Source organism: Gallinula chloropus (assembly GCF_964237585.1).
Source record: "Gallinula chloropus genome assembly, chromosome: 1".
Classification (NCBI taxonomy): Eukaryota; Metazoa; Chordata; class Aves; order Gruiformes; family Rallidae; genus Gallinula; species Gallinula chloropus.
The window spans coordinates 190499681-190622349 of NC_140085.1; the positions used below are offsets into that span (position 1 = coordinate 190499681).

Sequence of the window (122669 nt, forward strand, 5' to 3'; positions counted from 1 at the left end):
TGGCCACACTCAGACTGTCCTGGAGGCAGCAAGCCTTTACCCTTTCCCAACCAGCTGCTTTTATGGGGAGCTGGTGTCAGGTGGAGTAGAAACAGCCCAGGCTAACTCAGCTCACCTGGGATAACTCAGATCAGCTCTGCTGGCTGCTTGGCAAAGTTAACTTTGGCCTGGCCAGAACCAGGACAGATATCAAGTACTGCACACAATATTCCAGATAACATGCTGTTTTCACATTTGCATATGTTTCTGTCTCTGTAAAGGTGTTCTGGCTTTGGAGATGATTTTGAGGGCCTTTCTCTGAAACAGGTTTTGGGTAGGAAAGTTGAGAATTTATCTGCTGAGGCGGCTCCCTTTTGTGAACAGTGAAAGTCACTGTGACACTGATGCCTCTCCTAATCATTGCCACAGATGGTGTGATGGAACGATTTTCAAGTCACCCTGTCCTGGGTTGGGTTGAATGATAAGTTCACTCCATTGCACCTTAAGCTACCTTTTTTCAGTGTTACATCTCCATGACCAGGAGTATGATATCTCCATGGACTAGGGCTAAGTTCTCATCTTTGTGTCAGCTGCCCAGATGTGACCACACCTTGCATAGATGTTGTAAAAGCAACAAAATAAGCTCAAGGTGGGCTGTCCCCCCAAAATACCTTTGGACGACATGCTCACCGGTTACAGTCCAGCCATGAAGCCCTTTGCCCACTATAGGAAGAGCCATGGACTACCTCTTGCTTCCAGATGGGAAGTGTTGGGGAGGGAAGAGTTAACAGCCAGGCAGTTTCTGCAGATCACCTGCCTGCTGTGAATCAGCAAAACCTTCATCTCTATTCATCACAGCCAGAAAAGCTCCTGGCTGGCTGGCTCCAGCAACAGCTGAAAGGCTGAGCAGCTCATTCTGCTCCACAGACAGGCTTGGCTACCTCTTGTGCTTGCTCCACACTTTGGTTTTGATAATAATTGCACAGTCTATCTCTGTCTCAAGGACATTGCTTCCTAAAGCAAGGCTGGGTGGGAGCAGCCAAACTCTACAGAAGGCTTATGGGACAAGGGACCTCTGAATATCATTAGCCTGACACTGGGTCAGCAGGATTGGCCCCAAAGCTAGACCAGGATGGACATGTCTTTGTTTATCTGTGTCGCTTGATGGTGGTGCCAAAAGGCAATGGGAATCAACAGAAATAGTCAAAATCCCATTTAAATGTAAGAAAACCTTTTCCAAGGCATCAAACACTGGAGCAGGTAGCCCAAAGAGTCTATGGAATCTCCACTCTTAGAGATATTTGAAACCCAATTGGACAATGACCTGATAGAATTTCTCCAGCTGACTCCGCTTTGAGCAGAAGGTTTGAACTAAATCATCCCCAGAGGTCACTGCCCACCTCAGGAATTTGGTGATTCCATGACTTTGTGAAAGCTGACCTATTTACAATCTGGTGTGAGAAATATTGACCCTGTGTTGTGGAAGAGGAAGAGTTCTTCAGGTGTCTCAGACTGATGCATGCAACTACCTGCACTTTGTAAGACTGATGGAGAAATACGGGCTTCTTCGTGTGTAAATTTGAATATCCTGCTGTGACAGTTTTATGTCCCAGTCTCCAGCAGAAATATTGGCTTAAGGTCATCCTTCCTCCCTCTCCCAGCTGAGAAGAAGACTGTGGAGACCATCCACTTGTTTAAGCTGCCAGGGACTGGACTGTGAACTGGCAGAGTCAAGGGACAGGGACAGAAACACCACCAAAGGCTTTGTGTTGTGGGACAAAGTCTTAAATTTCAAACTTGGTTTCTCTGTGGGAACCTGTATCTCCTTGGGAGAGGGTGTTGGGTACATCCATAGAGGGGAAGCAAGGCTTTTTGTCAACAGGCTGGTGCTGCAGCTGCATGCAGTACTTTTTATCATCATCGTTTCAAATGAAATCTTGTCACAGTCTCCAGGCAGCCTGATGGTGAGGTTTTCTCATGAATAACTCAAAGTAATTAACAGTCTTAAACATTGACAAATCCTCATTACAATGTCTCACAATAGAGGAGAAAAAAAATAATTAAAAAAATCTCTGCTGTATATATATCACTATTGAAGTAAAAAGATCAGATAACAACTGCCCCTCTGCTCTGCTCTGCTCTGCTCTGCTCTACTCTGCTCTGCTCTGCTCTGCTCTGCTCTGCTCTTAGGAGACCCCACCTGAGGTACTGCATCCAGCTCTGGGGATCCCAGTACAGGAAAGGTGTAGAGCTGTTGAAGCAAGTCCAGAGGAGCCCACAAAGTTGATCAAGGGGCTGGAGCACCTCTGCTAGGATGACAGGCTGAGAGAGTTGGGCTGGTTCAGCTTGGAGAAGAGAAGGCTCTGGGATGACCTAATTATGGCCTACCAATACTTGAAGGGGTCCTACAGGAAAGTGGGAGAGGGGCTGATCACCAGGGAATGCAGGGACAGGACAAGGGGTGATGACTTCAAGCTGGAAGAGGGCAGGGATAGGTTAGAGGTTTGGAGGAAATTCTTTACTCTGAGGGGGGTGAGGCCCTGGCACAGGGTCCCCAGAGAGGCTGTGGAAGCCCCATCCCTGGAGATGTTCAAGGCCAGGTTGGATGGGGCTTTGGGCACCCTGGTCTAATGAGGGTGTCCCTGGCCATGGCAGAGGGGTTGGAACTAGATGGGCTTTGACGTCCCTTCCAACCCAAAGCATTCTGTGATTCTGTGCTCCAAGACAAGGCATGAAATAAATTGCAGAGTGAGGAACAGAGTTATGGGGTTTTCTGGCTACCAGGTCATGCTTTGCATCATATTTATGGCACTGGTGTTTTTTCAGACTCAGGACAAAACTCCCACATTAATATGGGAGAAACAGAACTGCAAGAATAAATGTTATTCTGGGAAGAAAGAGGGAAATGATAGAGAAGCCAGTCCCTGAAGGAGCAGAGAAAAAGGAGAGGAATCAGCTTGTTAAAAGGCAGAGACTGGCAGGACAAAGCGGAAGGAGTGAAGCTGGAGAAGGTTTAGATTAGATATTAGGGGGAAGTTTTTTACAGAAAGAGTGGTGAGGTGCTGGAACAGGCTGCCCAGAGAAGTAGTGGATGCCCCGTCCCTGGAAGTGTTCAAGGCCAGGTTGGATGGGGCCCTGGGCAACCTTGTGTAGCTCCAGGTCTGGAGGTTGGTGTCCCTGCCTGTGGCAGGGGGGTTGGAGCTCTATGATCCTTGGGGTCCCTTCCAACCCAGACCAGTCTATGATTCTATGATTCTACTGGAATAGGCTGCCCAGGGAGGTTGTGGAGTCTCTATCTCTGGAGATATTCAAGACCTGTCTGGAAACCTATCTATGGAATATGAGCTAGGAAGCCTGCTTTGGCAGGGGGGGTTGGACCTGATGATCTCTTGAGGTCCCTTCCAACCCCTATGATTCTATGATGCTGTGATTCTATGAATGCACTCTTGGCTTGCTTCACATCAGTACTACAATGAAACCCAAACTACATCTTTGTTGGGTGATTGAAGGACTCAGAGTTATAAGTTGCAACTCACATATTTTTAATACAGTAAGAACACTACATCCATTCTTCCAATTTCAAATAGTTTGGGGTTTTTTTCCCCTCCTTGGCTTAGGAAAAAAATTGTATGAAATGTCTCCTTCCGTTGTACAGGAGCAAAAGGCAGATGCGATGAACCAAGTGGGAAAATTCAGCCTGAGAAAGTGCAGATGCTCTTCTGCAAGTGCCAATAAGATGTCTAAAATACTCTGGTTTGTAAGACAGAAGAGGACTGCCCAGAGTCCACAATTAGAAATCCTAAATGGCAAAATGTAATACATGCATCTTCTATTATGTGTGGTGGAAAAGTAGGAGAAAAAATGAGTTAGAGAAGCTGAAGGAAGTGAGGAAAAATACATGATGACCAGGGAAAGGATGGCAAAGAGGTGCTACAGTGGGAATGGAGGAATCCCAGCACAATGGGTTGGAGCTGCCACTAAATAGAGAAAATCCAAAATACATGTTGGATGCTGTATTTCCCCAGCACGACAATGACCAAATATTTCCATGTCATCAGCAACACCAGGAGATGTTACTCAATGGTACAGGCAATCAACTGGTTTCAATCAGCAGATACCAGCAGGATGACCTGGCTGGCTTGAAATCTGTGATCACCTGTGAAGCTTTTGAGCAGAGATCGACAGAGAATGCTACAAGGCTTGATGCTCTTCAACGTTTTCCTCAATGGTCTGGAAATAAATGTTAAATTGCTGTTGACATAACTCACAGATAACACAAAGTCAGCCAGCACAAAAAATACAATGAGTCACACAGAGCAATCTGGAGTGCTTGGGGTTGTACAGCTAAAATGCATGTTAATAACACTAAAAGCTAAGCCAAGAAAATGCAGAAGGCTATGGGTAAAGATAAGAAGATGATTTCTTGGGAAGAAGGACTCTGAGCAGGCTTTTGGGGTCAGCAAAAACAGGCAATCATTGTGATCCTCTGGGCAAAGGAGCTAGTGCCAGAATAACCACATGTATCAGTACAGGCTGAGGGATGACATGTTGGAGAGGAGCTCTGCAGAGAAGGCCCCATCTGGATGCCAACCTGTGTGACCTGTCCTAGGGACCCTGCTTTGGCAGGGGGGTTGGACCTGATGATCTTTTGAGGTCCTTTCCAGCCCCTACGATTCTGTGATTCTGTGATTTGAAAGAGGTAGAATTGCCATCAAGAGAAGCTCCTAGAGATTAATTTTATAGCAGAAAATGAAGCAATGATTTTTTAAGTGTAAAGGGATAAAACCTTAGTGAGGTAAGTGTTGGCTTCCCCATCTCCTGCTGCATCAAATCAAAATGAGATGCCCTCCTGGATGAGAAGGATTAACTCTGAGCTTTGTTCAGAGAATAACTGGGAGAGGTGGAGAAGCGTTGGCCATAAATCCTGCCTGTAGAGGGACCATCTGGCCACACATGGGGACTGCAGGATCTTCCCATTCCTGCAAATCCACTTCTGCATGACTGGAAAGCCAAACCACAAGCACAGTTGACCACCACATCACAACTTTTCCAAAACATGAGCTCCACTGAACAAAGCAAAGGAAGTCTTGTCTTCTCCTGTTAGATACACCTCATACTACATATTGGGAAGCATGGAGGAACTTTGCTGCTACTAGCCCAGAAAGGTGAGCTTCACATCTACAATTAATACATGCACACACCCAAACAATGCCAGGGCTGCATCTGCTGGATCATCAGCCCTGGTGCTGTAGGAAAGGAAAATACTTTTTTGTGGGGAGGTTGTTTTTTGTAAGCACTATGGTCAGAAACATGTGGTTTTCTCCCTCCTGAAAGCAACCCAGCAGCTTGGCAATGGTTTGCTAATGGATTTCATGCTTCTGTTTACATACATGTGTATTAGTCTCAATTATTTCAGTGACATTTCCATTTGTCTTAATTTGCATGTAATGATGTGCTGGATTTCCCAGTGAAAAGTGCAAGAAAAAGGTTAAACTGAAGCTGGACTTAGAAGTGTCGCTAAGATTTGAGAAGAACTTGATGGTACTTATCTATCCACCCTCTCCACCACATCCATCACTTTTCCTAAGGGAACTTTGGGGTCAAATATTTGTATAGACACAAACATACGTGCTCTAACTTTAATTAGAATAGTGTTTTTTTAATTTTAAGATTCTGTGTTTAGATGTTTCAGGATGGAAGTTGTGAATCCTTGTCCCTTCATGACAGGCTATTCTTGAAATGTTCCTTCTAGAGTGTTTTCCTTCAGTTTTCTCTCAACTAGCAGACATCAATCATTAAGGGTGTTATAATGGACAGTGGGGGCAACTTCTTCTGCCTGAGCATTTCCTTAATAGATAAATAGGATGCTAGATTTTCCATGAGGGGAAATAACCATCCTGCCTGTTGTTTGTATTTATATAAACCTAGAAGAAGAATCTCAATAAAATATTTGTTTTGGTGATGCATCTACTCAGGCTTGGGGGGGATGGAGACCAAAGCCTTTACATAAACAGGGAAATGTGGTACAGAGGGTAGAGTGGGTGGGAAAAGGCCATTTAAACACTTCCCTGAGGACCATTTTCAAAACTTATTTAGGTGCTTACATGCCCCAAAAGCATAGTGGGATTAATATATGAAGACCAATGGAGACTTTAGTTCTGTTCATACAACTTTGGCCCAGAAAAGACAATTCTGTGTCATATATGTCTCCTATGAAAACCCATGAGGATTATTACAGTTAAGCCAGGTTTCCCAGGTAGCATTATAGGTTGGGGACTGGCCTGTTGGATGAGAGGGACCTGGGGGTCCTGGTGGGCAGCAGGATGACCATGACCAGCAATGTGCCCTCATGGCTAAAATGCCAATGGCATCCTGGGGTGTATGAGAAGGGGTGTAGTCAAGAGAGGTCCTTCTCCCCCTCTACTCTGCCCTGGTGACACCACACCTGGAATATTTGGTCCAGTTCTGGGCCCCTCAGCTCAAGAAGGACATAGAACTCCTTGAAAGAGTCCAGCACAGGGGCACCAAGATGATGAAAGGAATGGAACACCATCCTTATGAGTAGGCTGAGGGAGCTGGGCCTCTTTAGCTTGGAGAAGAGCAGACTGAGGGGTGACCTCATCAATGCCTATAAATATGTAAAGGGTGAGAGTCAGGAGGCCGTAGCCAGGCTCTTCTCAGGGATGGCAGCGACAGGACAAGGGGCACCGGGTGCAGCTGGAGCAGAGGAAGCTCCATGTGAATATAAGGAAGAACTTTGTCACTGTGAGGGTGACAGAGCCCTGGGACAGGCTGCCCAGAGAGCTTGGGAAGTCTCCTTCTCTGGAGACATTCAAACCCCATGATCCTGTGGGATTTAGTCTGGGTGATCCTGCTCTGGCTGGGGGGTGGGACTAGATGAGCTTCTGAGGTCCTTTCCAACTCCTAAAATTCTCTGATTCTGTGACTCTGGAGAACCTCCTTCTCCTCCTAAAACCCACCCAGCCTAAACATCTTGCCACAAGTTTTGTTAGCGTTTTACTAGTTTTTTTTGCTTTGAGAAGCTCTCTGTTTTGGTACAGCTTTGTTTTTTGTTTCCTGGGTTGAATAGCTGGTTTATCATATTTGTGCTAGACATGAATGAATGAGTTCTGGAAGGAAGCTAGCTTTTATTGGGAAATATTGGCTGTTGCCAGTGCCCTGTTGTAATACATTAATGCTTCACACAAATATAGCTTACCCTTCTAAAATATGATGGTCTAGGAGTTATGACTGTGCAGATTCATAACTATGTATTCACCTTTCTTCCTGAGGAAATATACACAAGAAAGAGTTAGTCAGAAATGTGGACAAAGGAGAATAAGTTATGTTTTCTAGAGCTGCTTTGTTTAATGACTGCTATGAGGTTGTATACATTTTTAATGATAAATACTGGTGAACCAGGCAAAAACGAATCCTTCCTTTCATGTTTACTTCCATGCAAAAATATTCCTCTGTGTTTTTCTCTATAGGGTAATTTAGGAAATCATTTTCTAAAGAAACATTTATTTTTTGCAGCTGCTAGATGCAGTTGGATTGGTAAATACTTCTGCTTCTAATTGTTTTAAAAATGCGATTACAGAGAAAAGCTTAATGACATGACTGAAGAATAAAGGGTGGAAACACAAAAATTAAAACAATATCAGCTTTAATTTAATTATTTTTTAATAACTTGTGAACTCCACATGTATGAGAGAAAATACTTAAATACTTGGGGATTTGGTACTTTGAATGATAGGGTCTCTTGAGGGATGGTCTCCAGTTACCAATCCTGGATCCAAGGCTACATTATCCCACTGGTCAGGCTCTTCTCAGGGATGGCAGCGACAGGACAAGGGGCAGTGGGTGCAAGCTGGAGCAGAGGAAGTTCCATGGGAATGTCAGGAGGAACTTTTTCTCTGTGAGGGTGGCCGAGCCCTGGACCAGGCTGCCCAGAGAGGTTGTGGAGTCTCCTTCTCTGGAGACATTCAAACCCACCTGAATGTGTTTCTGTGTGATTTAGTCTGTGTGATCCTGCTCTGGCAGGGATGTTGGACTAGATGATATTTCAAGGTCCCTTCCAACTCCTAACGCTCTGTGATTCTGTGACTGGTCAGGAGTACTGGGACCTGGCAGTTTGGTTTTGCTGGATGTCAGGAGAGAATAGGCTTCATCCTTTGGATTCTGCACGATGTTTCTCCATCCTCTGCTGTGTTAAGTCACCCATGCTCTTCCAAAGCCAAGGTTCAAAGCAATGTAATGGTGGCCAGGGTCTGGCCCTCACACTTTTCTATCATCTGAAAATTAAGAGGATTTTAGTTGTGCCTTATAATTGTTTGTACCTATTAAATACTGTGCATGTGAGTTTGATTCCTTAATTAACCCACCCAGCTAGGATCTGGACCAAAAGGCTCAACTTGATTAGGTCCAGCAGCAACTTGATTAGATCCTGAAAAAATGTCTTCTCAAACCCCTATTCCTCTTCCATCAAAAGATAACACAGTACCAACTTTGACTCACAAGTAACTCTAGATCACCAGGACACCAGCAGCAATCCTACCATGATGAATTCATGATATGGTGAGGGTCATAAGATTTATCTTAAGATAAGCTATATCTTATGATCCTTTTTCGGCCAGAATGGGGCAATTTCCAGCTCAGGGAAGGTAAGTACTGCAGTGGGCTGGGCATCTCCAGATGTGTGAATATGACTTTACAGGAAGGATATTTGGGATCTTGGTTTTATTTTGGTTGTTTATCTCCAGACTCTGAGCCAACAGCCACCACTTAGAACATCGTGATGGTGCATGTGACTCCTGATGTTTTGCACTATGGGCAAAAGCAGGTCCATTCCTTTCTCTTCTGATCCAGACCCCAAACAATAGCACTTTCTCAGCTATTTCAGCTTTCTCCTCCCCCTGAAACTTGTGGCTTATCTTGAACCAAAATACCATCCAGGGATGGTACCTTCTAGCCCATCTCTGTTCCATTACCTCAACATGGAAAAGTCATTTCAGGATGGTGATTTCATTATACATCATTGATGTGGGATAAATTATTAAAGCAGATTCATAAAAAATTAAAGACATTTTACACAGAGAAGGAGTCCTGATGGTAACCTAGATATGTCACAAAAACTGATTGCCACCAAATAGGAGATGTCTACCCCTCACCAGAGCAAATCAGGGTAAACTATGAAAGATGCATGAGGGTAGAAGGAGAAATGAAGTGACTGGAATGACAGAGTGGGAGATAAACACATCAAGGTAAAGGAAACAAAACAGAAAAAGACAGTGGAGGAAAGGGCGGGGTAGGGGGGGGGTGAATAGAGGTTAAATAATTCAGGTCAGGATTTTTAAGAGCCTTGAAGAGACAAGGGAACGTAAGTTATCCAGGAATCATTGGTGGGGGAGGGGAACCAACCTAACCCAACATGTTATTCACAGCACAGTTGGCTATGCTGTGCTGTTTGGACAGACCTTGGCTGGTGTAAATTAGCAAAGAGTCAATCCAGTTGGGAGTATTTACACTCTTCTGAGGAAGTGGCCCAAAAATCATGAGGACAAATCCAACAGATGTAATTCCAGCAGTTTTAGACACTTTACACCATGGATGTTGATGGGCTCATATCTTAATTGAATCCCTCCCTTGGTTGTGTGCTGCTCCTCAATGGATCTGCTGGGAGCTGTCCGCAGACAGCAAAACACCTTCAGTTACTGCCTCGTTAAATGGAAAGAGCCATCAGATAAGGAGTTTTGTACCAATAATCCACGTTCATGCTGCCTGTGACACTGGTGGGCAAAGCATCTTCTGTGACCTTTACACATCTCCTCAGCCCCAGGCAATGATTTTCCCTGAAAAGCAGAAAAGGTCCTCAAAGCTGTGAAGCCCAGGACCTACAAAGGGTCAGATCCAATCTAAAACACCCCCCTGAGCACACTCCTCTTATCTGGCACCGTTGTTCCTCTTCTCTAGGGGATACATCCTCCCTGAAACAGTTTCATTACCCAGCAGGGGAACAGAAAACTTTGCTTCCTGCCCTTATCTCCCTCCATTGCATTTATTTTCTGGTCTGGAGAAATTTATTTCTTTCTTTGGTCTAATTTCTTGTCTCCTGTGTTGCTCCTGTTTTAACTTTGGCTTTGCTTGCTTGGGGGATTCCCTTCTCAGCCTCACAGATTTGTACCACTGCTGATTCAAAGCACAGCCAAGGCTGTAGGGATGTACCAAGCATGCTACAGATAAAAGCAGTCATGCAAAATTTGGCTGCATTGAATTAGTCTTGCTGGTGGGAGGATGATTCCTATTAATCACTTGTATTACAGCAATACCTCAGGATAGGCACAAGACAGGCAGAGACCAAAATGGGGGATTTTGAAAGCCACAAGTATTTTGCAATCTAAAAAGAGAAATCTAAAATATATATATATATATATATATATACACAATATGCTGGGTGGGCAATATGACAGTTGGCAACTTGATTATTTTTAAGAGTGGGAGAAAACTGAGTAGGACACATAATATAGGGGAAGAAAAGCTAAATGGGAAAAAAGAAGTGGAGAGAAGAGAGTCGGAGGACAGTGGACAGCAGGAGGAAGGGGAGGGAAATATTAGGAACAGAGAAGAGAATCTGTCAGGGTATGGAAATTATTACCATTTCTCAACAAACAGTAACTATACCAGCTTGTGGCAAAAGGAAAATTTTTTGGGATGAGAAAGGGGAGATGACAAATTAAATCAGGACACTGTATTTCTATATGAAATTAATTCTGAATTATTTTTTTGAGGGGTCTGTCTGAAATATTGCACCCAGTTTGATGAGGGGGGAAGGTGGTTATTTATGAGTTATGTAAATGTTTTTTAAAGTTGGCATCTTCTGCACTGATTTGGGTCAGCATTTAAATCAACCAGGAGCTGGACTTCATAATCCTTATGGGTCCCTTCCAGCTCAGCATATTCTGTGATTTCCAACCTACCTCTGTGAAATTTCACCTTCCTGCTTTGGACACATTTCTCCATGGCTTCTGCTGGCAAAAAGAAAATCAGTAGCCACTTGTTCCTGCAATCACCATGTGCTGAATTGATTCTGGGAGTTGATGAGGCAGAAAAAATGTCTGTATTTTGGGGAAGATTAAGGTTGGATTGTCTGCCCCTCCAAGAGAACAAGTCTTTTTTTTTCCCTCATGTTTTCCATATGGAGCTCTGGGTTCCTACAAATAATGGTGCACAAATAGGTGCCTGGATCTACAGTGTCTTTATTCCTCGGGTACATCTGATTCAGAGACAAGTGATGGACCTCGAGACATCAGAGAACAACAGCCAAACTCCTGCAAAGTCTTGCAGCTCCAGGGATCTGGGGCAAAATCTCCTGCAGGCCACTAACGCCTGGTGCTGGAGCTTTGGACCGGGCTCCTAATAATTGTGCAATCATGGTAATTATACACAAAAAAAGTTAATAGCCTAATTATGTGTAACAAGGACCCCTCAGCTACTGAACGAGGCACACGCTCAGCACAATTATTCACAGACATGTAATCTACTTCCCTTTGTATTGAATATTTCATTAGTTACTATTCACATCTTCTTGGAGGTGCTTTGCAATGGTTCAGTGATTGGATTTACTCTAATTTCTTTTTGGCTTGTACAAACGCTGTTACTATCCCTCTGTATTTTATCCCCTCAACAAGAAGGTTCTTTCCAACCTCCCTGTTGCCAAAGAGAGCTCACCACAAATGTGAACACCAGGAGCTTGAGGCTATTTTTGGTTTCTCCTTTGTCTTCAAGTTCCTTTGTGTGGATCTCCATGCTTTTGTCCTCTTTTTGTACAGCTCTGGGCACCCCTGAAATTTTTGGGATGCCTTAGCAGCGGCACAATGTAAGTAACAAACTGTAGTAGTAACCAAGGGTCTCTGAAAGTGAAGGAGATTGGATGTTCTAAAGCACGTGGCTCCATCCATGGCTGGAATCTGTCTTTATTTACTCCTGCACAGAACAGGAGTCTCTATAGGTGGAGTACTTACATCGCAAGAGGAAGCAGTGTACTATGGACTTGCATTATCACTTTGAAATACTTGAATGACTTCTCCAAGCCCAAGGTAGTTTCTTTAGGAACTAGACCCAGCAAACAGCCCTTCTGGTTTGGGAGAGCTTTGGAACTGCCACGTTCCACGGAAGTGGCCCAGCTCTTCCCACCTCTAATGAAGTAGCTGCCTGGTGTAATTCATTAGGGAAGGAAGAGCAGGCTTCTGTTTAAAGTTAGAGCTTGTGAAAAGTAAAGTAAATCTCAGCTCTAAGTATTATAAGTATTTATTGTAGTGTCCTGGGCCAGTGTCTTGCTGGAACTGTAATTTGGGTACTTCATGGCATAGGGGACAGCCTGTACAGCCCATGTCTTACGGATATAGAGAGCCTCACCAGGAAAAGATGGGCATAGGGAAAAACCAGACCTGCTAATCCCATGAACCAGCTACATTTCTCCTGCAACATTAACAGTTTGTACTTTACAATTTTTCAATGAAAGGCTTGTGGAAAATATGCTGAGAATAAATACTAATTTGTCAGCTAGCTTTGGTAGCTTGTCCAGGATTTGCTCTAAATGGCAAATTAAACAAATATGTTGACAGCTGCAGAAGAAGGTCTGAGATGTTCTTGGCTACAACACAATACCAAGGGGATCTACCTGTTGCTGCCCAAGGTGTGCTTCACTGGGTGGTATCTGGCAGGTCCTCTTGTTATTGTGAATTCTCAACAGCAGTTACAAATTTGTGGTGCATTAAATCTTCAAGGGCTTTTGAAAAGAAAATGCATATTAATTCCATGAGTTACAGATGTGACTCTGGTCTCTGTTGCCCACATAAACTAGAGAGACCATTGAAACCAGTGAAATGCTACAAATAAAGGGAGAATTGGACCCAATTTTTTTTCTTTCTCTGACTTTACTGAATATAAATCAAGGCACAGACATGCTAACTGCATTACACAGATCCTGGTGACAGTAACTTCTCAGTGCTTGAGAGACAACAGAAATTGTCATTCAACTCTGATCATCAGCTTTATTGTATGCCAGCCAGACAATACACATTTCATGCAGACTATACGTTTGCTCCAGCTGCCGCTTAGAAGGTAAGTGCTTGACTTCATGTGCGTTGGTCCTGCACTAAGGTACTTGGTTCTTGATCTGTAGCACCAGTGTTTTTTTCAGGGGTCCTGGAAGCAGAGAAAAAGCATCATTGCAAAGCTGTCAGAGTCATCAACTGGCCCGTGACAACAAAAATGCCACCCCTGAGTTGGAATTTGCCTTGTGATAAGTGGCTCTGCAGAGTGCTCCCCAAACTGCCCACACATGCTTGGTATGTCCTCAGGCTAGTTGGTGAGCCTTGCCCTGATCCCCTACAAGGAACTGGTCCAAAACCCATGGATGTTCCCAAAAACAGGGAGCTCTTGACTGTTTGACCAGCCCCTGATACAACTGTGACCAGGATCAGGCCCACTCACCAGCTATAAAAAATGCTTGCCAATTGATTATAACCTGCAGCGAACAAGCACCTCACTGTAAAATTGTCTCACAAAGAAGCAGTTTCCCTCAAGGCAGATGGTGAAAGCCCCACAATGCGTGGGAGCCGAGCTCTTGTGCTGCTCAGGAAGCACTCGGTGCCTGTTAAAACCATGGACAGGAAAGCAAGGCTAGCTAACACATGCTGTCCCCAATTTGAGAAGATCTCTCAATTCCCCAAGGAGACACCAGGAGTTGATGGTGGCTCCAAGGTGTTGGGTGCCTGTTAGTATCAGCTCTGGGATAGAAGTGTACTTGGGGTCATCTTGCATGGGAGCATGAGAGAACAAAGCTTGGGAGTTAGGGTAGTTACTGCCAAGGAGGGAAGGTCGGGCCTTCTTGAAGTGCCAGGGGAGAGATGGGGAAGGAAAGATCTCTAGGGAATAAGGGAATCAATCTTCATTAGGAGAGAGAGAAAGAGAAGGAGCATCTCCAGGAGTGAGGACAGGGGTGTGATGGATGGCGGGGGGAGGGGCATCTGTGAAGTTGCAGGAAGTACATGGAGGGGCAGAAGAAACCTGTTCAGCTTTAAAGTGGGCAGCTTTGCACATTGGTTGCATTAAGAGACTGTGGAGATTCCCTTTTGAACACCAGTCTGATGTTGGCTTTATGTAGGGAATGGTTCCAGCCTGCAAGTTAAGGGAGGGAAGGAGACACTGTCACCAAGATCAGGAGAAGAGGTGTAAGTTACCATCTCCTGGGACCATGAAACCAACCCAACCTCGACATGCGAGACTAACCATCCCTGTGTGAGACCCTCATGGGCAGGACCACCATACTCACCCTTGTCCTACCCTTCATGCTTACAGTGAAGAGATGTTTTGCCGCCAGAAGCTGTTGGCAGAGGTCAGCATGGCCTTTCCCCTGTGTCCCCAGTGTAGGACAACTGCTGAGTCCTTCCAATCTACCAGTTCCTGCAGCAATGAGGTGAGCCTGTGACACCTCTGTGATTCTGTGATAAGTCAAGGGTTTAGGGGAAAACACAGGGCAGCTCCTCTTTGCAAAGACCCCCACTGTCACGGCAGACCAGGTCCATACTGCTGATGCACGCATCTTCTGGGACAGGACATGCTGTCTGGCCTCTGGAGAAGGCTGGAGATGCCTGCACATCCTTGCCAGTGGAGAGCGTGCCCAAGAGCACTTGTACATGCAAGCTGAGCAGGTTGAAGTCTGCCAGCAGCTACTCCAGATGCCAAACCACTCCCTCTGAGCACACCTTCACCTCAGACCTAGTAAGTGATGATGCAGTAACTATGGGGCCCCAGCTCAGGTCTTCCTGTGCCAGTGCGTATGTGATGACCCGGGCTGTAGGTGTGTCAACACCAGACTTCCTTAGTGTCCAACGCTCCTCTTGCTGCTGCCCTGAAATTTAGAATAGAGCTGGAAAGCAAAACATCAGCTCTCCCTGAGGCAACACAAACTGGTTGATGTCACCTTCCACCAACATATCCCTTAGCCCCTGCTAGCATCACTTTCTCAGCAGCCTCAGTGTGATATTTCTCCGTTGAGGCAAGCCAAGAAAGCTGGTGCACACAGTGCATGTTGGATACTTCTCCATTTTAATCCATTTGTTCTTTTCTTATGAGCATGTGCACCCTTCAGCCATGTACCCCAGGCTAAGCCCCAGCCTCCTGGATGAGAAAAAGGCTGCATCCCACCCGCATGCCCTGGCTTCCTCTTTGACTGTGGTGAATAGTTAATGGTGTTATTGTCCTCCCCCATAAAGCTCATTCAGAACCTGTTGTAAATTGGAAGGAGGGAGGAAGGAGGTAATGACATTATTTTCCTCAGGAACTGGTATCCAGGGTCAACACAGCATCACACAGCATCTCAGAGTTGCTCTCACAGCCCTGGTTGCTCCCTGGGGTTGGCTACAGAGCAAGGTCTGGCCTTGGGTAGCAGCCTTGGGAAGAGTGAGCAGGGAGGCTGCAAATCAGAGGGCTTAAAGGAAAGCCTGGTCCTGAAAGGTAAGGAGACCTAACAAACAAGCAGAAACATCTACTAACGATCTATGTCTTAGCCAAGCAATGAAAGAGTTTGGAGATCTTTGCTCTCATGAGGGCTGCCGGTGGCAAACCATTGTCTGGTGAAACCTTTGTGTGCAGGAAAGGTTAATTACGTGACGTGACAAGGTGACAAATGGAGAGGATATGGGTTGGAGGTGACAGATCATTACTCAGGTTACAGCTGAGAGAAAGATACAGAAAGAGAATTAAATTCATCAGGGGTTCATCTCCAGAGGCAAACCTGGTGACTGGAGAGAAACGATGGATGACCACCACAAGCACTTATAGCTCTTCTGCTTGTTCTGGTCTAAAAGCAGCAAACACACCAGGATCACCAGCCAGTCCAGAGCAGCGACGATGCAAGGACTTTGCTCTTGTGACTTGGGATCTAAATTTGCCTCTGATGGTGATGGGCTCCAGCAGCGTTATTCTGCTCTTCATAGGAATTGAGCACTTGCCCTTGGTCCTCTGTGGATTCAGGTCTTGAAGTTTTGGTGGCCTCAAAACAGAGCTGATGACATTTATCCTCCTCTGCAAAATTATCTTCATTGAAAGCAGTTTAATTATCTGGGAGCTGTTATGGATCTGAATAGAGCGCCAACTCCAGGCACACAGAAAATTAAAACCTGACTTCAAGAGCAACTAGAAGCACCATGAATCTTCCCCCAGTGGCTCAGAAACAGCAACGTGACCCCAGGCACATGTAGCTGTGAAGTTTGTCTTTGGGGTTTTTTTGCAAAGAACCATGATATAAGAGCTTTCTTTCCCAAAAAAATTCAAGTGAGGACACAGTTCTCTGTGAAGGAACTGATGTTTTAGTTAAATCCAGTAGGACAGTGGCAGGTTCAAGTCCCTTAGAAGATACAAACTCATTCATCCCTGGTTAAATATAATTAACACCTAGGTTATAGGATATATAGTGACTATATATCCTATAGAAGTGACTGTAGTCACTTCTCTCTTCTCAATGCTTTATGGCCCTTTGTGAAATTTGCTGTCTTTAGTAACAGTGACAATTGTCTTTGCCCTGGATAGTAGCCATAACATTGTATAGAGCCATAGAATCACAGAATGGTCAGGCCTGGAAGGAACCTCAAAGATCATCCGGTCCCACCCCCTGCCATGGGCAGGGACACCTCTCACCAGCCCCGGCTGCTCAAGGCCCAATCCAATCTGGCCTTGAACACCTCCAGGGAGGGGGCAGCCCCCACCTCTCTGGGCACCCTGTGCCAGGGCCTCACCACCCTCACAGTGAAGAATTTCTTCCTAATATCCAATCTAAATCTACCCCCTTCCAATTTAAACCCATTCCCTATCGTCCTATCACTACAAGCCCTTCTAGAAAGTCCCTTCCTAGCTTTTTTGTAGGTTCCTTCAGGTACTGGAAGGTCGCTATAAGATCCCCAGGCTGAACAACCCCAACTGTCTCAGACTGGCTTCATAGGGGATATTGTACCCAATACATTCCTTGGAAAAGGCAACAGCATCAAAGTGATGCTAAACCCATAAGTTACAGTAGGGAAGTGACGAATCTCAGCCTGGGTCTGTATCTAAGCAAGCAGAGGGTTTGCTGTCGCTTGCGTGGGCTGGGTGTGCCCTGGAAACATGCACCAGTTTAGGGCCAGCAAGAACTGAATGAGAAAACGTCCAGTTATGAAAGCTGACTGGACACAATCACCAAGGAGCTCAGCACTCCGCAGTTTAAACTACTGTCCACATTCAAAGCAGCGGATATACTAGCACTTTAAAAGCTCTGCTAGCAGAAATGTAGTTGTTAGAAGACTTCAGTGTACCTCCAAGGTCATCTCAGGACTTTAGTGGCATGCAGGAATATTGTCTTAATTACCATTCAGTCCCTAAAACTGTGTAGCTGTGGTTGTGGGCTGCTGTTTTAGGGTGTTCCAGATCTCTTCCACTCTTGTAGCCCATGAAACAAGACTGATGACCATGCTGCAAGCTCACCTCCTCATTCAGCATCATAAGGAGTCTGCTTTGCTTTCTGGCAGTGTGGTGTCACACTATGTGCAGTGAAGATCATAGCAAGGGTAGAGGAACTGAGCTGCTTCTGCATCTTTCCGTGTGTGAGTGGAGCACCTGGGATGAGGCACCATCTCCATGTGCACTGATTGATAGCTCCAGCCAGCACAGACCAAACTAGCACGTTCAGGCAATAAATTAGGACAAGGAGGAAGCAAGGACCCACCTGGAACTTAGTCACAACTGGGTCCCTGATGTACTCACAGGCTGAAGGGACCACGTGCAGTTCTAGTCCTAGTCAGGGATGGAGGAAGCAGATGGTCAGAGCACCTTCTGAACCATAAGAGGCCTCCTGGGCATCGATCTCTGAACCATGTCCTGCTAAGCCAGCTTCTGCTTCTTCCCCTGAGAGGTGCATCTGCTTGGATTTCCACTGACACACTTCTGCCCACTGTTTCGGTAATACGCTGGTAAATGCAGTTCCTTTAACATCAGCTGTTCCTGCTCTGGGCTCCAAGGTTTCTCCTTCATTCTCCTCCGTTGCTACATTCGTCGAGCCACCTGCCAGCCCAGGATATCTCTGCATGAAGCTGGAGAAAGGCCAACCTCTTCATCAGGTGCAACACAATTGCAAAGGACAGAAGGTCATGCAGCTCTGAATACACTGGGCTGCAGCACAGACAAAGCAGCTTGTCTCTGTGGCTGTAAAAAAGAAAGGGAGGTGCCAGGGAGCAAAATCACAAGGGGATCCATCCCAAAAAGACCATGGATAGAGATGCAGCAGTGAGACCAACTACCGAACTGGCCATGAGGACAGACACACAGTGCACTTACAGACACATTTACTGAAGCCACACCAAGAAACAAGAGAGAGAAAGGGCAGTCAGTCAGTAGATGAGGTATTGTTTATTCTAAGCAGCGAGTGTTATCACACAGTACAGGCAAAGAAAACAGTTTACAGTCCAAGAGAGACAAGACCGGACACGAGACAGTAACTCAGGGACAATGGGAAGGAGAAGTTCCCTGGTAGACATGGGTATTTAGGATGACCTGGAGGGGATAGGTGCTGGAGGGGAAAAAGGTGGGAGAAAGCAAAGGGTTGGAGAAGCAGCTGTGGGACAGACACTGAAAAATTGGCAGGGAAGACAGAGGGAAACTGATTTTGAAGGTGAGAAGGAATACCAGTGTGGTGGATAGATGGGGACCGGTGGAGTGGTGAGGGCACTGAAAACTCAAAGGAAAAGAGCCCACAGAGGTGAAGTCTGGTCAGTGATGAGGCTTGAGGAGAAGGGAGGGAGAATGGTCAATGGGAGCAAGGACATTCTACTGCCCTGTGACTCCAAAGCACTATTTCATTAAATTAAGTGCCTTGCTAGTTCATGGGCCTGATGATAAATCTCTTGGCTCCACATAAGGTGGCCACAGCTGAACTGGTCCTAAGTTGGGTACTAAATCCTGAACTGTGACAAGGACCAGGTCCTTGACCAGGGAGTAACGGTCACTATCTCGAGCGCCATCAAGTACTCCTAGGTGCTGTTTAATGGATGGAGACAGACCTGCCTGCCACAGCTGTGGTGTGGTGAGCTCCCCTCCACCACACACTGTGGAGGGTGCTCCTCACCCTCTGCTGTGACTCAGCTCCCCAGACCTCTCTCAGAGCCGGGCAGGGCACGCAGCTCTCTGGCTCCCCAAGGAGATATGGGAAGATCCAGCTTTGCTCAGGGGCTTGAGGTGGCTGCACATCTCCGGCTAGGTTGGGAAGCGGGCAGATGACAAGAAGGGGCTTTCAGAAAGGTTTCCCTCTTTTCATCTCTCACACCAGTGAACTGCTGACACTGAAGGAACATTTTTTATTCCTCAGTGCTCTCACAGAATCGCCAAGATCTGTCACTACTCCTCATCCATCATTTTTTCTGGCGGCTGGTCCTTGCTGTTTGTTTCCATGGAGCAGACTCCCTGCAGGAAAAGCTGGCATTTTATAAAGCATAGAGACGCCTTCAATCCATTAGCAGGCCTTTCTTTTATCCTTGGCCTCACATCTCCTCCACGTGACAGTCACGATTAGGGAGCTGTTTCCAAGGCACCCTGCAACAGAAATTAAGACTGTTTACAAGCAATGCATAGTTCATGATGAACCACCAGCCCTGAAGTACCCAAAGATGTGCCACCCCTCATCGTAGACCTCTGAGCTTGTGAGCAGTCCCAGTGGCATTAGTGGAATTCCTCCCAAGCCAGAAAGCTCATGTGAATATGGGCAAACAGAAGTGGACTGTCAAATCCCCAATTGGATCAAACTTACCGTGACACTGCTGGGAACAGGGAGAGCTGAAGCCCATGTCTGAACACCACGTTATTTTCCAACTGTGCATAAGATCCTGTTCTCAGCGTTGAACATGGCCATGTCATCCCATTCATCCTAGGGAATTTCTTCTTCCTGCACAGCTCCTCTTCTTTATTTGATGTTACTGTTGCTGTTGGGGGTGGTGGTTACTCCTTGGATGCTGGGAGGTACCAGCTATGACAGAGACATCTTCTTAAAAAGTCCCTTTCTCTCCTGCACTGGTACATCTCTAAATAAACCCTAAATCCAAAGGACACTGTGACGCAAGGGCTGACATGTCAGCTGATGAAATATCCCTACTCATCCTCTGACCTTGCTTTACCAGCCAGGGATGTAACACTGATAACTGAGGTTTTCAGAGGAAGCTCAGAGATTTGCAAGTGGTAAAATCAGTCAATCTCATTCCTCTGCCCAAGGCACTTAAGTTTCTGTCTGCTGCAGAGAACAGGATGGAGGGATGAAGAGCATCAGGCAGGAACCTCTTCATCCACCCATGCACAAGTCTTTGAGAGGGAGGTGAGGGTGGGGGTGTGCTGAATGAAGCCCTCAGCACACTATGCATTTGAAAGCCACTGATTAAAATTGGAAACATGCCCACCACCCCTCACAACGCCCCTCATGGAGCTTCTCACACCCTGTGCAGAAACAGGACATCTCTGGAAAACGGCACTCTCATGCTCTGTTGTTAAGGATGTGAGAACCAGACCTTGACTCTTTAAATTCAACATGACAATATTTTTTTCTCTCCTCCTTGTCCCCCCACCAGACACCAACACTAGCCATTAGGACTATTTTTACTCCAGCCAGCACTTAAAAATGCTCTTATAAGACAAAGCACTTCATTTTTTCTAGCAACCCATCCCCAGTGCTTTGCACAGACATCGTTTCCACCCCTGAAAAAGGTATGCAGTGCCAGCCACTAATGACCTGTCAAAGACTGAGGAGTGAGTCAGTAGCAGTGGGTTCAGACACTGAAGGTTAAAGACCAGGGAGCCCAGTACATTCTAACTGTCCCTTAGAAATGCATCCTGCCCCTTTGGGTGTTTAGGCTTTTCGATGCTGAGCATGTTCAGAGAGCAATAGGACAGCAAGGGCCTGCTTTCCAGCACCCAAGCATGGGCAGCTGAGTGGGATTGGAAGGAACACACCCCATACCTTTGTTGGCCAACATGGATTGTCACGCATAAGTCCCATCAACAACCGGTCTTTTCCCAATGAACGTTTTCTCCAATACCAGCTGTGGAGGGGTGAAATGATAAATCCCCAGACCTACAGCTCAGCTGAAACACTTTAAAGGTTATATTGTTATGCATGGTCAATGAATGGATGAAGCCGGTGAGGAAGGGAGAGGAAAGGCAGGGTGATGTGGCAGGACATCAGAAAGCAGTGCTGTTATTAGTATGTAGTCACAGATGGGGTAATTTCAAAGTGATTTGTAAAGCAGACAGGGAGGAGAAGTAGCACCCAGAATCAGTGAGGCAGAAACAGGTCAATGCTCCATGGAAGTCAGAAGAGCTATGTTGGAGGAGAGATTTCATGATAAAACCCCAGTCCAGGGTATGGGGATGTGATTGGAGTATCCATTAAAAGAGAAAACGTGATTAAAAAATTAAAATTTCAGGTAGGAGCTTAGGGGCTAGTTAAGAGAAAAAAGAGATGAAACTAAGATTAGGGTTCACCATTTAAAATAAAATCACACCCTCAGCCCTGCTTTCTTCTCAACCACCATTTTCTCCAGACAGCAAGTGCTTTGTCAATAGGCAATCAGTGCTTTGCACCTCTGCAGACACTGCCAGGTGCTGCTTCAGCAGTGTCTGGGCTTGCAGAACGCTGGAAGTGCTCAACCCAAGAACTTTCCACCTCTTTTCAATGAGGATTTACAGCCTCATGGGCCTTTCAGGTGGTTCTGGGCCAAAGCACAAGCTGTAGGCAACTGGAAAAGGGTATGTAATTAAGCAACCTCATCCACAGCATCTCCCCTCCCTTCAGTTCTACTGGGTTTCTACTCCCTCATCCAGCGCAACAGTGGACAGGAGGGAGGTGCAGCAGGCATGCAGGGCACTCACCACGCCAACCCTCTTCTCAAGACACTATAGGGAGAGAGAAAATAAAAGCCAACTACCTGCTCCATCCACATGACTTCACTGTCCATCTTCACTTTTGCACGGGCTTAGCCCTCACGCCAGGCTAGTCTGAGGTCAGCAGCCATCTAAAGGGAGTCAGACTGTGACAGCTCAGTTGTCCCTACGGCAGGCATGGAAGTGGCGGCTCTAAGCAACACAAATCTGATTGCTGTTGGAAGGGTGTTTCTTTCACTTAGCTGTGCTTCTTATCGAGAAAACAAGATCAAGGAGGTGGTATTTGTCTTTAGCATTTATTTATCATTGGAAAAAAAAAAAAGACCCCTTTGAGCAAGCAAAGATCACAAGCACGTCACAATCAATTGGCTATACATTAACTCGTGTGTGGGGGGGTGTCTGTGTGTGTGTGTGTGTCTGTGTGTGTGTCACTCTCATCAGAACAGCAATGAAAAAAGCACCACAAGGAGGTGTGCTCAACACGTTACAAGAGACAGTTCGTGATATGCAACCAAACCCAGGCCACAAAATATTAATTAGACACTTCCTATCTGCCTCCAAGAGGCAAGAGTTTGTGGAATTCATGGGAGCCACAGGGGTTTTTTTTCTCACACTGGACGCGTTGCAAATGAAGAAGCAGGTGATCGGTGTGCGAAGCAGTCAGAAAACAGGAGCTCAGTCAGCAGTTAGCACCATTTTGCAGAAAGGAGTAACAGTACAATACAGTGAAAATGAGGAAGCAAGCAGTAGACAGCAGTAGGAACTTTCAGGGGGTAAAAAAGCAAAACAATCAAAACAATTGCTTTTTTTTCTGTTGTTTTTTCTTTACAAGGAAAGCAAAACATATGAACAAAAAATCAGCAGTGAAACAATCAGCGTTGTGGTAGCTGGAAACACAGAACAGCAGAGCACTCTTTCCCAGTGGGATCGACAAGCTCAGAGTCCAAAGTGAACTGGAAACAGCGTAGATTTGGTCTCCTTTCTGGTAAACCTGAGTGGGTTGGATGGGCATAAAGTCTGTGGAAGGTAGAGCAATGCAGGATTTCGCCCGGAGGCCTGACTCTGCTGCAGTTCCTGGCATTCGATGCAATCCTAAACCGTGTGCTTGGATGTATGTTGAGAACCTGGTGGGCAAGGAGCGAAGGCTGGGATACAGGTTTTATATCCCTAAGTTGCTGCTGTCTTAGAGGCAGGTCCTCAGGCCCTACCAGTCTCCCAGGCAAAGACTGAGAACTTCCAAGGATCATTCATCCCACCCAGAGAGAGGTGTCCAAATTAGATTGCTCAATGGCCCTTGGAAAGTTCCTTCACTAGAGAGGGAATTTAGACTACTGGCTAGCACTTCATACCTAGCATTATAGTTAAATGCCACCAAAAACTTTACGTATTAAGGAAACATAAAGCCATATTCTGACCACTCAGTGTGCATGTTTCATTCAAACACTGTGTTGGATGCTCTTCACTGAGAAGAAGCAATCCTGAAGCCCTAGATGATGAGCTGTTGATCCACAGTCATGGAGATGTTTTGGTCAGGTGGTCTGAGCATCTTAATGATGTTCCTTGGGCAAAAAATTTGGTTATACTGGAAGTCAAGAGCCAATTCCCCATTGAATTCAAGGTGAAAAGGTGGCAAGCATGCTGTCTCTTTGAACATGAAGCTTCGGGCCAAAAGGTAATTGGGAGAATCATTTGGCATGGTCTGTCCTTATGTACTGTGGTATCAGTGTGTTGGGGGCTATTGGTCACTGCCTAAGTGCCTTCCTGACATATTCTGCCTGCTAAGACACGTCATCTTCACGCTGTTGCTATATCCTGCAATAGGAAAGGACCTTACTGAGGAGTGTGAAGATGGACGAAGCATCTAAATGCCAAGGAATCACACCAAGTCTTGGAAGCTCAGGCTTCTCTGGCCAGTTGTCCATTGTGCAACGAGGTGGGAAGAGGTGTGAGTGGCACTTCTCTCCACCAGTTCAATGCAAGCCTTTCGCTGAGCTGCTCTGGAGACAGAGCTGAGCTTTGCACCCGAGCGGTGCTGCAGGGGCTTCTGAGCACTTAGAAAAGCAATGGTCAGTATGAACAGGTCAGCGACTCCATGGAGCATGCACATCAAAAATGCACTACATTCGCAAAGATTTCCACAGTTTTACTTCCTGGAGGATTTCCCTGGTTTCCTCCTAAAACATCGGAGGTTTAAATATATATATTTCTATATATGAATATATATTTTCCACATACACAACCTGACTAGCTCATAGCACACAGTTCTAACACAGCTAAGCTTGGAAATACACCACTGAATTCAGAACACTACACTTACTGATACTCAAAGCTTTTAGGCTGTTAGCACGAGGCAAACAGGACACATCACACAATACACTGAACTTGGCATTTATTCATTACTAAGGCCAGCAAATGTCACTATCTGGATAACCACAGAGCTTTCCTCCTCTTTGGAAACCTTTTCTCAGCCTCGTAGCCCACCACTCCTTTTATGTTTCCAAAAAAAAACCAATTCTAATGGGATGAGACGCCAAAAACAGGACTCCTCAACCTCATGGCTCATCCCTTTTCCCATTAAATAGTTTCACATCTCTAAAATATCCTAGTGGCAAGACTTCCCTCAGTCAAACACCTCTACAGCAACACAGTTCTGACACTCTTCTCTTACACCACCACCTTACTCTATTTCCCATCTCTCTCTGTTCTTCCCAATTGTCTGTTCTCTTGAAAGTTTCAAGCTGAACTGGGTGTTAGGATAAAAATATTGAGCTGTAAAAATAAAGAACCCTGCATCTTGATTTGCAGCTGTTCTGCTGCAGGAGAGTTTAACAGCTCCGTTTGGTGGGACCAAGATTTATTCTTATGTATTTAGGAACCAATCCAGGAGTTAGGCATGTAAAATTTGGATCGGGACCATACCTCTCCCACCTCCCATTGACTTGATGACCAAAATTTTGGGGTATGCAATGCCAGCCTGTTGGGCCAGTTCATAATCCATAACAAATGGTCCTGCTGTGTTTACAGCTTCCAAACGGGTCTTGCTGGGCATGGGGATTTTCTGGAGTAAGAGTATGGTAAATAGTATTGAAACCCTGAGACCTTGCCTGGAGGGAATCTGGGGATCCCAGCAACTGGGTTATGGCCCTCTTAGAATGCTTACAAGCTGCCATGAACTGCAACAGCTCATAGAGTCAAAACAACAGGGCTGACAGCTCCAGGCAACCCTGGTAATTTATTTTCTTCTAACCCTTGGAAGGCCACATCTGAAAACTAAACCTCTTTCTAAAAGCTAGCCCTGTCTACTGGCACCCCAGAAGTGAAGAAAACAGACAAAGGAATAACTAAAGAGATCTATAACCTAGGGAAAACACTGGGGAAGAACAGCCTGCTGATAACCTAGTCTGACCTGCCACATGCTTGGAAAGTCTTCACTGCTCTCTGCATCTTTCCTCACTCCTTTTTTTGTCTTCTTTTTAAATCAAGTCTCTGGAGTGGTGCTGATGGGTGAAGCTGCCTTGAGGCAGCTAGGACTATCCCCCAGCTATCCTAGGGGAAGTTTTGGCCCTTGATTACATATGATCTCCTTCCATGTTGTTACTTGGAGCAAAAGTCTCACCAGTGTCACCAGGGGAAATTGGTCTTGGCCACACCAATGATTCTTAGCAGATTTATGGCAGATCCATGGCACCACAAATGAACCTCTGATCCTCTCTGCCTCAAAAAACTTTCACCTGCTGACACCAGTGGGAGATGACCAAGCGATGGCCAACACCAAAAGGGCCTCATAGGTTGAGAGCACAGGCCCTCCATGGCTCAATGGGCACTTCTATGCCATTGAAGTGTTGAAGGACAAAGCCCAAGGAAAGAGACAGGCTATTGGATGCAACCATGGTTAATCCATCACCTTCATCTCCTATGACCTTTCTTGTGCATTCCCACATCCCTCACTCTGTGCAGAGCCATGTTGTGCAGGCAAAGCAGAACAACCTGACCTCAGAAACAAGGATTCCCTAATCCTCCTTGGAAATAAAACAGAAAAGCTTCTAATACAATCAGAACAAAAAGCAGATTAGAAGCCTCTAATTAATTTTGTGGCCTTTATTTAATCAAAGAAAAAAAAAAGGAAAGAAAGAAAAGGAAAAAAATAAGAGAGAAAGAAAAGAAAGTGCAGTGACATTTACTCTTTTGCCTCAGCCAGTTTATTGTTCATCTCTTTACTTTTCTCCTTGTCCTCTGGCTTTGCTGTGTTGGAGGTCTCGGCGCTCTTTTTCTTGGCAGCCCGGCCAGATGTAATCTGCTTGTCTTTGGCCTTTTTCAGGGGTTTATGGCTTGTGGTGGTCTTTTTTGGTTTGGAAGGCTTTACACTAGGCTTTTCCACCTGCAGGGAGGGTGACAGGCAAAACGACAACATAGAGATGGAGAAAGAGAGAGAGAGAGAGAGAGAGAGAGAGAGAGAGACAAGGACAGGTGGGAAACAGGATTTAGATCAGAAACAGCATCAACATCACTTATCTACTCAGCTATGCCCTGCCCTCTGTATTTGAAAGCCCAGAGGGAATTGTGTTCCTGGATTTGAAGCACAGAAATGATGCTCAGGACAATGAGGGAGGTAGAAATTCCCACCTTTCTTGCAGGACTTGACCCCTTAGTCTATTCATCCCTAATAGATGGTTACAATACATCATTTGGTGTACCTGGCGTGCAGAACACTGAGTTGCACCTCATCAAAGTCCACAACAGTACCTTGCATCCACCATGTCTCTACAGCCCCAAACATAGGGAGGACAGCTTCAAAATTAAGGAGGAATAGCAGCCTTCAGTTCCTCCATGCTGACTCTGCCACCCCTCTGAGAACTCACAAATCTAAGGACTTAACAGCTCTGGGAAGCACTAAAACTGCACAACCTCACTCCATAAATATGCAGATCCTCCACTGCTCCTACAGACCAATGCTGGAAGACATTTCAGCCCAAGTCCTTCTTGACTCATGTCCTTCACCTGTAAGCCAAAAGTGCTTACTGTCAACATCTGTGGAGCACTCTGAATTAATTGCAGATGAAGATCTGGCTCTTACCATGTTACTCCTGGGAAAAACTGTAATGTGGTGTGCCTATAGTTTTGGAGGAAGAAAGAAAAAGCTGGGAAATAACTGGGAAATGACAACACAAAAAACTCTTAATCTGGGCCCTGCCCTTACTTCTTTACATGCTGATGTAGGGCATTATTGTCTCCAAAGAGCCCTGTACTAGAGCCCATAGAATCCTAGACAGGTTTGGGTAGGAAGCGTCCTCAAAGCCCATCTAATTCCACAGCCTGCCATGGGCTGGGATACCCTCCATTCACCTAAGGTGCCCAAAACCCCATCCAACCTGGTCTTGAGCCCTGCCAGGGAGCCAGGGGCAACCCCAGCATCTCTGAGCACCCTGTGCCAGGGCCCCTCCCTACCTGGGAAGGATTTCTGCCTCTCAGCTCCTCTCCAGCTGCTCTCCTGCAGCTGAAGGCCTTCCCCTGTGCCTGGCCCTCCCTGCCCTCAGCACCAGCTCCTCTCCAGCTCTCCTGGAGCCCCTTGAGGGATAGGAAGGGTCTTGGAGCTCTCCCAAGAAGCAGCCTTCTCTTCTCTGAGCTGAGCCAGCCCAGCTCTCTCAGCCTGTCCTCATAGGGAAGGTGCTTCAGCCCCTTGATTATCTTGTGGCCTCCTCTGCACTCCCTCCAACAGCTCCAAGTCCTTCTCGTCCTGGGGACCCCCAAGCTAGATGCAGTATTCCTGGTACTCACTCCCATGAGAGCGGATCAGAGGGGCAGAATCCCCCTTTCCCAGCCCTGCTGGTCCCACTGCTGGGGATACATCCCAGGACATGGGGGTGTTTCTGGGGTGCCAACACACATTGCTAGGCTATACTCAGGTTTTCATCCACCACCATCTTCATGGCAGATCTCCAGGTGCACCCACTGGGTGGAAATGAAGCTGCCGCACACAGGGAACAACAGCAGGCACTGCTCAGCCCAGCCTTACTGTGTTGAGCATGTCCCATCAGAAGCAATGATGGCCCTGGGGCCCTTCCACTGCATTTCTCACCTTTGGTGGTTCTTTGTAGGGTTCGCTGTAGAGAGTGCGTATCCTTCTGCGCTCCAGGAATTTGTTATCGGCTGGAGCAGGCTTACTGGTTTCCCCCTTGAACTGAGCGCTGTAACTGGTTTCATGGGTCATTTTCTCCTCTGGTGGCTTGTACTGGGCCTTCGCTTTTATAGCTTTCACAGGCTTGACATCTACCCAGGGTCTGAACTCATTTCTGAAGATGAAAAAAGAAAGGGGTTTGGGAATTAAACCAACGGGTGGTAACATGGGAATGAAATCCGTAATTTCTCAGCAAGGCCTACTTGGAAGGGGTTTTGCCACCAGGTTAACAAAGAAACTGACTCCCAACAACCCATTTTTGACCTCATCTAAAACTCATTAGGTGAAGTTCAAATGAAATTCAGTCTGTTAAAATCAGGCAGCCCTGGGCACCAGACAATTTGCTATTTGTGTGACAATAGTCAGGCACCCTCTGAAGAGCTGGTTTGTTATGTGACTGCGATCCTTTTCTTAAAAACATACATGCTTTTTTGTGTCTACAGCTTCACCTCTGCACTGAAGCTACCTGGAAGCAATTCTTGACTCTCACAGTTAGGATGGAAAACAATATTTAGAAAGGAACATCAAAATCCATGTTCTGCAACTCAACACAGGACACAGCCTTCTCAGCAAACTTCCCTGCAGGGAAGCTAGCTGGGTAGTTCAGAAATCACAGAATCACAGAATTGCAGGGGTTGGAAGTGACCTCAAGATGTCAGGAGCCAAGATTTTCTACAGCCACTCCTTACCCATGACTGTAAGTAGTGAGCTGTATCATTTTGCCTGCATTGCACCAAATTATGTGCAACACCTTTTGCTAATTCCATGAAGGATTAAGTTTAAGATAAAGCTGTCTTAGATTTAAACTCAAGTAAGAGTAGGAAATACACAGTTTATCAGATATCATGAGCTGTGGTTTCTCTTTATTAACTGATAGTGAATTAACAAGTTACTAGGAAAAATATCACCATCTTCAATTTCTTTTGGATGAAGCTATGACTTTTTGAAGAAAAAAAACACCAAAGAAACGCATATCAAAGATTTTTACCATCTGATGGGCACAGAATCACACAGTTGGAAAAGACCTTTAAGATCGAGTCCAACAGTTCCAGTCCTGTGCTGACCCAGACCTCTCAGTACCTCATCTACCCATCTGTTAAACACACCCAGGGGTGGGGACTCAGCCCCCTCCCAGGGCAGCCTGTTCCACAGCCCCACAACTCTTGCAGGGAAGCACATCTGAGCTGACCCTGCCCTGGTGCAGCTTGAGCCCATTTCCCCTTGTCCTATCCCCTGTCACTTGACACATTTTGGTTCCCATTCACATTTGTGTGCAGTGACTGTCACCCATTTGTCCACAGATATTTCTCTGCAGGCCATTGTCAAAATATGCCTTCTGTATGAAGAGTTTAGAGAAAGGAAGTGTCTTTAAAGAACTGGACTGAAGCTGAGAATGCATTACTGATTAAATTCAGTAGTTCATCCTAAGCTCCTCAGAAGATAAGAGGCTTCTTCCTAGGATCCACTTGTGTTCCATAAGTAGATCCTATGTTTCTAATTGCTTTCTGAATGAAAGAAATTCATGCACTAATTGTCTCTCTCTCTCTCTCCATGTCTATTTGTCACTCAGATCCTTTCTAGCAACTTCTGAATCCGTTAACTATTCTTTAGCATATCTGTGGCAGAGGTAGAAATCTTAGAGGTGAAAATTACAGCATATTTCCTCAAAATCTGTGAGTGTGCAAAGGAGTAGCATCCAAATGGTGTTCTTTAACTCAGGGAAAGGCAGGTAAAGTTCTTTTTCTTACCTACTGTAAGGTCAGCTGGCCAACCAGCCCACATGGGCCACCAGGGCAATGAGCAAACCTAAGCACAGCTTGCACTTACAGAACCTGAGACGAAGGATGGAGCCTACAGTACCATGTATATAGGAACTGGACTTTAAAGATAAAGTATGGATCAGGATTTATTCATTTTGCTGCTCATGCTGGTTTACATGGAGGTGAGCTTTGAAGCAGTGGGATCGTACTTATTACAGCAGTGCCTGGCAACCTCATTATGCACTGCATTATGCAAACACACAGAAAGAGGCTGCTCCCTGAAAAGCCTGTGGTCTCTGTAGACAAGGAAGACTCAGGAGATGGGGAAAAGGGCTGTGGGCTGGTGGGGAATGCATTTCTGTACTGCCATGTGCTGGTTGCTGAAACGCTAAAGGAAGAGATCATGCAATAGACCTGGGCTGTTAATGCAAAAACCACTCAGCTCCTCTGGCTGCTAAAAAGGAACATGAATTCCTCTTCTCTTCTCCATCCTTACTTTGCTGGTCTTAAAACAGATGTAACAGCAGCTCCACTGAATTTGGTGATGAGACCTTTGACTACCCTGTGTCTCCCAAGGTGAGCCTGGGTTTGCAGGCAAAGGATCAACGAGTAGCTGTTCTTAGGTGGATGCATGATGATGCACTATGTCCCCAAGCTCTGAAACAGATCTCTGGAAGTGGAGGATAGAAGGCTATTGATCTTGAAATATTTTACAGCATTGACAAAGAAGTTGTAAATACCGGGTATGTCATGGGGATTCAGTGCACATCCCAAAATAACAGGCTACCCAGAGAGGTGGTTGACACTCCATCCCTGGAAGCATCCCAGGTCAGGCTGGACAGGGCTCTGAACAACCTGATCTAGTTGCAGATGTCCCTGCCCACTGCAAGGCGGGTTGGACAAGAGGACCTTTAAAGGTCTACTCTAAATCTTCTACAGGACATCATGCATGATTTCACAGAATCACAGAATTGTAGGGATTGGAAAGGACCTGAAGAGATCATTGAGTCCAACCCCCAAACATCATCACCTACTGCACTAAAGCTGGTCCCTTCAGTCATGAGGGAGAGCAGAGGCCATGTTCATATGGAGTCCTACCATACCTGGGATGGCCCAGCTACTCCCTGCCGTGACCACGCTAAAGCACCCAGTGTGCCCAGCTCTGTGTATCTGCATCCAGAGCTTGCAGAGGCAGTGGGAGGAGGAGAGACACTCAGACCTTTTACTACAGCTATGCCTGGTGCATCAAGCTGATCTCCATGCCTATTTTTGATATTCCAGCAAGACATAAACCGTAAAGAAGTGTTACTAGAATAGACATGAGCTATTCTCTGCTGGCCACGTCAGTGCCCAGAAACTCAGCTCACCACGGATAATTAGTACAAAAGTACAAAAAGGTGCCTATAGGAAAGCTGGGAAGAACTGTTCCCAAGGGCAATAGGATGAGGGGTGATGGGTTTCAAGTAGAAAAGGAGAGATTTAGGTTGGGTATTAGGAAAAAGTTCTTCACTCTGAGGATGGTGGATCCCTGGCCGAAGTTGCCCAGAGAGGTGGTGGCGGCCCCATCCCTGGAGACATTCAAGGTCAGGCTTGATGGGGCTCTGAGCAATCTGCTCTAGTGAAGATGCCCCTGCTCACTGCAGGGGGTGGGACTAGATGGCATTTGAAGGTCCATTCCAACCTAACAGAGTCTGTGACTATGAAATTCCTACATCTCTTGGTCTCCACCACAGATGAGTGAGGGAAAACAGCACGTTGGGAACTACCCTTGGAATATGCCAGCTCCTGACCCCAGTCCAGCCACTGCTTGAAAAAGTACTAGTTACCCTGGGCCAAAACCATGGGCAGGGGTGTGCTATCAGATTCACTGCATTTTAGTGCCAGGCACACAGGTGCCCGATGTGGGGTCTGCATCTCTATTGATTGCAGGGATGGGGGGGACATCTCAGGAAGGCGACCTAGACCATCTGCTGACTCTCCATCACAAGTTTGTTTCATAAGGTCCTATATCAACATGAGCTCATGTCATCCAAACACTGCACAGCTACAACCTCTTAGAGCAGTCGCACTGTGCTATATCACAGAATCACAATGTTGGAAAAGACCTTTGAGATCACAGAGTCCAACAGTACCTGTCCTTTACTAAACTATATCCCCATGCACCTTGTCTACCCATCTTTTAAACACATCCAGGGTTGGTGATTCAATCCTCTCCCTAGGCAGCCTGTTCCAGTGCCCGATAACCCTTTCAGTGAAGAACTTGTTCCTAACATCTGATCTGACCCCGCCCTGCTGCAGCTTGAGCCCATTTCCCCTTGTCCCATCTCCTGTCCCCTGGCTGAAGACACCATCGCCCACCTCTCTGCACCCTCCTGGCAGGTCAGTGGAGGCGCTGAGAAGGTCTCCCCTCAGCCTCCTCTTCTCCAGGCTCAACACCCCCAGCTCCCTCAGCCACTCCTCAGAGGATTTGCCCTCCAGCCCCTTCCCCAGCCTGGTTGCCCTTCTCTGGACTCGCTCCAGGACCTCCACGTCCTCCTTATGGTGAGGAGCCCAGAACAGGACCCAGCACTCGAGGTGCAGCCTCACCAGTTCCCAGTACAGGGGCACAATCCCCTCCCCAGACCTACTGGCCACACTATTTCTGACACAAGCCAGGATGCTGTTGACCTTCCTGGCCACCTGGCCACACTGCATGTTCAGTCAGCAGTCACCCAACACCCCCAGGTTCTTTTCTGCCAAGCAGCTTTCTAGCCACTAATATGGAACCGGCCTGATGCTCTGGAGTATTCACGTAACTCAGAGATGCTTTATAAATTTATAAACTCCTTATATGCAGCAGAGAAGTGAGAGGAAAAGCAAGAGCTTGAAGAGTTAATTTTCTTTTTTTTGTATTCTGGGAATAGTAAAAATACTTGTTCTCTAAGATACTGCATTGGTTGCTCCTGTAACACGGAAATTAACCCTAATTTGGGGAAAGCTCCTACAGTTCTGAAACCTCCTTCATTACTACTTAACATCCCAAGGCAAATTTGTGAGGAAGGTGCCCAAAAGTTACAAATTCTGTCTGAAATCTGAAATGAATCCTGAAAATGTTATTTCTCCGTTTTGAGAACAACAGGTCATAGTGGTGTCTGCACCACCATAGATCACTCCACAGAAAACTAGCTCTGAAAGTATTGCAGGAGCATGCTAGACTTAATCCTAAAAGAGCTCAGCCTCAAAGCTCACCTAAAACCTGACCAAAAGCCTCTGATTACTCTGCAATAATGAATCATGAGCATGGACTACCACCAAAATTGACCTATTAAACAGGTACAGCTTAGCCCAGCTCTGTAATTCTTCATCTAAGGGATTTTCATTGCTCTTAATTCTGCTGAGGAAGATTTCAAGAATTACTATCTTGGCACAAAACAGGGGTTGAACTGAAATAGCACAAAATTACATCTCCTAATTTTCAGCCTAGCGCTGGTCCCAACCTTATAACAAATAATTAGAATCAACTGGGAACCAAGCCCTGACCTGAAATCAAAATGAAACCCAACAAAAACAAGTATATGAGGCATCAGATGACCTTTTGCAAGCCAAGTTCAACAGGAAAAGTTCCCAGTGAAGATAAAGGGAGTTTAGCCATAAACAGACCTGATGAGAACACAGGGCTCCATAAGATGGGGCAGACATCCTGCAAATTAATAGGCAGCAGATCTTCTTAGAAGATGACAGTAGCCTGGGGAGGTGGTGGCCTGATCTACATTCATTAAAGCCAAGAGTTGCTCTCCACATATATCAGTGGATAGCTCACTGCTCTTCATCCACCCTGGTTATTCTATTTTAATTGCATTTTCCCCTGGGCTCAGGATTGCTAAAGGTGATTGCAGGTTAAGGTGACCTCAGCATCTTCCTCCACCCCAGCCTGGGGACATGGGGTTGATGACTGCTCCAAGCAGTCATCTCTGGAGATGCTCACCAACCCTTGTGTAGGGTAGGCATTGGTTGCCGTCATCTATTGATGCCAGAACAAAGCCAAGAACAGGAAGGAGGGAGAGGGACAGGTTTAACCACTTCCAAGCTTCTACCTACTTTGAAGGACTTTAAAGAGAGGTTATGCTTGTTCAGAATCAGCATAGGATGTTAAATGTATCCTGCTAACAGCAGTTTTACCAGCACAGAGCCAGCCCAATTCCCTCATCCTGATGTACACACATGAAATAATGAATGGTGCAGAAAACAGACCAGGAACTTTGTGGTGGAGTCCTGCACTGAAGGGATATTCCCAGCTCAATCTGATAAACTGTGGTTCAATGGAAAAAATAGAAAAGCATTCAGGTTTTTCACTGGGGTGGGGGGGGGGGGGAAGAAGTCCTTTATGAAATGTTTGGCCCAAAATGTTTTATTAATTCTAAAACAAAAAGTTAACTTTCTTTTTCAGTTTCCTTAATTCTTTTCCATCCCATTCTTTTTCCTTAATCTACTACGATTCCTTGCTTCACAAGGAATATTTTAGAACATCACTTTTCTCTTCAATATTCCTCTAAACAAAACAGCAATGAAAAAATATTACCTTTTTGCCAAACTAAGTAGCAAATTTATCTGGGATTTTAAAATTATTTTGTATTTCTTTAATGGAGTCTCATTAGCTTCCACATAATCTCCAGCTCCCTTTTCCCTCTTAATGCAGGAAAAGAGAGGTTCAGCAAAATGAAACAGTGGGAAACCCAAAATCAGTGATAATGCTTGGTCAAACACTGGGACTCAATGTCAGAGGAAGTCATAGAATTCCTGCTTAATGAGATTTTAATGAGGTCACGAGCGTTGAGATGGATATTGAGAATATTCAGAATTACCCATGGAAATTCCAAGAACACATCCTCAAGGTAATAATTAACACCACTCTTCAGCATTTGGATGATATTCCACTCCATAGGAATCTTCTCCAAAATTTCCTTCCATTGTTTGGTCCTGGTCACAATCAGCCAGGACATATTGGAGTAGCTGGACCACAAGCAAATTCTGTTCACAAAGTATTGCTCATATCACACAGAATCACAAGGTTGGAAAAGACCATTAAGATCATCAAGTCCAACCATTCCTGTCCTAAGCTAAACCATATCCCTAAGTACCTCATCTACCCGTCTGTTAAACACACCCAGGGAAGGTGACTCAACCCCCTCCCTGGGCAGCCTGTTCCACAGCCCCACAACTCTGCCAGGGAAGAACTTTTCCCTCCCATCTGAGCTGACCCTGCTCTGGTGCAGCTTGAGCCCATTTCCCCTTGTCCCATCTCCTGTCCCCTGGTGGAAGGGACCATTGCCCATCTCTCTGCATCCTCCTGGCAGGTCAGTGGAGGTGCTGAGAAGGTCTCCCCTCAGCCTCCTCTTCTCCAGGCTGAACACCCCCAGCTCCCTCAGCTGCTCCTCAGAGGATTTGCCCTCCAGCCCCTTCCCCAGCCTGGTTGCCCTTCTCTGGACTTGCTCCAGGACCTCCATGTCCTGCTTATAGTGAGAAGCCCAGAACTGGACACAATAAATGTGTCCAATATATGAGGAGCATGCACATGTTTTGATCCTACAGCTGTATTATTTTCTCATGTGAACAACAAAAATATATCCATTTGGGCTGAATATAAACAGGCTGTGTCCTTCTGCAAATACATTGATTGTGAAGATAAGCCTGATCTATGGTTACTGCTCTGCAAGAGCCAAAACATGACTGCTGGAGCCAAAATCAGATTGCTGACACATTATCAGCAACAAAGGGACACTGGCCCATGATGAGGTCCCATATCCAATAGCAAATAGCACAATGTGTTCTTGCTTTCCAGAGAAGTAAGTCTAAAATCCCAGACCTGGGTGATTCCTTGTTGCTTCTGACATGTTACTGCAATGCAGTGTGACCTCTGCACCCTAAGACACTGACTTCAACCCTCTCATCCTATCTCCCTCCACAGGCACCTTCTGTTTAAAGGTCAGTTCCAACCAACTCTTCATCTTGTCATCATATAAAAATTGCTGTTGCAAGTGCAAGAACCAACCCTCTCCTTCTCTGCCGCATCAAGTGTCCTGTCTCCATTTTCCACATGGATACTTAATGACAGCTTTATCCTCCGATGCCCATGCTATTATCTTGCACACAATAATTTACTGTAAAGCTGCACTGAGACTGTGAATGGTATAATGAAGCTCCTGGTGCCCAAGATTATTTCCACCCCCCCAAACATTAATAACCACCCTCCAAGACATGCATGTACAGACACACAGAGACGTACACAGAGCAAGTCAGTTTGGACAAGCCAACAGAAAGACTAAAACAGTGTGATATAATAATGTATGAATTTGAAACCTGGACAATACACAATGGCATTAAGTGTGAGGAGGCCGGGGAAGGACTGGAATCTGTGGACACCCCTGGTTAGACCCTATCAAGTAGAGCACTGTCAGGGAAGAGGAGAAATGGATGAGAGGAAATGGTCTCAAGTTGTGCCAGGGGAGGTTTAGATTGGATATTAGGAAAAATTTCTTCACTGAAAGAGTGGTCAGGCATTGGGACAGGCTGCCCAAAGAGGTGGTGGAGTCACCATCCCTGGAGGGGTTCAAAAACCATGTAGATGTGGCACTTGAGGACATGGTTTAGTTGACATGGTAGTATTGGACAGATGGTTGGACCTGATGATCTTAGAGGCCTTACCCACCCTTAAAGATTCAATGGTTCTGTGATTCTAAGAAAAGTGCTGAGCCTTCAACAGGGCAACTTCAGCACTGGCCGAAGCAGGCTATAAGTAAGATATGATTAATGTACTGAAAAGAATGAAGTCAGGTTATTTGGCAGAGCAGAACCATGCTGTGATCCATTTATAAAAGTTGCTTGAGTCAGCAGCCCACAAATCACAGATATTGCATTGCCTGAGGGCCATGGAGCATGGCCTTCCAAGGAGGCAGAATTACTGCACATGCCGTAATGTCTAAACCATCACAAATAGAGGACTGAAGGTGATGGTGAACACTGCAGAGGGCCAAGAAGCTCAGAGAGCAATGTACTTGTTGGAGAGCAGCCCCAAGAGTAACAGCTCATGTCTCAGCACAAAAAAAATAGAAGAGTTAAGGATCATCCATGAAGAATAGCCAGCCCCTGGGATGCTGAGTAGCATGAAGAGGTCCATGAGGTAGGAAAAGGTGAGATAAATCCCCACACTCAGACTAGGTGGCACATCTGGGAACCTTTGATGCACAATGCCCACTTTGTGGACCTCAGGGTAAAGACCAGCACCCCATGGTAATCTCACTCCTTCCACTTCTAACTTCACCTCAACCTGCAACATTCACCCAAGTCCCTGTGCTCAGCCAGCCACAGGGAAAGCTGAGTCTGAGACAGAAAAAGGATTACCATCATCATCTGCTACAGCCCAGCAGCTCAAGGCCCTCCCTACCTTCTGGGGGATAAACACACAGCACAAGGAAAAGCATGGACTCTGGGGCAGGTACCACTGGGATATCCCACTGCAGAAATGCTGGAAACCAGGGAAATGCCCATTTGAAGAGAGATTAAACCCAATGGCAGCAATACAGAATCACAGAATCACAAGGTTGGAAAAGACCTTTAAGATCGAGTCCAACCGTTCCTGTCCTATGCTAAACTATATCACTCAGTACCTCATCTACCCTTGTTTTGGGGGTGATGGTCCCAAGGGTTTTTTTTTCCTAAGGGATGGGAGCTTCAAGGCTGAATTGCCTAAGCAGGAGAATGACATGGAGTTCATGGTTATCAAAGGGTGAGAGATTTATGATCACAAGGTTGAAAAAGACCTTTAAGATCATTGAGTCCAACCATTCCCATCCTATGCTAAACCATATCCCTAAGTACCTCATCTACCCTTTTTTTAAAATACATCCAGGGATGGTGACTCAACCCCCTCCCTGGGCAGCCTGTTCCAGGCCCCAACAACCCAAAAGACCTCAGAAACCCTCCTGGTCTGAATCACAACCTCATTGAGATGTGCCAGTTCATACCTCCCTGAATTTCCCTTGATGTACCTGCTGAGGAAGGGACATGTGTTGGCCATTCCATACAGAAGCTGCTGTGTTGCCTCTGTACACGCTCAGGTCTGTAAAGCTGGTGAATTCAACGCTGATGTCATCAGAGAAGCCAGCCAATGCAGCCTGCTAGGAAGGCTCCCAGGGTGACTGCGGCCTGACCTTTCTGAGCTTGCTTGCAAGAACAACCCATCTGTAAATGTCATGTTCACCTCTGGAAAATGGGTCAAGGCCAGGTCAAAGCTCTGCTAATATCCTGTTTAATGGCCTATACATTTATTCTCCAGCTGGCTGGAGCAAGAGCAGTGTCTCATCCCTCTTGTCCTCCAAATGGGCAGAGGACTGTAAAATTTGCCATGAGATCAAACAAACAAACCAGCTTATGGCATGGATGCTTTGACACCAAAGCATCTTTACTGGCAGACTGCTGCAGCAAGATTAGGATTGGGAATAGTGTCACCACAGGCAGATTTGGATGGCCTGCAGAACACACCCAGCATGAGGAGAGCCAAAGTGCTCCTATGAGTTTCCTGTGCTGAAGAGAACCATGTGTCTGACTCCCTTGCAAGACAATGTGCAGAACCACACAGCTACTATCAAGGTATGGACACATGTATTAACAAGGCTCACCCTTGGTAAGGTCTCAGAGAAAACATAAAATACCAAACAAAAAAACTCTTGAGAAGAAACCTCCAGATTAGGTAAAGTGGAAGATCTTGTAATGACATCACAGCACTGTAAATTCTGCTCTTCTTTATGTGCAAAGGTTTTTCAGTGTAGTGTCCAAAATGTCACACTGAAGCTGTGCTCATGCAGTGGCCTCATGAGCTTTTGGCTCCAGTGGGATTCTTGGTGGAGAGAGGTTTTCAGCACCTCGTTTCAAGGGTCTGAAGACACAAACAAGAGAGAAATCAAAAATGAAGCATTTTGGTTCAGCAAAACATTTCAGCACATGGACAGTGCCTCTTAGCTGCTCCTTACATGTAAACATGGACATAAATGACTTTCTGAATCAGAGCTTGGTGGACCACACTGAAAAAGCTCTATGTGAACCCATGATGCGACTTGTAAGAGAGGAATCTGGTGTAGCAAGGCATGTTAATGAAGGCTGGAGAAAATTAAGCTTTGGAGGTCAAATGAAGCAATCACATTTCACACAGTATGATCAGACCACCCCTGAGACTCAGCAGCAGGATGGGCAGGGAATCCAAAGGCATCACCTTTCAGCAATGACCGGCAAGCCTCTTACAGAAATTACATGGTCCCCCACAGCATCCTTCTTTCTAAGGATGGATTTGTTGGGTGAACTGTCTGGTGGATAAGGAAATGGCTAGATGGTCGCATCCAGAGGGTGGTGGTCAATGTCCAGATGGAGAGAGATTGCAAGTGGTGTCCCTTAGGGACCCATACTGGGACCAGTGTTGTTTAATATTTTCATCAACTACATAGACAGTGGGATAGAGTGCACCCTCAGCAAGTTTGCGGATGATATCAAGCTGAGTGTTGCAGTCGACAGATCAGAGGGATGGTATGTCATCTAGAGGGACCTGGACAGGCTGGATAGGTGGGATAGGTGGGATCATGCAAACCTCCCTGCAAGGTCCTGAAGGTCCTGCACTTGGGCTGGGACAATGCTCACTACCAACTCAGGCTGGGGGATGATGTGATAGAGAGCAGCCCTGAGGAAAAGGACTTGGGGTACTGATGGATGAAAAGCTGGTCATGAGCCAACAATGTTCACTCACAGCTCAGAAGGCCAATGGCATCCTGGGTTGCATCACAAGAAGCGTGGCCAGCAGATTGAGAGAGGGGATTCTGCCCCTCTGCTCTCCTCTGGGGAGACCTCACCTGCAGTGCTGTGTCCAGCTCTGGAGCCCTCAGCACAAGAAGGACATGGACCTGTTGGAGCGTGTCCAGAGGAGGCCATGAGGATGATCTGAGGGCCGGAGCACCTCTCCTACAAAGAGGAGAGAGTTGGGCTTGTTCAGTCTGGAAAAGAGAAGGCTGCGGAGAGATCTTATAGTGGCCTTCCAGTACCTGAAAGGATGTACAGGAAAGCTGGGAAGGACTGTTTGTAAGGGCACAGAGCAATAGGGATAAGAGGTGATGGTTTTAAACTAAAGCAGTGTATATTTAGATGAGACATTAGGAAATTCTTCCCTCTGAGGGTGGTGGACCCAGGTTGCCCAGAGAGGTAGTTGAGGCCCCATCCCTGGAGACATTCAGGGTCAGGCTTGATGGGGCTCTGAGCAACCTGCTCTAGTGAAGATGTCCCTGCTCACTGCAGGGGGTGGGACTAGATGACCTTCAAAGGTCCCTTCAACCTAATGCAGTCTGTGATTCTGTGGTTGCGAGCTGCTGCCCAAGAAGATGAAGGATGGGGCATCTCACTGACCAGCAGTGCTGACAGCAGCTCTGCTTGACAACAAATTGCTCCATTCACACTGCTGCAGTAGTGGAGGTTTTCATGAAGAGCCTCATAGTGCTGGACAGAGACTGTTGGGTAAAACCACTCTTGAAAGCTCTGGTGTGAAGCTGCTTGAGCTCATCATCAGCTCCTGTTCCCTAGATCCTGGCTCTTCTCCAACCTGGGGATGCTGTAGCAATACTGCAGTTCAGCTGCATAGAAGACATAAGGTTTGCCCTTGAGGTAAAGGATGAAGATGGGCGGTGCTGGGGGCGACAGGTAAGATTATGTCTGAATTTGTTCAAATTATCCAAATCATGGATGCAGAAGGATGAGTCTCCCCTAAGGAAGGGCAGGAAATAGCTGTTAGACATGAAAGAGAAGCTCTCCTGTGTTATTCAACTAGCTGTGTTTTTCTGCTCCCTTCAGGGAATCGTTACTTCCCTTCTTTCTGTGTTTCTAATGCAGCTCAAAATTAGCATTGCTCTTTGACTTCATTCCTGGTCTGCATGACAGTATAATTGCTCATCCTGGCATGGGAGTAGAAATCGATTCAGCAGGAAAGGGGGTAAAGGAGTAAGGTTGTTGAACTTAAATAGCTGCTATTGTTTTGCCATTGCATTGATGACTCAGGGCATTATTATTTCCTCTTCACCACAGTGGTTACTATACAACTGTGTATAAATATCCTTCATACACTGCTTTGGCACAAGGTGTCCCTAAAAATGAAGAAACTAGTTACTCACAGTCTGAGTGTCAGTTAATATATGAAAGTAATTCCAGTGTGGGCTTCAACAGAAGACCTAGTCAACCAATGTCTAAAGATTTATATGTCCAAGATGCAATGAGGCAAATGCTGGGATCGTAGATCAGGATCCTCATGAACATTCATGGAGGACACCTCGAGGAACAAGGACCTTGGCTTCTAAGTAAAAGGCAAATCTCCTTGGTAAATTTAGTGCCCAGAATCTGTAGTGTTCGAGTTTTAACTTGCACTGGGATGGAGCAGTAACATGCTGCTGAGAGCCCAACACAAAGAAAATCCCAAATGCCATGCATTTCTTCTGTACATATTGCCTATGGCAGGTTAACACATGGTGATCCCAAAGACACACAGTTTTTTCCTGGTTTAGTCTATAAAATACAGGAAAACAACATGTAATCTGAATACCCCACATACATGCTTTGGATGCATGATACCCTATTCTCAGGAAAAGAAAGAGAATTCAAATCCATGACCTTTTATACATCATCCATCAAAAGACATGCCTGTGAGTGGCATCCCCACTGCACACAGGTCTGTGGTTTCCCACTGGCCAGTGCAGAGATCTTTTGCAAGAACTACCCTGGCAGAAATCCCTCAAATCCATCAGCTGGGGTACCAAATACACCACAATGAATATTTCACAACACACGGCCCCATGCCTTGATGAGCCATGTTGCCACTGTGTCCCAAGTGTGTAACACAAGCAGGTGAAGTCAGGCATAGGGGGGATGTGCTACACATGACATATGCAGTGTGACAACCACACAACCTTGAATAATGCAGCACAGAATGTGGATGAATGCAAGATTAACCTACATTTGGTCTGATCACCCATCTGTGATCACTCTGCCTATGCATGTCATGTATTTGAGCCTGTGCTGCTGCTTTACTAGATTTTACATATATATATATATGTAAATATATATATATAAACCCAATCTAAAGTACTTTTTTAGCATGAAAAAGTGACTAGCCAGTTGCTGGCTTGGACAGAGAAGGGTGAATTCTGCTTTCCATGTTACACCTTCCTCAGCATTGGTGAGGCTGCACCTCGAGTGCTGGGTCCAGTTCTGGCCTCCTCACCATAAGAAGGACATGGAGGTCCTGGAGTGAGTCCAGAGAAGGGCAACCAGGCTGGGGAAGAGGCTGGAGGGCAAATCCTCTGAGGAGTGGCTGAGGGAGCTGGGGGTGTTGAGCCTGGAGAAGAGGAGGCTGAGGGGAGACCTTCTCAGCGCCTCCACTGACCTGCCAGGAGGGTGCAGAGAGGTGGGCGATGGTCTCTTCAGCCAGGGGACAGGAGATGGGACAAGGGGAAATGGGCTCAAGCTGCAGCAGGGCAGGGTCAGCTCAGATGTGAGGGAAAAGTTCTTCCCTGCAAGAGTTGTGGGGCTGTGGAACAGGCTGCCCAGGGAGGGGGTTGGGTCCCTGCCTCTGGATGTGTTTATCAGATGGGTAGATGAGGTACCTAGGGATATGGTTTAGCACAGGACAGGAACGATTGGACATCTTAAAGGTCTTTTCCAACCATGTCATTCTGTAATTCTGTGATTCTATACCCAGTGTATAGTTCTTTAATTGAAATTAAGAGGTCATAATTCTTTTTAACTGGAGGGACCATCATAGAGCTGGGTGTGAACTAAGCAGATGAAAGAAGAGCGCTGAGGCTTGAGGATCTTAAAATAAAGGATTACTGAGCTAAGGGAAATCAATGAAGAGCTGAGTCGGATTTCCCTCCCATCTTTACCCTTAATACTGTTTTATTTCAGGGGCTGCAAAATCTAGGTGCAAATTTGATTTGTGCTGTGGACAGTACAGCGCAGAGCTCCTGCTCCAGAGTTTGCGTGAGCTACTTGGAATTACCACAGAGGAAATATGGGGCAATTGCATGGAAATTTCCCTGGGTGCTGTGAGGAAGGCACATTAAAGCAATTCACTTTTAACAGTGTCATCAAGTCCACACTGCTTTGAGTTGACCCGTTAAGTCTTTTGAAGTTATCCCTGTCTGCAGGAGGCACAAATGTAGCTGAATTGTGGGGAATGAGATAATTAGTACAGAAAACACTCACTGTTTCTTCACACTCCTCTCTGCAAGCTTGGGAAACCATCAGCATCACTTGTGCACCGGTAACAATGTCATGGGGAGGGCCCGATGGCTCCAGCTCCCCAACAACTGGATTAGTCCCGTGGTACCAACTCAGTAAATACTGGGACCATCATAGCTGTCTCGGGGGAGTCTGGGACAGAGGCAGCACAAGGCACTGGAGCAGATGGCTGTACTGTGAAATCTCCTCCTAATTAGCTAAAACAAGGGCTGATGCGAGTGCACGACGCAATTACTGGTCACTGTTGGTACCACGCTGTTGTCTTGAAAGCTGCCATGAAATAAGAGAGGCCTGTCAGAAAGCTTTATATAGGAAATGATGAGAAAGTGGATTCTGGAGGAAGGTTATTTTACAATTAATTGTCTGCTTTCAAGGACCTTTGCTGTGTTTGCGAGGAGCGGAAAGCTCTGCAAGTGAAGCACAGACAAAATGGGTTGTGTCTTTACATCAGAGGTCCTCACGTTCTGAGGCCCCTCTCTGTGCTTGAGCACACCGAAGCAACTGGGGAAAGACACCACTGTCACACACAATGATGGCCCTGTGCGACCAAGGCTGGTGCTCTGCTTTGGAGGAGAGGTGTGAAGCCGAAAAGAGCCCTGAAATTGGTGTCTGGAAGAGAGAGGTGCAGTGCTCAGCCATAAGCAGCAAGCCAAGTATAGGATTTACTCCCTTTGGGACAAAAAATGAAGAAGAGACAGGGTTTTGTGTCTCCAAACCCAAGGAGCCAGTGTGTAACATGCACTGGGGAGCTAAAGCCAAGAAGAGATGAAAGAAAATCCCAGGACATGTGCACAACTGCCTGTGCCAACAGACGGGATTTAGAAACACTGTGTGCAGAAAACAAAGCCTGAAGAGCCACAAAGGCTGGGACAGAACCCCAGAAACCTGGGAGACTCGGAGACCGTTTCCATCTTCAGGAGCATCTTGCATTGACATGGTTTTGGAAGCTGGTGAGCTGTTACCACCCATGAGCCTGATGTCCTGAGGTCTTTGGGCACCTTCAGACCCAGCCCAGAGTGTTTGGAGGAGGTAGCAAATGGGCTTCTTGCTTTGGCACCAGTGCTGATGTGCCCAGAAATACCTGGTCCAGAGCATGATGCCATCATTAGGCGGCCAAGCGTCTCCAAAAGCCTCCCCATTTTGTGTCTGCTTGACTAAGATAACCTTAAAAATACATCTGAAGTATGGAAAGCTGCTTCCCAAAAAGGATATTGATAATGTCAGACTGAATATAAACATACTTCTGCCACTGCATGCTCCCTGAGAGCATCTGCAATCACAGACCTACCTGGCAAACCCTAAACCCAGCTGCCAGCGCACAGATGTGGGTACTGCAATCTCTTCCCTAAGGCAAAGAAAGAAACAAACAAAAAAACCCCACACCTCCCAGGCAGTCAGTTTAGGGACTAAAAATTAAAAGCACCAGTTTTGGTAACTCCTCTGTAAAGAGCTGGGAAGAGGATCTGTTATCACTGAGTACCGTGAAAGTTTACTGCCTGAGTTGTTTGTGTCCATCGGGTAAATAGCACACATTTGGAAATGAAACAATCCGCAAATACTACTTCTTCTGGAGCTGTTCCAAGCTTAATTGAGGACTAAAATATGCTGGGGACCAATGTATTAAGCATGTATTTAATTGAGAGATGGGATGAGAGAAGGCGGCATTGTTCTTGTCTCCCATGCATGTTTTAAACACACTCTGAGATTGGTATTTATTGCAACCGGCAGAGCAGAAAGGCTCAGAAAAAGCACTCCTTCCCCTCCCATTAATAATTCACCCCCTTGTAACAGTTCATAAAATGTTTATGTTAAGTAATAATTAAATATTGCATTAAAAAAAAAAAAAAAGAAAAAAAAAGCTACCATTCCAACCAAGAGAAAAATCAACCCGAAAGAGGGCAGGGAGGATGGCTGCCCTGGAGCTGTCGTGTTGGGTTTTCTCTGTGGAGAGCAAAGCTAAAGTGGTTAAAAGGGGCAAGTGCTCAGTGCAGCCTCTGTTATGTCAGATCAAATCCTGATCCAGCTCCCAGTGATACGGCTTTTCCTGTTGATCTCTGTGACATACACGTGGACTCTGCTCTTATGTCCGTGCAAGGTCTCCCCATGGTGAGGTTTTCAGGCAGGCAGGGCAGGGTCAGCAGTCCCACATTAACCTCTGCCATTGAGCAACGATGCTTTTGACTTCAAATCACCAGCCATGCATGTATGTTCCAGGCTTTGAGCCCACTAACGAGTCATTTGGTTTTGGTCACAAAGGCACGGAAGTCTAATACGGGGTAAGGCTCCAACAGTCAGGTCCCAACATGGGAGAGAGGACTGGGAGCATGGCAGGAAGAGAGGAGAGGGTAGTGGGGTGATGATTGAGGATCAGCAGAAGCCATTGAGATAACATGAATCGAATGTCATCACGCATAGAGCCAGGCACCTTTCATTAAAACCATAATTGCTTGATCCAACCTGTGCCCTGGGGAGCATAGAGAAAAGCAAGCAGCACCAAGGTCACTGCAGACAGAAAATCAATGCAGGGAATGAATGGTAATGACTGAGTTTTTTTCCTAATTTCAAAGAGAGGGACTGTGGAGATATCCTGCTGGCATCTCCAGAGATGCACAATATCCCTCAGACTTGCTCCAGCAAAGCACTTAGTACGTTTTTAACTTTCAACCTCCAAGTCTTGCTCCTCTTGACTGTGACTACAGCTTGTCTGAGCATCCCAAGGGCCCATTATATTTCATATATGCAAAAAACATTCCTCTACAGTGCTCCATTCTCTACCCAAAGCCATTCAATACATTCCAGCTTTCTGCAGTGACCATGTCTTCTGCACTCCTGACCTCTCTAATGGGCATCCTCAGGACTTTCTCTAGTCCACATCTGCAAACGCAGCAGAGGGATGGAGTGTGCACAGCAATTAAGCCCATGGTGATTCCCCTCACTTCACCTTCTTTGTAACATATCCATACAGCTTTTACACCAAAGGCAGACCCCCAAATGAGGAGAGGCTGGGGGAACTGGGCATCTTTAGCTTGGAGGAGACTGAGGGGGTAACCTTATTAATGTCTATAAATATGTAAAGGGTGAGAGTCAGGAGGCCGGAGCCAGGCTCTTCTCAGGGATGGCAGCGACAGGACAAGGGGCAGTGGGTGCAGCTGGAGCAGAGGAAGTTCCATGGGAATGTCAGGAGGAACTTTGTCCCTGTGAGGGTAACAGAGCCCTGGGCCAGGCTGCCCAGAAAGGTTGTGGAGTCTCCTTCTCTGGAGACATTCAAAACCCACCTGGATGCGTTCCTGTGTGATTTAGTCTGTGTGCTCCTGCTCTGGCAGGGGGTTGGACTAGATGATATTTTGAGGTCCCTTCCAACTCCTAATGTTCTGTGATAGTGTGAAATACGGACACTACCAGGCTGGTCTTGCACTGAGCAATATTCATATGGGCTGGAACACGGTGTCTGCTGAAATCCAGAGCTGGGACCAGGTTAAATCAATCAGATTTGTTTGCAAGCATTTTGAGAGCTTAAAATATGTCCTCTACATATTTCAGTTCCTGACTTTAGAGCAAAGAAGCTATGAAAGTGGACTGTACACCAGCATACCACAAAGTCATCCCAGGATGACAAAACTGTTTCACTCTACTTTGCATCATGTCAAAGGTCTCATGTGAAAGCAACATGTCCCCACTCCTTTCCAATTTTACACATCATCCAGTTTGACTTCCCATCCAATTTCCATTTCAGATATCCATGTGACACAGTCAAACCCCTGGTTTCCAGACACCAGCATTAACTTCTGGGAGCATCCCTCCTCCCCAGGAGGGTGGAAAAAGATAGTGATGTCTGTGTCACCACTGAAAGACTACTGGACATGCCCGAAGAGCCACTGGAAGACCAAACATTGACATACGAAAAGCTGGATAGATGTGCCTGGTTGCAACACAGCAACACCGTGTTCAATTTAAAGAAACATCTTCCAGGTGTTCACTACCAGCTTTGCACATCACACCACCCTGCAAGACCCTTGATCTAGAGTGAAGCTGAAGGCATCCCATCACCAGAGAATCACAGGAGGTCAGGGTTGGAAGGAACCTCTGGAGATCATCCAGTCCAACCCCCCACTAAAGCAGGATCACCATGAGCAGGCTGCACAGGATCACGTTCAGGGTTTGGGATCTCTCCAGAGAAGGAGACTCCACAGCCTCTCTGGGCAGTGTGTCCCATTGCTTGGTCACCCATAGAGTGAATAAGTTAAGAAGATTTTCCCTCATACTCAGAAGGACTTTCCTGTGTTCCAGTTTGTGCCCATTGCCCCTTCTCCTGTCACTGGGCACCACTGAGAAGAGTCTCACTCCATTACCTCGGCATCAGCCCTTTAGATATAGATAAGTATTGATGAGATCCCCTACCAGTCTTCTTTTCTCCAAGCTAAACAGCCTTTCCTCACACCAGAGATGCTCCTGTCCCTCATCTTCCTCATACCCTCTGCTGGACTCTCTCCAGTAGTTCCCTGTATGGTTTGATCTGGGGAGCCCAGCACTGGACACACAACTCCAGATGTGGTCTCAGTAGAACAGAATGGGAGGAGAACCTCCCTCAACCTGCTGGCCACACTCTTCTCAATGCCTTCAGGTCCCACTGGCCTCTTGATCATGATGGCACACTGCTGGTCATGGAGACCTTGTTGTCACCAGGACTTCCAGGTCTTTCCACACAGCACTGCTTCCCAGCAGGTCAACCCCTAACTGTACTGGTGCCAGGGGTTATTCCTCCCTGGGTTCAGGATCCTACACTTGCCCTGGCTGAGCTTCATTAGGTTCTTCTCTGCCCAACTCCCCAGCCTGTCCAGGTCTCGCTGAATGGCAGTGCAGCCTTCTGGTGTATAGGTTTCATCAGCAAACTTGCTGGTGGTACACTCTAACCACTTAATGCCAGGAGATAGGCTTTGAAAAAGGTGGCCAAAAGTGTTAACAAGACTTCAGATGTGTCTAGAGGTACCAGCAGAAGCCCAACCAGAAAACCATCCTCTAAGCCAACAGACATGCCTGTGTTTTCTGAGGGTTTCCAGCTCCCAGAACAGCCAAATTGCAACTGGTCATAAAAGAGAAATCTCTTTTTCTTCCATGGACAGGGATCAGTGTGTTAGTTAGCAGCCCCAGAACAAGCAAAATGAGGAATAATAGCAAATGTGGCTGGGAACGACTTCCAAATGATACTGTGGGGCAGGATCAGCCTTTGCTCCTCCTCTGAAGGCTGTCTAACTTTCTAGAGGTGTTACAGGCAGTCGATGGCTGAACTAACCCACTCTGTGTCATCCCAGAAGTCAGACTGATGGAAAGCAGCAGATCCCCCCCCAGTTTTGTGGGTTACCCAGAGCTGCAGGAGCATTTCCACAAAGACACCATGAAATCACCTCTCCTTACAGCATCCTGCACCTGGCTTTGCTCCAACACCACTGAAACGCCGCAGCACCGTGCCAGAGGCTTGTAGCCATCAATGGAGGAAAAACACTGCACCTTTCAACAGCAGCACCTCCCTGGCTCTCTGCACCGTGATGCTGCTGAAGCCCATCCCTGGTCCCCAGAGGGAACACGTGGTTTTCCCTGTGTCCTCTCTATGCCGGGCTGCTTGCCAAAGCATCCCTCTCTGGGAATCCTGTGTGTGAGTTGCCATAGCTACTGGCTGACACACCGACAAGCTCTGCTGCTTGGCCGGTGCATTTGTTCCCTGGATGGGAAGCCATCACCCAGCCATAGCACATCAACTGCTTGCAAACCCAACCCAGGGCTTTCCATACCCTTCACAGGATCAGAGCTTGCAAGCTCTGATCTCCCCCTACTTCCCCCATCTCACACACTCTGCGCATTCATTTTATATTGGAATAACAAGAGCACAAGGCGTGGTCAAAGTCCTGATCTGCATCCCAGCATGCTGGCCTCCACTAATCCAGCACAGCAGAGAAATCAGACCCTTGCATCCAGTTTTAGCTTCAGTAACTCAACTGATAGGGAGTTTGCTCTGTTGCACTGTTATTAAGTGTGGCTCAGGCAGCAAAAGAGACTGGAAGACGTCGAGCATCCCACTGGGCTCAGGCTGGTGGACCTCCATGGCCAAATTGGATGTTTTGGAGCAAAACAGCACCCTGAGGGCACCTGCAGCTTCCCCTTGAAGGTGTCAGCCAATAAACCAATCACCAGTCCCACTGCTGCCCAAATCTGGGAATGGGTTCATGTCCCTGCTGTGTTTCCAGCTCATCAGAGCGTGAGGCACTGATTTCTTGTAGGCAAAGCTGCCTGCCCGAGAGCAGATGCGCAGCATCCTCCAAGGTGAAAAGCAAAGGGAAACACTGGAGGAAGGCTAAAGCTCAGCAATCAGGGCTGATCCTGAAGGATTTCCTCCTCCTACGTCTGGCTACCTCCCTCCTTGCCATTTACCCAGCACCCAGACACAAAACTGAGGTGTTTTGCTGCAAACCTGGCCAGCTCCAACCATCCCAAAGCCAAGTTTAGCTGGTCTAACTGAATTTCTGGAGAAGCCAGACTGTCCAGCTCCCCATAAATGTGTGCTTTCTAAGGTGTCTGCTCATCCTTGCTTTGGAAAAAATAGATTGGGTCCCCTTCTTTGGGAAATGAGCTATCTGGCCCTCTTCCCTCCTACCTTCTGTAATGGGAAGGAATCAGAAGAAAAAGAAGAAAGTGGAGGAAAACATTAATCAGTTCATCTAGTAATTAATTGTACATAAGCACCAGTTAATTGTCAGCCATTCCTTACACACAGGAGTCCCACAAGCAGCATATTGTTCATAACTTGTATAAAAGGGAACGAGGTTGGAATGAGTGTAGAGAAGGATATCTGAGATATAAACACCAGGCCATGAGTGGGCTGCCCAGGTAAGTGGTGGAGTCTCCATTCCTGGAGGTATTTAAGAGACAGTTAGATGCGTTGCTGAGGCACATGGTTTAGTGGAGGTTGGCAGGTTACAGAGTCATAGAATCGTTAAGGTTGGAAAAGACCTCCAAGATCACCTAGTCCAACCATCCCCCTAGCACCTACATTACTCACTAAACCATGTCCCTAAGTATCACATTCAACCTTTCCTTGAACACCTTGAAGGTTGGTGACTCCACCACCTCACTGGGCAGCCCATTCCGATGCCCAATCACTCTTTTGGAAAGGAAATTTCTCCTCATTTCTAACCTGAACCTTCCCTGGTGCAACTTGCAGACATTCCCTCTTGTCCTATTGCTGGTTATCTGCGAGAACAGGCTGATTCCCAGCTCACGACAACCTCCTTTCAGGGAGTTGTAGAGACATTAGGGTGATGGTTTGACTTGATGATCTAAAGGGTCCCTTCTAATCAAGACAATTCTATGATGCAAAGAGGATATGCTGGTCCTTCTCAGCTTTGGGGGGAGAAAGGAGATCCAGCCTGGGTTTTGGACTAAGTTAAGACTCCAGTACCAATGCCGGCACTCTCAGCAATAGCCCTGTTGATTTCTACATGCAGAATAACCTTGCCATTTCCAATGAATATGTAGCTCCATTGCAGAAGGTCACTGTTTTATTTAAACACCTTCTTTGTTAATTCCCCCCCCCCTTTCTGAGCTAGATAAGCAGAAAAGCACCTGCACAGCCCCACATACCTTCAATCCTTTTAAAGAACAACAACAACAACAAAGCAAAGCAGCAGCCAAGCAACATTAGCCAGGGCACCAGCGACCTTGCAAAGCATTTCAGGGAAAAATCTCTGGCTGCTTTCCAAGGCAGCACCTGCAACGCTGGGCAGATAAACACTGTGCAAGAGATAATTGACATGGGAGGATGTTGCCATGCAGGAGAAACCTGACTGCAGTCAGTGGGAGTCCTATAGATGGATGCAGGGTTGCCAGGAGCCAGCCCGTAGCTCACAACAGACTGGATTTCCTTGCCCATACAGTGGAGATGAAACAACTGATACTGAAAAGGTTCATTTAGAGCTCTGTGGTGGTATTTTTAGAGTTAAAACCAGGTGAATGTAAATCCTGGCGTTAAGCAACCATGTACCAGCTAAACAGCAAGGTTTTGTAAATCTGCTGGCAGCAAGGACAAGCTGGGTGATGCTTTTCATGAGAATAATAAGTAAAAATCCCCACTGGGGATATTATTTTGTGCTCCTGACCTGCAGCTTGGAAGAGAGACTACTGCTAGCCTCTGCAGATGGAGTTGGATAGGGATGCTGCGGTCCAAGGGCTGTGCTGGTCCCTACATGGTGCACACTGCTCATCACCTGCTTGTTTTACACCACACAGCACCATCCCCAGCCACACATCCCAGGTCGGGCTGTGAAGCAGGAATATTTGCTTCCCTGTTCCACTGTGCAGCAGCATAAAGTGCTCTCTGAAGCAAGCTGCTCCCCTGGTACCACCAGTTAAATTCCCCTTTTCAAGGTGTCTTTCTGAGCAGTTAGCATCCTCCGGCACAGGGGTAGCTGCCCAAGGGCTGCATCCTCACCCCCAGATAACTCTTCTTGTGTTACAGGAGCTGCAGTGATTTTTATCACTGGAGTCAGCCCACTTCTTTTCAGGCATGAACAGTGTGTTGTTTCAGACAGCTCATTCCTCAACCTGAGAACATCCCTCGAATGCACCTTCTTTGGCAAAACCCAATTACAGCTCCACCAAAATTAAAAAAAAAAATTAAAAATTAAAATTAAAATTTAAAAAAATAGAAAAAACAACCCATTCTCCCCACCTCCCCAACACCAAAACACCCCGTTTTGTAGTCTCAACAGCTCATCTTGCAGCCAGGTCCCCATAGCAGCAGGAGCCTCACCGTATGCACACCGTGTTCACAAAGGACTGCGGGGTCCTTTCAGGTGAAAGCATCGCTTGAGGAAAAGGAGTTATTAATAGAAAGCAAAATGTGTTCACTGGGTAACACCCCCCACATTGGACTTGGGGAGGAGAGATGAGTTGGAGGTTATAACGGTTACTTGGTGAACAGCTTGGTTTGTGTACGTGCATATGTGTGTGTGTACATCCATATATATATATATATACATATATATATATGTAAAAATAAAATATAAAGGATCATAGAATCACAGGGGTTGGAAGGGACCTCCAGAGCCCATCGGGTCCAACCCCCCTGCCAAAGCAGCTCCCTAGGACAGGGCGCACAGGTCAGCGTCCAGCCGGGGCTGGAATATCTCCAGAGAAGGAGACTCCACACCCCCCTGGGCAGCCTGTCCCAGGGCTCCCTCACCCTCACTGTGTAAAAGTTCTTCCGCATCTTGGTGTGGAACTTCCTGTGCTCTAACTTGCAGCCATCGCCCCTTGTCTTGTCCCCACAGAGCACTGAGAAGAGGCTGGCCATTCCCCCTGCATCCCATACTTAAGATATTGATAATCACTGATCAGATCCCCTCTTAGCCTTCTTTTCTCAAGGCTGAACAGCCCCAGCTCACTCAGCCTTTCCTCATAGGGGAGATGCTCCAGGTCTTTCATCATCTCCATGTCCCTCCTCTGGACTCTCTCCAGGAGATCCCTGTCTTTTTTATACCAGGGAGCCCAGAATTGGACACAACACTCCAGGGGGGGCCTGACCAGAGCAGAGTAGAGGGGGAGGATCACCTCCTTTGACCTGCTGGGCACACTCCTCTTGATGCACCCCAGAAATGCATCATGTTGGAAGGATGTACAGAATGCTGAACTATAAATAAAGATAAATAAAGTTTCCCTCCTACAAAACCTTTCTAAAACTGCTTTTTCTCCTCCTGGCTGGTGGTGATGGTTAATTCTACAAGAACATCCGTGCTGTCGCCCTGGTCAGCAAGGTTTATTTGGAGATGTCAGCGTTAGCCCTGTGGGTATATTCAGCTAAGAGCAAGGAACAGCAAGATTTTTCTAGGATAGAGTACAGAAGCACTTAGAACATGAAGGATTCTTCAGCTGGTAGAAGACAGGAAAAGCAAAGGTCCTGCTCTAAATGTGAGAGGAGACAAATTTACAGTGCCTGTTCATGATTTATTTAGCAAAGAAAGGACAGGGAAAGTCATTAATTAGCTGATCCCTCTACTCTTTATTTATTGTTTGTGTTACAGCTGTAGTTTGAAGTGCCAAGTGAGAGTGGGGTCTGCTCTGTAGCATCTGCTCCTGCATTCAGGAGAAGCTGGTGGTCTAAACAGACATGGAATTGAATGGAAGGGGAGAAGGAGAGATGTTGGACACATCCTTTGATATGATAAATGATTTAGGAGACAAAAGAAATGTGAAAATCTATCTTGTTTTCAGTAAAGCACTTAATACAGGGCCACGTGGGAAATTATTAATTAAGCCAGTGAGCACGAGAATCAGCAGAACAAGGAAACTGGGCAAGGGAAATGACAATGATGAGCATCAGAAGGCTGAGGTGCAGCCTGGAAGGAGGTTAGCAGTGTTTAACATTTTTAAGGTTGACTTCAACACAAAAAAAAAGTAGGTTAACACTGATGAGACCTCCTAACAGCACGATACTGCAGGCAGCACCAATGCAATGGAGGATCGGGGTATCGGAGGAGAAAGGAGTGTTTTGACCTTGACTGCTGTGTCCAAACTGGGATGGAAATTATTGGTTCTAAATTGTGGGCATGGCATTAATCACCAGGGTTTTTTTTTTTTTCCTATGGGATGGGAGCTCCAAGGCTGAATTGCCTAAGCAGGAGAACAACATGGAGTTCATGGTTATCAAAGGGTGAGAGATTTATAATCACAAGATTGGAAAAGACCTTTAAGATCATCGAGTCCAACCATTCCCATCCTATGGTAAACCATATCCCTAAGTACCTCATATACCCTTTTTTAAAATACATCCAGGGATGGAGATTCAACCCCCTCCCTGGGCAGCCTGTTCCAGGCCCTGACAAATCTTTCAGTATTTTTTTTTTTTTCCTAACATCTGAGCTGACCCTGCCCTGGTGCAGCTTGAGGCCATTTCCCCTTGTCCCATCTCCTGTCACTTGGGTGAAGAGATGCCCATAAACACAGCATGGGAGTCTCAGTGGATGGGGACCTCATCTCCAAAGGTCAACAGTCTACATCTGCGTTTAAGAAACAGTGATTTCACCTAGAAAAAGCTGGAAAGAAATGGTTGGTATGGGGAACAAAAGGAGACTAAAAAAACCTTTGACTTCCTAGTCAAAGAGCCCGACAATGTGGATACTGTACTTGGAGACACTGAGCAGTGTACTCCAGACAGGAGGAAAGCCCCAAATAACCCAGACAACACAGAAGCAAATTATAGCCTGTCCGTTGACTTACTCTGACTGGAAATGAGATGATGGTTGCACAGGAGACTGAGGTCAATTCCACACCCTTCCAGCTGGGATTGTGCAACCAGAAATTTGCTATTTCTGAGGCAAAGCCTTGGGTTTTAGCTGTAAAGACTAAATAATGGGGCACTTATGATTGGGCTTGCTGGTTCAGAGGGTCTCACCCAGTCCCATGTGCCTGAAGGTCCCTGCTGAGGTGACACAGCTGAGCAGGAGCAAAGGAAAAATTGCTCGTGTACCTTAAGTCCATCACCTCAATGCCACCTCCACTTCTTCCCCCACCTCAACCCCCTCCTACAGCACGTAAAGGCCAGCTCTACCTTGCACACAGTCAAAGCAACAAAATTCAATATTGTCTACACTGTTGAGGAGCTCTCAGATGGCTTTTCAGGCTGGATATTGTCCACCTTAATGTGACCAAATGGAATAGACTGGCAAATACTCCAACCTGGGGATACTACCAAGAGCCTTTCTCAGCTAGTTGACTGTATCATAGAATCCCAGACCAGTTTGGCTTGGAAAGGACCTCAAAGCCCATCAAGTTTCCACTCCTACCATGGGCAGGGACACCCTCCACCAGCCCAGGGTGCCCAAAGCCCCCATCCAACCTCGCCTTGAACCTCGCCAGGGATCCAGGTGCAGCCCCAGCTTCTCTGAGCACCCTGTGCCAGGGCCTCCTCACCCTGCCCAGGAAGGATTTCTGCCTCACACCACTCCATCTTAGCTCTTTTTGTTTAAAGCCATTACCCCTTGTCCTATCATCACATGCCCTTGTCACCAGTCCCTCTCCAGCTTTCAAATATCCAGAGGACATCAAGATGCAGAGCGTGGCAGGATAGCTGCCCATCCACAACCCCCATCTACATCCTCTTCATGTCTCAGTATGTACAAGAGCTTCCTCCACGTATGGTTATTACATACTCATAGGACTGGTACTTGTGGTATCAACAGATGTCCAATGTCCTTCACCTTCTAAAGGCACATATCAAGCAACTGCTGAGCCAGGCCTCAGCCTTTAGCCAAAGACACCAAACATCTCTTTGAATGGCCTGCTCTGGGCACAGGACTCCAGATGGAGCCTCACGAGGGCAGAGCCGAGAGGGACAATCCCCTCCCTGTCCCTGCTGCCAGCCCCCTTCTGATGGAGCCCAGGATACCATTGGCCTTCTGAGCTGCAAGAGCACACTGCTGGCTCATGTAAAGTTTCTCGTCCACCAATGATGGAGTGTGATTCCCCTGTCCTCATGTAGCTTCCTCCAGCCCTCCTACATGGACATCCCTCCTGAAATTACCTCTTCTATTTCTCAGAAGAACACACAGCAAGTCTCCAGCACTGACTCATTCATCTCTACAGCTACTACAGATTCTCATTTGCTCCACATCTTTAGTACCTCCAGGGTATGAGATGAATGACAATAACACTAGCAACAGGCAATTCATTAATACTAGAGGCAGTCCAAAATTTTCTGTTGAAGCCTTCTTTGTTTTCTTTCTTCTGGTAGGAAAGGAAATTGGGGCAGGGGGGAGGGAAATAATTGTTTTGGTAAAAAAAACCAAATCTCTTTTTGGTAAAGATCTTGAAACCTGAGTTCTGCAATATTACTTCCCTGGGGAAAATTCATCACCTCACTACTCATTCCATCAACCAGCAAAGAGGGTGACATTTTGCATTTTCTACATCTTTTTTCCTTCAGAGGGAAAAAAAAGGCACCAGAAGGAGAATAATGCAAGAAATACAGGACAAAGGGGAAAAAAACCCTCAAAGCACCTAATTCTCACAATTTCCCATCATTTTCAAACAAAACCGAAAAACATTCATTCCTTCTGCATTTTTTACAAATGTACTTCTAACTGTGACTTCCACCAGCCACTGTCTGCACATTTTATCACCTACTTTCTCTGGCCCCAGATCACAGGAGTCAACCCCAGCTGGCTCCATCCTTCAGTGCAGCAGGGAGAAAAGCTCTGCCCATCCCTTCCAGGAGTTTGTGGCCAGTAGGTCTGGGGAGGGGATTGTGCCCCTGTACTCGGCATTGGTGAGGCTGCACCTCGAGTACAGGGTCCAGTTCTGGTTCTGGGCCCCTCACTACAAGGAGGACATTGAGGTCCTGGAACAAGTCCAGAGAAGGACAACCAGGCTGGGGAAGGGGCTGGAGGGCAAATCCTCTGAGGAGCAGCTGAGGGAGCTGGGGGAGTTGAGCCTGGAGAAGAGGAGGCTGAGGGGAGACCTCCTTACCACCTGTGCTGACCTGACAGGAGGGTGCAGAGAGGTGGGCGATGGTCTCTTCAGCCAGGGGACAGGAGATGGGACAAGGGGAAATGGGCTCAAGCTGCGCCAGGGCAGAGTCACCTCAGATGGGAGGGAAAATTCTTCCCTGAAAGAGTTGTGGGGCTGTGGAACAGGCTGCCCAGGGAGGGGGCTGAGTCACCATTCCTGGATGTGTTTAAAAGATGGGTAGATGAGGTACTTTGAGATATGGTTGAGTACAGGACAGGTACAATTGGACTCAATGATCTTAAAGGTCTTTTCCAACCTTGTGATTCTGTAAATTCTGAGTTCAGAGGGCAAAAACCTTCCCAAGCACTGGAGTCACCAAGGCCACCTCTGTGCCCAATACAGATAAAGCCCTCGATGCCCCTAGATCCTCCTCCAGGACATCTGAGAATTGAACAAGAAAAGGCTCCACCCAGCAGCAACAGCTTTCCAAGGAGCTCTAAGGCTCCCCAGGCTGGGTCCTGACTCCTATCTAAAAGTCATGTCGCCCACATAAACCTAGAATTCCTACCCACTGAAGGATGCCTTAGTCTTCACTTGGTCCCTCAGGGTCCACAGGCCACCAGGAGAAGCAGGACTGCAAAGAGAGTTGGGGGTGAAGGCAAATGCAACCTGCTCCTGTAGTGCAGCTTGGGTGGCACATGTTTTGGGCAGGAGAGCTGAGACAAGAAGCATGTTGGTGCTGGAAGGTGCATCACATCAAAGCATGTCCAGCCCCAGTTGGTAGAGTCAAGCACCTTGAGCCCAGAAGAACAAAAGCAAACAGGAGAACAATGCCCCAGACCTGCACTCTGACCCCAACTCTGATACACTCTGTGGGCTCAAGTAGGTCACACTGCACCCCTGACTCAGTTTCCTCACAGCCACAGACGAACAGTCATAGATCCCCTTTTGACAAGCAGATACCATCACGCACAACTTGATCACCTTCAAAACTACCTCCTACCGACAACTTGAAACCAGATACTGCCCTGGGAGTCACTTAACTTTTGGAGAGCATCAGGAATGAGCATCTCCTCCCATTGTTTCCCTTGGTTTGCCAAGGGAATTTACTTGGGCGTAAGTACATAAACAAATGTGTTCTATAATTGAATATTTAATAAATGTACACAATACAGATATAAATGATATAGATACTATGAATAATATAAATAATTTCAATTATATAAATAATTCAGGTGGTCAGGCCCAGTCAACATGGGTTTAAGAAAGGCTGGTCCTGCTTACCCAACCTGATCTCCTATCACAGGGCGACCTGCCCAGTGGATGAGGGAAAGGCTGTGGATGTTGTCTACCTGGACTTCAGTAAAGCCTTTGACACTGTTCCTCTCAGCATTCTCCTGGAGAAACTGGGAGCTCATGGCTTGGGTAGGTGTAAAATGGCTTTGTTGGGTAAAGAACTGGCTGGGTGGCTGGGCCCAAAGTGGTGAATGAACCTAAATTCAGTTCCCCGGTTCCAAGTGGTGTTCCCCAGGGCTCAGTGCTGGGGCCAGTTCTCTTTAGTATCTTATCGATGACCTGGATGAGGGGATTGAGGGCACCCTCAGTAAGTTCACAGACACCATGTTGGGTGGGAGTGTTGATCCACTGGAGCGTAGAAAGGATCTACAGAGGGATCTGGACAGTCTGGATCAATGGGCCAAGGTTCAACAAGGCTCAGAGTTGGGTCCTGCCCTTGGGCCACACCAACCCTGTCAGCGCTACAGGCTGGGGGCAGAGGGGCTGGAGACCTGCCCAGCAGAAAAAGGACCTGGGGATGTTGGCCAACACCTAGCTGAATGTGAGCCAGCAGCATGCCTGGGTGGTCAAGGCAGCCAATGGCATCCTGGCTGGTGTCAGCAGTGGTGTGACCAGCAGGGATCGTCCCAACTTGGGCACCCCTTGAGTGCTGGGTTCAGTTTTGAGGCCCTCACTACCAGAAGGACATGGAGGTCCTGGAGCGTGTCCAGAGAAGGACAATGTCGTGGTTTTACCCCGGCTGAGAGCCGAGATCCACGCAGCTGTCTGCTCCTTAAAGGAAAAGAGCAGGGGAAGGGGGAAGGTGGGGGGGGCGGGGGGGGTGGGGTGTGCAAGAGGCAAGGGAAGGGAAAAGGAAGGGGCAAATAACAACCCCAAAACCAAGAAAAGGCCCGTGGGTTGGGATAAGGATAGTTTACTAGGATAACAGAAAGATACAATATAACAATGTTAACAGGACTTTAGAGCAAAAAATATACAAAACTGTTGCTACACAATGCAGTTTGTCACCAAACCCACAACTCAGGCTGTGCCACCCAGAGCCGTCCCGGAACCCGACCGTCCCCCAAAACCGCGCATCCCAGAGCCGCCCCTGCTCCTCCTCCCATCAGCCCCCCGATATCCTGGGCAGGACGTAATTGGCCTGTTTGGGTCACCTGTCCTGGCTTCGCCCCTCCTTTCTCATGAATAGAGAAATATGAAGAGCTGAGAATGTCCTTGACTGTCTGACAGCAACTAGAAACATCAGGGTGTTACCAGCACTGCTTTCATTTTAACTCCCAAGCACAGCATTCCATCCGCTGCTACAAATGAAGTTAACTCCATCCTGACCGAAACCAGGACAGACAACAAAGCTGGTGAAGGGTCTGGAGCACAAGTCTGATGGGAGCAGCTGAGGGCACTGGGACTGTTCAGCCTGGAGGAAAGAATGCTGTGCAGACACCTAATCACTCTCTGCAACTATCTGTAAGGAGGTTGTAGTGAGGTAGAGGTTGGTCTCTTCTCCCAAATAACAAGTAATAGGACAAGAGGACACAGCCAGAAGTTCTGCCAGGGGAGGTTTAGATTGGATATTAGGGAAAGTTTCTTCCCCAAAAAGCTTGTCAAGCACCGGACCAAGCTGTCAAGGGCAGTGGTAGAGTCCCCATCCCTGGAGGTATTTAAAAGCTGTGTAGATGTGTTGCTCAGGGATGTGCTTTAGTGCTGGCCTTGTCAGTGCTGGGTTAACGGTTGGACTCCAGGATCTTAAGGATCTTCTCCGACCTAAATGACTCTTAGACTCCACATATTCTGTAGGAGCTCTGGGCACGCACAGCCCTGCCACAGCTGCTCTGGCCTCACTGAAAGCTTCTGGGCTCAAACACTAATGCAGGCACACTGTCCACCCCTTGGGCTGGGACTATCCTCCATCCCTCTTGGCCATCATTGCTGGGCATCACCTCTGTTCCCTAGGCAGTCCTGGGAGGAGGTCACAGGCCCACAATCTCTGCAATATTAATTTTTCTTGGTATAAAGAGGTTAGAAAAGGGAATTCCTCCCCTTAGCATGGATTTCCCCGATGACCTTGGGCTAGTTGCTTACTCTATCCCGTGCTCTGTTCCCTCGCTTGGAAATGATACTCAGGAGGACAGCCAGTTTAAAAACCTTTACTGGTGTGCTCTTTTGTTTCATCAAAGAATTGCTTCCCAGCCTTGGAGCATCACATTATGCTGATACACAGTGCTGGCAGAGGACTGTAAGGAAATCTCCCCCTGCTCGCTGCTCCTGGGGAGCCTTCAACCATACACAAGCACAGCAAAGGCCCCAGAGGACAAGCCCCAAGCGAGCCGCCCTTCCTCCTGTAGCAAAAGGTCACCAAGAGATAATTCTGGCTGCTGGGTGGCCCAAAATGGTCCCCATCCTTGGAGATGTTCAAAACCCAACCAGGAGGGACTCCTGCGAGCAGCAAGGTCCTCGATAGTAATAGGGATTTGGAGAATTTGACTTTCAAAAATAACCCAAACAATAAATAAACACTTAAAAGATGCCTAATCTGAACAGAAAATGAGAACAATTAGTCACAACATCACTTGTGCATTAATGAAGAGGCGCTTATGTTCCAGGGCTGAACGTCAGAGCAAACACTTCTCTTGCAACACGCTCCAAGGAAGAAAAACATGGAAGTGAGAGACCTGAGGAGGACCCCGAGTAGGAGGAAGGAGAAGCTGTGAGGGTGTCCTGAAAGACAAGGAGCAACACAGGGAAGGCTGAAGCTGTCAAGTTCCTCCTGGGTTCTACATCTGAGCTGACCCAACCCCTTTGATTGGTCAGGAAACACAGCCCAGCCCACCCTGTATGAACGTGCTGGAGTAGACAAGAGTGATAATTCACGAAGGGATGGGCGGGTGAGCAATCTGCATTTAAATATGCAAGTAAATAAGCCTAATTATCCTTTGATCCAGTGGAAGAAAGCAACACAACAGCTCTCCAGCTCTAGGACTGCTTTAGTCCTGCCATCAGCTGAACTGACACAATCCCAGACCTTGAGAGATGACCAGACAAAAAGCTGAGTCAAAAATCAGGGCTGATCAAAACACATCAAGGGGCCTGTGTCATGCTTGGGAAACCCTTTCCCCACACCCTCCAAAAACCCCTTGGATGTTTTCTCTTGTCACAGGCGGCCAAGCACCGTCACACCCTAATGCACCTGAGCCCACAGCATCACTCGTGTCCCCAGCAATAGGCAAACCCCCAAAATCTCACTGCTTGGACTGTTTCCCTACCCAGGGACCTGGGAAAGGAGATGATTTCCAGGTCTTGCTGTGCCACACAGTCAGCAGCGGGGCAAAGGAGTCAAAACCCATCTTCATTTTAAATCTGCCTGAATTTTACTACCTGTTTGATAGCAGGTTGTCACCTCTAAACCCCCTTAAGCCCCCCAGGGAAGAAAATCCATCATTCTTGTGACAGCATAAACACCTCAGCATTCACACGGCTATGGCGGGGGGAACCAGAAAAGGCTGCAATGGGACTTTGGTCACAACAATTCCCCAGCTCTGCTCTTTGCTACCTCCACCCCGGCCTCAGCGGTGGTGGGCTCTGCCAAAGAAAGCTCTGGAAAACACGGTCGCAGCAAATCCTCCTTTCAAACGTACACACAAGGGCAGCCACCCCATCACTTTTGTTTTGCATTCCAGACACATCCCACCTCCTTCACCCGGAGAGAGAAATAACAACAGCATCTCGCGGGAAGGGAGTTTTGTGCTCCGAATCCCAAATGGGGTCTCTTCCTGGGGTGAAATCAGGGCACCTCTTTTTAAGCCCGGGACGGGGGACATGGGGGGACGATGGGGAGGGGTGGACACACAGACAGGAGACAGAGGGATGTGCCACACACACACCCTCCTCCCCCCCCCCACCACCGCGCTGCGTTAAACATGGCAGCATCCGAAGGCTGCCCCACCCAAGCGGCCTAGGACGTGCATCACCCGCATCCCGCCGTGTCCCCAGGATGCTTTGTCTCAGGGAAGCCACCGGTCTGGGGTGGTGCAGGGGATCCTACTGTGCGTGGGGCATCTCACTCACGCGTGGGACTCCCCCATCTGAGCGTGGCACCCCTCGGGATGCAGTGCGGACGCTGGTCCTTTGGGTGGGTTCCTGGGCTGCCAGGGATGTGCTTGGAAAGGACTGGTGGTGAGTGGCACATCCGAGAGAAGCCACACGAAACTCCCCCTGCTGAAAACTAGCTTGTGGCGGGTGTCTCTGAATTTTGGGATGTAGGGGGGGCGGGGGGGGGGAACGACACAGAGAGGACACGGACGCCCAAACCTGCTCTGAAACCCACCCGGGAAAAAGGACCCGTGGATTCACTACCTGCACAGCACGCACCCCGGAGAAGTGGGGAATTTCAAAGGGTCCCCCTGAAATGCTTCGGAGCCGCGTTCACCCATCTCACGGGGTGGCATCTCCCTCCCGGGGATGGGCAAAAGGGGACTGGGGACGGGCTGGAGAGGAGCCGGCGGGGGTTGGGGTTCGGGATTTGGGGGATGTGGGGAAAAAGGCTAAGGGGTGTTACCTGTAGGACGAGCTGACCCCCGCTGCCACCTCCTCCTTGATCTGCCTGTTGAGAGCATCGGCGGCCGCCCTGCCCCTGCCTGCGTCTGGCGGCTGCCCGCCTGCCTCCTCCGCCGCTTTCTTCCGACCCTTCTCTCTCCCATCCCCGGCCCGCACCGCTTTAGGATGCTCATCCTCCACCTCAGGATCTTCCTCCTTCTTCTCAGGACCCGGGAGCACCTTCCGTCTCTTCTCCTGAGCTGGTTTCTCCGGGGAACCGCGGTCCAGAGCGAGGACGGGGGAAGGTCCCGGTTTGGGGATCCAGGGATGGTCACCCCGCTTAGGGATGGGCCAGGCACGGAAATCCTTCTGGTACTGCGTCTCCTTCTCGAAGGGCGTATCCGAGGGCTGGTACTCGCTCTTGGGCTTGCAACTCGGCTCCGGCCGCTGCACCTTCCAGGGCTTGTAGTCATGTCGCATCACCGAATCGGCCGGCGGCGAAGCGTGCGGGGCCGGGCCGGGCCGGGCAGGGCCGGGAGCCGGCTCACCCCCCGCACCGCCCCCCGCCGCTTCACCTCCCGGCTGGGTATCGATGGGGGCTGCGGGTCGCGGGGGAGGCGCGGGGGCGGCGGGATGCTCGGTGGCCTCCGAGTATTTGGTAAAAACGAGCGGGACGGCGATGTCCGCTTTGTCCAGCTGGTTCCAGAACCGAGCGATGCAGCAAGCGCGGGTGATGCAGGGCCACGCCATGGCGGCCCCGCGCAAGGAGCGCACCGGCTCCGCGCCGCACCGGCACCCGCGGCCGCACGCACGGACCGGGGAAGGACGGTGGGGGGAGAAGGAGGAGGGGCCGGGGTCTGTCCCCGCCTGCCCGCTGCTGCGGGAGGGGAGGGGGGTGAGGAGGGGGCGGAGACTCGCGGGGCGGGGGGGGAGGGGGAGTGAGGCGGGACTTCGTCCGGCACGGGGACGGGCACGCAGGTGTGAGCACGCACCTGGGCACGCGCGCACCTGGGCACACGGACACCTGCAGCGCTGACAGGCACCCGCAGCACCGGCACCCGCATCACCCGCACCCGCATCGCCCGCACCCGCATCACGCCCGTCCGCGCGTGGCACACGCACGTGTGCACAACCATGAGCTCAGCCCCGTCCGGGCATTCGCACACTTGTGCGGTCACGCGTGTGCACATGCGTGTGCAGGATCCACCCAGGCACACGCTCACACGCACGGGCAGAACACGCACATGTGTGTATCCACGTGCACGCACACACACATGCACACACATGTGCAAGGTACACCCACGCCTGTATTCACATACGTGTACACACACATGCACACACACGTGCAAGATACACCCATGCTTGTATTCCCATGCATGCACACACACATGCACACACATGCAAGAAATGCACACACACGTGTACACACATGTGCAGGATCCACCCACGCCTGTATTCACATGTGTGTACACACATGCACACACATGTGCAAGATACAACTATGTGCGTATTCACATGCATGCACCCACACATGCACACACATGTGCAAGAAATGCATACACACATGCAAGATACGCCTCTGCTTGTATTCACATGCATGAACAGTCACAGACTTGCACACACATGTTCAGAACACACCCACGCACGCATCACACGCATGCACAGCCACACACACGTCTACAATGCACACACGTGTACACAAATGCATGCACGACCCCATACAGGTGCATGCACACAGACATACACACACGTGCAGAAATGCATGCCAGCACATCTGTTCACATACATATACATGCACACACATGCACACTCAACGTGCACATATACCTGCATGTAGCTATGTACACGGTCATGCACATACCTGCACATCTGTGTGCAGTCCACATGCAAAGACGTGTGTCAACAGACACATGGATGCACATATGTGCACATGCACGCTCACATACATGTATGCAGACACACGTGTGCATAGACAGGGATGAAACCACACAGACACAACTCTGCACACACCTGCACACATATATGTGCATATGCACACACATGTGCACTCACACAGGTGCACACACCACACATGCATGCACACACATTTGTGCACAAACGCATGCATAAACACACTCACACATGCACAGAGTCATGTGTACATGCAAATGCACACACACTGGAGCACACACCTGCATACACAGATGCACATGTATGTATGCATGCACATGGATGCACACACATACTTGCACATGCAAAGCATGCATATACACATGCAAACGCATGCAGAATCCCAACACACACACATGTGCACATATGCAAGCACATATACATGCATACAGATCCATGCATGCAGACATAAATACACGCGTGTGAACACACACTAACATGCATGCAAATGGACATACAAACAGATGTGGGTGCACACACATGCACACGAATGTATGCATGCAAGCACACATACAAGCACATGTGCATGCACATATATACATGGAAAATCACCTGCACACACAGATTCATGCACACATACATGCACACATGTGCACACACATGCACACTAATATGTTCTCACATACACACGCAGGCAGATGCGTCCATGCAGGTTTGCTCACGTGTGCAACCACACATGCAAGCAGGAACACGTGCAGCACTTGACATATATATATTCTTAACTACACCAGCACACATGCATGTGCAACATATCTGTGCACACACTGAGATACTCATGTGCACACACAAACACACCCTGGTGTGTGCACACACTCATGTACACACACCTGCACGCAGACGTGCTCTCAGATGCACACACACACATGCACATGCACACACATACCTGCATATGGATGGACATGTGTGTGTCCACATCTGTAGATACTTGCACACACATGTGTTTACACACACTCCCCCTTGTGCATTCTGGCACACACATTTATGACTACACGTACACGCATGCATGTAGATACATGCACACACATGTGTGCACCTACAAGTTTGTGTGGCATATACACACATACGTGTGCCAGCACATGTGTGCACACAGACCTGGACACCCCAACCCATACACACGTGTGCACACATTGACACACGCACATACTTCATTGCACCTGGGTCGGGGCAACCCCCGTTATCCATACAAGTCAGGAGATGATGGGCTGGAGAGCAGCCCTGAGGAAAAGGACTTGGGGGGACTCGTGGGTGAGAAGCTCAACATGAGCCACCAATGTGCAGCTGCAGCCCAGAAGGCCAACCCCATCCTGCTGCATCCCAAGGAATGTGGCCAGCAGATGGAGAGAAGGGATTCTGCCCCTCAGCTCTGCTCTGCTCTGCTCTGGGGAGACCTCACCTGCAGTGCTGTGTCCAGCTCTGGAGCCCTCAGCACAAGAAGGACATGGACTTGTTGGAGCATGTCCAGAGGAGCCCACAAAAATGACCCAAGGGCTGGAGCAGCTCTGCTGTGAAGCCAGACTGAGAGAGTTGGGCTGGGTCAGCCTGGAGAGAAGGAGGCTCTGTGGGGACCTTTGAGCCCCTTCCAGTTCCTGAAAGGTGTCTGTAGGAAAGCTGGGGAAGAACTGTTCCTGAGGGCATGGAGCAACAGGACGAGGGGTGATCAGTTTAAACTAGAGCAGGGGAGATTTAGGCTGGGTATTGGGAAAAAGTTCTTCACTGGTGGATCCCTGGCTCAGGTTGTCCAGAGAGGTGATGGAGGCCCCATCCCTGGAGACATTCAAGGTCAGGCTTGATAGGACTCTGAGCGACCTGCTCTAGTGAAGATGTCCCTGCTCACTGCAGGGGGTGGGACTACATGGCCTTTAAATGTCACTTCCAACCTAATGTAGTCTGGGATTCTATGAGTCTATTATTTTATTTTGATAGATTTTTTCATATTCTTCCCAACTTCCTTTCCAGCCTTGCCTCCCCCTTCATCCCTCCATCCCCTTTGAACTCTTGCACCCTGAGGGATTTTTTTTGTTGGGTTTTTTTGCTTGTCTTTGCCTGGATTTGCCTAATATCACTCCTGCCTGTAGGTACATTGTGGAAATCCATACAGGTGGGATGATAGCCCCTGCTATGGTCAGACCCCAGGCCTACGTTTCCGTGCACGTTGCTTTCTGTGCAGGGTTCTGGCCAGCAGATTCTTGCAGCTGATGGACTGTGTCATTAAAGAAACAAACAAACAAAAAAAATCATAGAATGGTTTGGGCTGGAGGGACCATAAAGATCATCTAGTTCCAACAACCCAGCCATGGGCAGGGACACCTCTCACCAGCCCCGGCTGCTCAAGGCTCCATCCAACCCAGCCTCGGACACCTCCAGGGAGGGGGCAGCCACCATCTCCCCGGGCAACCTGTGCCAGGGCCTGACCCCCCTCATAGTGAAGAATTTGTTCTTAATATCCAATCTAAATCTACCCTCTTCCAATTTGAAACCATTCCCCCTCATCACTCCTTGCCCTTCTAAAAAGTCCCTCCCCAGCTTTCTTATAGACCACTTCAGGTACTGGAAGGTGCTGTAAGATCCCACTGGTGCCTTCTCTTCTCCAAGCTGACCACCACCAACTCTCTCAGCCTGTTTTCATAGGAGAGGTGCTCCAGCTCTCTGATCATCTTCATGGCCTCCTCTGGGCCCGTTCCAGCAGTCCCATGTCCTTCTTATGTTGGGAACCCCAGAACTGGACCCAGCACTGCAGGTGGGGTCTCACGAGAGCAGAGCAGAGGGGCAGAATCCCCTCCCTCGGCCTGCTGGCCAAAATAAACAGATGGGAACAGCAAGGAGGAAAACTGAGAAAGTATCACCCTATGATGTAGGTATCATCATAAGGTCTGTAAGTATCACCCAAGGTCTGCAACAAAGATGTGCAATCAAAAGATCACAACAGGAATTGAGTTTGTTGGCCAGTAGATGCTGAAGGATGTGTTTGTTTTTTGAATTCCCCCTGGAATTTCATTTATTTCTGAGCTGCCCCAACAATTTCTGAGGGTTCAAGAGGCCTCACACATGCTTGGGTGCTTCCTGCAAAAACCCATCTTGAATTGCATCCATGCTGCTGTTTTGGGGTTTGGTGCACTAAGAGCTATTAGAGTAATTAATTGCCCTGAGCACAGCAGGGAGGTGATGCATCAGCATGTTCCTGGTGGGCACAAACCCACCATATTTCGGAGCTAAGAGGTGCCCCCAGCTCTGCACCCAGCCGTGCCTTCACACCTCCACCTTGCATCCCTCTGGGGACTGTGGGGCTGCACACACACAAAGTGGTGTTGTACCTTTCTTGTATGATCTCGGGCTCATCTCAACAGGAATGCACCACCCATCTTTTTTATCCTTAAGAAAAGATACAGGCAAATCTGCTCTGTGAGGTTTTGCAGCGTCAGGAGACTCTTTGCTGCGCTGCAGATGCCAGGAAGACCTGGATGAGGTTAGAAACTGCAGGATGAAAAAACCCACCAACCCCTGCTTAGCATCTCCTGCAGTGAAAGGTATAGTTATATATAAATCCTGAAGCATGGCTGCTCATTCACTTTCAGGAATCAGCTCTGGAAATAATTTAATCGCTTACGTCAAGCCAAATCCATTAGCCCTAATCAGCGGAATTGATTCGCTGGCTCCAGACCTCTCTCACAGAGGATGGAAGTTAAATAAATAAAAATGCCTCTGTGTTTAAATTACAGCTGCTGCAGCAAAAGCAGGAACAGTTTTCTCCTTCTCCAGCCTCTTCTGGGAAAAGGCTGAGGGTGGTGCCACACGGTGGGATGTTGGTCTTGGGGATGGCCAAGGACATGGGTGTCAGAGTTGAACTGTGCCAGTCTGGGGCTCCATCCTGCCCAGAGGGTTGTATGGATTTGATGGATGGACCACTCAGTGGATAAGGAATTGGCTGGATGGTCTCACTCAAAGAGTTGTGGTCAATGGCTGCAGGTCCAAGCGGAGACCAGTGATGAGTGGTGTTCCTCAGGGGTCGGTACTGGGTCCGGTGCTCTTTATCATCTTTGCTGGTGACACAGACAGTGGGAATGATGCACCCTCAGCAAGTCTGCCAATCACACCAAGCTGGGTGGTGCAGTTGGCTTGCTGGAGGGAAGGGATTTCATCCAGAGGGACTTGAACAGGCTGCAGAGGTGGGACTCTGTGAACCGCAAAAAGTTCAACAAGGCCAAGGGCAAGGTCCTGCACATGGGTCAGGGCAATCCCAAGCACAACTGCAGGCTGGGTGGAGAATGGATGGAGAGCAGCCCTGAGAGGGTGTTGGTGAATGAGAAACTCAACATCAGCTGGTAATGTTGCTGGCAGTCCAGAAAGCCCCCCGTGTCCTGGGCTGCATCCCCAGTAGTGGGATTGGCAGGGCTGGGAAAGGGAGATCCTGCCCCTCTGCTCCGCTCTGGGACACAGACCCCTCCGGCAGCGCTGCCTCCAGCTCGGGGGTCCCCAGGACAAGGAGGACATGGAGCTGTTGGAGCAAGTTCCCAAGACGCCACGGAGATGATGTGAGGGCTGGAGCCCCTCTGTTTGCAAGCCAGGCTGGGACAGCTGGGCTGGCTCAGACCTGGAGAAGAGAAGGCTACTTCTGGGGAGGCCTCTGAACCCCTTCCAGTCCTTTCAGGGGCTCCAGGAAAGCCAGAAATGGGCTGATGCCAAGGGAAGGGAGGGGCAGGACAAAGAGAATGGCTTTCAGCTGCAGGAGGGAGCTAGTGAATCTCCTTCTCCTGACATCCTCAGATGAAGCCAGGAGGCCTTTCAATCAGCCTTAAGCTACTGGAGACCATCCTGGGGCAGGTTTTATAGTCTGTCCTGCATTTCATGATGGCAGGGAGAGTGCACTCACCAGCTAGACACTGCTGGCGGACACTGCCGCTGTAAGAGCTTGCCCAGATTTATGTTTTACTCTGCTGGGCCTGGTGCTGAAGAGGGAGGGATCAGCCTGTTTTCTCAGATCACCTGCTGACATCCCATCCTGTGCTGCCTGTACACATTCCCCCTTCCCCACACACACATATTTCCTACAGTTGTTGTAGGAAGTGATGCTCTGGCACAAAATGAACAGTGCGGCACAACTCGGTGCAAGACCTTATAGGAGGGGAAGAAAAAGCCCTATGCAGAGGTAGCCACCTCAAATGGAGACATCTGGCTCCTGGCTCATCACTGACCTCCCCATAAGCATCAGAGGAAGGGGGTAGCAGCTCATCCACAGGAGATCACCGATTGGAGCTGCAATGAAGTGGAAATGAAAAAAAATAAAACCATAACAAGGTAGGGCTGGTATAAACCCCACATCTTCCTAGGAGTCTTTCTTCTTTGTTATAGAGGGACTTTGGACATCAGCTTCACGGGCTAAAGAGAGGTGAGACTCCAGCTCCAAAGCTAGACCTGAACTACACCTCAAGACCGCCCCGGTGAAGGGTATTTAACTCCACACTACCCATATTAGATGTAAGAAAACCCTGTTAACCTATGTTTATCTTCAGCAGCTCTGCTGCCTTTGTGTCCCAGCCATGGCAGGGTTGTCTCAGGCACTGCTCCTGTCCCCAGCATGTGTCACCAAGGACAAGGGAACACGACAACACTGCGGGTGGCAACTTACAGAGAATTTTTAGTGGCTTCTCACATCTTAAATCATTTTATAATCACACACGGCTGCTGGGAGTGAGGATCTGCCTGGGGTGTTCTTGTTTTCCTTGTCAGCTTTGTTTATGATTCATGTATGTTGTGAGGGTGCTTGAAGGCCAAATGGGACAGGAGCCAAAGAAAATCCATATGAGAGTGCTGCAAAAGAAGAATAACTGGAGTGCCTGGAAAGACCAATTCAACTGATAATTCAAGTGCTCTAAAGGATGTGAAATTCTGTGTTGAAAATCACTGGTGTGACACAGCCAGGTTACAGAAGTGATTTTGCAACAGGTAGAAGGGGGAGTAAAAATCTGAAAGACTGGATTTTGAATGAATTTGTATTTAAAAAAAATAGCCTCAGGCAGAAGTGGGCTTCTCTCACATGCGTGCTTTTACCCAGAGGTGGGAACAGACAAAGATCGAGCTGGGTGCTACGGTATCTGGTAAGTTTGGTGTGATGGGAAAATCCCCTCAAGGAGGACCTCGTAGGGGAGGTACACAGTAAATAGTGGAGTCATGGGTCAGGAAGCAATAGGACTCAGAGGAACTCAACATTAGATGGCAGTGTGCTTTTGCAGCCCAGAAGGCCAAACATGTCCTGGGCTGCATGGCCAGTAGGTCGAGGGAGGGAATTCTGCCCCTCTTCTCTTGTGAGACCCCACCTGGTGTACTGTGTCCATTTCTGGAGTCTCCAATATAAGAAGGACATGGAACTGTTGGAGCAGGTTCAGAGGAGGGTTATGAAGATGATCTGAGAGGATAGGCTAAGAGTTGGGGTTACCTAGCCTGGAGAAGAGAAGGCACCAGTGGGTGCCTTTCAGTACCTGAAGGGGGCCTACAGGAAAGCTGGGGAAGGACTTTTTAGAAGGGCTGGGAATGATAGGACATGGGGTAATGGCTATAAACTGGAAGAGGGTAGATTTAAAGTAGATATAAGGAAGAAATCTTTCACTGTGGGGGTGCTGGGGCACTGGCACAGGTTGCACAGGGAAGTTGTGGATGCCCCATCCCTGGAGGTGTTCAAGGCCAGGTAAGATGGGGCTTTGAGCAACCTGGTCTGGTGGGAGGTGCTATTGCCCGTCCAGGGGTCTGGAATGAAATGATCTCTTAGGTCCCTTCCAACACAAACCATTCTATGATTCTATGATTCTGTGATCCTTCTGGCAGGGCAGAGCAGGACAGCTATGTCAGTGCCCTGGCCTCTTGCATGTGACACTGCAATGCCCCTGGAATGTGTCCCTTCAGGTCCTCTACATGATCCTGGAGCACGGCCAGGACTCCACGTGCAACCTCGTGCGGTCTCATGGGCACGCCCCACCACAATGACTTCCAAAGCTGGGTGACTTTATGACACATGGCTTTATGGGTTCCTCTTCACACTCAGAGATGGACATTGATCAGCTGAGTCGCAGCAGATGATAAAGGGATTACAGAGGACGACCTATTGAGGGATTAAAGGAATTTAACGTTCCCAGACTAAACACAAGCCACAGGAGATCGGATAAATGACTATAAATACCTTACAAGGAAAAAGGCAAGGAGAACATAGTTGGAGGTATATATATCATGGGCCACATGTGTGTGGAAAATAAGAAGAAATGGTGAGAAACTTACAAAAAAATGGAGAAAGAGGAGGTTTAAACAACATGGAGGTGAGAATTAGGCGATAAGGATAAACTAAAAAGCAGCAACATTTCCTAGAAAGTACTAACATGGAACATCAAGGGATTACTTGCAGTCAGTACTGGGTAGTCCCAGAAGTCTCTTCCTGAAGCCACAGCTCAGTGATGATCTCTTTCTGATGGTCCCAAGAAGAGCATCCATCCTGGCCTTCCCACAGGCAAAACACAAGTCAGCAAAGAGAGCAGCAGAAGGAAAAGTGACTAGAGAACCACATGGATGCAGGAGAAATTAGATGGCATTTTTGATGGGTACATCCTGCCATGGAGAGGTTCTTCTAAGGGCCAGAGAAGTTTTCTCCACTGTTATCACTGCTTTCAAAGAAAAAATCATCACCCACATCCAGACAAGGAGAATGACTTGCTGAAAGTTACATAGAAAGCCTAGGAATAAATCTGTATCTTCTGGTTTCTCAGTAGAAATCATTCCCATCCCATATAATCACTTCCTCAAGAGCAGGAAAGGTGGGAATTGTGATACTACAAGGACAGATGTGATGCAAGACTAAAGCATGTCTCCTTTCTAGAAGGAAGGTGTGACAGAGCAGGATGACTCTTCAAGTCTCCATTTCCAGACTAGACTCATGTTAAGTCACTCTAAAGTCTTTTTTCCTAGTTTTATCTGATGGATTTTAAGCCCTTTGCAAGGGCAGGGAAGGACAGGCTCAGGGGAATGGCCTTCAGCTTCAGAAGAGCAGCTGGAGAGGAGCTGGGAGGCAGAAATCCTTCCTGGGGAGGGGGGAGGCCCTGGCACAGGGTACCCAGGGAAGCTGTAGCTGCCCCTGGATCCCTGGCAATGTTCAAGGCCAGGTTGGATGGGGCTTTGAGCACCCTGGGCTAGTGGAGGGTGTCCCTGCCCATGGCAGAGTGTGGAACTTGATGGGCTTTGAGGTCTCTTCCAACTCAAACCAGTCTGTGATTCTGAGGTTGTTTTTTGTCTTTGGTTTTATTTTCTTCCATTCCTCAAAGATGACCACAAGACTATTAATAGTTGTGAAGGATATTCTAATGGCAGCAAAACCCTTTAGTAAGGATGGAGTTGGCCACAGTGAGACTGGGACCTATCTGCAAAGCAGAGTCAGAGCTGATGGATGTGACTTTTTCAACTATCACCCATGTCTGCAATCCCCTTTCCCAAATTTAGACAGTCACAGTGACAAAATGAGAATGCAAGAGGAAAGGAGCTGATCAGGACAATGTGACTGGCAAAGAGCAAGGTGAGACCTCCAGAGATGGGTCCCTGAAGAAAACAGAGGTTGTCTAAGGTGCTAAGCTGGTCCATAACAGGCATTTCAAATTCCTGCCCCTCAATCCCTGCTGCGAGGATCAAGTCTTCCCTGGAGAGTTCCCAACAATTGCAGAGAGCCATTTGCTTCATTCCGAGTTAGACAGGTGTCCTGGTTTTGGTCAGGATGGAGTTAACTTCATTTGTAGCAGCGGATGGAATGCTGTGTTTGGGAGTTAAAATGAAAGCAGTGCTGGTAACACCCTGATGTTTCTAGTTGCTGTCAGACAGTCAAGGACTTTCTCAGCTCTTCATGAGAAAGGAGGGGTGAAGCCAGGACAGGTGACCTAAACGGGCCAAAGAGAGTATTCCATGCGAATTACACCCTGCCCAGTATAAAGGGGGGCTGGTGGGAGGACGAGCAGGGGCAGCTCCAGGACGTGCGGTTCTTGGGGGACAGTCTGGTTCCGGGACGGCTCTGGGTGGCACAGCCTGAGCTGTGGGTTCGGTAACAAACTGCATTGTGTATCAACAGCTTCATATGTTTTTTGCTCTCAAGTCCTGTTAGCATTGTTATATTGTATCTTTCTGCTTTAGTAAACTGTCCTTATCCCAACCCACGGGCCTTTTAGTTTCTTGGTTTTGGGGTTATTTGCCCCTTCCTTTTCCCTTCCCTTGCCTCTCGCCCCCCGCCCCCCCCCCGCCCCCCCCCCCTTCTCCCTTCCCCTGCTCTTTTCCTTTAAGGAGCAGGCAGCTGTGTGGATCTCGGCTCTCAGCTGGGGTGAAACCACGACAACAGGTAAAGCAAGTTAGACAAATTCACTGTGAAGGTTTGTGTCCCCTGTTGCGACTCTGCTGGGATCCTGGGATGTGTAGCATCCAATATTTAGATGCTGAAAGCCAGGGGAGACGATAGAGTGGTTTGGAGGGGTTTCCTGTGTCTCTGCTCCAACCCCGGACAAAGTAAGGCCGACAAGATCAGGTTGCTCGTGGTCATGTGCAGGTGAGGTTTGACTGTTTCCAAGGATGGAGATTCCTCCCTGCCCTCAGGCTCCTCTTCCAGAGTTTAATCACCCTTACAGGGAAAACCAGGATTCCTTGAACCTGACAAGAATTTATTTTGTCCCAGCTTGGGCTGCCATCTCTTGTGCCATCACTGAATACCTCTGAGAGGAGATCTTACCTCTTTCTTATCTCCACCATCTCAGCCAGGAGGTGCAGAGAGCTGTATAAACCCTCTTTGCCATCACTCCCACCACACACACCCAGCCTTCAGCTTCTCCTCAGCCCAAGCTCCATTCCTGACCACCTTAGTGGTTCCACTGGACTCATTCCCATCTATCATGTTTCTGCCTGATACTGAGGAGCCCAAACTGAATCCAGTGCCCAGAAAGGGAGAGCAACCACTGCCCTGGCCATACTGTGGGCCAAAACAAGCCCTGTCCCAAGCCTGGAAGATCCACAAAGGAAAAGAAGTATGTTGACTGTGATTGCTTTTTTCTTCATTTCTGAAGTATTAGAGGGGCTCTAAATGGTTTCCAGGATGGGGAAGGATCACCTAGGAGCTGGGCAAGGTCTCTAGAGCCTGATTGGCTTCAGAATATTTGGCAGCACTCAGTTTTACCTCTGTTCAACCGTCTGTTGGTAACAAAGACCATTACGTTCATAAGGCTGGGCTGAGTGTCAGGAGACAGGCTGTAGAGATCAGGGCTCGGTGTTTGGCCATGTCACCTATTACTTAGCTAGTTAAGTACTTCAGAGACACAGGTCTGCTCTTCATAAAACAAACCACAGGTTTAATTTTATCCACACACAGCAAGGAGGTGCATCTCTCTCTGCTCCTCTTGACTGTCTGGAAATCTCTGATCCCTCTCTAACTTAAGCAGATTTCAAAGCTCTCCATAGGAAGGTATTTTTCTCTCCTGATTTAAGAAAGTAGGAAGACAGAAAGCAAATTAGATATCCACAGCAAAGACATACACATTTAATACCCAGCTGAGCCACGCTTCACTCCTTGATCACCTCTTCTAAGGAGCTGACTCTATTCATCCAGAACGTGGGTCTTTCCTTGTCACAATAAACCACCAGCAAAGAGTTTTGCAGTAGAACTGCTTGGGAAACCAGCAGTGCAACTGCTGCAGGGCTTAGCCTGAAACTTCTGGGAGCAGAAAATGCTTCCCGCAGGTCTGGGTGTCCCCAGGGCTCAGGTGTGCCCCTCACACTAGCAAAAATAAAAAGAGCTCCCTGGCATGGCTGGGCTCCAACGAGGACAATACTGCAGGATGGACACCACCTTGAAACATCATCTCTGGACCAGGGATGTCCCTGAAAAGGACTTTTTCCTCCTTGGTCCCACCATGCACCTCCCTGGGAGTTGCACAGCCCAGGCAGACCAGGAGCCCTGTACCTGAAGATCTCCACACAGCATTTTGGAAACTGCTGATGGTTTCTCACCAGAAAACATCCAGGAAACATCTCCTCTCCAGGCATCAGAGCTGAAAGAGTTAAAAGCTTCGTTTTCTTTCTCAAAGCAGACAGGGGCCCGGCATTTGCAGCAGAAGACAAAGGGATGGAGAGAGATGCAAGCAGATCTAAGCCAGTTTCAGCTCAATTAAAGCAACCACTGTCTTTAGGAAAGGAGCCCTTGGGGGTTTCACCAGAGCTGTGCTGTTTCTTGTGTCTCTGGAAAATGGAGTCTAACAGACGTTAATTCCTCACCGCCCCGGCGTCTTCCGAGGGCTTGACAAAGAGGAGGGATTATTTTCCTGCTAACACCTCGGATTTGCTTTTGCCCGGGGTTGTTTTTAGTTTTGTGCTGTAATTCTTGGCTGCGGTGAGCTTGGGGATTTGAAATGCCCCTCAGACAAGGCAGGGACGCCTTTGTGTGCGCGCTGGTGCTTCGGCAGCGGATCGGCTTGTTGTTTAATTCAGTCTGTTAGAGGTATTATTCTGTATCCTGGTTACAACGAGACCCTGGGTTTCCTCAGGCCTCTCACGAGATGGTTTCTTTGTTTACCTGAGCAGCTCAACAGTTCCCTGAGGATCTTTCCCCCAAATTTCTGATTTTTGGGGTTTTTTTCTATCCAATTGTATCTCTTTGCACATGACAAAGCAGAAACACGGGCCATGCACCTGCTTGGAGGGAGAAATGCAAAAGGGAGGCAGTTATTCCCCCTCTTGTACAACACCACAGGCACGTACAAGGACGCAGATGGACACTAGTGTGCCATGCCCCTCCCTCCCTCCCTCCCTCCCTCCCTCCCTTCCTTCCTTCCTTCCTTCCTTCCTTCCTTCCTTCCTTCCTTCCTTCCTTCCTTCCTTCCTTCCTTCCTTCCTTCCTTCCTTCCTTCCTTCCTTCCTTCCTTCCTTCCTTCCTTCCTTCCTTCCTTCCTTCCTTCCTTCCTCCCTCCCTTCCTTCCCTCCTTCCTCCCTCCCTCCCTCCCTCCCTCCCTCCCTCGGCAGTAGGAACACCCTTACGTTGTTTGCACACTTCTTTGGCCAACACTGAAACCCATCCATGCCACATCACTTGCAAACACAAGTGACCTGGCCGTGCTTGTCCCTTCCTCCCATGCACAGGGTGGTGTGTAGTGGAATGGGGGAAATAAAGCCTGTCTCACACACATGACTTGAGGAAATAGATTCTACATCCCAGAAGGTTGTACAGTAGGTATGTTTATTACATGTAGATGCACGGGGGATCGCTCCACCACAAACATGCACCCCAAACATGGCAATTCACCTTAGCTATATACAGTAGAATGTTACATATTCATGATATTTAGCAGTATACCTATAGATATGCATAACCTGTCCCTGCTTTGTATTAAAATTAGTCCCATAAAGTCATCTCCAAAGACTCCAGGTGGTCGTTGTCAGGGGTCTCAGGATGAAGGCTCAGAGTCTTCATCAGGTTGAACCTTTCACCTTCTCCCCTGGCACATGCATAGCTGTGATCATTCCAGGTGGGCAGGATTATCCCTGGGATGTTTCCTCCTTATCAGTCACAGGCGCCACCTTCCTGGGGGTGCTTCCTCCTTATCAGTCACAGGTGCTACATTCCTTGGGATGCTTGGGTCACGAGTCACAACCTTGCTCTGATTTATTTTGTTCTCCTTATCAACTTGCCCCACAAGCATCTTGCAGTAGTTAATAATTGAATTTACTCTTACTTATGTTAGTTATTATGAATGTGATTTCCTATGTTCCCTTCTATACCCCCCTCCCCATCACACAGAAATGCCTTATCACCTCTGTCCACATCCAAACATTACAATATGGGGAAGAGACAGGCACTTGAAGGCAGAACTTCTCAGGTTCTGGGATAACACTGAAATTCTCAATGTCTAACCACGTGGTGAGTCACGGCATAAAGTCACCAACAACTCCTGGCAGCGTTCCTCTGCTCCCTACATGGGAGGGTGGCTGCAGGTAGTCGCCACGGCCACTGTATATTGCACAACCTTCTATACCGTAAGGCTGGGTAAATACTGACGTGCGACTTTGCACTTTGCATTTGCCACTTGTGGAGCTTCCTTCTCCTTTCCAGACGTGTGTGCAGAGCCCAAGATGAAGGTTGAGTTTGCTCCCCTCTGTGTGCCCATGCAGAGAAGGCTTCAGACGGCATCAGTGGTTCAATGGGTCTTCAGCTTCCTAGGTCTTGGTAAGACACATCTCCTTTACCCTCCCTGAGAAGCCAGAGCAGCTTTTGTTCCAATTCCTTCCCTCCTTGACCCCAGGGAAGACCTGGGACCCATGGGAAGTGGCATTAAAGGCTTGTCCTGGGAACCTACAGTGAATCCCAGACTGTGTTAGAACAAGCAATGGCTGCAGACTCTGCATTCCCATGTCTCTGTCTCACTGTATGAAGAGCAGTGTGGGAGGCTGTGTCTCACTAAAGCAGTTTTGTTGTGGTTTGTGGGTTTTTCCCCCCCTTTTTTGTTTTTTTTTTTTGTGTTTTTTCTTCTCATCACCTTCTCATCTGAGCACGGTGGCCCTCTGGAAGTGCAGGTCTGTGTGTCTGTGCTTGGGCATGCCTGCTAAACCTTTTTTCAATCTCTCCTGCTCTTTAGGTGTAGTGTTTTCCTGGTCTAAGGTTCTGCCCTGCTCAGTGTTAGCTCTGAGAAATGTCTTCCCTGTGCCTGGGGGAGGGATGGTACAATGGGAAGAGCACAGGCAATGGCTTTGCAACCCTGGGAACAGGCGTTTCACTTTATACAGGTGCCCCTGCACACCCCAAAAAGAGAATTTTTTTTCCAGAAAAACCCAAGAGGTTGAGGAAGAGACACATTAAAGAACTGGGATCCTGACAGTCAGGATGCTGGAGGGTATCAGGTGCTGATGGGAATGAAGGATGTGTGGTTTGGGATGGGATGGGATACAACAGGAGAGGAGAGGAGAGGAGAGGGAGAGGAGAGGAGAGGAGAGGAGAGGAGAGGAGAGGAGAGGAGAGGAGAGGAGAGGAGAGGAGAGGAGAGGAGAGGAGAGGAGAGGAGAGGAGAGGAGAGGAGAGGAGAGGAGAGGAGGAGAGGAGAGGAGAGGAGAGGAGAGGAGAGGAGAGGAGAGGAGAGGAGAGGAGAGGAGAGGAGAGGAGAGGAGAGGAGAGGAGAGGAGAGGAGAGGAGAGGAGAGGAGAGGAGAGGAGAGGAGAGGAGAGGATGAACAGGTAAAGAAAGAGATGGGAGAGCCAGAGGCAGGATATCAGAGGGTGCAAACTGAGGTGACTTACAGCTCATCAGGAGCCAAGCTGGAAAATGACATGCCAGAGTTTCCATTGCCATTCCAATTCTTAATCTGAGATGGGATCTGTGTAAAGCTTCTGCTTTATTGTGGCAGGATGTTGTGGACTAGCCCCAATAAGCAGAGGCAGCAGATCTTTGTGTATATGTGGGTCCTGGCACACAAGAATTTCCAAAACAGTATCTGCAAAGAAAGGATGGGTTATGCTTCACAGCCTCTTCAAGTTTCTGAGAATGCTCTGTCCAAACTCTGCTACAAACATGGGGGTGAATGGCCACCTCTGCACCAGTATCTGACAGACTGGAGCACTGGGCCATACTGGTTCAGGTGGTGCAGTTGTTTGCATGCTTCTTGGCAAAAGTTTGACCCTGTGTGTAGTAACAATCTTCCCAATGGCACATTTTGGACAATGTCAGAGGCCAGGGACCATTGCTGGTAGACAGGATGGGTGAGGCTGCCCTTTACTGGAGGCGAATTAGCAACATGGACAATGCTGTTCACTTTCTGGATGAGCAAATGGGCTCTGCTGAGTTGCTTTGGAGAGGTGTAACCAGTGTGCACCCTTGGGCTGCTCTGGGACAAGCTGGAGGACATCTCCCCCCAGATGGAGAGGAAATCCCAGTGTGGCAGCGGTGGCATGGCCAGCCGAGCTGTCACAAAGCACTGTTATGTCATGGCAGAGCCTAGGGCACTTGGTGTCACCCTGCACTTGCATTATAAACCCGGGGGTGCTTCTAATGCAGAAGAGATCCCAGCTGTGATCAACCTTCCCCTGCACATCGGAGACTACCTTGCAGGGGGAGTCATGGGTGTTGTCAGCAGCACATGGGGGAGCACAGCTGGGAAGAGCCATGCAGATGTGGACCCAGCTGGCCAGACAGAGAGATTTTGGGGTGCTCTGTAACTCCTCTCTGCCCCATAACCTGGATTTCCTTCCATGGTGCCTGGTTGGAATGGGGCTGTGATGTTTGAAAGGGATATACCAACACACAGAATCATAGAATCATAGGATGGTCTGGGTTGGAAGGGACCCCAAGGATCACACAGTTCCAACCCCCTGCCACAGGCAGGGACACCAACCTCCAGGCCTGGATCTACACGAGGTTGCCCAGGGCCCCATCCAACCTGGGCCTGAGCACCTTCAGAGATGGGGCATAATCCCACAGCACATCCCCATGCCTAGCATGTACACAGTTGTGACTTAAGGAAGGAGCTTCAACTGTGTTTTCCAGCTAAACATCTTCTGCTGCAGGTTTTCCTCTTGGTATCAGGTTCAAGCTGATGTGATACCTTCTGAAACCCAAAGCAGTTAAGAAATATTCTGAGAGGCATTGGAAAGATGATAATCAAACCCTGTGGAATGAACCTGGTTGGTTTGATTCATTTTACAAACTTTCTTTAAGCCTGGAGCTTTCCCCCCCCCCAAGACTTCTCAATTTAACAATTGCAAAAGCTTGATACTAAGGGATGCCCTTAATTCCATCCCATGAGCTGCCAGATACCCCACACCACACTCAGTTATAACCCTCAGGCACAGAAATCAGACCTTCTGCAGGCAGGATTTCACCACCGACTGGTCTTTTCTCTCTGAGACAGGCTTGTGCTTCTGCTGCCTCAAAAGGGCTCTCGAAAACACCCGGTCAGCTGCTGCCAGACATTTGCACAGCCCTTTGGCTGGAGATCAGCAGCTGCTGCTCACTGGGCAGCACTGGTTGCAGGCAGCTGTTGCTATGGTTGTGCAAATGCATCTCCCGAGAAGCCGATCACGGGGGCAAGGGGCTCATTCATTCTCCACGGGGCACTGGATGAGTGCAGCAGCTCGACCCCGGTGCTGGCAGGGAGCTCTGCTGCAGCAGCCTGACCCCGGTGCTGGCAGGGAGCTCTGCTGCAGCGTGTCTCTCCAGGGACAGGCTCTGTCCACGCTGCTGGTTTTCTCGAGGATGGTCCCAGCAAAAGCACTGAGTGCAAAGATGCCATTTGCTTTGGATGCTGAGAGCTGCTGAAAGGAGAACTCATGGTGCAAGGGTGGGATGCAGGGCATGGAGTGGGGACCCTGTTGCCTCCCCACTGCAGGCTCCCAGTACTGACCAGAGCCTAATGCAGTGGAGCCAGGCTTCTGCAGGGCACCAAACCCAGCAAGATGGTACCCAAACCTGCTGCACTTCTTCCCACTGCTTCTCTGATTCCCAGTCTCCATGGACTTGGGCACAGGAATCCATCCACACACACCATACAGAAGCATTAGCATAGGGTCATGCAAACAAACCCTGTGCAGGGGCAGGAGATCTGTGCATGTCACCTCCACAGATCCAGCGTACAACACCCAGCCTTTGAACCCTTTCAATCAGCAGGGTTGGCTCAAAGGGCACGCGGTGCCAGCTGGAGTCTGGTCCCCTTGACAGTGGGGTGCAGTCCACAGCCTAGGACAGCCTGGCCAGGCTTGGCTGTGCAGAGAGGGACAGGATCTGTGCGGGCTGTCACTGCCAGGGATCCTCAGCTAGCACTGGGGATCTCAGCAACGTGCATCTTGAAAACCCTCCTGACAGCTCTGGTATGAATCTGACTCATGGTGGGGCAGCTATGAATCAAAAAGGCTCTTTCCAAGCCTTGCTGATTTTCCTTTAGGGATGAATGAGAAAATTCTGGTTTTGCAGCTATGTTGGGCCCAGCAGCACTCGATGTGGCATGGTCCCTGTTTTGACTTGAGCAGAAAAGCCCTCCATGTGCTTCTTACCCATGTCTCACTTGGAGCCCATGGCATGTACGTGTGTGCTGTCTGTGATAAACCCAAGTTTTCATCCAGGGAGGGACCTGCAGCTTGCAACAAAGCTACTTTGACACAAGGTAGTCACCAACACTTCATTTTTGCTTTGACCTTTTTCAAGGGTGTCCAGCCCAGGAAACCATTTGGCTTGTGAGGGGACTGAAGCAAGATGTCACATCCACATGGATGTGTCTTCTCTTTGATGACTCCTGTATGGCCACAGAGATTTGTGGTGCTGGGTCCTGGATCATGAAGAACTGCTCCAGGAGCACCCCTGGTTAACTGCTGGATGCAGATCTTGTTGGCTCTGAATCACAGAATGTTAGGAGTTGGAAGGGACCTCAAAACATCATCTAGTCCAATCCCCCTGACAGAGCAGGATCACCCAGACTAAATCACACAAGAATGCATCCAGGTGAGGTTTGAATGTCTCCAGAGAAGGAGACTCCCCAGCCTTTCTGGGCAGCCTGGCCCAGGGCTCCATCACCTTCACAGGGAAAAAGTTCCTCCTGACATTCCCATGGAACTTGCTCTGCTCCAGCTGCACCCACTGCCCCTTGTCCTGTTGCTGCCATCCCTGAGAAGAGCCTGGCTCCAGCCTCCTGACTCTCACCCTTTACATATTGATAGGCATTGATGAGGTCACCCCTCAGTCTCCTCTTCTCCAAGCTAAAGAGGCCCAGCTCCCTCAGCCTCTCCTCATAAGGAAGGGGTTCCACTCCCTTCATCATCTTGGTGGCCCTGAAGTCCAGGGCTGATTCACCCAGAGCCATACCTCAGCAGAGACAACTGCAAACAAACCTCCCAGCATGTGCCCTGAACAGGAAGTGTAACACAGGGTCTGTACGGAGCTTGCTTTCCTGTGAAGGGTGCTTTGGTTTTGTTTTTAGTTTGAAGGGGCAGAGTACACCGTGCAGCAGCTACTCTCAGCCCAGCTTAGAAGGCCCTGGCCATTCTCAGGACAGAGAATTACAAGGTTGGAAAAGACATTTAAGATCACTGAGTCCAACCATTCCTGTCCTGTGCTGACCCAGATCTCTCAGTACCTCATCTCCCCATCTATTAAACACATCCAGGGGTGGAGACTCAGCCCCCTCCCTGGGCAGCCTGTTCCACAGCCCCACAGCTCTTTCAGGGAAGAACTTTTTCCTCACATCTGAGCTGACCCTGCCCTGGTGCAGCTTGAAGCCATTTCCCTTTGTCCTATCTCCTGTCACCTGGACAGGAGATAACTGAACAGATGTGACTGCAAAGGCATGCATGGTGCCCTTAGACCTCCTCTTGCAGCCCATGGTGATGTTTGCCTTGAAAGGTCCTGAGTAAGGTCTTAGGCTGGTTTAATTTATCATGTGCATATGTGCTACCTCCCAAGAATCCAGACATGCAGAGGGAGGAGATGAGTATCACATCTGTTTGCAACTGTACCCTCAAACCCTCTGTTCCTCCTGAGTGTACAACCATGGCTTGAGAGACTGCAGCCTCAGGCTGGGAATGGAGGGAATTTCGGGTGCAGAAAGGTGGGAGGATGATATTGTAGTGATGATATGAGCCATGTTGAAATCACATCTCATTGCCCTTTGTGCACCTGTGGTCAACATCCTCACCAGAGTGCTTGCTGGGGTTGGGAACTTGATGGTCTTTAAGGTGTCTTCCAAACCAAACCAGTCTCTGAGCTGAAGAGGTTGTCTGGCTTTGCAGAGCCCTGGAAGCTTATGGGGATCAAAGATAGTTTTCTCATGAACCGGGGACTTGCAAATGTCCCCCCATTCCCCATCATGCTGCAGACTGCCATCTCTTCCAGCAGCATTTCTGAGACCTGACAGCCCTTCGCAGGTTGCTCTGTGGACACAGTGGATTGTAAATAGGCTGGAGCTGGCCCCCAGAAGGGAGATATCTGCTGAGGTTCCCTGGCCTAGAGCCGAATGCCATGTCTGTGATATCCCTTAAAGTGTTTGCCTGGCTAGTAGCCCAGAAAATGACAGTTGTTTGTAAGAAAGCAGATGCTGAGGGAAATATGGCTCTCATCTGGGCAGCTCTGAAGTGGTCCCCAGTCCAGAGAAAGACAGGCAAAAAACCTTTGACATTCCTCATTTTCCTCTTGGGATTCCCCTAAAGGGAAGAAGGAAAGGATTATGGGGAACAGCCAACCAAAAAGGAAGTATTCCTGCTTGGCACCTATCCCTTCTCCCCTGTCCTGCTGAAAAGAAGCAGAAGAGGCAAGGAGGTGGCTTTAGATTGTCCTTGCTGCTCTGCCCCTGGCAGACGACCCATTTCCCTCCAGCGTGGAGTCAAGAAAGAACTGGGATTTGCAGGAATAGAAATAGATCTCTGCTCCCAGTGTGCACCCCTTAACTCAAGTGGGTACATGATTTGGCCCTTTCTTGGGTGGGACATTACTTTTCAGTGGCTTGGAGAAGGACACTCTAGGATATGAAGAGTTACTATTCTAAAAGAAGCCAGATCAGTACCGGTGAGGGGTCCCTGGAGCCACGCTGAAGAGCATGATGTCCTGGGTGGTGGGGCTGAGTAGGCCCAGCCTGGACACCTGACATGGCTTTCAGGAAGCAGCAGTGAAGTCCTATGGCAAACATCTTGCCACTGGTGGTCCAAAAAGTCTCGGTGTCTAACTGATGGGATTGCACTGCTGCTGCAATGTTTGCATTAAAGAGCTCAAGGACATGACACAAAGACATCTTCAAGAAAGTTGAAAGGGCGACAGCAATCCCCCTTGATTGAAGCAGCTATGATGACTGCCCCTAACACACCAGGCAGCAGGACACAATACCCCTTTCTCACCAAAATACAGCCCACGAATACCCATGTGCCTGCCTAAGGCTGGGGTTGCTTTGGATGTGGACAATAGGATGTAACTGTACTTTCTGGAACCTTCCTGTCTCTTTGGTCCCAGCCACTGCAACTTCCAGAGTGCGGGTCCATTCTGGGAGAGGGATGAGCTCCTTTCCACAGCAATTAGAACACTCCAAGATTTTACAAGTACAAAAAAAAAAGAAATTAAGATTGAGTCAAGGTCACTGTGTGCAAATTCTGCCCTGCAAAGACAAAAGTTGAACTGCAAATGAATTGAGGGAGGAATTAATAATTATATAATTGTAAGATAAAGCCTGACTTGGATGATAAGTGCATGGATTTGGACAAGAACAACTCCTTCATTTTGCAGAATGTACTTTGAGCTTTGCACAGTATGATAAAGAGCGTTGGGCATTGCAGAGTTTCACAGCAGGCATGATGATCTGGCTCCTAGGTGCGGTGAAATTGCAACCTCTGCATTGTTCCTCAGGTAGTGTTTATGTGTCGTATGGACCCTGGAGCTTTGTTTCATCCTGTGTACTGTTTTCCTCAAGAGTTCCTCAAGACATGTCTGTGGCATTTTGTGGTGGTTTGACCCTGGCTGGAGGCCAAATGCCTACCAAAGTAACTCTACCACTCCCCTCCTCAGCTGGACAGGGGAGAAAATAGATATTGAGGGGCTCAGGAGTGAAGATAAGGACAGGGAGAGATCATTCCACAATCGGCATCACAGGCAGAACAGACTCAACAGGGAATAAAAGACAGAAAACTCTCTAATTGATGGCACTGCCCTGCACCCCCAGTGACACCAGAGTCAGTTGATGAGAAGTGTGGCCAGATCTTAAAGCACCTCCCCCCACCTCTCCCTTCTCAGCAGACTGAGCTTTAGCCAGGATTTCGCTCCCTTCTTCCCCCCATTGTGGCACAGGGAGGGGCAGGGACTGGGGAATGGGGGTTTTGGTCAGTTCCTCACAAGCTGTTTTCCTTCTTAGCCAGAGTGAGGGGCATTCCTCACCCCCTTCCCCTGCTGCATTGTGGGATCCCACCCACAGCAGACAGTCCTCCACGAACTTCTCCAATGTGAGTCATCTCCCGTGGGGCTTCAGCTCTTCCCCAGCTGCCCCAGTGTGGGTCACTGCTATGGGTGCAGTCATAAATCACAGAATGTCTCTCAGTCCCTCAGGCCCAGACTGCTCCAGCCTGTTCCCCCACAGGGCCACAAGCCCCCCAGAAAACCTACTGCAGTGTGGGTCTTCTCACTCCCTTCTCTTGTGGCCAAAGCGGCTGCTTGTGGTTTTTCCTCCTCGCTGTGATTCCCAGAGGTGCTGTGACCATTGCTGATGGGCTCAGCCTTGGTCAGCCCCGGGTGTTGGATCTGTGATGAAGACCCAGAAAAGAGCAAAACAAATAACCCATGACATATGATGTAGCCCATGATTTGGGGAACACAAAGGGCTTCGATGAATGGCGTTTTTTTAGCTCAATCTCCCTCTCCCCAGACAACACCAAGGCTTCCTGTGGGACAGATGGAGATGACACAGATCTTTCCAGGCACTTTTTAGGGCATCTGCTTTAGCAGGTGGCAGCTTGGTGGCCATCAGCACTTCCCAGCCTCTGTGTAGACAGTGTTGGGTTTGGGTAGGATCTGATGAAGCAAGTCATGTTTGTTTACACACAGACTTTCCTTCTTTAGTTCCCATGTCAAAACACGGGGCACGAGGGAGGTGGGAGATAGAGGGCAAAGCCAAGTACTGACTGGAAGCAACTCAGAAAAGTCTTTAATGACTCAGGAAAACCCAAGTCATTAAACTCTTAGTGAATGAAATAGAGCATTCTTATAAAATCTGTGATGATGTGGAGTGGAAAGGACTGAAAATCCTCTAGAGGACAGGATTAAAGCTGAGAGGGAATCTGAGGAGTGAGGAAATGGTCCAAAATCAATAAGGAAAAAAAAATAAAGGTAAAATATTATGTATGGGAAGATAGAAATTTTAAAATCCAAGACACAAAACGGGGAATTGCTAGCTCAGGACAAAGCTATTGGGGACTGTACAGACAGTGTGTAGTGTCCCACTTTGCTCCTGCTGCAAATGCCAGGTGTCATGGGGGAGTATTGACAGGAGTTTTGGGGTAAAACATGGGAATTATTTTTGGAGAGGACTGCAGAGAAAAGCCAGACAGCAAAGGGATAGAGATCTGATCCATGACGACCCTCTGAATGCAGTGAGGTCCATCACCCTTGCGAGAAGAGGGGAACGTGGTAGCCTTTGGAGAAATAGGCGGTTGCTGGAAGGATGATGCTTGGCTTCAGGTTCACAGGGCAGATAGGAAGAAACCACCTCTTTACATCAAAGGTGCCTTCACACTAATAAATTCAGCCACAAGCCGAGTGAAGGCTTGGGCTCCATCCCAGGTCCAAAGAGACAGAGTCCATTCAAGTGAATCTTTCTTCTCCCAGAGTCCACCTAACCCAACTGTCAACTCACCACCTGGCTTTTCTCTTAGCACCGTGCTGCATAGCTGCCTTCATCGCCCTCCTCTTCACCCGTTTTTGGCTGATCAGTGCCCTCTACGCTGCATGGTGGTTCATAGACAGGGAAAAGCCCAGAAAAGGTGGGAGACGAATCCCTTGCCTCCAGAAGAACGTCGTCTGGCAGTACATGAGGGACTATTTCCCCATCACGGTAAGTGTCATCGATCCCATCTGCTCTTAGGACGTTTAGGAACCAACTCCATCTTTGGTGTTTGGAGGACAGTCTGGGGCTGGGGTGCTTGGGGGTCAGCGTTGAAGGATTGTCTTCATAGCTTCCCAACTAATGCATCATACCCCAAAAAATATGACCACATCCTTTAACAATCTGCATTGACGTACCCCTTTAACCTTGCTGCATTCAAACAGCTAGAGAAATCTCTCCTTGCCTGTTTCCCATGTGTATATTGTGACACTCCTGCTCTTTAGGTTGCTCAGCATTTACCCAGTAGACACAAGATCAGAATCCCAAGAGGTCTTAGTACCCTGCAAGGTCAGCATCCCCTTCTGCTGGGGAAGAGGCTGGAGGGATAAAGCTGGGTGGGCACTGGGCGTCTCACAGAGTTGCTGATCCACTGAAAGGGATTTCTGTGACATTTCCAGATTTATTTTAATGCACGTGGCAGGCCTTTGCCCTTACTCTTTATCTGGTGTCCCCATGGCATGGAATGAACTCATGGACCAGCATGAAGTCCTGCCTCAGAGCTATCACAAGTCAGGACAAATCTGAGCAATGCAGCAGAAGAGCTCATGGGCCCTTCAAGAGACTGAGTTGCTAGGGTAGACCAAGCTATGGAAATTTGTAAGATAATTCATTTGCTGGAACATTGTCTGTTGAGGGAACTCAGATGGGATGTGGGCAGCTGTACCCTGTGGCTAGAGACAGCCTGGAGCTACAATCAGGGTAAAATGAAGTGGGGAGCCCAAACAGCTAAAGAACTCAACAGCCCAAAGGAAAATAAAGAGCCCAGGCTGAGAATCCATCCTGCATAGAGTAAAGGCTGGGATAAGGATGAGTGGGAGAGAAGACCATAGATGACACGCCCAAGGTGACCCATCAGGTTTTCAGCTCAAACTGAAGTAAGGGCCAGCTGTTTTGAAATGTGGTTCTGCACTTCAACAGTAAGACACAAGACTTCTTCAGCTTGTCAGTTAGCAAATAACCACACTTCCCCAGTGAAACACACACAAAATTTTCAAGATCCTGGAGTACAGGCTGCAAGATTGATGCAGAAGGAGATTAATTTAGGGCAGAAGTCAGAGATGGGAAAAAATGAGATAAGGAGCTCTGTCTGGATCTCTTCCACCGTTTCTGAGTGGGTTTTATGCATATTTGTGTTATAACAACGCAGATGGGCATATCTGCCTCTAAAATTGTGATGTCCAAAACATTTCTTATGTTTTCACATCATAGAATCATAGAATGTATTGGGTTGGAAGGGACCTTTAAAGGCCATCTAGTCCAACCCCCTACAGTAAGCAGGGACATCTTCACTAGAGCAGGTCGCTCAGAGCCCCATCAAGCCTGACCTTGAATGTCTCCAGGGATGGGGCCTCAACTACCTCTCTAGACAACCTGTGCCAGTGTCTTTCCTCCCTCATATTGAAGAATTTTTTCCTAATATTAAACCTAAACCTCCCCTTTTCCAGTTTAAAACCATCAAAACCATTACCCCTCGTCCTATCACTCCATGCCCTCAGGAACAGTTCTTCCCCTGCTTTCCTCCAGGCAACTTTCAGGTACTGGAAGGCTGCCATAAGGTCCTCCTGGAGCCTTCTCTTCTCCAAGCTGAACAAGCCCAACTCTCTCAGCCTGTCTTCATAGGATAGGTGCTCCAGCCCTTTGATACTTTTTGTGGCCTCCTCTGGATGCTCTCTGACAGGTCCATGTCCTTCTGGAGTTGACTTGGACAATTCAAGTAAAGCCACTTAGGTCTGTGCTGGAAGCTGGTATATGGTAGCCAAACTTCCCATGTCCCATCTGGGAAAACTCCAAGTTGTCTTTCTGTAAGGTCATCATAGCATCACAGAATAGTTTTGGTTGGAAAAGACCCTTAAGATCATCAAGTCCAACCATTAATCAAGCACTATCAAGTCCAAACACTAGACCCTGTCCTTAAGCACCATGTCTACACATCTTTTAAATACCTCCAGGGATGGGGACTCCATCACTTCCCTGGGCAGTCTGGTCCAGTGTTTGACAACCCTTTCAGTGAAGAAGTTAATATTCAACTTAAACCTCCCTTGGCACAAGTTAAAACCATTTCCTCTTGTCCTGTCCATTAGAGTAAGCCTACTTTGCATGCATCCTACCACCATTGATTTTCTTTGCTCAAAGATATGGCACAAAGTGATGCTGAGGACCTGCAGTGAGTTATTTGATCTCTGATCTCAGAGATTAACTTGTGATTTAAGGGCTTTTGTATGAGATTCAAATCAAGGCCCCCAGAAGGTAGATGACAGTATTTTGGGGAGGAATGGGAATACGTCCCAGGAACACTTATCCCAGAAGGGACAGGTAATGTTTTATGATGTTTAATAGGAAACACCAAGTGGGTTCCAAATAAACTATTCTCAAGGTTGTCTTAGAAAATTCTAGAATCACTATGAGCTATTTATGTGGCTGCAATAATTACATGCAATATACATTCTGTAAATTACTTGTGGCCATGAGCTGCCACCTGGGCAATGTCAGACCAACCTCTCTGCTAAAACATAACTGCCAGCTAAAGCCAGTGACACCTCTTCTGTGCCTTTGTAGGGACACAGGCACCTGCTCCTGTACACCACCACACTGTCCATCTGTGCCTCCCTCCCTAGGCACCCACTGTCAGGCAGGAAGGACCTGGCAGGAAGACCAGTAGGACCAGTAGAGGGAGCATGTCTACTGGTTTTGATTGCAGCTCACTGAGTAAAGGCTTTGGTGGAGACAGGGGTCTGGGAGATGTCTCTCAAAAGGACAGTGGAAAACAGAATTATAGTAAAAAGGGTATTATAATAAAAAAGTAGATAATATTATTTCCCAAAAATAGTCTTCCACTCTCTGTTCACTCAAGGACTCAGCAAGCAGGAATATAGGATTTGACAGCACTTGGTGGATGTACCTGCTTCTGTTTGTCACTGCAAGAGCATGGGAAAATGCTTGGCATCACAGTGTCCCACAGCAAGGAGTTCCCCAGATGAACCACACCAGCGTGAAGACTTCCCTGCTCCCAGTTCATTTCACTGGAAACTCCCTAGTTAACCCATGTCAATCCTGTCCCATCTACCCATGACACTCCTGGTTTTACACCCTATTACATAGAACAGGGTGCCCAGAGAGGCTGTGGAAGCCCCATCACTGTAGGTGTTCAAGGCCAGGTTGGATGGGGATTTGGGCAACCTGATCTATTGGAGGGTGTCCCTGCCCATGGCAGGGGGTTGGAACTAGATGATCTTTGAGCTACCTTCCAACCCAAAGCACTCTGTGATTTCTATGACATTACCCCATCTCCCAGATTTTTTTTTCCCACATAAAATCCCCAAATGTGCTTGCTTCCTTGCATGGAAGGCATTTCATTTCATACCACAGAGCACAAGCTGGTTTGTTCCTAGCAGAGTGGAAGTGAAGCAAGGCAAATACTGCTTTAACCATCCTGTAAACACTGCTCTCATGATGAACTAAGCTGAGCTCTTAGTGTGAACATGCAGGGCTGGATGCTCCCATACACCTCGCACTTGCCCAGAGCTCCAGACAGAAGAGGGGCACAAGGGGAGTGGAATTTCGGGAGACAGCACCCTGGGACGTATTTGTGTGTAGATTGAGTTCATTTAGTCCTAGAGGATTAGGCATTCTGGGAAGATTAAATGTGCCTCCTAATCCTCCCAGATCCCTGCAGCAACCTCAGCATGGCCAAGCGTCAGTGTTTGGAGACAGGAAGAGCTGCCTGCTCTTTTATTTTAGGAACTGGCTTTAAATGTTGCCTTTAAAGGATCCCTGAGCATTTCTGAAGCCGAGGAAGGAAACAATTTGGGATGAACATCTGTTTTCTGGGGATGCAGGCAGCATGAATTTGCATTTTTGCTGGAGGAGTGTCTGGCACTCAGGAGCTTGTGGGCTCCGAGCTGTTCCTCTGTAGTGTGTGCAAGGAGCACCCTCTGCCGATACCATCCTTGCACAAGGACCACTTTGGTGAGTGGTTTCTGTTATCCCCTTGGAGCTGGTGTATTTTATTTAGGGGTTTGGGATGTACAGGGTCAGGCAGGAACTGGAATGTGTTTGGGTGGCTTTAAAAGGGGAAGGAGGGGAAAAAAGCACTGAAAGCCCAAGGTGGTGTCCTGTCCATGTCCCAGGAAATTTATTTCTGTGACACCCACCTGTATTTTAACCCTGTTGTGGCCCTCATAGGCCTGCATGACATGGCTGTGCTCTGCTGGCTCTTAAAAGTGGGGAAAATATACCAGAAGTTACAAAATGAATCTGTTTGGAGCAGGCTGCAGTTTAATAGATACCCAGTGATGCCTGCTGTGGGTTGATGTTGCTTCTAGAGAGATTTTGGATACCTTAGACTGCTCTGAATCACAGAATCACAAGGTTGGAAAAGACCTTTTAAGATCATCAAGTCCAGCCATTCCCATCCTATGCTAAACCATATCCCTAAGTACCTCATCTACCCATCTGTTAAACACATCCCGGGAAGGTGACTCAGCCCCTCCTCCCTGGACAGCCTGTTCCAGGCCCTCACAACTCTTTCAGTAAAAAATTTTTTTCTAATGTAAACCTGCCCTGGCATAGCTTGAGGCCATTTCCCCTTGTCCCATCTCCTGTCACCTGGCTGAAGAGACTATCACCCATCTCTCTACAATCTCCTTTCAGGTAGTTGTAGGTGGTGAGAAAGTCTCCCCTCAGCCTCCTCTTCTCCAGGCTGAACACCCCCGGCTCCCTCAGCCGCTCCTCATATGATTTGCCCTGCAGCCCCTTCCCCAGCCTGGTTGCCCTTCTCTGGACTGGCTCCAGGACCTCCATGTCCTTCTTATGGTGAGGAGCCCAGAACTGGACCCAGCACTCGAGGTGCAGCCTCACCAATGCCCAGTCCAGGGGCACAATCACTTCCCTAGACCTACTGGCCACGCTATTTCTGACACAAGCCAGGATGCCATTGGCCTTCCTGGCCACCTGGGCACACTGCTGGCTCATGGTCAGTCTGCAGTCAACCAACACCCCCAGGTCCTTCTCTGCCTGACAGCTCTCCAGCCAGTCACCCCCAAGCCCGTAGTGCTGCATGGGTTTGTTATATCCCAATGTGCAGCACTCTACACTGCCTATGCTATGTTCAATAAGAAGCCAATAATCTGCCTCTGCTGGGTCTTTGCCCAAACCCTTATCTCCATTTGCACAGTCCCTTCCCCACCATTTATCAACATGGCATTTTTGTTTTGAAGGATACAGCCAGAATTACAATAAAAAATAATTATCACATGACTAAGCAAGTGCACACCATCACTGGTTCTTCTCCCCATCTTCATCCCCTCCTTCCTCTGTAAGACTGCTGTCACCAACCTACCTCATACAGCCAAGGTGCTTTGGTAAATCAGCTGAGGAGCACCATGGATGTGCTTCATGGATGTGGAAAGCATAAGCTTGGAAACATCCACATCTGCCACAGTCCTCAAACAGGAATCACTCTCTCTTGCTGACTATAAATTCAGTCTGGATGCTTGACATAAACAAGACATTTCACCCTTTGATCACACAACCTGGGTTACGAGTTAAACCTAGCAGCAGGAAGCTAAAATTAAGGTCTTAGGGAGACAAACGTTTTCTCTGGGTGTTGTCATCATTCAGAACAACCCCAGCAGCCACCAGCTTTATTCAGGGCAGCCTGAAAAGTGTCTGCTGTGTGGAGAAGGTCCCCAGGGTCTTTACTGCACTTTCTTCCCCCTGTGAAGAGCCAAAGAACATTTATTACTAGCCCTGGCGTTATTCAAGTGTCAGTTGGACCTTATTATCTATAGCAACTGGCAGAGTCCCAACCTTGCTGGTGTTAGAGGATTTTTTTTTTAGTGTAAGTAAAATGAGTTACTGGGGAATTAGTTGACCCCTAGGAGCTGTGATTTGGGATGGCTCCATCCCAGAGCTCATACATTCTTGTAAATGCATAAGTCATGACAGGGGTTATTTGAGTGTGCTCAGGTGCTGGGCAAGTACAAGGTGCTCCAGAGCGTGGACAGCCCAAGTTCCTGGGAACCAAGCCATGCCAGCTATGTTTTCTTTCTTTTCATAGAAGACTGGTGTTATTTGTCATTGCAGATTTTGTGTCATGTCCCATGAAGTTAAATATAATTTCTGATTAAATATAATTTCTGACACCAAGCTGAATGATGAGGCTAATGTGCCAGAGGGATGGGATGTCATCCAGAGGGACCTGGACAGGCTGGAGAAGTGGGCCCAGGGGAACCTCAGGAGGTTCAACAAAGCCAAGTGCAGGGTCCTGCCTCTGGGTCAGGACAACTCCCGTTATCTATACAGGTGAGGAGATGATGGGCTGGAGAGCAGCCCTAAGGAAAAGGACTTGGGGGAACTCATGGATGAGAAACTGGATATGAGTAAACAATATGCATCCGCAGCCCAGAAGGCCAACCCCATCCTGGGCTGCATCCTAAGAAGTGTGGCCAGCTTGCTGACCAGCTTTCCTGATCATATTCTGCTCTGTGGATGGCTGCAGGAGTGATGGTGTGCTACTCCCTGTCTCCCACCACATGTTCATCTAACCCCTAGGATGCAATGTTATGGCACGTCGGTGTCCTTCCCTCAGCATGGCAAGCACGGTGCAGGACCCATACTCACCTCAACTTAACTTGATCTAATTCCTCACTTAATGACTTTTTAATCCCTCCTGCCCTGCAAACAATGCTGGTGAGGGGCCTGGGTTTTACTTCATCTCCAGGGCATGCTGGAGCACCCAGACGACCAACCCTCTGGACTCAGAATTTTACTTTCCTCAAGCATTAGTACACCACCCTTACATGGAGAATCATGCATCCTCTCTCTTCCTACAGTTTTGGGCAGGACAGACCAGTCTGTAAGGGACAACCCGGAAACCCCAGCTACATCTCCAGGGGCGAATTAAAGCAACCTTGTTAAGCTAGTGCCAAACTCCTGTGCTGATACAGTCACTTGACAGCCTAACTCCCATTAGCTTAATTCCACTCCAAAATTAATTTTTAAAAACCAACAAAAAATACCAAATTAAGGCCACTTTAATTCCAGCAAAGAGCATCTACTTGGGATTTTAATATGGTTTGACTAATCCTGTTTAAAAGTAATTTGGATTAACTTGCTTGAGATCTTTGCTGGTACATGCTCTCTTATCAGAGCTCCTGAAATGTGTTCCCCTAACACAGCTGGCAGTGCACAGACCAGGTCTCACCACGTCTCTTGGGAGATGGGGAAGCTGAGGCAAGGTTTCAGCCATGGCTTGGACCCACATTTGAGTAGACAGAGTAAAGAGGGAGTTCTGCTACAGAGCAATCACTGTGAGGACTGAACAAATGTAGCTATCAAGACATTTCCCCATGAATGAGAAGAGTGAAGTAGGTCTCCTCCTTCAAAACACAAATTTAAGTTCCTTTTTTGAGAGGGTCAAGTTCACCTCAGATCTGTGATCTGGAAGAACACCTAATAACAATGACAAAGGGTCATTACCACTGTCAGCAGCCAAGAAACAAGCCAGCATCCCAAGCACACCAAGGAGAAGCTCAGGGAAGCCAGCAAATCCATGGCTCAGTTTGGAGATCTCAACCCTGAGCTAATAGCAGCTCTGTGCCTTTGGCCCATAATTCTTACACACTAACTTGGCATCCTTTGGACACATCTGAGATGAAAAAGTGCTCTTGTCTTACCAGGCAAACTTGGAATCAAGCACTTGTCTCAGGTGTTTACGCACAGACCGGCTTGGCTGGCCCATAAAGTCCTCTGGCAATCATTAAAGGTTCAACTCACCCAGAAAGACATCCGGTGGGTGTGGAAACAAAAACCTGGTCAAAGCAGGATGGAGGAGAGTCCCACCCCTCTGCACCTCAACCCCAGCCTCCTTAAGCACATCGGGGCTGGACTGGAGAGACATGTGCTGTGCAGTGTCAGGGGTTAACTATCCTGGGAGTTTGGGAACAACCTTTGGGACAGAGATTCGCCTCTGGCAGGAGGAGCAGAGGGAGTGAACAAACAGTGGGAACAATCCAGAGGGGAGGATCAAGTTTCTGCATTAAAGAGTTTCCAGAAGGAGAAAGGTGGTTTAGAGTCCAGGGACCTGACCGATAATAGCATAGGAGACTTTGCCCAAGTCTCTTCCTTGCTCCACATTTCCTTCTCAGTTTTGTATAAACTTTTTGCTTTCTCTGTTACTTGTGGCCAAACCATCCAAATGTGAGCAGACACAGTCACAGAATAGGGACCTTCACAGAATAGGGACCTTCTCTCTTCTCCTCAGCCCTAGAAGGAGCTGAGTTTACAAAGCTGAAAGAGGCAAAAAGTTCAACTAAGTTTCTCAGAAGTGGTCGGTGCTATTGCAGGGGGCAGCTCTTGCAGAAACCTTAGATCATTAGGAGTTGGAAGGGACCTTGTAAGATCATCTAGTCCAACCTCCCTACCAGAGCAGGATCACCCAGACTAAATCATACAGGAGTGTGTCCAGGGGGGTTTGAATGTCTCCAGAGAATGAGACACCACAGCCTCTCTGGGCAGCCTGTCCCAGTGCAGTACCTTAACCCTATCTACCACTCTTCACCTTCTAGCTGCCCATGGCTAAGAGCAGGCATTCAAAAATTACAGAATTCAAGGCTCATAGGGGTTGGAAAGGACCTGTGGGTGTCATCTGGTCCATCCCCCTGTGAGGGACACCTAGAGTGAGATGAAAAATGCAGCATCTGAAAACAGGTGTGCATTACAACAAATAAAATTAATCACAAGGTGTTATCAATGGAAAGTATCAAGAGAAAATACAATCAGACAGAAAGAGAGCTGGAAAGATTGATGATTGGTCGTGTCCAATATTCTGAAAGGGGACATAACCTTCCTCTTCTCCTCCCTCATTTTTTATTCTTAGAATCACAGAAATTTTATATAAAATAGGTATTTTATTATCTGAATCTTTAATGGTTACATAGAGTCACAGGCTGGTTTGGGTTGGAAGGGACCTCAAAGATCATCTAGTTCCAAACCCCTGCCATGGGCAGGGACACCCTCCATTATCCCAAATTGCTCAGAGCCCCATCCAACTGGATCTCAAATGTTTCCAGGGATGGGGCATCTACCACCTCGCTGGGCAACCTATGCCAGTGTTTCACCACCTTCAGTGTAAAAAAAATTCTTCCTTAAAAAAAATTCTTCTTTATATCTCACTTGAATCTCCCCTCCTTTAGTTTAAAATCATTACTGCTTGTCCTGTCATGACAGGTCCTATCCTTAATTTTTTCCTCTCCTCCTTCCCCTTTCATTGGGATGAACACGAAGGCAGCAGCTGGACACCTCCTAGGGAGGGTTTTTAAGGATGTGAGGTGTCTTAGCACAGGTGAACTTTTCCATTAAAGCAGTTTGTTCAGTTCAGTGGTTCTGAGCTCCCTAATTCATGAGAGAGAGGGAAATATTGGAGAAAGTCCAATGAAGGGCCATGAGCATGATTAAGGGAATGGAGCACCTCTCCTATGAGGAAAGGCTGAGGTCTGTTCAGCCTGGAGAAGGGTGAGGGGAGATCTGATCAATGTGTGTAAATACCTGAGCACAGGTGGTGTCAAGAACATGGGGCCAATCTCTTCAGTGGTGATAGGACAAGGGACAATGAACATAAACTGGAACATAGGAAATTCCATCTCCACATGAGGAGGAACTTCTTTACTGTGAGGGTGACAGAGCCCAAGGACAGGCTGCCCAGAGCAGTTGTGAAGTCTCCATCTCAGGAGACATTCGAACCCATCTGGATGGGTTTCTGTGTGACATGCCCTAGGCGAACCTGCTTGATAGGGGAACTGGACGAGATGATCTCTAGAGGTCTCTTCCAACCCTGACCATTCTGTGATTCTGTGACACCCTCAGTTTGGCTCTTCATTAGCAGGGAGGGTGGTTTGAGCTTGGGGTGCAACTAGGTGCTGAGCCTACTGTCACCTCCCTCCTGGCCACCCCATGCACACACAGATGGTTTCCAACACACCCTCTCTACTTATAAATCACGTAGAGGTGAAAGGCTGTTTGGAAGCTGAAGCTGAATGCAGGAAACATTGATGCAAGCTGAGATTACTCAAAAATAAGCAAATGATGGCAGGGGCCCACGGCATTTAATATTTCAGCCATCTGCCCTTCTTCCTGCCTAGGCACCTCTGCACCCAGGCAGTGGTGGGACTCTTGTTTGTCCATTCCTCTCATTAAGAGCAGGCGCTTGAATGGGCACATGTGTACAGTCAACAATGCCTTAGGACAGATGGGAAATTAGCCACGATCTAGCAAAACACAAGACACCCTTGTGATTAACACACGGTTCTGGCTGCGTCTAGGAAAACACATGCACCATTAGCTGCTCCCCGAGTGCAGATGGGATGGGGGCACTTGGAGGGGTGATGCAACTAAAACGTACAGGGCTTGGTTCAGAGGAGGGCTATGAAGATGATTAAGGGCCTGGAGCATGTCCCCTGTGAGGAAAGGCTGAGTGACCTGGGGCTGTTCAGCCTGGAGAAAAGCAGACTAAGGGGGGACCTTATTAATGTTTATAAATATCTTAAGTATGGGATGCAGGGGGAAATGGCCAGCCCCTTTTCAGTGGTCTGTGGAGACAGGACAAGGAGCAATGGCTGCAAGTTAAGAGTATAGGAAGTTCCACACCAATATGTGGAAGAACTTTTACACAGTGAGGGTGCCGGAGCCCTGGGACAGGCTGCCCAGGGAGTGTGGAGTCTCCTTCTCTGGAGATATTCCAGACCCATCTGGACGCCAACCTGTGTGACCTGTCCTGGGGACCCTGCTTTGACAGGGGGGTTGGACCCGATGAGCTCTGGAGGTTCCTTGAATGTCTCTAGGGATGGGGCCTCCACTACCTGTCTGGGCAAGCTGTGTCAGTGACTCACCACCCTCAGAATGAAGAATTTCTTCCTAAAGTAAAGAACCTCTTCCGAAAATTCAGGGTCTGATTCTGTTTGTTGCTCTGGTTGTAGGTTGTAGGGCAGAGCCGGGGTGGGGAGAGATCATAATCACCCTTTTCTCACTTTTTAGCTTTTTTGTCATAATAGAAAGTACATCAGAGGACATTTTAAACATATAGTCCCAACAGCATCAATTCAACATGAGGAACTGTGCCACTGGAAATGTCATTTTGGGCCAGTGGGTGGGAAGAGATGGAAATTAATACAATACAACACATCCCAGTGAAAAATTATTTGAGTTGTTCCAGCTGACCTTTCCCAACAGAAGGCATGGTGGGTGCTAGGGACCCCTCACCTGGAATCCCCTCTCTGCTCTCCATAGCCAATACTCCATCCCCCCAGCACTAACTCATGGCCTGGTTTTGGCTCCATCCTTGTGTCCAGCTGGTGAAGACGGCAGAGCTGGACCCTAGGCAGAACTACTTGCTGGGCTTTCATCCCCACGGAGTCCTGGCAGCAGGAGCCTTTATCAATTTCTGCACAGATGCATCGGGCTTTTCCAAGCTCTTCCCAGGTATCACCTCTCACCTGATGATGCTCTCCCTGTGGTTTCGCATCCCCTTCTTCAGGGACTACCTGATGTGTGGAGGTAAGCCCCTTGGCAGCGTGGGCAAGTGGTGGGATAGGTGGATGAGTTAGATGCTTTTTTAGGGGAGCAGAGAGTGAAGATGCTGGGGTGGAGGGAGCTTGGAAAGAGAAATCAAGGGTCTATTTGTCTCCATCTGTGGCAAATCTGCTCCCACGCATGGACACAGCTACTGGACATGGCACCCCAAACTCCTCTGAAGTTAAGAATGGCCTCTTAGCTCTTACATTTGTCATTAAACTTCATAGTTCATCTCTGAGCTCAGGGCATCACCATGCCAGATGCTGTGTAAGAGCCAAATGCAGAGCAGATCAAGAGCAGAACTGCTGAGACCAGCTGGACAGGGGACTCCTGAATTTATGTCTTTCCATGCATATAACCTTCAGGCTTGAAATTGTGGCTGCCACTGAAAGAAGGAGAAAACCAATTTTCCCAGAGCTGCTGCTGCTTGCAGGGGAGCAGCATTCAGGGAGCGGGGCTGCAAATAGCAGCTCGCGCAGTTGCAAAGCCACGTGGCAGGAGAGGAAGGAGAAATGAAAAAGAATAGGTAAAAATTAAATAGGGAGAAGGGAAAGGGAATCTGGAGGGATTTTTGGAGACCTCCATCTCTCACCAGTGGGCTTGGAGAACGGCTGCTTCTCCAGACGGATGGGCTCATGTTTTGGGCAGGACTGAATAGAGGAAACACAGGTATCCAGCTCTGCCTGAGACACCCCAGGGCATTCGCCGCCCTGCTTTCAACATAAACTCTGGCTCCTGCTGCTGAAAAAGTATTTACATGGACAGCAAGGAATCGTAACAGTGACATAAGAGAGAGTTATGAGTCAGGAGAAAGAAGGTGTGATCGCTGTAACATGGGAGCTCAATGCATAGCTTGTTTTCAGGATAATTGAATCCATTTGACAGAAAGGTTTTAATTAGCAAATTATTTCAGCTCCTGAAACCAGGATTTGTTTAAAAAAACCCTCAAAAGGATGCTGATTTGTCAATTCTGAATTAGTTTTATAATTTCTGTAAGTAAATACCAACCACAGACCAAATTCTACATTAAATTCCACTTTATCAGCATCCACTGAAATTCACGGGTGTTTGGACTTAGAAGCAAATGTTTCCCTGCCTCTGGAATGATTCAGGTTTGGACATGTTTTCATCTGACAATGAACTGAGATAGATTTTCCCAGGGGCATTAAGTGCAGCTAGCTCTCAGTTTATTCCTTTCCTCATGATTTTCTTTCCCCCCTGTTTTACACTTCTGGGACAGGCAGTGAAGGGATAATTGTCTAGTCACACAGCAGATCTGTGCATAAACCAAGCACCTTTCAGGGGAGCTGGGCTGAGACTGTAGGAAAGTATAGGAAAACTCTGAAAATGGAGCTGGATAATGGGGTGGGGGGAAGGTCCAGAGCAAAGCAGAGTCATGTGGGTTTTACAGATGCTCATTTTTTTCTTCCTCTGTGCTCTCCAGGACTCGTCGCCTCTGACAAGGAGAGTGCATCCTACATACTGCAGAAGCCAGAGGGCGGGAACATGCTGACCATCATCGTTGGTGGGGCTCAGGAGGCACTGGATGCCCATCCAGGATCCTTCACCTTGCTGCTGAAGAATAGGAAGGGATTTGTCCGCTTAGCCATCCAGCATGGGTGATGCAGGGAATGGGGCCAAGGGGCACTTGGGGAGGGGTGGTCTGGTCTGTGGCTGTTTAATAGGGTGTTCCTGATGGTTTTGGAAAAGGGAGGGATGGTGTTTTGGGGTAGGCTTTGCTAATCATGCCCCCTATATTGGAAACTTGATGATCTTTAAGGTCCCTTCCAACCCTAACCATTCTACACCTGGTTTGGCACCCCACAGCACCCCGCTGGTCCCTGTCTTTTCCTTTGGGGAGAATGACCTTTTCGAGCAGGTGAGAAATCCCAAGGGCTCCTGGCTGAGGAAGATCCAGCACCGGCTCCAGCAGATCATGGGCATCTCCCTTCCCCTCTTCCACGCGCGAGGCATCTTCCAGTACAGCTTTGGGCTGCTTCCTTACCGACAGCCCATCTACACCGTGGGTAAGTCCTCCCTTGGCACATCAGCACAATGCTGGACACCTTCAGCCTGGACAGAGGGAGAACCAGGGACAGTCCCTGGGTTGTGTCATTCTGCTGGGCCAGGGCATCGTACCAGAGAACATGAGCTGCTGTGGGCTAGAAATGTGCTGGCAAAGGAGCATCCCCCAACAGCTCATATGTCACTCTGGTTTGGGACTTTGGTTTGGGACTCTGGCTTGGACTTATGACAGAGCCCAGGTCATCTGGGTTGTGTGAGGAAAGTCCCAGAGCAAACCCCATCACCTCTGTGGGATGCAGCCAACCCCAACCACAGTACAACTGGGTAGTAGCAATAGGGGTGGGTTAGAGCCAGTTTCACAAACAGGACTAGAACCTAAGCAGCTTGCAGGTTTGCTCAGCACCCAGTGCAAATGAAGCCACAAACCCCAACCTATTTGCACATCAACAAGGGAAGCCATTTAATTTTAAAGGAAGTCTTTAGCTTTGGAAAAGTTTTGCTTGGTTTCAGCAACCCTACTGCTTGGCCACCAGTGTGACTGATAGTCTGTGAATTAGTCTAATTAAAGAGGCTGTTTAGAAGGTCAGAGCTCATCCCACTGATTAGGTTTGACAGCCAGCAATTACTTCTAATTGTTTTACAACCTGTTTGGATTGTCTCAATGGTTTTATGAGCTGTGCATTATCACAAGGGCTCTTCATTAGTCTGATGAGGAGCTTCGATACTCGATGATGAAACCCTCCTGACAAACATAATTTGAGTGAGAGACCAGAGCAAGAGAAGTATCTCATGGACTTCCCAGGCAGCTGGTCCTGTTGCTGGTGGCTCTGGAAGAAGGAAAAGGGTTTCTAGTGCTGGGAACATAATTAACTAGATTTGTCCTTGAAAAAAGCCCAATTTTCTAAAGGTGCATGGGTACTTGGGGCCTCATAAAAATCAGATGCTTCACAGAAGCTTTAATCTGAGCAAAATGGAAGCACCACAATCACTAGTGTATTTTAGATTGCCTGGAGGCTCCCCCTATGCCTCAGTTTCCCCACTTTCAAAGCACATTCTCAGGGATATGTGGGAAGAGCTTGAAAAGTCCATTCCAAATGTTAGAATGATGTTATCTTTATCCCAGCACTACTGTGATGTTAGGTGCAGCTGTAGGGACTGCAACACTTTTTACTTCAAAGAGCTATGCAGAGGGTCTTTGGCATGAACCAACTTTGCAGATGGGGAAACTGAGGCAAGGAGAGATGTGACCAGGATCTGAACATCTATCTCTCTACCTCCTTTGCTGTACTACCTCCCAAACCCCAGGACAGGACTGCTTGTATGAATCCAGCCACCAGATCCTTGGAGAGGTGGATCCCAGCTCTGCTCTGAGATGTGCAAAGTGTGTAGAGGGACCTGATACTGGCTCCTCATAACCCTTTCCCTTGTTTTCCAGTTGGGAAGCCAATTCCAGTGACGAGGAAGCACAGACCTTCTGAGGAAGAAGTTGATCAAGTCCATAAGAAATACCTAAATGAATTATCCAACCTCTTTGAGGAGCACAAAGCTAAATATAACATCCCAGAAGACAGACACCTGGAATTTATATAGAGCTCATCAAGTGAGGGAAAACCACAGAGATCGTGCTCTGCGTTTTCCCCTATCTTTGGAACTATTTCACAACCTCACTTTACTCACATTTAACCTATGGTCTGTACAGTGTTGGGAAAAGACTTGACTTTTCAAGCATTTACATGGCTTTAGGAACACAGAGTTAATTTTCAGTCCCTGTAGAGGACCCTTAAAAGATATAAAGAAGGCAAAAATAAAACATAGCATCTGTGGTCAGCACAGTTGAAACACCCCAGCAGAAAAGTCACTTTTCCAAGTTCATAGAATCATAGAATGGTCTGGGTTGGAAGGGACCCCAAGGATCACAAAGCTCCAACCCCCTGCCACAGGCAGAGCCACCAACCTCCAGGCCTGGAGCTACACAAGGTTGCCCAGGGCCCCCATCCAACCTGGACTTGAACACCTACAGGGACAGGGCACCTACCACCTCTCTGGGCAGCCTGTTCCAGCACCTCACCACTCTCTCTGGAAAGAATTTCCCCCCAGTATCTCACCTAAACCTTCCCTCCTTCAACTTCACTCCATTCCCCTTGTCCTGCCAGTCTCTGCCCCTTAAAAAGCTGATTCTCCTCCTGTTTCTCTGCTCCCTTCAGGGACTGGAAGGCTGCAATGAGGTCCCCCCACAGCCTTCTCTTCTCCAGGCTGAACCAGCCCAGCTCCCTCAGCCTCTCTTTGCAGGGCAGGTGCTCCAGCCCTCTGATCATCTTTGTGGCTCCTCTGAACCCTCCCCAACAATCCCACATCTTTCTGGTATTGAGGCCCCAGCACTGGACACAGGACTCCAGCTGGGGCCTCACGAGGGCAGAGCAGAGAGGGACAATCCCCTCCCTGTCCCTGCTGCCACCCTTCTCCTGATGGAGCTCAGGATCCCATCGCCCTTCCGAGCTGCAAGAGCACACTGTTGGCTCATGGGAAGTTTCTCATCCATGCTCTACATACCTTTAATTGCTCTGGGCTCTTTTCTCCTCACCTGAAACATAACTTATCAGAAAGTTCATACTCCCAGCATGGTGCTGGGCTCCCTTGGCAGCAACATGATGCTGTACCCCACCGAGACAAAGAACTAAAACCTTTCTAATGGGCAAGGGTTCATCCTAACAATTCATCCTATCTGGGCTCTGAGAGTTGTACTTTAATTTTATTTATTTAACCCCTGCATGGGAATGCCTTGGACCAGCCACCAGCCATGGTGCTGGTCACTCTGCATTTCATTGTAGAAATGAGGCCATTTCCTAAGGAGAGCGTGGCCGGGAGAAGTGATTTAGGACAGGAAATATGGCTCATAAAGCCACGTTTGGCAGGTGATCAAGGCTTTAAATAGCTGCTTCTTCTTGATATCCAGAACTTTATTAAACACTGCACTTAATGGGATTTCACAACGTGGAAGTTTTAGGTGGCAGGAAGCCATCTGCTCAGATCAGCTTTACATCACCCCTACAGAGCCCTTATACCACCACCTTCTCTCTCTCCCGCTTCATTTCTCATTCTCCTCCCCACATGCCCTTCACCACCTGCAAAAAGCCACCAAAACATCCCTCAGAGCACGAGCACTTCATTGCACCCAGGATTTTTGTTACTGCAGCTGCAAGAATTGCCTTTAAAACAGAAAACACCCAGAACTGTTTCTGAACTGACAACACCAGGGCCATGGTGTTTTCTTTTCCCTTTCCTCCCATTCTGATCGAATTACTCCACCACTAATCTGAATGACCCACCACAAATCCCTCCTATTCTCAGAAAATAAGCAGCGACAGGGAAGAATTTGATAGAACCTTTATCGACATTTCTAAACAGTCCTGTAATCCCACACTTAATCCAGTCAAATAAAGCAGGTCACCTGTTATGATTTCTTGTTTGGTTTCTATTAATAGACTTTTTCTTTTGTCCTTAGTTAAGGACAGAGGTGCCTAAGCAGGAGGAAGATTTATCCACCAGGGAATTAAAAATAATGATTCTATTGCACCTTTTCCTTCTGGTGTTCATCACCATCCAAGCTCTACCTGAACTCCATTTTTTCCCCTATCTTTTTCTCTGCCTTCCCTGATATTATCCATGCCACCACGAGATGCTAGGAATGTCACCATGACCTTCTGTGAGCATCCTGATGGGGACTGGTGCTGGATGGGAATGATGAGGATGTCCCCAGGGACACAGCATAGGGTGCTGTAGGGATGGAGGGGGAGGACTCCAGGGGTGACAACAAGGACCTGAGATGTTGATGCAATGAGAAAAGGAGCAAAGGTGTTGCTCTTGAGGTGAAAATCAGCAGTGCATGAGGGAGAGGATTTGGGGAGATGTGTTGATATTCTGGGGATGTAGAAAGTAGGGAGGGAGCAGGATGCAAGGTCTTTTCCATGGCATTTAGAGTGAGTGTTGATACAGACAACAAGTGCTGGGTCTGTAGGAGTGTCTGTAATTGGACTTGATGATCTTAAAGGTCTTTTCCAACCAAAAAGACTCTATGTTTCTATGTCATGACTCTGCTCCAACCTGGTAGAGAAGCTGCATTAGAAGGTTTGCTACCCAGATGTTTGTGGACACATCAGCCTTCCCCTCTGGGGACTTGACACAGGGATGCCTCCCATGCCACAGATGCACCTACTTGGGAGGTGAGATGGTCCATCACCACTGATGCTACTTTCAAAGACAGAAAAGGCAGGAAATGGGTGGGCAGGAAAAAAGTCCCAGGGAGGAGGATGCTGGAGTTCTCTGAAGGTTGATGGTGCGGTCCAAGACCTGAAAGCAAAGGAAGACCACAGCTCTGGAGAAGAGGGGTCAGAAGAGTGCATTGGCTATATATAATTGGCTTCCTTTTTGAGGTCAGTTTTATCTCACATTCTGGAACGTGTCCTCGATCCCTCGGGGACCTATATCACCCGGGAGAGGTCAGTGCCTGGGTTATTCAAGGGGCTCAGTGTCATGCAAGTTCTCATCTTCTCGAAAGACCAGAACTGTCTCCAAGCAAAACAGCGGAAGATGAGGAGCTTTTGAGCTATTTCAGCCTCACACAGAGCTCTCTGGAGGAATAAATCTTCTCCGACGCAACACGGAAGAAGCCTTATGAAAAGAGGAGTGTCTGGGTCAGCCAGTCAAACCAAACTACGTTGGGTTTGGACTCTGCAGCTCGGGTTGGAGGCACCGTTTAAAGTTCAAAATGACACAGCACGTTTCCTACCAGCACATCCACCCCCTATTTCTGCGACTGACTTCGATTTAAGAAACGAGCCCAAGGAGAAGTGTTAAATTTATTCCCCCTCTTGCAGAAATTTCAAATTTCAACCTTTTTGAGACTTCTGTGGAAATTCCAGATTGGAAAACGTGGTAAAAAATAGAAGTGTCAGGATTGGGTATTCCTCTGCTGCCCATCTCTTCCGCATGATCTCTCCAGTATTTCTGTTGCGAGAGGCTCTAATCTGGATTTGCCTTACTTAGCAGGTTCAGATCATGGGGGTCAGAAGAAAACCTCCGACAACTGATGAATACAGAGAGGAGAGGAGGCAAGCCAAACAAAATGCCTTTTCTTTTACCCTTCTGTAGCTGCAGCCCTGCAAATTTGTTTTACTGCCCTGGGAATGGGGTTAAACAGTTGCTCACTCTTGTGACAAACAACTAGAAAAATGCATGGGGTTTTTCTGTTCAGGGAAAGATTTCCTGCTTTTAATTCAATAAAGACCAAAAATGTGGTATGTTAAACATCCCACCCTCACCCTACAGAGCCTTTTCCCTTTCAAAAAAGGAAATAAAATTGCAAAAGCATCTGAAACCCATCACTTTTTCTTTCGAAAAATATTTAAAGCATTTAAAAAACAGAACAAATATGCATGTGTCCCTAGGAACCACAGAATCACAAGGTTTGAAAAGACCTTTAAGATCATCAACTCCAACGATTCCCATCCTAAGCTAAACCATATCCCTAAGTACCTCACCTACCCCTCTTTTAAAAAGCATCCAGGGATGGTGACAGCCCCCTCCCTGGGCAGCCTGTTCCACAGCCCCACAACTCTTTCAGGGAAGAACTTTTCCCTCACACCTGAGCTGACCCTGCCCTGGTGCAGCTTGAGCCCATTTCCCCTTGTCCCTTCTCCTGTCCCCTGGCTGAAGAGACCATTGCCCACCTCTCTGCACCCTCCTGTCAGGTAGTTGTAGGTGGTGATAAAGTCTCACAGTAAGGACACTTTTTTTGGTAAAATTTCAGTTCTGCCTGATGTGAACCCAGTGATCCACCTTTCTGCATCTCCCATCACCTAAGCTCACCTCTTGACACAGCCTTTCTGGGAGGAACCACCTGATACAGGGTTTTGGCAGACTGCCTTATTCAGGTTATTAAAAAACCCCACCAGTGGAGAAATAAGCTGCAGTGACCAATGCGCTGCACGAGGCAGGAAGGTTTATGTTGGTTTTTAAGAAATTGTAGGTATAGTTGATCCATTTTTCAAGCTTGTGCCTTTACTTATTTCTTCCCACGTCCCACCCCCAGCCCACCCAGGGATGCTAAGCCAACCTGCCACATCTCTGGAGCATGGGGACACGCATTTCAGACAGCACAAGCCCTTCAAGATCATCAAGTCCAACCGTTCCTGTCCTGTGCTAAACCATATCCCTAAGTACCTCATCTACCCTTTTTTTAAACACATCCAGGGATGGTGACTCAACCCCCTCCCTGGGCAGCCTGTTCCAGGCCCTGACAACTCTTTCAGTGAAAGATTTTTCTTCCTAACACCTGATCTGACCCTGCTCTGGTGCAGCTTTGTGCCAATTCCCCTTGTCCCATCTCCTGTCACCTGGCTGATCACCTAGATTTATTCCATGCTTGTGGAAAATCGCATGTGCAGAAAACCATGCATGCACAGAATATTGAGTATGCACAGAAAAAAAACTGCTTCATTCCTGGGGAAGACATTTTTCTGGGTTATGGATCTGTTCTGATCCCCTAATACTGAAGGGAAATGAATGCAAGCAAGCAGTGGTTTTATCTTCCAACACAGTCAGCAAGGACAGGACTTGGTAGCTTACTGCAAACAAACGATTCATGGCCAAGGGTACGTGTGGATGCTGGAGGAATTCACCTCCACATCACAGAGAACTTTGAACCTGGAGAACAACAACGCTGCACTGCCAAGAGCACGTAAACACGGCTATAGGATTCTTGCCCCGAGGGGATACGGTAAGGTCAGGATTTTCAGCGGTGTTTACAAAGTGCTTAGCTTCTACCTTCTGCAAAGGAGATCCTTTAAGCTGCTGCGTGGAGGGATCTCCTAGCACGGCTTAAGCACCTCATTTTACTCATCACCAACCCGAAATCTCGAGTGGAGAGACTTGGTATCACTATGTGCTCACTCAGTGGAGTCAGAGTGTGTCCTTCTGGTGAGGCAATGAGCTGGGTTGCAGGTTTTCCCATGCTGTATTTTATATCAGTCCCGTGACATTACCTACAAATCCCACAGTGTGCCTTTGCTTCCAAGAACTGCCAAGCACTTTACAAGTAAATACGATCCATAATCCCGGGAGAGGTGGAGCGGGAGCTTCTTTAACCCCTCCATTGATGCTGGACTGCTGTCAACCCGACACCATGTACGTCACAGGGCCAGAGAGCAAGAAGCAGCATTACCCTGTGGCCCAAATCCCTGGTGCATCTAGATGCAACTGTTCTGCTGCAAGTCACAGGAAGTCTGTAGCAAAGCTGAGACCTGAATCCCCCATCCTGTGTCCTGGGGTCTTAAACACAGCACTGCCTTTCCCTTTATAGTTAAGCCCTCAAGACAAGATTGGGGGCAGATCTCTGACCCATTTCAACCAACTTTTGCAACCACCAATGCATCCTATTGAATGTCCTCTGCTTGATGTTGCTCCTATCCCACTGCCATTTAAAGTCTCATCCTGGTGGGAGCTGGACAGCCTGGCTCCCAGCATTGCCAAATTATTTACAGGATGCAGAGATACCCACAAAAGCCCTGACAAAGAAATGAGAGTGGTGGGATGAACGCTTTTCCAGATCCTCCAGGTCTCTGCATTTTATCCCCTTACAGGGAGAAGCCCTCTAAGAGACAGAAGTTTTGACTTCCAAAAACTCAAGCAAGTGTCCCAGCAGCACTCATGCTAGCATCACCAGCTCCTCCAGCTATTAATTACCCATGGACAATGCCAAGGACATCCTGATTGTATGTCTGTAGAAGTGATGAGTAAACCCTAACTATAGCAGGAGCTCATCAAATCAGAGGAGCCACCCGTCATCTGTAGTTACCTTTAAGATTGAAGTGCACAACACACACTTTTGCTCTATCTCCAAATCATCATACCAGCAAGGAAGGGCCTCTGTATGAACACAGCCAAACATGGATTATTTTGTATGTGAACCCAGAAAATGTCTTGGATCTTCTCAAGTCATTATGAGACATCCTGTGGCTCCATAGGTCACACACTGTGGTTAAAGATGGGGTGGAAACTGAGACTGTATCTTGATACTGGGTTCTGTGTAATTACTCTGAGTAGAGAGAAGATTTGTTGCCAAATAATACTGTGGAGAAAGTGTCCTAGAGGCATTTATGTAAGTCCTGTGAAAAGTCAGGGTCCTGGATGTAAGGCTGGTTAGATCAGGATCAGCAAATCCCCTTCTCCCATGGGAGCAGTGCTGTCCTCCAAGGATGTTCCTCACATGGGGACGGGTATTCTGACCAAGCTGCACTTGGCTGCCTCAAAGACATGCCCAGAGAGGCAGGAAATCTGTTGAGTGCTTTGTCCCAGCCAGGTGGGTAACAAGTGCAATCTGATACTCTCCCTGGGTCACTTCAGTGCTCCAGGTCTTGGTGTCCTGTCCTAGCTCATTTTTCTGCCTCATTTTGTCACTGAAGTTGATTTGCTTCTGGTTTAGATTCCCATTTCTAGGCTCAGCATGAGTCCTGATTCAGGTCTTGGCTATGGGACTCTAAGCATTCAGCCAGGTGGCCATTGGGCCCTAAAACATTAAGAAACCACCTCTTTAGAGCAAAATGAGCTTCTTACACAAAAGAAAAATAGAGTGTTGTCTGCATTCAGGGCTTGTTCAGTCTTGGAAAGATGGGGTTAACTCATCACCTTTCATCTACTGACAAATCCAGAGGATGCTCCTGGCATGGGCCTTGGAGCAATTAGCCATTGCACTAGAAACCCTCCAGGGACAGAGACCATCCCACTAGAAAACAGGGGCTGCACATTATGTATTATTGATAGCATTCCAGTGCCTAAAGGGGCTCCAGGAGAGCTGGAGAGGGGCTGGTTCCAAGAGCAGGGAAGGCCAGGCCCAGGGGAATGGCCTTCAGCTACAAGAGGGCAGCTGGAGAGGAGCTGGGAGGCAGAAATCCTTCCTGGGGAGTGGGGGGGAGGCACTGGCACAGGGTGCCCAGAGAAGCTGGAGCTGCCCCATGATCCCTGGCAGGGTTCAAGGCCAGGTTGGATGGGGCTTTGGGCAACCTGGTCTAGTGAAGGTGTCCTTGCCCATGATAGGGTAGGACTAGGTGGGCTCTGAGGTCCCTTCCCAATCAAACCAGTCTGAGGTTCTGTGATACTATGACTAAATGTGAGCCCTAGTCACCCCAAGGTAGCCAGGATGGAGGTTAATTTATGGCAATTTGTTGAAAAATGGGGCTTCTCTAGGCTATGTCCTAGTGAAAAGCACATCTGGAGCAATCGGTGTTTCATCTTTTCTCCACTTTCCCAGCCCTGGAAGAGACCTTGGGAGAACAGGATGGAAATCAAAGCAATCTAAGAGCTTCTCCTAGTGAGCATGGGGGTGGATTTGTCTCAAAGACTTATGAAGGAAAGAAGCAGAAAAGTACCTTGTGGACCCTCATGATCCTTTCCTTCTTCAGGTGGCAGACTTCCCAATTCTGCCATCTGCACTTCATGTTGTGGGTCTCTTCAATGATCTGCCATATGAGGCATTTCTTGGCTAAAAATGGACCAGTGCCTCAGGGATGCCCAAGAACAGACCAACAGCTTTGGAGTATGAAGAGGAAGAGGAAAAATATTCCTCTCACAGGGAAACTTCCCACAGCCCTTTTCTGTTGGAAGCACTTTCAGACAGATGATTACAGAGGTTTTGCTGTGTCCAACTGAAGGAATTAATATGGTATAGGCTGCAGAAGTGTGAACTGAGAAGAGACATACAAAAGACATACAGAGAAGAAAATAATGTCTTCATGCACATACTGGATGGGAGGAAAAAGTGATGGGCCTAATTACAGGCAGGAAGATTTGAGTTAGGAATAGATTGGTTGGACAGGTTGTGGCATCTTCATCACAGAGTGTCTTTAGGACCACGTTAACACCACGTCTTCCTGGTGACAGATGACATGGACAGACTTGATCCTCCCTGGAGATAAAGGACATAGCCCTGCCAACCTCTTAATAACCCTTCCCATCCCTATTTCTTGATGATTGCAGCACTGGGAGCTGTAATACCATCTGCATTTTCACCTCCACTGCTCTAAAATTTCCCCCAGTATGTGCCTTGGCTAATAGGCTTCGGCAGATCTTTTGTGAGGCCAGCTTTAGCATGACCTGCTAGGAAGTGATCAATATCTTTTCCTTCTTACTGACACCATTGTCCAATGTTTTTGCCTGTTACTGGGTTTTGTTGCTTCTACAACTCTGTGCTGGTCCATAGAAAAGAGAGACAGTCTGAGGCTTCTTTACCAAAATAAGCTTTCAGTGAAGATTAAAAGTTTATTTCTGGACTGAGGTCCACAATCCAGGTGCTCAGTGTGGGAGGTGAAGGCAGACAGCTTCCAGGACTTACTGCTGTCTTTATTTCTTCAGCTCTTGTACTAGGATTTGGCGCTCTGTCTTAGGGATTTCAAAGTTATGTCCTGGACTCAGGTTTTCTGAAGACTACAGAGAAAATGTCTGGGGTCCAGACATAGCTCTGGTGAGCTATGGATAGGCCACATGGACTCAAATCCTACTTCTCCAGCACATGTAGAGCGTTTCCAGCTTCAGTTCAGTCCTCACAAATCTCCCAACCACAGGTCAAGAAGACAGAATACTTCTACTGCTTCAGAGCAGAGGTCCAGCTGCTTCAGTGTCATTTCTCCACTGGTGACCAATGGCAGATGCCTGGGTGAGAACAATACAAAGATTCTCCTTAACACTTTCCCAGCTCCTAGCATTTTGCAGTCTGGGCCTTCCTGATCAGGTGATATCTCTGTATCTGCCAGTAAATCCCATTGATGTTTCTGCCAATTAGATGAACTTTTCAAACCTTTCATCTTCATGTTATTTGCAAAGTTAGAAACTTTCAAGCATCTGGACTTTAAATTAGTTTCACCACATGGGAAAGATCTTGGAGTCCATGTGGTTAGTCCTCTGAAAGGGCTCTTTGCTTACCACTAGCTAAAAAAAACTGATAGAGTGATAAGGACTATTAAGAAAGGGATAAAAGTGAAAGAGAAAGCATCTCTGTACCACTGAATAAACTTGTGATGTGAGTTAGTATTAAAGCAAATGAGTGAAGCTCTGGTCTGAGGAGGATGAAAAAAGAATAATCAGAGCTAGAAACCTTCTACAAGTAGGCAGATGGCAGGAGCCCTTGAACTGGGAAAGAAATGGAGGGGAGAGCAGTAGCAGTCTGAGAAGCTTTGAATGGAGAGAAGGTAATGAAGGAATTGCTCCTTACAGCTCAGAGAATGAGGAACATGCACAGAAATCTTCATGCAGTTTTGAAGGAAAATGGAAGTTTTGGTTAGTTTTCCCTTTTTTTCCCCCAGAGTCCACTGCCAGCAGAAGCTGGGGGTGGCCAAAAGCATGTAGGTTCAAAAAGAATCAGAAAATTTTCTGGAGGAAAGTCCACTGGACTCCTAAATGCAGCACCTGAAGGGCCATGTCCTCCCCACTGTGGGACCCACTGTGGGCCATTAGTAGAGACAGGACATGTGTTGATGGACTGTCAGGCTAATCCAAAGTCCACGTAAACTCTCATGTCCTTCAAAACTGTCCTAGGGACCCTGCTTTGGCAGGGGGGTTGGACTGATGATCTCTTGAGGTCCCTTCCAACCCCTACGGTTCTGTGAAAATACTGAAGCAAACAGACCAGATCCCATCACCACTTGGCTGCTTGGGCTACACAGGAATATGTTAACAAAGAAACACTCTTACTTTTGTAGATTCTGTAAAACCTAGCTTAAACCTCTTTCACAGAGTAGAAGAAGAAATTAAGTAGAGGTGATCTAGCATCAAAGCAATCCCTTACAATTGTAGTACACTATATGCAACCCCTTCACAACTCGTATCAGTTTAAATTTTCAGTTTCTTCTTCAGTTTCAGAGAATCCCAGAGTGGTTTGAGTGGGAAGGGACCTCAAAGCCCACTCAGTTCGAATGTCCTGCCATGGGCAGGGACACCCTCCACTAGCCTAGGGTGGGTGCCCAAAGCCCCATCCAACCTGGCCTTGAACCATGCCAGGGTCAGCCTCAGCTTCTCTAGGCACCCTGTGCCAGGGCCTTTCCCCCTCCCCAGGAAAGATTTCTGCCTTGTATCTCATTTAAATCTCCCCTCTTTTAGGAAATCCATAGGCTTTATGATTTTCCCTATCTTGCAAGCCTCCATCTCTCACTTCTTTACCCTATGTTTAAACTCATAATGTGTATTTTTCCCAGAAGACATTCCAGAAATGTTTTGGAATCCCAGGTGCTAGCTACTGCCTGTGAGAACTGGAACAAGTGGTTCATCCTATTGTTGGATATTGGTCTAGCAGTCTGCTGGGATACAGTGGGAAGTAGGGGAAAGCCCTGGGTTGAGCTGAAGGACATGTCCTTTTGGAGTCACTATGAAGGAGAGCATTCTCTGACTGTGAGGGAGAAGGAAGCTACAGCCAGGGTGGAGGGGGAAGGATGTGGTGGTGAAAAAGGAAATAGTTTCAGCAGAAAAGTCCTTTCTACTTACTCCTGAAGGGACTAAATCTCGACTGAGATCTAGACGTGGCTGCACTTGTCCTTGTTTTACTGCTGTGCCACCTCTCGAGCTGCTGCTACAGCCATCCCCATCCCTAAAGTACGGTGAGGGAGAACCAGCAGCACATCCTGCCTTCATCAATGTTGTGTGCTGGGGCAGCAGTGACCTCTGTGCTGCACACATGCTCTCAGCCAGATGTGAAATCCATCCCGTCCCAGTCCTTGGCTGAAGGATGCGGATGACCCCAGATACAAGGAGGTCTGATACAGCAGGATTGCAAATGTCTCCACAATACTGATGCCAACTAGACTGGCAGGGTAAGAAGGAACGAGAGGGGAAACAGACTAACAAAAATTGCCACAGAAAGAGGAGACGAGGTTGCAGGGACTGCTGAGCTATGGAGAGGACTCCTACTTTATCTGTTATTTACACTTTCTGAAGAAGGGAACAAGGTTTGTGCTAAATATCTGTCAAAGCTGGCCATCTTCTCTTTACTTCTCATGTTTAAGCAAGAATATAGCAATTCTGCTTGACTGCTTGAAAACAACCAGTAATTTCAACTTGCTTGCTTTAAAATAATTGTTATTTCAACTTGTTTGGTCTGTTTCTCCTTAGACTGATATTATTTCTTCTCCTTCACTCTCACTCTCTAAATACACATATGCATAGAAACCCTTCTTAGACCCCACAGGATGAGATGAAGAGCCATTTAGAGGCTCTGTAGAGAATAAAGACAAGCTAAGTTGACCAGATCAGGTTTTGTCTTTCAGCTTCTATGTGCCACCAACAAGCACCACCCTTATACTGCATTTCCTGGCCTGTTCCTGCAGCTGTGGGGTGCAAGTTTGCAGAAACAGCCTTGCTGCAGTCAGTGTGACCCCCGGGTGAGTAAAGGGGTTGCAAGACTGGGTCTGCCTGGTGCCTACTGCCCACATACATCCGTAGAACGACTCTGCTGGGACTTGCAGGAGTTGTGAAAGAAGGCTGGTACCTTTTCCCTGCAGAAGTTGTTAATTCTGAATTGTTTCATAGTTGGCTGTGATGCAACCCCCTAAATTTAACACCATGGGGGACCTGAGGCACCTCTACTCCATCACACGTGATCTCTACATAGGGCCCCACAACTGCAGGATCATCAAAAAATGTTGTGGGAATGGTGTGGTTTTCAATGCACATGAATTGCAAGCTGTTCTAACCCCACAGGAAGGCTCAGGTCATTGCTCAGACTGTCTGAGCCAGGAACAATTGAGAAGACAACCTTCTGCAGGATGTCCACAGTCCCTTTCTCCCCTTTCTGCAAGGGCTGTTTGTTAGCTGACTTCCCAAAGGAAGAAGATAAATTTCTATTCCAAGGTCCTTCTTCATTCATCAGGGAGAGGTATTTTCAGCCATGCAGGGATTCTGGAAAATGCTTTGAAATTCAAGACCCAATATAAAACATCCAAGCAAAGTCCCAGAGACAAATGCATTTTAGCAGCAGAGGCCTGTCAAGCAGCGTTAGAAATGCCATAGGTCCTATGAAGTAGATGTACAAGTGAAGCAGCAATTTATTATACACTCTTGCAAGAGTGGGTGTCCTAGCAAAGTAAGCAACACACATGGTCAGAGTTTGCAGCATTTTATACCCTATTCCCATCCGAAATCCCTCCCCTGTTTACCTGTGGATTAGGTATTTCCAAGGCTCACAGGCTCAACTGAGGTGCCTTCTTCACAACAGTACATAACACAACACACATTGCGTCTCTGGCAGGCTCCTGCTTCCCCTTGGTGAAGGAAACAATATTCGTGAGCTTACTGAGTAAAATGCGGTATCTTTCTAAGTTATTATTGTTTATCTTACATAGCCCTTCACTGGTGCATATCTTTGTTTTGTCTGGGCCCATTGAAGCCAAAGGGGGACCCTCAAATCACAAATCATAGCAGTTGGAAAGGACCTCCAGAGCCCATCGGGTCCAACCCCCCTGCCAAAGCAGGGTCCTTAGGACAGGTTGCACAGGTCGGCATCCAGACAGGTATCTTCAGAGAAGGAGACTCCACACCCCCCTGGGCAGCCTGTCCCAGGGCTCCCTCACCCTCACTGTGAAAAAGTTCTTCCACATGTTGGTGCGGAACTCCCTGTGCTCCAACTTGCAGCCATTGCCCCTTGTCTTGTCCCCACAGACACTGAGAAGAGGCTGCCCATTTCCCCCTGTGTCCCAAACTTGAGACATTATATATATGCTTGCCTTTATCTTACTATTAGGCAGCTGAATAATGGCTTGGTTGGGACTCAGGGCGTATTGTTTGTTGAAGGAATTCAAGGCTCAACCCAGGTCTCAGTTCGCTGAATCATGCAGCAGTGCCCGGATTAATCTCCTTTTGCAGACAACTCAAGTCCAAGCTATCTACACAGCTCCCCATGGGCTGTCCCTGCTGAGATGGGGCCTCAAGGCAACCCAAGGCTGAGTCGCTGTACAACCCCCCATGAGTCCCCTGACGGGCTGCACATTGCTGAAACCTGTTTCTGGAACTCTGAGCCAGACAGATTCCTTACATTCCACCCCACGACCTAAGTCACAATTCAACCACTTATATGTGGTTTCCGATGTATGAGTAGAAGTTTCATCTGCATCTCTTAGCAGAGCTCTGTATTCCTCAGTTTCTAATTGAGCCCTTACCCAAGAGAGCAATTTTACCGTAGTTCTTTAACAAAACCGACAGCAAAGCTTATTACAATAATGCAAATTATAATCATTAGCAGCGTTCCCCCTTACCTTATGCTCTAGCTGTTGCATATCCGGATTGACAATTGTCCTTTATCTTCCTAAATCCCCGACCAAGGATTCCCGATGGGACAGCCCGAGTCCTCCACTTTCCAAGTCAGCACAGAAAATCACCACAACCCACTGCAGTCTGCAAAAAGCAACATTCCCCAGCATTTTCCACAGCGGGGTCTTCTGCTATCTTAGCAAGTGCCCTAGAAGAAACCCTGGTAGCAGAAATGTCAGGTCTTTGCTTTAATGGTTTTAAGCTTTCATCTTTGCAGCTGCGTTTCCAACTTGGTAACCAAGAACTTGACTCTTTTCCTTGCTAAACGAAGCCTCAGTTTATGTTAATTCATGTGAAACTGGGGGCTGCTGAGTGCTCTTGCTCTAAAAGAGAAAACCAAAACATTGGTAACAACCCCTAAAAATTCCCTTCAGCTACTTTTGTAGCCTAGAGAAGTAAAAACTTCAGCTTTTGTTCGGCCTGAAACACTTCGGGGCAAGAGTATTTGTGTCTTTTCCCAGACCACCAACAATGATGTTCCCCCCGCATTCACAGGGGAGAGTTTTGGGACAGGGTGGAAGGGCACAAACCTGTTTTTACAATGTGTAATCACGGGGTTGATTGCAGCTTTTCTCAAAGGTGAGTGCTTCTAAACGAGCGTTCCCAGCAGATCTGAGGCCTCTTTTAGATGCAAATTTCAGATCATTATTACTGATTTGGGTTGAAGGATCTTCTCACCTGTTGTCTGAGGGGTATCACAGGAAGTCTTGGGTCAGTATAACAACCCTGCCTTGAAGCTGGTAATAGAACCTGCAGCTAGACCTACCCAAGTGGGAAAACCTGGGAAAATACAGCAAAAAAAAAGGTAGGTAGAAATGGTGAAATTTGCCATAGCAAAGGAAAAACAAACCCTGATGGTCCCATGGAGATGCTCATACTCTGAAACAGAATCACAGAATGATCAGGGTTGGAAGACACCTCTGGAGATCATCTAGTCCAACCTCCAACCTCAGAAAGACTTGCTTGGTCTGAGACCCTCCCAAGTGGTTGGCTCCCAATCCCTCTCAGCAGAAACCATTTGGTCCAAGATCTCATGGTCTTGGCTTTGACAGACTAACTTGGGCCTCTGAGCTACACATAAAGCACAAGTGGGTGGGTGACAATGTGTCCTGTGGGCAGACTCATACCCTGTGCAATGGGGAAAATGGCGTAATGGATGCCATGTACTTAGAATCACAGACTGCTTTAGGTTAGAAGAGACCTTTGAAGGCCATCTAGTCCAACCCTCTGCAGTGAGCAGGGACATCTTCACTAGAGCAGGCTCAGAGCCCCATCAAGCCTGACCTTGAATGTCTCCAGGCATGGGGTCTCCACCACCTCTCTGGGCAACTTGGGCCAGGGTCTCACCACCCTCAGAGGGAAGAACTTCTTCCTCCAGGTCTCATCTAAACCTCCCCTGCTCTAGTTTAAAACCATTGCCCCACATCTTATCACTCCATGCCCTTACAAATAGTCAATCCCAGCTTTCCTGTAGGCCTCTTCAGGGACTGAAAGGGACTCTGAAGTCTCCCCAGAGCCTTCTCTTCTCCAGGATGAACAACCCCAACTGTCTCAATCTGAAAAGCACCTCTTCCTCTTGTACCTTTGAAAGGCAGCTCACATGAGCTTTGCTTCCACAGACCAAGGATGGGCCAGGGAAGATCAAGCTGGAGGAAACTGAAACAAATCCCTGGATGCAGATATGTACATGGTCTTAACATCAAGGTAACGCCTGTTACCTCCAAACTGACATCTCCCAGTTTGCAACCCTAAAGACTCTTTCTTACATCTTAGAAAGACCACAAGTATCCTTCCAGTTTCTAAGAAGCATCAGCTTTTCTTCAGCCAAGGGACAAGTGACAGATAACACACAGCAGAGTCCCACTGGCGGGAGCGAGCCAGTCTTGAAGGAAACAACCCAAAAGCTCTTCTAGAGCAGAGGTACCCAGAACTTCTTATGAGTAAGCCTGGAGGAATCAAATACCTGTGCAGCAGTGGTTACGTCACCTCTCTGCCTCATAGAAAGGTGGTCTCTTCTCACCAGGCTGCCATGCAAGGATGACATTCATCTTCTCCTCTGACCCCCTAGTAGAAGTCATTCTGTGCTCTGTGCAGGGTTGAAACTCTAAGGGAAGTTTGAAGGGGGCTGGGAAAAAGGGAGAATTTCCCTGGCCTCTTCTTTCCTCTACATGAAGCACATGGATGCTGCTGCCCAAAATTCCCCTAAGGGCTCAGGAAGGTTGGCAAAGGCCTTTGAAGACAGAAAGATTCTCAAATGGGAAAATCCCACAGGACAACTCATGGGCTTCTCCATGCAAACCAAGGGTGGGTTTTAAGGTAAATTTCTCCCTTTTTCATCCATTTTTCGTTATTGTTTTGTCACTGATGGATCTTGCTCTGAATTTGGGGCCAGAGCTGTCCTGTCCAGAGTGGTGGAGAGCTCTTGAGAGGTCAGGCTGGCTGGAAGGTCAGGGAGGGACAGACAGCCTAGGCTAATAGCATTAGAGCCTTCCTCGCTGGCCCCGGACGAGCCCCGGGGGATGGAGCGTGTAAGAGGCTTTCAACAGAGATTCGCCTGGTGTGAGAGCTGGCATCAAGGCAGGGAGGTGAGGAGGGTGGTGAGACATCCCTAGGTTTCATCAGAAATGCATGGTCTGGGTTGGAACAGTCACCTCTCCAGGCTCAGTTTCCCCACCTGTGGTTGGAAGCTGGTGCATACACAGAGGTTTGGGGAACCTTTAGGAAAATGCAAACTTCATCATGGGGGAGAGCTGAAAATGGTCTCTTTTATTTGATAAAACACGAGATTTACCTGATGCTTCTTAAATGAACATGGAGGTCTCCCACTATTCGATAAAGGGAAACTTTTTTACCTGTTGTATTTAACCAGTTCCCCAAACCTAACTGAGAAAAACACTCTTTTGTTTTAATGCCTTCTTGTTTTGCAAAAGCCTTACAGTGGGACATAAAGTAGAGCTGGTTAAGTCTATTACTAATTCTCCAGCGCTCATTCTTCACGGGGACCAAAGTTCTTCAGCAGTACAGTTAATTTTTAGGTGCTCTAATTTTAGATGGTAGCTAGGCAGCTATACCCTGACTTGCTGCCAACAGCCCAAAACCTGGCTTTGCTCAGTGACTTGCATGAATCTTCCTATCTGGCTGGTGAGGAAAAGTGAGGGTGAGGCTTTTTTAAAAAAAGAATCATTTATGTGTTTTATTTTGGGTTTAATGCCCTCCAGCACAAAGCTCCCTGTGAAGTCCCTCTTGCAGTTTTGGCCTGAACTTTGCCTCTGCTTGTGAAAAAAGAGGTGTAAGTGCAGCTTGAAAGGGCAAGAGATGGCTATATTCCAAAACAACTGTAATGTTAAATAACTTTTAACTCTGTGAACAAAAAAATACACCCCCCCCCAAAAAAAAAAAAAAAAAAAAAGAAAATGCTATGAAAATAGCTGATTCCAGCTTCGGGCTCCAAGCAGTTGTACCATTAACTGGTGGGTTGCAGAGGACGTACTCTTTGCCCTGAAGAGGAGATATGATCAATGGTTATCAATATCTGAAGTGTGTGGGACACAGGGGGACATGGCCAGCCTCTTCTCAGTGTCTGTGGGGACAGGACAAGGGGCGATGGCCTCAAGTTGGAGCACAGGGAGTTCCACACCAATATGAAGAAGAACTTGTGAGGGTGAGGGAGCCCTGGGACAGGCTGCCCAGGGGGGTGTGGAGTCTCCTTCTCTGGAGATATTCCAGCCCCGTCTGGACGCCGACCTGTGTGACCTGTCCTAGGGACCCTGCTTTGGCAGGGGGGTTGGACCTGATGATGTCTGGAGGTCCTTTCCAACCCCTGTGATTCTGTGGTTCTGTGATCAAAAATAGCATCTGTGTCTACACTGAATGTGAGATGGGGGCTTGAAGCATTGGTGGTCCTACCCCAGACTGCACCTAGAGGGCCATCAGAAAGCATAGAGGACCAGCGTGCTACAGGTGGATAGGTGGGATGTCCGTTGGGGTCTGACCCTCTGCTCTTCCCTTCCCTGCACCAACATGCTGGTCTTCTGTCAAATTTCCTTTTAGCACAATCTGGATGAATGCAAGCTTTGTCCTTTTTGGCTGTTATTCTTTCTTTGTTTCTTTCCTGGGGATGTCCAGATGAAAAAGTCCCAGAGGCGTGTTGATGCATGTCCAAGGTGCCCCTCCCTCTGGAGGAAAGGCTTTGCAGGACTTGAAAATATTCCTTTCTCTAAGCAAATTCTTTGAAGAACAAACCTGATAAATAACTGTGAGAGAATACCAAAGTCTGGGGAAGGTGTAAAGCATGACTTGGCTGAAAATCAAGTCAGAGGGTCAGGACTATGAGACATCTTTGGTCACATGAGGTGGATCCAGCTCCAGGTGTAAAGGCCAACCAGTACAATGACCATAGTAGTGTTCAGATGTCTGCAGGCACCTCAGTATGGGCTCTGCTGAGTTCTCCTGAGGAGGGAGGTGTTGCTCCCTGATCTCTTAGCTCTTCCTGGCTCTGGACATGGTTGTGGTTGTCTTTGTACCCTGGCAATGTATGAGCCACCATCACCAGACTGCTGGTGGCCTTGCCCAGAGTGACTTGAAGCATCTGTTGTGTTCCAGTTAGGAAGTGCAGGACCCACTGCTGTCATTTGTGCAACAAGGGATGGGGCCATGAAGAGTTTGTTGATGAGTCCAGAGATACCCATCAATATAGTCAATAGTTATTCTGCATGACTGAGAAGTGGCTGGTTCCTGCCCATAGGGAAAAGACTTGTCTGGGGATGAAGCATTGGAAAGGACCAGCTGGGGTCCTAAAATCACAACCACTAACTCATGGCATGGGCAGAAAATAGAGTCCAGGCACTGCTGTGCACCCAGGGTGACAAAACATTTCTCACCCCCCACATTAACAAACAGGACCTGCAAATCCCACCAGAAGCCACAGCCAGGACGAAGAAGAGACCAAGAAGAGCTTTGAAACTGATAAATTCAAGACTAAGAAAAGGGGTGAAGGACCAAGTGTGAAATTCCTGCAACCACCTAAATCTGCAATACTTCTTCAGAGTGATAAGGCAGTTCAGTTCCCCAGCAAGCCTGTGCCTCAGTTTCCCTCTCCATACTCAGGTTTTACACAGCTTTTGGGTTTATTTGAAGGTCTGAAGAGTAGGAAGTGATCTGTGGGGAGATGTGGGAATACACCTCTTCTCCCTTTGCCCAAAATTTAGATCCTTGCAGTTGGGCAATGCATGAGCCACCAGCACACTTCCATAAATATTACCTTGACTGCAAACTGTTCCCATTGAGGCAGGAAAATGGGTGGGTGGCAGATGAACCCTCCTGTGACTTTCTTCTACCCCTGTACTGTGCTAAAATGTTAAAAATACGCCAGGGGAGATGATGGATGGCCCTTCGTCAAGATGGGTGCAGCTGACCAAGCAATGCCTTGCAGTACTGCTGCTTGCGCCTCCGGAGGCTCAGGTTACATTTGGGGATCATGTGAGCAGTTCCTGGGCTCCCTTCACTGAATTAACAGGCCAAAGAAGAGGACACAAGGCCTTGGAAGGAGAGCAGAGAGCACTGTAGGAGATAAAGCAACCCAAAGTGAGCACGGCCCAAGTCACCCTTAGGGAAAAGTAGCTGCTGCAAGAGTAAGAAAGGGTCTTGTCATTGTTCTGCCTGCCTGGCAGTTTGACACAGCAGCTCTTGCTGGCTGGCTGTCTCGGGTTCAAACTCCCTGCTAAATCCCAGCTCTTATTGTCTGGTCTGTCCTTTGCATCACTGATGGTAAGACCTCCACTGCTCCTGGTGAGGGGATGATTCCAGCTCAGGGGAAGGTGCAGGGATGAAAGCAGAAGCGATCTGGAGGTCCCTGTGGTCCAGCGGGAGCTCTTTGGTTGGGCACAATTTGGCATCACAAAGCCCTTGCAAATCCTTCCGGATCAATGCAAGGTCTTCTGTTTCCCTAAGGATGCTCCTCACCCACCATGAGTGGTCTGCAGACATCAGAAGAAACACACAGGGAGCTGTACCTGCTCGTGGTACCTGAGCTATGGTCTCTGCCACAGATGTGGACCCATTATGTTCTTAGTAGCAGGCTCAGAAGAAACTGGGGAGAAAGCACTCTTCAGCTGCTGTGGTTGCAGTCTGTGCAGAGATGGCTGGTTCAATGGATAGCCCTGTCAGCTGTAAGCTCTCTGTGTTTAAGGCTCACATCAGCCCTGGAAACAAAAACCTACTAAAAATAATACTGCCTGGAAAGAGGAAACTTCTCAATCCATAAAGCAGAGGGTTAACTACAGTCAGGGAATTGTCTCTACGTTTTTAAGTCAACTCAGAAGAGGAGAATCACAAATTCAGATCAGCCCAACCTGAGTGCACGTGTCCTGACACGTCAAATGCAACCCGTTTCATAGGCACATCCAAACGCCTGTCCCTTGGGTGCAGACACAGAACTCTGGTGCTTTGAAAGTAGGGCATTTTCTGCTGCTCACTAACTACAGAAACAAAATGACAGAGCTGTACACCGATGGCTGGCTCAAAATACCTGCCCTGCACCTTGCAAATGGTTCTCAAGTCCATGAATAGAAAGGGGAAGAGAAAAATAAGCATCACCCTAAAAATCTGGGGCTTGCATTAAAAAAAAAGAGTGTGCATAGGGGTGCATTGCTGCTTTGCTGAGAGATTCAGCTGCTGCTGAAATAAACAGAAATAAAGGAGTTTAAAACTATTGTGAATTGT

At 47.9% G+C, this 122669-nt stretch overlaps 2 protein-coding genes across 2 annotated transcripts; one reads left to right on the forward strand and one right to left on the reverse strand.

The window, feature by feature from the left end:
- Positions 1 to 13115: 13115 nt before the first annotated feature.
- MAP6 (microtubule associated protein 6) lies at positions 13116 to 63237 on the reverse strand (the record flags this gene model as incomplete). Its single annotated transcript, XM_084275772.1, has 4 exons — positions 13116 to 13185; positions 26115 to 26311; positions 28010 to 28223; positions 62510 to 63237. 4 exons carry the CDS (start codon positions 63235 to 63237, stop codon positions 13116 to 13118), a joined length of 1209 nt encoding a protein of 402 aa, XP_084131898.1.
- A 14301-nt stretch (positions 63238 to 77538) lies between these two features.
- On the forward strand, positions 77539 to 102197 carry MOGAT2 (monoacylglycerol O-acyltransferase 2; the record flags this gene model as incomplete). The annotated part of the gene is made up of 6 exons (XM_084274449.1): positions 77539 to 77632; positions 86785 to 86963; positions 98360 to 98564; positions 100027 to 100201; positions 100410 to 100609; positions 102043 to 102197. The coding sequence occupies 6 exons, from the start codon at positions 77539 to 77541 to the stop codon at positions 102195 to 102197; spliced, it is 1008 nt and encodes a 335-aa protein (XP_084130575.1).
- Positions 102198 to 122669: the final 20472 nt, after the last annotated feature.